Genomic DNA, 144,179 nt, shown 5'->3' with positions numbered 1-144,179 from the left:
GATGGCTGTCCTACTCAAATGTGCACTGCTCGCCCAGGGTGGTCCAATGTCAGCTTCCGCAGGGGGCTGTATAAAAAGCGTCTACGTAATATTGACGTCAACCTTATTGATATTCTGAGTGTGGACACAGAACGTCAGGTGGTTTATGTGGAACCCATGGTCACCATGGGCCAAGTGACGGCCTGTCTGATCCCCCTGGGGTGGACTTTGCCAGTGTTGCCAGAACTAGATGACCTTACAGTGGGTGAGTACTCAATTGTTTTTCTCTCCCGTAAATTAGTAAATAATTATTAAGGTGCAAGATCATAATGTAGCACTTGTTGACCAATTTTAAAAATTTCATTATTTGCAGTAAGTCTACCCCCCAAAAATAAAGGATGAGATTGGATGTTTTATGCATAGAAAATATTCAGGTAAAATAGAAAATGCGTGATGGAGCTTATAGTAAAGGTGTTTCAAGTGTAATAATTTGAAGCTAGACTGCATTTTATGGGATACATTATAGCATAATATTAATGCAGTGTACCATTGCATGTATAATCTATTGTCATTGTATTGAGACTTATAGGTTGTCATCATAATTGGCATGGTATCTATGTTGAGTGATTAATCATAAAGGAAGGAATTAATAACATTACTATAAAGTATTTTATATCATGTTGATTCTCTCTCACAAAGGGTGGCCTGGTGGCACATTTAATCCCTGTCACCAATACAGGGAAGGTTGGCTGTCCCGGGCTCAGCTCTTGTCTCGGGCATGCTGTGCTTTCTCTGTATGTGGCATCTGTTTATAGGGCTGGCTGCCTTGCTGTGATATAGCCTTAGTTGCTGGCTCTGGTGTATAACACCAATTCCCCTCCTCTCTCTCACACGCAGCTTAAATTTTTATTTTCTGCATATATTTCATGTTTCTTTTCACATTCATGGGTGCATGTACCTAGGCATTGGTGCGTACTTGCCTGCATGTGTGTTAACACGCCCACATGCACATCGGAATCTACATTCATAGGTTATATAATTTATGCTGTCAGTTTTATGACATTCCTGCTTCATCAGTTCAGATTATATAATTATGTATGCATGTACCACAGCAATATATACATTTTTATATAATGTATAAATAATGATAGCCAGGCTACCCCAGGTTTACCTGGCTGCTTTATGCCATTAGCTTTTCCAGATGGGATTTATTGTCAGTTGTTGATTCCTGTTTTGAGCCATGCTTAATCATGCCAGCTGCAGTTAAAAAACTTCTACTCTTGATGTCCCCTGACATCAGAGGCTGATAGCTAATGGTAGGGGGAGATAAAAAAAATTGTTGCAAACATGGTCTTACTCCCTTATTTCCTAACCCTCTAACCTCCCTCCTGCCCCCTACCCTCCTTTTTTGCCCTTTGTTCTCATAGGAAGCATTCTCAAAATATCACTTTGCCATATCTGTTCATCCGAAATGATGTCTAGCACAGTTTCTTTTGGATAACAATGTTTCATCTGGAGCCAGAACATCTTAGAATGCAGACAATAAACATAAAAAATAAACATGATTCTGACCTGTGTACACCTACAAAACATTCATGTGGCATTTCCCATAATTGAAAAAAAAATATTGCTGCCAAATTTTGGGGATCAAATACACATGCACAGTTGGTTGTTTGGTTTACACACACACACATGATTGTCACTTGCCCATCACTTTTTTTTCTTTTCATTTGCGCATATTTTTCACTGTTGACATCCTTTAACGCTGCACCTTGCAGTGAACTTCTGTTTTTATTTCTTTTTCCTTTTGTGACTAGAGCACCTTTCATGTTCAAATTGCCCACTGTGACCAATAAAGTTGGTCATTGTCATCACACACACACATTAAGAAAAACATTATCACTCTCTGCATTATTTATTAAAAAAAATGGTTTTTTTTGTTTTGCCTTTTTTTCATTTTGTTCATTTTGTGCAGGTGGACTGATTATGGGAGTAGGTATAGAGACATCGTCCCACAAGTTTGGACTATTTCAACATTGTTGTGTGACATTTGAGGTTGTGCTGGCTGATGGCAGTGTGGTCAAATGCTCCAAGGTATATTGGTTCCTACAACACTTATAATGTATCATTCATAAAAGTCAAATGCTTCAAGGTACATTGGCATTTTCCTACAACACTTATTAAAGCTGTATCATTCCTAAAACATCCAGATAACTTGAGCACCTTTTAGCTGGCAAGCAGAAGATGCCTGCCAGGTATTTGTGGTCAGTCTGGATTGCGATCGGGTTACAAGAATCTAAGTATCTTGTAGTGCTGGAATAATATAAGGATATGAATGAAGACTGTAGGATCTCATTAAATAGAAGATTACAATTAATTTAGTCAGGTAGCCAAGTATTCTCACTTATGACTGGCAAACCAGAACAGACTTGTGTTTGCTACAACAAATGCAGATAGAAAGAGATTGAGTGATAACATCTTTCCATTGCTAGACTTTGCATATCTTGATAATATATGTTGACATGGTTACTTTGTGGTAATTTCTGCTGACTTTTCATTAGATGTTATATTTTGAAACATGCTGGCATTATATGTATCATTGTATTCATGCAGAATGACAATCCAGACCTGTTTTATTCAATTCCCTGGTCATATGGCACCCTAGGATTCCTGGTTGCCGCAGAGATTAAAATTGTGCCTGCTAAGAAGTTTGTGAAGATAGATTACATGCCTGTGCACACTCACCAAGACATTCTCAGCACCTTTAAGCGAGAAACAGAGAAATCCTCGGGTAATGAGTTTGTGGAGGGTTTGGTGTACTCCCTGGATGAAGCTGTCATAATGACTAGTAACATGACAGATGAGGCTGAGCCAGCTAAGGTGAGCTTAGTCCTTGGAATGTGGTTTTCACCTTGCATAAAGTTCTCATCATTATTTGTTCCGCCTGTTGGTTTGTTACACAGTAATGATACCAAAGAGAGAGAGCAAAGTACTCTCATCATTTATAAAGGACATGGATGCTAACAAAAATGTTTTTTCCCCTTTTTTTAATATATCACATTAAATGGATGATTTTATATCTTTATACTTGATGACTAACTCCAGAACATTGACCACACAGGTGTCTTGTCACATTTATACAGGTGAATTCCATTGGACATTTCTGGAAGCCATGGTTCTACAAGCATGTTCAGGGTTACTTGAAGGATGGACCAGGAACAGAATACATTCCACTCCGCCACTACTACCACCGGCACACTCGCAGCATCTTTTGGGAGTTAGAAGTTAGACATTAGAAACTTTCACTAAAAGCTAATGAATTATCTAAAAAAGTACCCTGTAAACTATCTAGAAATTTTTAACTGATAAAAGTGAATTTTTATTCAAATTTTAGCTTTTGAGAGAGTATCTGTAGATGAATGTGTACATATGAACGTGTTTTAGACGTTGCATTAGGGAGCATGTTTACGTAAGAAGGTGTAGTTTCTAAAAAAATTTAACTGTAAATGGATGCTTTACAAAACTTGCTTTCTTTATTGAAACAATAAAATGTAGATCTAGAATGTAACAGTGTGTGTTGCGATAGTGATATTGTTGTTCATATGGGACTATGATGGAAGATAAGTCACATTTGCAAAATTTTGTATTAGGGTAACATAACTGGGTACGAGCAAAGTAAACAGAGTGTTTCAGAAATAATTTAGCATATGCAGGCTTATAAAGTGTACTAAATATCAGGTGAGTAAGTGTGCTAATGGATACATAGGCAGAACCATCGCAGATATTCACGGAGTTTAGCTGTAGGAATTGTTTCACTTTTTAACTCTTTTTGAGGGTTTGTTTTTTTTGTATTTGTATTATTTAATATAAATCTGTTACTTTTTTTATAAGGCCATTTTTACAGAGAGCTTAATTTTTTTGTCAGCATTGCTTTAATTCAAGAGACAATTTTTTGCACCATTTGTTTGTTACAGGACATCATCCCATTTGGCAACCATCCAATTTTCCGTTACCTGTGTGGATGGATGGTCCCACCCAAAATATCTCTTCTCAAGCTGACCCAAGGGCAGACAATCAAGGAGCTCTATGAGCGTCACCAAGTTATTCAAGACATGCTTGTGCCGTTGAAAGATCTTGGCCAATCACTTGTTTGCTTTCATGAGGAACTTGGGGTAGGCATTACATATGAACTAGAGAACTGTCTGGTTATCGTCTAGCTACTTTTTTTAAAAAAGTTAAATGGCACCAGACATGAAAATGGAGAGATTTTTAATTCACACTCACCACATCCCATCCTTGCCAGCCAGTAAGCTCTCCTTATCCAGTTTTTTGCGTGGCTTCATGCAGTTAAGACTTGCAAGCTACCTAGTTTCTGCTGTCTCTTGGATAAGCTGTGTGCAGCCTGTGAAGTCTCCTGCTAACATGTTTACAGTACCAACTGCCTGTCCTGCTTTACATTGCCCAGACTATGCAGATTCATTTAGATAATTTGGGGGGCTGGGGTATGATCGTCCTCCCTACCCTTAAACTTTCTCCTTTTCCTTTTGCAACGTCTGCTCTTTTTTTGCCAAGCATAAACAGGACTCTTTACCATATATATATGTGCAGCTTTGATAAATATATGGCAGTGATAAAAATGTGGAAATGGAGAAAAAGACTACATGCAGTAACTTATTCATATCCTAGCACTTTATAAGTTTCACTTTCTGCTGGAGAAAGAATTTTGAGTACTTTTGTGACCCATTCCATTGCCACTGATAACAGTTTCATTCACTTACTGTTACTCACTAAGATTTACTACAAGTAATTATCCGGAATGAAATTACATATATATATATTTTAACAAGGGTAAATTGTGGCTACTTTTGTTGCAGGTTTGTATGGACTGTATTTGAATACAATGTCATTTGATATTAACAGAATGAATGAATGGGTTACATGTTGAACAGGCCAAAATGGCCAGCTCATGGAAAAATAGTACACAGATAGTAGATTCTTCAAAATTTTTTTCCAGTTGTACCCACTGTGGCTGTGCCCATTCACACTGTATGCCCAGCCTGGTATGGTGCATCCTGCTGGAGACAAAGATGAAGTGTATGTTGACATTGGTGCCTATGGCTCCCCCAAGCAGCCACACTTTTCCACTATACCCTCTACCAAGAAACTTGAAGCTTTCGTCATAGAGAAGAAAGGGTCAGTTTAGTTTTCTTTCATATATTTTTTTTTTTTTTGCAGTTTTTCAGGGTGTCAACTATAGTTATAAAAAGAAGTTGTATAGCCCATTATGGGCAGAGAACACAGTGCATCTGAACAAAAGAGCACGTGAGAAATATGGTAGCATAATTGCAGACTACAAAAACAGATGGGAGTTGGGGGAGAGAGAAAGGGAGAGCGGGTAAGTAGGAAACTACCCTAGTTTGATATCTAGTTATAATACTATCTTCAACCAGTCACCTGTGTTTTCATGGCAACTGAAGTGCAACTTTTGTATCCTCTAAACTCCTAAAATATGGTAATTTGTTCCATTTGTATTTTCAGTTTCCAAATGCTGTATGCAGACTCTTACTTGTCTCGGGAAGATTTCCGCAGGATGTTTGACCACTCTTTATATGATAGAATTCGTCAAAAGCTGGACTGTCAGAAGGCATTTCCAGAGGTTTATGATAAAGTAAACCGCAAAGTACGTGATTAGGGTTTTAGCGATTTGATTTCTAAGATCGATGATGCACACAAATGCTATTCCCTGTCAACATGTAATCATTGTGCAGCTGTTTGCTTCTAACATATGATTTGCAAGAAGAGAATGTGGTATTTTTCTGTAGTTTTGAAGCAAAATTTGGAATATTGCATTTAAATCAGCAGCTGTGCACCATTATTCTGTCATTTTCACGGGTGTCAATAGGGGAAAAATGTCCATCTTGACTTTTTTTTTCTCAGCATGGATCTCTATGCTTAGAGGTGAGGAACATATGTATGTGGTGCCTATTACCTTACCATCACTCCCTTCCTTGATTAGACCACTCATTTATGTGGACATCAGAAGTTTGGTGATAGTTCTCTCCACTAGACTCTGACAGGACTAATTTTGAAAAATTGTTTTCACCAAAAGCACAATGTCAGCACATTTTACACAAATAAGTATGTGTTGTCTTTTTTTCATATGGTTCTAATCAAAATTTGTAAAGGACAACACAAGCGCTCAGCAAAATTTGCAGGAAGTAAAGCACAAAGTATCACAAAAACAAATTTCGGTGCTATTTTATGACAAAGGGCACCAGAAACATTTGTTTGTCTTAATCACATCTGGATTTGTCAAGAAAACAAAGTGATAAAAGGAAAGTATTTCTAAAAATACCATCATCTGCATGAGCTAAATTCAAAGAGGAAAGATGTAATCCTCGGTAAAAGAAAACAGACCAGGACACGGTGTGCTGTTGCTGAAGTTCTCTTCAACATTTATAGTTTGTACTCGTTTGAGGAAATCCTGTCTATAAATGCCAATGGATAAACTTTGTTCAGAGATCTACTTTGTTCAAACATGCCGTGCATCCCCGCACTGTACTCAAGAATTTGCTCAAAATTGTTATCCAGCCACTTATACAGTCCAGGCAAATCTTGGATTTGAAAATTAAGCATAATTATGGACTTGTATTTTGGGAATTATTATTTTAAAAGGAACTTAACCTGATCATAAAGGAAAAAAATGTTGCACTCATGTTGTCTTTAAGGACCAATTTCTGAAAATGAGACTAGCAGTCTCAGCTGCCACATCTGCCATCTTGCCACTTTTGGAACTATGTCAGCGTCGATTTAATGCTGATGACTTGCAATTGCAAATTAATGAATTTTTATGTTGATTGATTCTTATGACCCTCATTGTAAGGGTTGGAATCAACGTTAGTGCGTAATTTGACAGCTCAATATTTTCTGCCAGGTTCTGTGTGCTACCCCTAATCAGAGATCTAAACAGATTCTACTCAAAATCGTCTTCCCGCTCGCGCCAAACCCTTCGCATGCTTCATGTGCGGAATTTTTCCCCCTTTTTTTTAGATGTTGCGTCTCTAGCTGGTTGCTTGCCGATATGTTTTGGTCTGTGTCAGTATGCATTATACACATTTTGTATGTTTGAATGTGCTCAAGTGTTTTGTATTACGAAAATGTTTGTAAAGTGCATAGAGTCCACTGAAATCCGCTATATAAATCTGTTGTTATTGAATAAGCATTTTTAAGGCCTTATTTTGTCCACCCCCAAATTTACAATTCTGTAAGGACCATACGAACCCTGGTTTAGTTTCTGTTAGCACCTTTAGAGATCTCAACTGAATTTTACGTATACAATGCCAGATCTTCAGCAAAAAACTGCTTGCTATGTACAAGAGCAGAAAACTGTCGCAGCCCTCTTGAATGTTTTGTTACATGGGTATTTTGCTGCTGTATTCTTTTATGCATGTGCTTCAAAAATTTTGCTGTCCTATGATGACCGACAATATTCTTGGTGTCAAGTTTGAAGCTCGTTGGGGTAGAGCAGCTTGTTGGGGTTGAGCATGCTATGAAGCTCCATTAAATGCGAGTACTTTGTGATACCAACACTGGATATCTAAAGCTTGCAGCAGCTTTGATACCCAGAATCCAGTTCTTGTCCATTCTGCTAGGCCCTCCGATCAAATGCATTACATGCATGGCTCCTTCTATTGATATTTGTCTTGTTTTCACATCGTCGTTTTTTTTTTTTTTTTAATTCAAACAGGTAAAATAATACTCTGCAATACTTTGCGCATTGGTCATAAGACAACTGCAGGTGATTTGTAATGAAGATTGTTACCTTTATATAACATGCTTAGAGTGATGCAATTATATCATTTTACTGCTGTATTTGTGGGTTTTTTTTTAAAGCATGTGTCTAAAGCAGCAATTGTTTTTCCATGCAAGATGGCCTTAGCCCACATTGTGTTTTTAGGCAAAAGGCTGACTTCTTTCAAATGCCAGAACTTTCAGAGATGGTCCCTTTCCATTTTCAATATTCTTTGTCCAAAATCCATAATTTACATGAAAACACAAGACTAAGAGAATGAATAAAAATGATGCCTTTTTGTGCTGATTGCTAATACATTTTACACTATCATGAAATGAGTGCTGCTATTTATGTGGTGAATGGGCTTTAAATTCTCACTGCAAGTTTTGGCACAGTTCTTTCACAGTCTTGGATCCCATTCTTGTATCTAAATTCCAGGCCATCGGTTTTTTCTGAGCACTCAGCATTATTAAAGTAGAACTTACTGCATTGTTTTAAAGCGATTGCATGCACTGCAACCAACGCATAAGATCTCAATCTGATGTTGTGCCAGAATCATGTGTAAAAATCTCTGCTTGGTTCAATGTCAGATGTGTATGATTTCATTTTTTAATGCCAGAGGGGATCATTTGTAATTATAGATGAAGGTCTGGCAACCTCTTGAAGAATATGACTTACAACAGTAGCTTCTAAATGCATTGGATATGGTGGCCAAAAAAACTAGAATTTGTATTAACAATTCAAAACAATAAAATGGACATATTGTACAGGTAGCTGCAAACATCTTCAACAAAAGGTTGTACTGAAAGGTAACCAAGACTACACAGTAGTTCAGTCAACAAAAGCAAGAAAAATATACTGGTCATCATTAACTGAAAATCACCTTTTTATGAATTCACTCTCCACATAGCACAGTTAGAATTCTTAGACTAAATTATGAACAGAATAAAGAACCTCTGAGCGCAACACAAACGTTGAAGCACCCTGGTAACTTATTCACTTGTACAGTATAAGCATTCTATTTATTATTTAAAAAAAAAGACTTAACATTTGTGTATGGGCTATGTAGGTGCACATGAATGCTGCTGCAAAGAAGTTAATTTTTCCATCAAGTACTAACACTCATAATCACAGCTGGGAAAATGAAAAGCAACAATTGTTTGATTTAAAATGTATTACTCAAAATTTATTCTTACAGAACAGACTGCAGGCAGCTACTGGTCACCACCAATTCTAGGAAAATATACAGCTTGTATGTGGCAAAGAGCTCTGCAAGGCAATGGTGAAAATGAGCAAACAAACTATGGATGTTCAAAACCTCAGAACAGGAGATATAAAGCCTTTCACACAAAACATGGGGAGCACACAACATGAAATGGCCAAGGATGAACAGTGTTCATCGCATTATGAAAGTAGGCTTCTTTCAGTAGTACTAGCAGTTCAGTAAATACTTTACACGCCTCATCCCTAATTTTCAAAGTGGAGGAAAACAAATTATGCCAAACAATTCCTCAGAGTTATTAACACATACACCTTACAAATACAATGGCATTCTGAAAGGACAATGAATGCATGTGCATATTTTCCTGCTTAATTAGAACTGTAAATCTTTGGATTTTGCCAAACTCGTGATAGATTTTAGTTAACAGCACTTATCATCCTATAGAAAGGATACTGGCCTAGGTTAGCACTGAATTAAAAAAGGGAAGGTTTAATTTATTAAAGTGGTGCATCAATTTTTTTTAACCACATATGAAAGTGTTCCTCGAACAAGTCTTCAAATATTTTTGAGTACTCTAAACACATCAAGTATTTTTACCTTTTGTATTAATTCCATGGGTCAAGTATATCAGTCTACAGTTAACAGCACCAGTATTTTCACTGTGTTTTACGACATTAAGTGCTAATTAATGGGATTTCATAAACCGATTCTGCCTGCAAGGCACTACTGGTATGTATTACCTTTTGAATCATAGGGCACCAACCAGTATGTTACCATTTGTCCAGTTCTTTCAATAGTTATGATACAATTTTGACCCATTCCTTCAAGAGTATAATGCAATCTGCAAACTAAAACTGTCATGGATTCAAGCAGATATATGTAAAAGAAAAAAAAAAAAAAACCCAGAAGAACGGCAAGTGCAATAATCTGTAATTCCCTACCCCCTCCCCTCAAAATAAAACTTCCTGTCCAAAAGCGAATTTCAAGGCCACACCATTACAAACAAAACTTCTGTTCTTCTTTAGGTTTCACAGTGAATAGAATCCATGAAACATTCCTGAAATACTTTTACATCTTTTCTGGCTGTGCCCATGCAAGTTGTACAACGTAAAACGTATCTGGCATCATTCTTTGCTGGCTGAAGGTAACAGCTTCCAAGTTTTGATCCTAAATTCCTAATGCTACCTAATTACGAGGTGGGAGCTGATAATGATTCTTCAGGGCACTGCACACGCCACAGCAACTTGTTCTCAACCTGCATGCTGGCTATAGGCAAAAAAAAAAAAGAAAAAAAAAAATGCACCTAGGCAGTTAAAATGTAGGTGCTAGACATGATGCTGGGAACAGCTACTGCTGCCATTCGGTCAATGTTAAGTTTCATTAAAAACATGCGCTTGAAGAATGCCATGAACAATGAAGTGGACATTAAGATGAGATATGAAATATAGCATAAGGAGATACAATTAACATGGGGACATGAATTTTGGGAGCATTATGATGGTACAAATCTGTAAGACAAGCAAAAATTAACCTCAAGGTAAATTTTCGGCCACATAACCATGACAGCCTAAACAATTTTTTTTCCTTTTGATATCTTCTGAAGCCACAATGGCTGATTCTTCTAAGTATCTGATGATTTCTCAGCATGGGAAGTTGATAAGATGCTCTCCCCCATCTAAAATCATGTTTGCTCTCCTGGTATTTTCTGGTCATCAAGGTTATATCAATATTTTGTCACACTGTGGAAGGTACGAGGGCATGCCCCCAATTTCATCTGATTTCCTCAACATTATTTTTAATATTGGTGTCCAAAACAGTTATCATTTCACTGACAGAATATCATGACAGGCTAAAGGTTTTCACTGCATAAGACATTTTGCAGAATCCTCATACATATACAATTAAAAAAAAATTCTAGGCATAGTGGGAGATATCTTTAACTTTGAGGCAAGCTACTGCAAGAGAACTGTGGTTGTAACAAAAGTGATGATAAATACCGCCATGGAAGCCGACTTATTTCATAGATTACAAAATATTCTATTATTTAGCAGTGATGACGTGGTCAAGATACACAAAGATAGGATAAATAATACAATGTAAAAATGTACACCCAATGCGTACAATGCTATGCTAGTCAAAGCAAGACAATTACACTGAAGTGCAAGTTGTAAAAGCTTTCATTAATCAATCAGTTCATACAGATAAAAGTTAAAAACAAAAACTATTGCAGGTTCATATTCATTTAAAAAAGTTTCATCCATCAATAGTTCAAACTTATGAACACTGCACTCTTGCACTGACACAGTGGAGATTGATCGTGGTACACAAGCTGTCTGCTGATGGAAAGAAGTCAAGCAAGCGAGTCAACTACAAGCCTTGGGCACAGGAGAGACAATGTTATGAAAGACCAAAGGGAAAAGAAATGCAAATGAAGAAAGCCGAAAAATGTATGAATGTTGGCATGATACACCATTCTCCCCACCCCACCCACTAGCAAAACCACCACTAAACCTGAACACAACCTGCTTTAATAAGTTGAATGCAGAATTTTTTGGGAAAAATTGCATCCTTGGGTCTGTGTGATGGTGTTGTAACCTGGTGTCATGGGTTAATTTGTATACAGCTACCATCATCTCTTTGCTCTCAGCAATAATAAGCTTTGCTGAATTCTTGGGATTTTACCCCACAAAATAACTGCTGGTCTGAAGATGGGAACCTTATCTGGAAGAAAAATGACAATACACTCACATCAGCATGCATGCACACAGACACACATGCATACAAGTGCAAATATGGAGTCATGCAACTTTATTCCATACTGAGATCTAAGAGCAACATTTAAAACCCCCACAGTTGCTAATGTTTATTTCAATAACACATTAAAAGTATTTGTTTGTAACAGTTTTGTCTGGAAAGTCCAATTCTTCTGAAAGTGTATAGATTAAAGGCCTTGTCACTTTCCAATTCACAAAAAAGCTCATGTCTTCCTACATGTTATATTTGATGAACCCCCTGTAAAAAGTTTATATTCTAATCACACACTTCCCATGTAGATAAATTCATAAGCAGGTTTGTTATTACAGAACAACATGATTTCTCAAAGTAAAAATATTACAAAATTGGTTGATGAATTACTGTTTAGAAAAGGGAGAAGACATTGAATACAAAAGGTTCAAGTCATAAAGCCCTCATAACAATCTTGATTTAACAGTTGCCAATCAAATGGTCCCAATACAAATCTCTCCTGGAAATGTCACAAGGGCACAGAATGCCATGGCAGTCAAGCGGAACAGGTGTATGTACATGTAGGACTCCAATACCTACTGCTGAAAAGGACAATAAAAGCGCTCTCTCGGAACACAGACTCTTGAATGATCCAGTCTCCATGATGTGCTTGTGAATGAATCCAGTCTAATCTCAGCTCTCTTGAAATGGACACTTTTTTTTTACTATTTCACTCCTACAGATGTTTACCACTGTTGCAGTACATGTCAATATCTGCCATAAACTGGTTTACCAGAGAGGGAAAACATGTCACGATCTGCCATAAACTGGTTTACCAGAGGGAAAACAGAATAGTGGCACCACTGCTGCACTTGCTGCCCAAATACAACAGTTATGGACAACATCAGTCAACTGTAAACAACAAAACAACCTCTCATCTACATACACAAAATTTTTCTTTAAAAAAATGAAACAAACTATGCAACACTGCAGCTGATGATAAGTGAAATAAAAAAAAAAACAAAACATGATGTGCAGATGAATTGGAAGGATGATGGTATAAAACCATGTTATTAAAAACACCTTTCATTCTGGGGAGGCTCACGAGTGCAAAGCCTGAAAAAAAAACACAACAAAAAACAAATGTCAAGGTAGGGTTCATTTCTAAAACTTCTGGCAGAGAAATTATTTAAAGCTTTTTCTTTCTATTCTATTCACAGCTGCATAATATCACCATAACTGCAAACTGTGCATCACATACTATCTTGAATTCATAATATTCTCCTTCCTGACAACAGACACCACTACAAAATAGTTTGAGGTATGGGATTGGGAACTTTGATGGAGTTATTGAGACTGTTAAATCTGATGGATACACATTTGTCATGGTGAAAATATTAAATAATTTATAATTGTCTCTCATTTCCGGTGCCTTTTTTCCCTATAAAATGATGTTTTTTAAAACCTAATTAGCATTTTAGCTTAGAAAATTTATAAACTAGCTTCCACATCAAATCAGAAATGGAGTTATTTTAGTCTCACCAAGACTGAAACACCATAAGAGAACTGTGACTTGCCTGCCTTAAAATTTCCCTCTGACCTCCTCAATCTGTTGCACACACTCAATTCGTTCAACTGACATGTCAGGGTTGAACTCTGTCACAGATCGGATGGCATCAACCAAAGCCTGCAACATCAGACAAACAACTTTGCACTGTACTCTGCTTACGATGCTTCTACCACAAAAAATAATCCTATCTGACCTTTAACCCCATTAGCTTCTGGATGGAAAGAAAGGGAACAACCAATCTACTACCCAAGGGCAAGTCTTTTCATCATACTTACAGCATCATAGTCAAAGTCATCATCAGCTGATGACAGAACAACTCTGTGCTCAACTCGTGTCTCCTGAATGCCATCCCTGTCCATCTTGTACTGTAAACACACACAGGTATCTCACATCAATATTTTAAAGGAAGACATATTAACAGCACCCATCTTTGGAAAGCTTATATTGTATCCATGCTCTAAAAAGTGCCAAAAGCATTCACCAAAAATGAAAAAGATAAGGGAAAAAAAAGGTATACTACTTTAATGCAGTGAACAGGTTTTTGTTTCTTTTTTAATCTTCCTTAACTTAAATGTGCATTCTTAATGGCTAGCTTAAACTTTTATTGTGTAGACGAAAACTAAAACAACCAATGACTGATGATGGAGGAGGGGAGAAATGCAGCACAAAACCTGGCTTTCTCTACAGAACACTCATTCTGTGTGTTCCTTATAAACTTAGATGCACATACATAACCCTTCACACCATTCTGGTGATCAATTTTCTTCCTTCCCATATAAGCTACAGATGCCAATTCCAGCAGTCTGTTATGCACAGAGTTGCTGATTACAAAAAAAAAAAAAAAGGCCTTCTATTTCAGTAAGCTTGGTCTGTTCATACATTTAAAGCTTTGCTGATCACTAAGGGCCTGTGATAAGGTAGCCAGTTCTTACTGCCGCTGTTGTTGCATGCAGCCAATGCGTGCATAGTTGTCCAGGCCAGCAGCACATGCAAGTCCACAAAGATGGGGTTCAAGCAAGAGTCTTGCAACATTCAACAAAGTCTACTGGCTCTAAAAGACTTGTGCGGTCTCAACCAAGTGTAAAATAACTGTCAGATTGCTCTACAAGACTGTTGCAGCTCTAGCAGTATGTAGTTAAGCCACTTGACTGCTCTAAAAAGGTGTGAGAGATATGTCTCTAACAATGCATGTAATCTTTCACAGGTTCTGGAGCCTTTCTGTGTGAATGTTTTTTAAATTAAAACAAACCTTTCCCCTCCAACTATTACTTTTCAAAACATATTTATAACTGGAACAAACCTTTCCTTGCACTGTTACCTTTACACAATAAAACTCATACCAACAAGGCTTGTGAAAAATATGCTTATAGCATGCTGACAGAAGTGTAGGGGACAGTAACGTGGAGAATGAATCATCTGTGTAAGCAATAGGTACTTCATTCTGTATAATGAAACCCATTTGCATAAGCAATAGATACTGCATTCTGTATAATGGAACCTAACTTTTGCAGTCTTAAATGCCAAACTTTACAACTAATCTTTTTGTTATACACACAATTAAAAAACAAACTAACCCTTTTTGCATAAATGACCTGAATGCTGTGGCTGCATCTCAGACAAGTAACAGACACGCACACTGTAATTTTCGGTCTACTAAGTGCACCTGTATATAAGCTGCACCCACTAAATTGTTTTAAAATCTCTACTTTATTCACAAGAAAGCCACACTGGTTTATAAGCCACAAATATATGGAACTTTTTCAATGGTCTGGTCGATTGCCTCCAATTTGAAAGCTGCATTGTAAGCATTTCATCTTATTTTTGGCATGATGAGGGTGTGTACTTGAGCAACTGATCTGAATGCTTCAAATGTATGCGCTTTGATTTTAAAAATGTGAACAGCTACCACTGTAGCTTTTGTAATGTGAGCAGTTAACATTTTCACATGGAGCTCATCGAAAAATTAATCAGAATCCAGAAAAATCCACAAACAAGCCTCATCGCTGTTTAAGCCGCAGGGTTAAAGACTGGGGGAAAAAATCTCAGCTTAAAGTCCAAAATTTACAGTATATACTACTATAATACTTTTTTGCACAAACATTATATACGTGAAACCTGGAAATGAAATTCAAACAAAAACATCTCCATCCGACCATTAAGAAAAGGACTTTGACGGGAAGTTCTGAACTTTCCCATCACAACCCAACTTTCTGCCTAAAAATGATCAGCACTTTAAAGATAAGGTGCCAAACTGCAGAGACTGATATCTCTTAAATGCAATATGTTTTTTTATATATATACAGACTACAATAATTTATTTCTTCTTGATGTGTGCCTATTACAAGTCTGTAATTACTGCTTGAATAGACTATGAGAGGGTGACAGCCTGCATAACCTGTTTCAGGCATTCCGGGTAACTAGCTCTACATCATCCTTGCATTGCCATGCTTTTGATGGTTTCAGCCAGAAACTGGAATGCAGACATGTACTAATATTAGCTAGCAAATTGTCAACCCCACACTATCATCTTGGTGAAGAACTGTATGGAGCAATACTGGCAGTTTACGTGAACACAAAGAGGACATGTGCAATACTTGACCATCTGTACCCTGACGTGAGGCTGGACTTCATGTGACATCACTGGCAAAGGTAAGAGATGTTGTAGGTGCTGGGAAATAGGGCAGGGAAGTGGTCACAACACAGCAGGCAGGTGTCCAACTTACTGTGGTGGTCTCAATGGTTTGCATCTTGGTGCTGTGTGAACGAGAGCTAACTAGGACCCCATCCTCGCTGTCCAGCAGGGGGAAGCCCTCCCGTTCATATGTTACAGTGCGTGTCTCCGTTTTGACTATGGGGACATTCCTAGTAGGGACAGGCACTTCCTCAAGGTCCGGGTTGTATTGCACGCTTTCAGTGGCAACTGTGGGTGGCTAGAAATAGCAAGCATACAGGACCCAGAGTCAGTGGAGGGAGAGGCACAGAGGGAACGAGACCTTTCTCTCTAGAAACAGCAAGCACGCATGACCCACATTGAGGTAAAGAGTTGAGACTTTTCTCTAGGCACAGCAAGGTGCAGACATTGGGACACGAACAAGCAGCTAAAGTTTAGGAAGCAGATAAGAAACCAAGCACCACAGGAGGAAACAAAACATCTGAAGTTAAAGGTATACAGAATATACATCGCAGTACAAAGGCACATACACCGTGATGCTAACTTTCTGCTGTCACAGGGGAGATAAATTAGTGAGTGTTCACTACAGGTCTGTTGATCTTCATACAATTTCAATCAGTTTATACTCAAACAATTATAAAAATGGCATCACACCATCACAAAAAAGGGGGGATAAACGGCAGGGTTAACAAAGAAGTAGGGAGAAAATGCTAGGAAAAAAGGCATGGGAATCAAGAAATTATGTGTTTTAATTTTGTTTAAAATGCATGCATATTTGAATTTGACTAACTCCAATACACAGCAAACACATGCAACAAGAAGCAGGTTTCATGCTCTAAAAAATGTTAGTGACCAAACCATAAAATAAACTGTACTATTAAAGTAAGCAAATGCCTGCAAAATATACTCTGATAACACAGAACCACCCTCCCAAAGTTACAGTGGCAGCCAAAGTTACAGTGACAATCAGTCTGGGCTTTTGGTTATCCTATTTCTTAAAGTTAGAATGCTTTGTGTACAGCATTTACTTGTTAGCCAGGTGATACCAGACTCCTTATGGAGTAAGACTATGCAAGTCAAGTATCCTTCCTCCTAAACTTTTATTTCAGCAAGGAACTGTGGAAGCAAAAGACAAGGAGGCTCTCATCTCTTAAATCCATTGATTAACACCAGAAACAATTCCAAAACACCAAGTGTTCTTTAAAAAGTTACATCATTTGAGCATAGGCACCTAATGTTTTCCACCCCTTTCCAAGAGCATACAGTCTCTAGACTTCAAGACCATTCTTGGACTTGAGGCAGTTACACAAGACCATAAGCGAGACAAAGAATTTTTGAAAATGAATTGCAGGATGTTATCCTAATTATGAATTATGTTTCATTCAGCAATTAACTGTAAAAAAAAACACAAACAATTATTTCTTCAAAAATTTTACACTTGGAGATTCTATTGTGATAAGAGATGTATGAGAAAAGATTTAACATTACTAACAAACATTATTCTGTGGAAATATTTATATGAAGCCATAATATTTAAAGAAGCAGTCATACACACAACTGAGATTGCAAAACTTTTTAAAAGTTTACCATCACCCAAAACAGAGGTTAAGCTCACATATATTCAGGGATTGGATACACAACTATATATACAAATAGGTACAGAAAGGGCAGATCCTAGCCACCGACAGTGCTATCTCTATTGGGCTTAAATGCTAGGTTAAAATGCTGAGTCTGTTGTATGGTACTATGAAAGATTCCTGATACTATTGTGGCCATATAGCACCACTACCCTAAGCAAATGATTAGCTAAAAGGTACAATGTTGCTAATACAAACAGCACCAGAAGGTCAGCTGGACATGCAGAAAAGAACGCTCTCTTATCACAAGTACAATCAGCAATTAAAATACACCAAGCCATATAACACTAACTTTGTTCAGTAGTTTTATCTTTCAAACTCCCATACTGAGAAGTCAGTTAAATAAACAGATAAAAATTAACATCAAGTCGTCACAGAAATTGTAGAAAATGACGTCTACATTAATTCCAGAATTCGCTCACTTCCTGCTCAGAAAAAGAAGGTTGCACACATCCAAAAATCTCAAACCCAATTTCAAGTTGCAAACAAAAGCAGCCTTGTGAAAAAACAGATTATTTAGATATGTTCAAAGTGCACCCTTTCTTAAATCTCCTCCAGTCTGATGCAAAGAATGATTTCTGAACACCTGCTAAACTAACGCTGGCTCAAAATAAGCTGAATATTACTTAACTTACGCCAGAATTCAAGCTAAAACTATCAGCAAGTACAGTTCCCAATGTTTTGTTTTATGCCGAGGGTTAAAGCTCTGGCATGACTTTAAGGCCAATGAACACGAAATGTATGTCACAAAAACAGTTTTTCAACATTTACTTTTTTGATAAGGCTTGTACTTTAAAATTCTTAATAATAAATTACTGTTAGTGCATTTTCTGATCCTGCACTTTGTTTCTCTTAAATGTTCACCATGAAAGTAGCACTTGAGAGTATACAGCGCATCACATGAAGCTGTCACTGAGCAGGTGCAACAACAAACAGGTTAACAGTTCTCCATAAAAAGCTGAGTTAGCCACTTATCCTGCACTTGAATTTAATTATTGAATTATTATTTTTACTGAATGAAACACAAGAGCAGAATTACTCAACCCTTCTTATTTGAAAACTAATCCTCATGTCAGGCAAACATGGATGTTTGCAGGCAAAACACGAGAAGAGGAAAAGTGAATCCCACTCACCATATCTGTCTTGCTGAGGCTGTCATCCCCACCGAAAGAGGTATTGGACTTGCGAGGTACAGGTGGTGGCACCTTTGTTGGACGACCCACTGTGCTGGTGGCAGCGGGAGAGAAGAAAGGCATGGTGCGGTCCACGTCCACCCCTGTCTTTAACTTGTCTTTGCTTGCCTAAAGAACAGCCACCTGGTTAGTAGCACTAACAAAAAGCACCTTCAAGGCTCTGAGTTTGCACAAAACATCTAATAATATTTAAGATGGCTATCTGAGGAACAGAATGCACCACAAACAGCCAGAAACTTGGATCCAAAACAGAAAATCTTGCTCCCATCAATGTTGATGGAACATTGGTGATCCTCATTTCTGTATGATGAAAATATCTACTTTAATTTGAGCAGTGTAACCTAGGAGTGTAAGCATTGTCCACTTGTCCATCTTGAGGAACTAATGTCACAAAAATAATTTTAAATGCGGTTGTCTGATAATATTGCAGTTCAAACTTTAAAAAAACTTTACATCAGAAAGTAAAAAAAGAAGGAGAAATTAAATACTGGCAGATTTAAAATATTCAACACTCACAGGGCAATGGAAGAGAACTTGATTATTACCTTCACAGGGTCAGGGACTGGCAAGAATCTCTGCTTGTTTTCAATCCAAGACTCCTTTCCAACCACACCCGACAAATCACCTGCACCAATGCCCATGCCTGGTACAAAATAGCCTGGACCATATCCAGCTCCCTGCAACAGGACATTTGGTTTCTGTTGTTATGTGCAATAGAGAAAAGTAAGATTAAATGCATGGATGTAACTAAATTTAAAGTTGCTGCTACATAAAAGAGAACAGGTATGAATTATGGTCTTAAAACTAGTGTGCTACCCTTGTAAAAATTCTCCATTACTGTTTTATATGTGGACTTAAAGCCAATGAAAAATCAAACATTAAAAGAAATAGAAATGATCCTATTTATTTAAAACATTAAAAGTGTACTTTGGCTGAGAAAAGAAAGATATGGTTAGATCATTAGATCCAGCAGTCTTACTAGCCTGCAAAAACCAAACAGAAAAAGTAAACACAACATAAACAAAAGAACAGATAAGGCTGTAAAAATATTATTCACGAGAGAGACAAAGAAATCAATTGACTCCCCACTCCGCCAGGCAAAGCAAACAGGACATCAATGATCTTCCAGAAAATGCACAGACTTTGAGAGAACAGTGGGGAAAAAAAAAAAAACTGTCTGAGTGAGGTTTTTACAATCTAAAACTACAAGCCAACTAAAGTTTAAAAATATGCCAACACAAAAATGCACAATTAAATATTATCCTAGCAGAGTGATTAACTGTCTTTTTATAAAGTGTACATTGTTTTTTTTTCACCCCCATTAAAATTGTTAATGGCATCAGATGTGAACTGATCCACAACATTGTATATGCCACATGTAATCGCACCTAACCATTAATAGTTTTGTATGTTTTTAAAGGTAAAACAGCTATATATTACATTAATATATACTTCCTCATACATATTCACACAATGGCATAATAAATTAATCATATGACCTTCATATCAATGTTATGTTTATAGAGAATAAGAAACATCTGTACCAGGAAAAAAGCATACATACATTTAAGGACACTACTAATGACTTAACATGCAGATATAGATGACACTGTTCAAATTACAGTGTTCCGTCGCTACTTCATCTATCGCGGATTCACTACTTTGCGGTTTTTTTGAGTGAAGTATCGATCAATACTTCCGCTCTAGGAATTATCGTTCTACAAAATACCATAGATATTTCAACAGGAAAAAAACAAAAAATTTAGCTATACTGGTATTTCTATTAAAATATGGTAATTTTGTGAAAAATTTGCGGAAATTCGCTTATCGCGGCTGGTCTTGGAACCTACCCCCGCGATAAACGAGGGAACACTGTACAGGTAACCAAAATAAATAGGAGACTGTGCAACTGATTTCACTATCCACTATCTAGCTGTGAAGCTGACAAAGAAGACAGGTGGAAAGTTGATCATTGTAATTCTGATAACAAGAGAAAATGATGCATTCTGTAATACTGATAACAGAAGAGAAAATTATGAAAACTAAGTATTATCCCTGATATTGTCTGTCATGTGCACCATTCTGTAACAAATCCATCTCTGCTCTGTTTACAGGCCCTATATTCTTTGCATTAAGTTGTACTCTTGTATATGCTTATCCTGTTCAGTGCCTATGTGTATCTCACCTTCCGCTGTCTGTTAGCTTGTTCAAATGCTCCTATTTATCATTACTGTTCAGCACAAGTGTGATCTATCAGTCATGATGATGCGCGATACAAGTACATATTATAACAGAAGAGAAAATGATGAATCTGTGAAATACTATGGACCTTTAATGAATCCACCCCCTCGTCCCCAACAAAAAAGTATGATCATAAAAATGTAGATGCAGCTCTAAAACAGTGCAAAATAATTCCAGAACATTTGGAAAGCTTCAGACAACAATGAACTGTGACAGGAACATAGCCATTAAAACATAATTTGCAAATGTCTGGGAGCAAGCCATGTCCAGATTCCAGATCTACTATTGTTTGAAATAAACACTCTAGGTGATTCAAGGACACCATCTCGATCATGTGGAAATGTTGCACTTTCAGTATACAGTTCACTGACTGATTATCAGTCACACATGACATTACACTGGTTGTGTTGACAGAAAGCCCATGCTTTCATCAATATCACACTCAACCTCAGCGACACCCTGTTGCTGGATAAGTGAAAGGAAACTGTAAGTGGCAGCATGCAAATTTCACATGGCGATGCCTTTGGTGAGAGTTTGAGATTTATGACAAGACCACAACATCATCATGCCAAAATATGTTCAACCTGCATACCACTGTGGTGATATTCTGCTCAGATGCTTTTGCTGTTTGGACATTTGCTGCTTCATCTGAGGAAGAGGAGGATCTGCGACCTGCCTGGTGGCATAAGACAATGGCATCAGCAAGGGTAAAACTAAGAAAAATATACACTTAGACTGGAACTGAATTCTCAATGAGTCACCGTTAATGCATCTGGACTCTTGCTTCTCACAAACACATTTAGGGAACAGATTCCAGGTGATAAAACACTTCAATTATTCAACTCCAAACCTTCAACAACAACAACACCATGAACAGAAGGCAGGCATTATTATACACTGTGGAATCAACACTGCTGTACCGTGTTAGACTGCTAAAAGCAACAATGAGGGTAAGGTTGGTAGGGGTGTAGCTATCTGCACCCATGCAGAAAGACACAACCAAGGCTGCCAAAACACCACATTGATGAGATTTCCATTTGCAGACTTGAATTAACAATTTCAGGACCATCTAAAAACCACACTTATGCCAACACCAACAATCCCCACCACAGTCTACTGTCTAAATACTGCTTCACCGATGATGTTGATACAAAGATAGCTATTTTTCAAAGGGTATGGGTGCAAGGATTACCTGGTGGAGACACATGCAGCATAGTATGCTGAACAGTTGGTTGGGGGGGGGAGGGAGGTAGGGGTGGAAAGAAAACAAACCCTGATCTATGCTGTGGAACAGAAATTATTTTCTCTGCCACAACATGAAATGCATATGTAAAAACAGGCAACACGGATGTGTAGAACTCAGAATAAAGAAATCCCATTTCACTCCCTATGGAAGCTGGGGCATAGCAATAAAAAAAAAAATCCTGATGATGTGCCAGTCCAAGACAAAACAAACATTGATTACTGCATGGTGGATCTACTATGCATGCTACAGTCCATCTGCCACACCACAGGGAGCATAAATAGACAGCCACTATGTTGGCAAGACCAGGAAGAGAAGCGCAAGCCAGGAATCCAGACCTTGCCTGGGGACTGTCCGGGGCATAAACTGGCAATGAGGGAAGCACGCTTGCTCCTGTCTTTCTCGCCCTTTGATTTCTTTGGCTGCAACAACAGCATGCACACCATGCTCAGACCTGTGCACTTGTTTACCAGCAGTACCTTCAATGATATGCACACCATGTTCAGATCTGAACTAGCAGTAATTCTGACGATACCCACACCTCAGATACACATCTCCTCTTGCCTTAAAACAGGACAGCTCTTGACACTTAAATATATTTGCAATATCCTTTGTGACAAACAAAAAAAGAGCTAATAACTGCTCCTGACCAACTTGTAAGACCACCCTTCATACTAATTCAAGTTATGCCCAAAATAAAAAAAATAAAATTATGTAACCACTCAATAAAAGGCGGTGGTGAGAGGGTTGTGGTAAATACTCCAGATGTGTGGAATCAGTCATATCAATACATGCACAAGAACGAAATATGTGGAGAAAATTTCCATGAATTCATGAAGTGAAATGAAAGAGGAACCAAAGCTGCTAAGCAAAGCAATCCGAGGGTAAGCACTGAAAATATCTAAACTCTGAACAGAGGGATTCCAGCCATGCCACACTGGAAAGCATATTCACTTCTAAACAAATAAGTGAACGGCATAAGTGTCTGGCAACAGTAACTGACGCAGTGCTTGGAAGCCACACTTGTAGATGGGTCTGCTTTTAAAAAGAATAATAATAATAAACACACTTTTCCAAATCTGGCTGAATCAGTAGCATCTGGGTAGTTCCTACCCTCTTGACCCAGTCGACCCTGATAAAGTCACAAATAAACACGCATCAAGAACATTTTTCTTTAGGAACCTTGAGAATGTCACCAAGCCCCATTTTAACGAGAATAGATGATCACAAATTTTGGCACTTGGAATGATTGCAAATGTTTGATAATGTATGATTTGTTTGTAAGAAAACGTTCATGTTTTCTTCTTCCTTAGATCTGCAAGTGATCTTCCTAAGAAAGTAAAGCAAATGAAAATTAGCAACAAAACTGAACAAAAACAAAAAGTACTGTACAAACATTTAACCTACTTTAAGAGCATAACAAAAACATGGAGGACACCAAAACAATGCCATAAAATATTGGAGACACAAAATGATCTGCTGATGATAAAGACACACGAAAGAACAGTATCCAAACCATCTACTCCGGCTTAATGTATCTGTTCAACAGCCACAAAAAAAAAGTGAAGATAAAAATTGCTTTTAAAAAACCCCAAAAATATTTTTTTCTTAAACTGATGCTTTGATAACAGCTTTAGTGCCCTATAAATACTTGTAATTGTAACCTTTTTAGTCAAAAAAGCTTAAAACTCACTTAAAAGAAAATGATTACAACGAAAGACATTTACACACTTCTGTCAAAAACCTGTAACAAGACTCTATAGTTTCCATCAAAGATTGTAAACAAGAAGCTCAAGAGTAATGAATGATCAACATTACAGCCATCGAAGAAGTCGAAGCACAGCAAACATAAAAGAGCAGCATATCTGAATTCTATTTCTTGTAGCTATGAAACAATCTGAGAGAACAAAATCACCGTAAGAAAGACTGATAGTAAGCATTCCCTTCGTTTTCAGATTAGGTCTATGCTCATGTTGTCTACAAAAAATGGACAGCTAGGATAATTAACATTTTGATTATAAAATTACTTTAGCTAAAAAAAAAAAATTAAAAAAAAAAGGAACAAAGTAATACTAAATATGCCATTTATCAAGAACAGCTTCTGTCTATTTAGTCTACATATAGTGAATTTAAGACAGAAACAGGCAAATAGAAAGTGCAGATTATGTCAACACACCACTGCCCATAAGTATGTGCTACAGGGAAAAAGCATATGTGCATTCCTACAAATATATGCAAATGTGTATAAAATCATTGCAAGACTCATGAGCTTTGCTAATTTGCTGAACCCTTAAACGTGTCATGTACTTATGCAGCTACACTGCTCAGGCGAAAAGAGTAGGTCACGCCACTCTAGGCGACAGATACAGAGGATGGTTCTTTGCTTGAGGTATACAACATATGCATCACAAGTGTTCAATTCTACACACACCAGATCTACTACCTGGATACAAAGCACGCACAAAAAAGTGTCAGTTCTGACAAGCAAAAGATAAAGCAATATTCTTAAGCCCAATGTCTTGTATACAGTAGTTTACAATCAGATTATCTAATACATAATAATTATTAGAAGGTAATCTTGATCAGGTGAGATAAGCAAGCTCTTCTGTCCAAAAAAGCAGCTGGATTCAGCAAGAAGTCAACTGTGCTTTTGAACTTGTCTAGAGCATCACCAGAGAGGTAAAAGAATGTCAATGAGCAGAAGTATACCATGAAGGTAGCAGGCAAGTAGGGCAACCCCATTAAACCATTGGTCACATAAAGCTGTCTACACTACATCAGCCAAGAGTGCTGGTGATGCACAAGCAAGATAGGAAAGAAGTATCAGGAAAGACAACCTGGGTTGTAGGTCCCTGTCCTCTGTGACCAGGTCCATAGGCATCCTCACTGGACTTGGCATCTTTTGGCTTCTTCAACAAGCCAGAGAAGACACCTGGCTTTTTGTCTTTGCCATCATGATCTTTATCTTTGCCATCTTTATCTTTTCCATCCTTGCCTTTGCCATCTTTGCCTTTTCCATCCTTATCCCCATCTTTTCCATCCCTATTGCCATCTCTGCCATACATGCCACCATCTTTGCCATACTTGTCATCATCTTTGCCATACTTGTCGCCATCTTTGCCATACTTGTCTTTTCCATCTTTGTCACCATCTTTGCCATACTTGTCTTTTCCATCTTTGTCACCATCTTTGCCATACTTGTCTTTTCCATCTTTATCACCAAATTGGTCTTTATCCCAGTTCCCACGACCTTTTCTTAGATCTTTATCTCCATATTCATCCTTGTCCTGATCAGAATCAAAACCAGCCAGGGCTGGTCCCCAGCGATTCCCTCTTTCCACCTATGCCATCATCATCACCCCAAGGTCGTCTATCTTTACCATCTTGGTCACCCTACAATGCAAAGCATGGTGCACTGATAGGATAATCAAACCAATCAATGCATTACAGCCATATCTAACACTCGCAAAATGTTTCACGGCAAGGACTTCCTTTGGGTACAAATTATTCAAATATAAAGACTTGAATTAAGTAGATAGGTTTATGCCTAGAAATATGCACAAGTCAATGTATAGTACCTTTTTTATGATGAACTAGAAGATAAGAATTTTTATATAAGGTAGCATCATGAGTAACAGAAACTCTGAAATGTAGCAAATGGGAAAAACTGATACTAAAAAAGGAATAAAGTGATGAGTCCAAGAAATTTTTTTTAAATCTAAAAACACCACCCCAACTTTCATACATGCATGCACATTTTCCTTTTCTTCTACATGACTACAGCACTAGACAGAAAGCATGAATTCAAACTTGACAAAGCACCAGAGAAAAATTCCACATTTACCATAGCATTACCCCTTATTTTGTACATTAAAAGGTTACGGATGTCAGCAGAAACCCTACAAAGGTTACATCATGAGTACTGAAACAAGGCACAAATTACAATTGCAATAAATAATTATGTTCTCCTCAGAGGACTGTATAAAGACACAGTAAAGCAATAACTGGTAGCATATTTCAATGTCCAAATCAAAGGACTTAGTAGTACCACAAATGGCCAGCTGAAAATGGTTCTTTCACTTTCTAGTAATTTTTTATAAGAAAGAAAATTTTCAAATAAATTCATATCATTCTCTAATTAAACTAGCAAAAACCCAAGCAGTACAAGAATCCCAGTTTCTCTACAAGCACTAGAAAACCACAGAAAAATGTGTCATGAAAAGTGAGTAGACCTTGCTGCCATCTGCTGCTGATCCCAGTGGAGCTGCTTTTTCTGCATAGCGCAGGTTGTCCTGTGATCAAGAAAATGAAATCAGACAAAAGAAGCAATGTTTACAACAGCTTCTGTCTGTCCAATGAAGCACCAATTTCTATGATATTTACAGTGTGATGTTTTAATGGGAATGCACCAGTCCAGCACATTGTCTAATTCAGCTCCTTGAGATAATATTAGAGTGTTCTGGAAAAAAAACTAACCCCACCCCCTGCCAAAGAAAAACATGCATGTAGCTACATAGCCACTAACCCCTTCTTGATCTGCATAGCTCCCTGGGGTCCGACCAGCCAATGTTTCTGTGGGCTCACCAGAACCCTGGTAAAATAAGGGAAAACAAAAAAAAAAATTAAGCCTCAGTATTCAAGCCAGGTTTTGTGAGTTAAAAGAATGCATCAAATCTCAATCCAAATATGGTTTATCATGCAGCACTACTAACAGCACAAAGAGAATTGATTTATATTTTATCATGCTTATCAAAACTTCTTGCTGAGCTCCTTTTCAATTCATTCCATGGTTGGCATTAATTAGAACATAAAAGTGGAATACAGCTTTGGTTCATGCAAATTCCCTTTCTACAAATGACCCTTTTCTTCTATCATCATCATCCTGCAAAGAAAATTCCCTTTCATATGTGAAGAATCAGTCCTCCCCCACCCCCAAAAAAAAAAAAAACCCAAATCAAATCAAATAGTCAACAAATCTGCTGCACAAAGCAGTAAAGTCACTGCCAGGTTGCAATCATCTGAACTGGGCATGTCACTGACCTTGAGATCCCGACGGTCCTCCTCAGCCTTCTTGCCCTTGTTCTTCTTGTCAGCTTTCTTCTTCTCATCCTCTTCTTTCTTTCGTCTCTTTTCCTCCTCCTTCTCACGCCTCTTGCGTTCTTTTTCATCCTCCTTGGCCTTCTTCAAAGCCTCAGCTTCTGACAGTCCCATTGCATCCTGACCCTGCTTACCCTTTTCCTGCAGGAGATTAAAAAAAAAAATAATAAAAAAAAAACTGGCTTTGACAGTCGCTTGCTGTGATAGTGAAGTCTGTGATCAAGCTTTCAATTTACAGCCTTTATTACACACATATATACATCTGAATATTTTGTGTTAGTTTGAAAAAAAAAAAAAACTGTACATGCAGCCAGTAATGATGGGGCAAGCTAAAGATAAAGTTATCACTTCAGAGATTGATCTGCTTAGTGGAACGGCAGAAAAACAGATGTTTCCAGGATGGTTGTGAATAATCACGACAGATTTCCTGCCTGAAAGTACCAATGCAAAATCTGGAGTCTGACCTGGAATCTTATAATGTTCTAAATCAGCATGTGTGAAGTCACAGGCCTGAAGGACTGTCAATGATTCCTGCTGAAAACAGTCTTTTGACCATACCAGTTCTAAGCACTGTGTATTCTACTGACCTATAGTAAAAGGGTATCTCTTTACTAATCGTACAAAGAAGCAATGAAAGTAAAAATGCTTCTATTTAGACCTATTTAACTTCTTACTGCAAATTGTAGCGAGATGCCAAAAAGCCCAAGGATTAACATATCACAAAGAATCTATTGTGACACCATGAAAAGAACATATCTTCAGAATCATTACACATTTCCAAGCAAGTGCATGTGATCAATTCTAAGCGCCATCACCAGAGCTGGTGGCTTTAGCATGTTGCTAAAGTGAACCAGTAGTGGCTCATGACCTGTGTGTGCTACCTGTCAATATGAATGCCACAGAACTCTCACCCACTGGTACAGAAATGGCTATGCTATGATGAATCACTCCTTATCTTCCAGTACACAGGCCATGTGCAAACAACTTGTCAACAAGTGAATGAGCATCTACGCACACACACAGACTGCATATAAAATACTCAGGCATTACAGTTATGTCTCCACCAGGAATTTGATCCCTGCGATCAAAAGTATCATTGGACTTGTCAGCACCCTTCTTCAATGCCTTCTCTTCATCATTCTCATAAGGTTTCATCCCTGGAGGAAGGCCCACCTGTTCATTATATAAGATAACATTCGAACATGCACATAAATATATAATTTCCAACCAATATTGCCAGCTTCAGAATGTCAAACACAAGATTAGCATTTTAGTCCAAACAACAGGGGACACACTCCTAGACCTAGGGAAAAAATACTCCTGTAACAAATGTCCCTGAGTGCTATATACAGTCTGACAAAATACACAGACCATCCACTTAAAACAAATTTGATTTATTTACAGAGATCAATGTACAATATTTACAGACATCTGCTGTGTGAAAGAAACTGAGTATTAAAATGAAGGCTTTTTGATGTTCACAACTCGATTTTCTGCTCACTATTCTGTCTTCTGTTTGCATAGATACCATTATGATGCATCTTAGTGCAAGGTGATGCTTCAGAAATACACGTCTACAGACAGAAAGCAGGCTGTCATCTAATGACACATAATGTTTGAGCAAGGTTAAAAATATGAATATAGTGTACCTGAGCAAGAGGGGTGGGTTGTCCTATGTCCCGCTTGTCCCGAGCATCCCGTCCATCTTGTCCTTCTGAAGGCCGTCTCTTTGTACCATAGTCATCATCACGCCACTGGTCTGGTCGATTATTGACTGCAACAAGCAGGACATCCTGGTTCCAGATGTGGGATATCTTATTTACTGACTTACCATATTGCAAAATTACTATAAAACAAACTGTACAGCCACGTGAAGTTACAGTTTGTGAAAAATATATTTGTCTTATGCATACACATATAAATATCACTAATATGACTTTGACACCTATTTAACCTTCTGTTACATTTATTTGGAAGCGGGACATATCTTTGTTCTCTTCCTAACTTAGTGACAATTTCATGTCATTTTCATGTTTGCATGCAACATAGGCAGGCAAGATAAGAAAATATTTGTCAACAATTTTAAAAGTGATGACTGGTAAGGGTAAGCTAAAGATCCTTTAACAAAGTATTAAGGTAAGTGAAAAGTTTGAAACCCACTTTCATCCACACTACGAGAGCGGTTGCTTTGTATTGGCATGGTTCTGCTGGCTGTCTGATTGCGTTCAAAGTAAGGATCAGGCCTGTCCAGAATCTGTGAATTGTGTCGAGCCTGGTACAAAGTGCGGCCAGAATAACGAAACTTAGAAGCCTAATCTTGGGAACATGGCACTGTTTTGTGGCTGTTCAGTTTCTCTCAGTCTGAAATAGAAGTGACACATATATATTATAAAACACAATGCTTTGACCTTGGGTAAATGCTCCCATGTGCATGCTTGCCACTAATGAATCATAAGCAACATTGTGCAGTACCATAATTCCAGATCTTCCAGACAGATTAACTCAAATGAGACAGGTCACCATTTTGAAGATGACCATCAACAACAATGGGACACAGCCTAACATTCCAAATGCGTTAAACAGCATCCACCTGAAAAAGGCATGATGCTCCACACAAATTTTCCATAATCTCTTTGCCAGTCGATGTGAAGCAAGCTTGAAACACACTGTGTTTTCCAGCTGGGAATTCTGCAAATCGATAAAATACATTGCATGTATAACGGTCAATAATGAGAAAAAAAGAGTAAGAAAATCAACAAATGACATGCAAGTTTTTCTCCCTCACACACAAAATTATGCACACAAAAAAAAGTAAAATGCATTTTCACATTTTTCAACACCAAGAAAAAAGCAATATATTCTACCAATGTTTACACTTTTCTGTACAAATTTTAAAATACTACCTAATATCTGCAGGCTTTTTTCAAAATATGCTGTGTAATAGAAGAGTTTTTTGATTTACCTCTGAAGGACGAATCTTTATGTAGAAATGCTTTCTTTTGTATGAGATCTTGAGAATTTTTGGCCAGACAAAGCGGCTTATTCGCAGCTTTTCTCTGTAAACCTGAAGTCCGCTGGCACACACTCCCAGCATGATGTCAACATCATTTACATCCTGTAAGAAACAAGTTAGTGTTTGGATGATAATAAAATCAGCACTATGGGAACAAATTGCTCAATTCCTTTACTGCCACTATCACTCATAAATTAAAAAATGTCAAATAACAGTACACCTATCCTGTCACTCTTAGGAGGAGAAGACAAGTTTGTGCAAACAATGCCCACAAGAAAAGACACAGAAGGTGAAATGATCGAACTTTAAGATCATATTCCGATATAAGAACCTGATTTATTTTATCTTGTAATCTCAAATGCTTCAATTTACCAAATGGTGAAGAAAACGCTAGTGTAATTAGCTATCTGTGATTTAAAACCACATCTGACCACCGTGAACATATCAATGAAACTTCTGGTTTCTAAAGATAATTTTTTATCCACTTATATCTACTTCTAAGCTGACTAAATTGTGTCAGATACCTACCACACAATGTCAATGAGCTTAAAAACATGCTAAAAAAACTTTATACCTTTATGTAGTACCAAAATCTATAAAAACAATGCTACGGAGCTGCTTATGCCAGCAAAATAAACCAGAAAGTTTTGACTGTGAATGCATATGTGCATGCATATAAGTAGCTCACATATGAGTTTACTATTGGAGTTCTGGTTCTTCTTTTATGCCACCCTATCATTGCAATAATTGTATACCCTCCACACACACACACAAAAAAAATTACAATCATATTGCAAAGTTAACTGCTTTTGTCACAAAAATGTTTCTTGAGACCTACCATGCATAACTAAAATAACATTCAGCAACAAGCAAATCAGTCATGCACATAAGGTCATGGTGGTCTGTCAATATTTCAACAAAAGAAGAACATAAGAAAGCCACAAAGGGTGATCATTAATTCCACAGATGTTAGTAACCACAACATATCTACCATGCAAACATGTTTGCTTTGCCCCACTGCTTTGCTTTTCAACTATGCATTTTAATAGTTTGCTGATGAAGATGATACCTTTGCAGCATGGAGATCAACACCGTACATAGACAACTTCTTTGCATTCTCCAAAAAATGGATTTCTGCTTCATCTGGGGTCTGACCTCTGTAATGCACAACATTACAAAGCACACTAAAATGATGCATCAGACAATGATGTGACATGATCAACCCACAAAATATTCCCTTTTGCTAACAATAATGGCCCTATCTGTCATGTAGGATAACATTTGATTAGATGGGCTAAACATGACATGCACACATGCAGTCATGCAGAGAGCTGGAGGGGAGCAGATGGTAAGTGAGCAAGCGAGTGGTGAACAGGTGATTGTGTGCAGACTTTCTTTCATTGCACATATTTGTTATTTTGTTGCAAATTTAGGCACCACGACAATACAGAATGGCAGATTGTTATGAACTCTGCTATAGGTATTCACTAAAGTTTACCCCACACACACACACACAAAAGCACAATGTTAAACAATGCCATGGATGGAAAAGGTTGACAATGCTGAGTGTAAATCTCTTTTTTTTCCCCTTGCACATCGAAAGATTATCCAGGCAGGAAAGCCATTTCTATACATGTGTATCTCACACTTAAACTCACCCCAAGATCGGTTAAGAAGGCCAAGCAAAAGCCATTCTGTATTTATGATTTTCATCCTATAAATCAGATGAGTTTGCAAACCCACCAATTACAGAAAAACATTTTGATTTGATTTCAATAAACTTAAAAAGCTGGCCTTTCTTTTGACTGTACAGTGCATCAAGAAAACAAAAAAGAAATGGAAGCGTTTCCTGTTTATAACAAAACAAACAAAAAAAAGTTTCGAATTATATCAAACATGATTCTGACAAAGGAGTTTGTTTTACTCCGGTCATGAATTTTTGCACAGTAGCAATGTGTAGAAACACATTATTTTAATTATCTTCATGCATGCTTGTGGAAAATATCCAGTTCACATAAGTTGTTTGTGGACAATGGCCAATGCATGTGTTGAGTAGGGCAAGGGCAAGGGCAAGTTCTGTTTCAAGGCATTTCATTCATGCACTCTTGAACAATGCTTCCTGGCATTTAAAGTTTTTCTGTTTACCATGGTCAGCAAGCACTTTAGAGTCAGGAAAATAAACACTGACCACATGAAGCATCATTACAAAATCACTTACTTGTGCTGTCTGTGGAGTTCCACAATTTTCTCCAGGAGTTCTGGAGTCTGGTTTGGAGAAAAGGGGATATCTTTGACATAGTCAATGCCATGGTGTTCATTTGGATCGTAATCTCCAAGATCAGCTTGCACACAGTAAGACCCCAGCATTGCTTGTGTGATAAATGTGGCTGGTAACCTGCATACATCTTAATAACATTAGTTTCCAAAAAAATATATATATATAAACCTCGATTCACATATGTGAATTTTAATTATATATAAATAATGGATTCTGCCCTGTATAATGCTAGTTTTGACCTGTACAAAAGTCAAGTGCAAAAACAAAGCAGAACTCACTTTCCACTCAAGATGTCACGCCTCACTTGCAAAGTGACCAGCCAGCTGCAAAACAAATAGGAGATATAAGAACAGGAAACTCAAATAGAATAAAGGTCAACAAAGTTTGGTGCTATGTGACAGGCTGGAAAGTATTATTTCTTTAACACCAAAAAACTACAGAAGCTAGCACAATGAATAATGGCAGGGACTGTGAATTGGTATCTGCTGGCACAAAGCAGACTTATCAGTTTAGCAAAAAAAGAAAAAAAAGAAAGAAAACCACTGAGATCTTCTTAACATTTTCCATTTTAAATTAGGATTACAACTTACATGTTAGCTACACTTGTTTAAGAACAAAAGATTATACTAAAATCTTACCGTGTTAAGCTCTCTCGTAACTGTGTTGGATCTGGTGGGTAAAATTTTAATGCAAGGTCGAAAACCCATGGTCCCCCTAAAAAATAAAATGAAAAAGTTGCAAACGACAAATCAGTTCAACTATAGTCAGTTTTCTTGAGCAAAGATGGAGTTAACAAAGGCTACCACTACTATTGCTTGTAACAGATAAAACACACAATGTACCAAAAAATATTTAAATACAATAATTTATAGCAATGACAATAGGCCTGTTCCAGTGTGCCACTGCCTGGTCATTAAATGGCTTACTGTAACAATAAGCTGCCAGCTTAGCTCCATATTTTAATAAGCATTTTAACTGCATCACACTGGCCACCTTTAAGCCTAGCTGCTTAAAAAAAAATACAAACAAACAAAAGCAAAAAATACTCACTCTTTTTCTGTTTGGAAATCTTTTTATCTGGACTCAGCCAGCACTGGAAAGCAACCACAATAATAAAAAACCATCATTAAATTACTATTAAAACTATTAAATTACCAAACTATAATCTCCAAATTTCATCCAAGTCACTGAATTATTGATTAGTATAATGGTACATGTGCACATGGTAAACTCAATGGCTCAGTGACTATACGAATAGCAAAATATCCCAGTAACTGAAAGGAATTGCAGCATTAAACTTGATAAAAGTACATACCATAATATAATACAACAGAACCTCCTGAGATCATCACTTTGTAATTTCCTCTCAGATGAGAGCAAAACACTTTGATAGACATATTTTGCTGTATAAATGTCATTACTATTACAGCTATCTCACCAACATGACTTTCAACCAACTGTTTGGATCTATTACCACTTTCTTTTTTAAAAGGCTGCTTATCTTTTTGTCTTTAACCCTATTACCACAATGGGCCATGATCGTGGCTTTGCCGCGAAGCATGGAGAAGGTGATTTTCATTACTTTTACTGCAAAGTTTTCCAATACTGCATAGGTTTCTTGGTCTAATGTTTACCTCAGAGCACCAATAATAAAAAACAAACTTCACCCACTGTCGTCTTCACAGTAATAAGCCAGTCATTGTAATGTTGTATTTTTATGTGATGCTATGAGGGTTAAGTGTACATCCATTAATGCCTTTCTTAAAGACTTAGCTCCTCTGCATATCTTCTATTTAAAACAAAGTTCAAGAAAACAGCAGAGCTCATAAGTCAAAGCCAAAACTTGCAAGAAAAACAAAGAAAGCATTAAAAGAACCATGTAAGGTCACTCTACCATCCTAACTGAAGTCTTTAAAAGAAATAAATTCTGTCAAAAGATGGAAAAATACTGAGATTTATGTAGTTTTTTTTTTTTAAAAAAATTTGACAGTTACTACTTGATTTAACTGCTTACCTTTAAATGGTGCGGTAATCTTTCATCAACATACTGTAGACCAAAGTAATCTTTCTCCACAAGGTCAAGGTGCTGGCAGACCTTTTCGAAAAGCTCTTTTCCTTCAGCATTTTTCTGAATAAGAGAAGAAAATATGTATAACCACAATAGGTCTACACGTTTTTGCTACTGATAAATATATTATTTCTAAAACAGTACACTTGTTGTCACATCATTTTAAAACATTCTTCTTTCTTAAAAAGCACAATAAAAGAAGGAAACTATCCTTTTCCAGTTTTTAAGCGGGACATGTACAACAAGGTTTCTAGAGATGCAACAATAAAGAGCTTGCCATTGAAAGGGTAAGACACATTTAGACCTTGTCTCTATAGAATGTATAATGCACCAGTTTATGATTAATTTGTCATGATAATGCTATATACCTTTAAATACCCACTGTTGCTACCGATCTAATGATCAGTGAAAATGAATGGGATATAAAAATAAGAATTAAAAAAAGTATTTGCAACAATCTACAGAAAGCAAATTGTACTTTACCACGAAGACAAATAATAGTACCAGAAACCATTAGTCTTAAAAGTGAATGGCAAGGATCCATTTAGCTCCTCCTAGTTGAACAGACCTTCAACTATCGCATTCTGATAGGAAAAAATTGACAGCACCAGTGGGATCTCTGACACTCGACAGACATTTAAAAGAGTATGGGCTAAGGGGTTGTAGAATGTGAAAACTCAACATAAAAGAGCTTATCGTTAAAGTCATCAAAGCACTGTATAAGGGCATAATGAGAGCGACAGCAGTAGAGAACATCATGCGAGAAACCCTTTGGTGCAACTTTTTGCGGACAACGTCAGCCTGATGGCAGGCACCAACACCCAACTGACAGACAGTTCAAATCATATGGAATGGAGGCCATTACTGACAAGAGCAACTTATGGTCAACAGTAATGGCAAAGCAGAACTCTACATTAATGGAGTAAGCTTGAGGAGATGAACAGTTTTAAGTACTATCAAATATGTGGCAACCACCCTTTCCAAAGATGGCAGCTCCACAGCAGACGTCAGCATCAGGATCTCAACAGTGACAACTATATAAACACCATCTCTACTACAACTACCACTCCAACATGACTTACGACTAACAGTTTATGTTTTATTACAACTTTTTTTGAAAAAGAGGAGTGTTGAAAAAAACTGCCTTTTAAAATAGATTGCTTCGTGCCAGCCACCTACCCTGTATTACAATTTAAAATTAAAAATAAAAAAAGTACATTTTGAAAGAGACTGTTCTATGGGTTACTATCGTTTTGACCCAGACCCCATCATTGCAGTCATAGCTACCACCTGCCTGAGTTAAATTGATCTTGTAATGCCCATATCATCCGAGCACCAAATATTCTTTAGTCTGGAGGTTTCTATGAAATGTACCTGTAGACATTTAGCTAATATGAAACAGGTGCACTCCTTTTTACTTTAACCTGGGCCTGGTCGATTTGACTTACAGTTTGGGGCAATGTTGTCTTAAGAGGTATGGTCATGGTGGGGTCAATTTGACTCAGGTGGGAGGTCAATATAGCTGAGGCAATATGGTTTTTGGTCGAAATGACCAGTTATTGTTCACTGTAGTCTCTTTAATGGTGTACAGTCGATTGTGCTTCATTAACAATCTTTTGCAGAAGTCATGTTCATAAAAATAAAACTTTGTGCTTTATTATGACTTTTTGCAGAAGTCATGTTCAAAATATAAATAGCTTAATTTAAAAGAAAGTCTTTGTCTAGCACAGTATACATCAATTGCTCTTACCTGTAGAATTAGTTCCCCTATAAATCTTCAGTCAAGCCTAACAATAGCAGAATAAGCATGAACTAGTGAACACACGAATGACCCCCCCCAACCAAAAATAAAAAAGGCATTATATCAACATTTAAATAAATGAAATTAAATTTATAGGTGTCTAAAGCCATGGTTCACAGAATGAAAGCAGACTGGTTATCTCCCTACTATGACTCCTCTCAGTTATGATCTGATTTTAGTGAGTCTTAGTGGAAAGATTTTTTGTACTGATGCTATGCAGATATGAAATGTGTATTCTGCTTGCAGATAAAAGAAAAATCCAGGCATTCATTAACAAGTGCCTGAGAAGGCTGCTCCAAATCTTGTACAGGCAACATAAAACCAATGATTTTGTACAAAGCACGGTTGCAATCTTTATAGAACAGCAGGAACCTCTTTTCCATAGTCAAGCAACACTAGCTGGTCTGGTTCAACCATGTGATCCAGCACAACACTCTGCCTAAAACCATCCTTCAGGGTACTTTGGAGAGGGAAGTTTATGCAATGGTGGACAAAGAAAGAACTGGTTTGGAAATGTCAAAGAATGGACTGTTTGTTCCATGCGAGACCAGCTTGCTACTGACCAAGACAGGTCTAACTGGAATCTATTGTCAACTGCTACACTTATCTAGTCGTTTCGTCTGAAAACAAGTACCAGTGGACAACATAGCCATTTGTCAACTGGGACTGGTCAAGAGATGAACAAATTTCACTAATGGTATTACATCATCAAAAACTATTATGAACAATTAAATTTTCTTAACAGTTATTTTAAAAAACATAAATAATTAGAGCACCATTTATAATAGTTAGTTCACATCAGGGGTGATTGGTGATTTGTGGGGGGGAATTGGTGTTTTACACTGAGCCAGCAACTAAGGCTATATCACTGCAAGGCAACCACCCCTGTAAACATAGTTCACATTAGAATGTAATTTAACATTCATGATGTACTTACATCCAGTTCAAAGGTTGCATGTTCCCCATCAAGAAGCACAACTTCATATGCTAATCCTTTGGCAGACCGCTGTCGCTGTGGTTGCGGTTTTTGTGGGGATTTATCACTCATCTTGTTTGGACTCTTTTCCGAGTTCTGAAACAAAAATGTTGCTAAGATTTAACCCAGTGATTTCACAAATTTAAAAAAAAAGCATTCACTCTTCTTAAAAATGAATTTGAAGAAATGCAATAAAGTTGGCATTTAATAGCATAAAACTGTTTGACTATAACACCACCCATATTTATGATGACAAAGAACATGCAAGAAACTGGATTTTGTATTTTCAAAATGTTTACAGCTCAATTTACAACAAATATTTTAACCAAATACTTATTTTTAGACTTTCCATATAAAAAAAATCTGTCTTCATTTAACAAGCATTTATACTGCAATCAAGTATAATTCATGTCTGAACAAATGTGATATCTTCAGTAAACTTTTAACAGCTAAGCTGACCACTTTAAGACTAACCATAAACATCATCCAACACAAAAATAACACTTTATTCTGCTTAGTTGAGTTCTCTCCTGTTAACTTCTAACCTTACACCTCTGTTCAACAAATGTACCATCTTACATTTTAAAATGCCATGTGTAAACAATATTTATTCTGTATTATAAAAGTGTGTAGAGAGACATCTAACTTAAATTTAATGGTACAACCACTTTGCTGTCTGCTTTCTTAAAAGCTCTCAAAATTGCAGTTGCATGAGCCAAACTCTTTACGAAACTCAATCTGATATATATATATATTCTGTTTTTGAAAGCTGGGGAACTGATGAACGTTGTCTAGCGCCATCACTTCTATACCACAAAATATGTAAATCGTGTCTATTCCTCGTGCAGCACTTCCTGTTTTTTGTTTTTTTTCCTTCCTTTTTCTCCTCCCCTCCCAACATTCAGATCATACATCTCACGCCGCTGAGCTATCGACATTAGAATTCCTAGCAGACCGGCTAGTCTTGATAATATCTGACTCACTGGTCCATCACGATTATTTTTTTCATAATCACACAAAAAAAAATTGTCCGGGAGGAGGGGGAGTAGAGTAAATGAAGGGGAGAGGCAAGAAAGAGCGCGCGTCCTGAAGCGAACGAAGGCGACTGCACAGGTAAAATGTTCGATGGGAGAACTGCTTAGGATCAGCAAGGGAAGCGATAGAACATAATCGGTAGCACTAGCATCTTTATTCAGCATAAGAGTTTAAACTCAATCTTCGTACAAAGTCTTATGACTTCAAAGAACAAGGAATCATCTGGTATTGCATTCTTGATCAAAACTAGATAAAACAACTCGCAAATAGGTGTAAACCTAGTTCTTGGACTACCACCACACTTTGGCGATCGACTTCAAAGCGACACGATCGACTAAGAAAGGGCTCGTACATGGTTTTTTTGGTGTCTGAAATTATTAACAAATTTAACTCAAATGATAAAGATGATCTATTCATCGTAAGCACCGTTTACAAACAAGCAGTACAGGTTTGCGAAGATGGCTGCCGCGCAATCGACATTCAAACTAGGGGTAGCGTAGCGAGCTATTTTTAGTCAAACTCTACTGAAGCGCTCTTTGCCGGAGAGCTTACTTTAAGACCAGAAGAAAAAAAACAAAACCGTACCTTCACTGTCTGGAGTTAATCCTTCATGGAAACTACACTAGAGAAATAAAAATGACGAAGCCGAGTCGTGACAATCCGAAACACTCCAGCTCATGACATCACCGTTAGCCTACCCATGCGTTCCCGGCATTCCGCTAGAGGTCACTAGCGTACTCAAGGTATGTTTGCGAGCAGACGACGTATTTCGAAAGTACTCAAAACCATAAAGAAAATGGAATAATCTAATCAAACATACACTTAAATGAATAAAAAAAATACAACTAAAAAAAGATGATAGCACGAACAATATTGAAAAGGGAAAATTTCGTTAATTTACTGGGCGCCTCCTACGTAGGCGTGCGGTTTGAGTTTGGGCAACCCGAGAGCGACTGGGTCATGGCGGCGACTGCTGATTGGCTGTGCTGATAATGTCGCTGGCAGGATGGAATATCAATAAGCAGCAGGCGTGTCGCTAGTATTACACCTGTTGTAAAACGACTATGTTCCTTTTCAGTTTCAGGAATGCGTGATCTCAATAGACGCTGTTACCAGAAGTTGCTAATGCGGTAAAAAAAAAAAAACCTGTATATTATTTTTCATGTTTGCGAGAGTGTGTAAGAGTCCCGTATATCACCATGTAATCTGGATCTGATCGACATACTAAAGATAACACATTAGCTTGATTGATGTAATAAGTAATATTGCATCACCAGTACGAGATTGAGTCCACTGACAGTACAAGTACAAATACAGGAGGAGGGCTAAATATTACTTATTAAGTAAAAGAGAGTGTGTGTAATAATTCTCTTTTCGGCTGTTGGCTGTCCTGGGGTCTGAACCCATCGGCTCAAGTTCGATACCCATGAGGCACACCGAACTTCCACCAGTCGACCCAGCTGTCGGGAATGGGTACCTGACTCCACAGAGGGTTTGGGGAAGGTAAGGCAGCGAGAGAGAGAAGATAGGCACCGCTGTCCTCGAGAAAATTGTTTTTTTTTTTAACCAAGCGATCCTAAGAGGGAAAGCAAATTAAGGAACGACCTTCGCATTTTACTATTTTGTTCTGTGTAGGTGCATACATACATTTGCACACAATAAAACAAACGTATCATTTTTCAACCTACTAGTATTTTTTTTTTTTTTTTTTTTACGGAGCGATCTTTTCCAGCGGATTAAACAATCGACATACCACTTTATTTAGATAAGAAGCGAAACGAAGACATTTTGCGCGATCGATCATGTGATCAAATTTATTGGCTGTGCGTCGTGTATAGGAACGGATGAGGGTTCAACAGTTCCTGATGGCACTCGAGATTAGGACACCTGTCCATTCATTGCCGGAGTGCAATGATCAACTAGGAGGAAGAAACTTTTTTTTTAAACTCCGCTGATTTATGTATCTGGTTATGGAATGGTTTCATGAGTAAATCTCAAGGAAAAATTCGTAGTCGAAGCCCCTAAGGCAGTTCGTCGTTACCTGACATGTTTAGTCTGCTCAGACAACGCAGGTTACGAAGGATTATGTCCACCGCATGGTCAAAGACATTCTCTGGAATTTTGGAGGAGAACCCCTGGTCACCCTAAACTGCGACATGACACTCGACTGACAGCGAGAACTGGGACAGTCTTGCAGCTGATCACATGGCGTGTTTTACTCTAGGGCAACACCTTAAGTCAGGGTAAGTTAAGAACAGTTATTTCGCGCTAACAAATAGCAAAAATGATCGCAAGAATTCCACTGTTTCCAAAGTAAATTGACAATAAACAGATGTATTCGCAGTAAGAGACTATAATCATATTGATCTTTTACTCCACAGGCGCAGTTAACCAGGAGTGCTATGATGCCCCATCCATGGTCAACTTTGACCGAAGGAGGCCATCAATGTGAAATCCTTATTGTTTCGTTATTGTTCCCCACACGGTCACTCAAAGCAGTACTATAAGAATCACAGCAAGATGGTTGATGATCACGTTGGTTGGTTTATTTAGCAGAAAAGTGGTTCCTTTGCGGCGATTTCGCACTATGGGGGAGGAAACCGGAGTATCCGGAGAAAACCCCCGACTCCAAGCCCTTCGAACAGGTGTCACATACAGGTGTCCCGAGACGAGATCTGAACCCTGAGCCATTTATTACAGTGGTGACAAGCGAGTGTTTTAACCACTACACAAAAGGGCGCCCCTGAGATGATGACCTGTTACCACCAACTTGTATTACTGGACTGCTAGAAGCGATTTGTTTCCAGTTAAATACTAAAACGAGGCAGTTGTGTACAAAGCTTCCGGTTTAGTCACATTGTTTAGGATCCGAGATACTAACAGCGGAGAACTTCGCAAGAGGCTCAGAGTTGGTCCTGCAGACAGGCAGCAATCTACCTACACACATCCATGCTGTTACTGAGCGGCCATTTATTCGGAGAGCAGAAGAAAGGAAACAACTCTTGAGACAACTAACACAACGTAACATTTATGTGCACTTTCTTTTTTAATTAAACTGTCCCAAACATGCCACTATTCACATCACACATATGGTCAGCGATTTTTTTTGCGTGGGTGCGGGTTAATGTGGGTGGAAGGGCGGGTATGCGTGTTTGAGAGAGAGAGACTATATTGTTATGCTGATAAGAACACGTTAATCTCGGCCCAAAGTCCGAGAAGCGATGAGCGAGAGAGAGAGAGACAAATGCGGGTCAGAGTTGACAAGAGAATGCGCCACAAACGAAAACCATGGAGTGTTTCCTTATCCGTATTTTAGTAATTTGTCCTTTGTGCACAAAATTCTTCATACCGTCACAGAGTACTATTGTTGAATTTTCTAGGAGGCTGAGGTGGGGGCAGTGACCACCTTGTCGCCATAATTTGAGGTTCCGTAATGCTCATTAGAACCATTGCTGCCACCAGACAAAATCCTCCCAGACCTCACTGCACTCCTCGCAAATCCCACTCAGTGTTTCATGAGGACTGGCGCATGGCTGTCCGTAATTCATCTTAATCATGAGTTTAGGGTTATAATTAGTACTTGTGAGCAGGTGTAAATTTAGGCCCAATTATTCTGACATTTATTACTACTCTGCCCTGCCCACACAGATGAACAGATTAATTGATATTCAGTGTCGCTGTCACGTGACATTTGGCGACAATTAGCGCGCGGTGATTGAAAGTTCAGTCATAAGAGACTACCACCTGTCCATCAGAATGAGAGGTCACTGCGAAAAGCTAGGACCAAACATAAAAAAAGACGAGTTGGGGTGGGTGTCTAAAAGATAATTACTGTATTTCTTCCTCTAGTTTCAGACAATCTCTTCACCGGAAATTTCTTACAAGTGTATATATATTTATTAGCATCACCTGATTTGTTGCGAAATGCTTCAAATTTATTTCAAAAGAATTCTGCAGGCGAAATAAAATTGGAACTGGTCTACTGAGTATTTAAGTACAGTTTAATCTGTCTGTCTTTCAAAAATACAACCTCTGTTTTTACTTTTATTATCGCAGCTTATTTTTGTAAGGTCGGTGTAACCCAAGGAGAAAGGAATGAAATACCTCGAGATGTAAATTAGGTTAAGTAAATACATTCCCGGTTGCGACTAGGTGCATAGACTCTTTTCTGCTCGCTAAATTTCGAGCTTTCTTGTCGTTCCGGCAGTTAGGAATGTGGATGGTGAGAAGGAATGTCGCTGCTCACAAAAGCGTTCTGTATGGGACGGATGGGAGATGATGCATCGACGCAATATTTCCGACTGGTCTCAGGGCGGGGATCCTGTGTCTGCTTCAGAGAGCCAGGAACAGGCCTGCTTTTGGATAATTTTCACTGGTCTGGACAATTGCTCCTCCTTCTTTACTAGCTCCACACTCTCTCCCTCCCTCATCCTCTCTCCCTCCCTCGTCCACCCCCTACACTGCCAAGTCCTCTGTAAATGTCAGGCGTGCAAACGTGGGATGTGTTCACACCTGTTCACTAGCGATTCGATGTGTTCTGATGCTTTTGTTAAGAGGGTGAGTGAACGAACACACAAGCGACTCGATGTGTGCTCATCTCATGTTCATGTTCAGGAGGCAAGTGCCTCATCACGTGACTAGAAGTGTTTTGAGGTCTGTCTGCTCACGAGAGCATGTAAGGGGCTCGGATGTGTTGTGATATCTGTTGTGCATCCGAGATGTGGAGCAGCATGTCGATGTGTCAGACGATTTCCTTCCTCCCGCCTCTTCATGTCGACCGTTACAGATTCTGTCTCTGTCTCTCTATTGATTTGCTTCCGGTAGACGGCATGCCATAAATCGCGCTGTTAACTCCCTTGACTAGGGTATCGTTTGCAGGGTGGATCACAGACTAGTGCAAGTTTTCCCATTTTTCAGCCTCAGCAGTATTTTGGCTTTGCTCAACAGAAGTGAACACAAACACCCACGCAAACACCTACACAGAGAGATAGAGAGAAAAGGAAGTTCGAGCTGAACGGGGACAGAGAGACTGTTACTGATAAGCGGTCACCCAGTAAGTCTGTAAGCAGAACCACACTCTATATATGTCCTTTAGTCGAATCGACTAAGAATGTAAACCAATTTATCTGACCAAAGTGAATTTTACGGTTCGATTGGTTTAGTATATCGAGATTTGACAGTAGAGGTAGGAGGAGGTTGGGAAGTGGAAAATGAAGAGAGAGAGACATTGTAGACAAATGCTGACCACAAAATCGTCAATCATTATAAACCGAGAATGCCATCCTGACAAATCAGACATGGAGTGGGAAATACATTACGCCAGATATATATTTATGATGAAGTTTCCAGTTCTCAATCTTGAAACTACCGCGTATAAACCCAACCTACACAGTCACTCAAGCAACACGGATGCATCTTACTTCAAACCTTATTGCCAGACTCGGAATTTAAAAACACAATTGTTTCCGTTTTGCTTCTCAGACAAAGCACATCCGGCAACGATAGAACAATGTAGCGGATGCAACAGGCCGGAATTCTTCGATTTAGGACGAGTGTTAAAAAAAAAATCCCTACTTTTGTAGGACACAAGTGATTGTCCACGTACATTCAACATTAAGGAATTGTTTCTCTTGAAGCTAGTCGTTCGTTGGTTCAATAAACCGTTTCACAAACTGCCTAATTATATTCAAGCACGACTAGCGATAAGAAATGTTAGGTAGTGTGGCACTGCGGTGGAGGTTGGGGTGACCTGCATGGGAGACTCTCGAGGCTGTGCAGTCTTGTGCAAACAACCGCCAAACATAGTGTATGCACAGTTCATATCACACACGCTGATGCCTCCAGTACTAAGCAAACATCTGATAAGAACATGAAAGAGCTCTTGCATGGGTCTGTCAAGATTTTTATCGTCCAGATGAGAGTAGGTTACTTAGGGATTATTCATGTATTCGTCAGTTCCCATGGATGAATAATAACCACGCGTACCGTACACAACATATTCCTACTCAAGGATAGCCTTATCTTTCATCTACCGAACAGTTTTGTAGTTTTCAGAAAAAATACCAGACATGTCCGATAAAGAGAAGACTGTCAGCGAAACAGATTCTATATTAGAGGCATTTCAGTTGACTAGATTAGCAGATCCAGGAATAACGGTGGACTCCCCCACAGTGGTCATCTGAAACGAGAGTAAGTCGTTGCCCCTGGCAACGCGAGGAAATTAAGGACAAGCGTCTTATTTCCGTAGTTATAAAGCAGCGTCTAGACCCTGCGGATATTGGCTTATTCTGCTTTACCCCGGGGGTATTCTTGTCACGACAGCAGTAAACCAAGGTTCTTGGAGTGTGGACGGCGCTGTATAACTACTGAGACAAGACACGTGCTCGAGATTTCCACATGATACCCGGGGAAACGACATTTCATAACCGATAGAGACCGTATTCATGAAGCGAAGGTAAGTCGTTGCTTTACCCGACATGGTAATTATAAAGCCGCGGCGAAGATGCCCTGGGGATAAAGTTCCAAAAATCAGTATCGCGAGGTTTGCACAGTGCATCATAAAGACAAGGTTTATCTGGATTTTCCACATTTTGCCTACTGGCAGCGACTTACCCTCGCTTCATGAATACGACCCCAAAAAGTCCCTGCTGGCAGCGATCAATGCCCAGCATGCCTAGCGCGCAACACCAGTCACCTGCACAAATGAATGCGCTGGTGCCGGGAACCCCGATGGTGGGTGGACTATAAACTCTCCGCTATCCAATAAACGCTGAGTAGACGACGAGAAAAATCCACGATATCCTACGATTAAAATCGCGGTGTATAATAGTCCAGGGAGGGCCAGGAGGCTGCGACTGGGGTGGGTGGGAGGAAACGCCTTAGTCTCAGTTGTTGAGATTTATGTGTCTTGAGATACTGCTTTTGATAAAAAAGTCTCCTCCGCATTTGCTGTGCGTTGGTTGGTGTTCTACATTGGAGTTCCAGGTGGGCAAATGTTTGCAGCGAAGATCAAAGAAGCCGCTCGGATGATGGTCTTCAGACGAGTCCACCCTTGTGGAGACCTCGTCATCAGTCGATTGCTCCCTTCTCTCGTCATCATGAAAAAGACAAAGTGCCGAAATGTGACATCTACCAAGTACCCTTAAGTCTCATTTTATAAGTCTCCCCACGACTGTCCACCAGCAGCACCGCTATACCTGAAGCGACACCAAGTGCGAAGCTGCGGTCAATCCCTTGTGACTTACTAACATGGTATCAACCTAAGTACATAAAATGTCATTGTTTACTATGTAAATACTTTCGACATTAATCATTCTCCGGATATTACTATACTCCAGATAAAAGCGCAGTGCGTGGGAAGAGTGACTCGACTCTAAGGGTTAGCCTGAGCAAGCCGGGTACCTGACCGGCGGCACGGATGATGTGATAAAAGTCTGCTACTGCTGCTACATGTATTGTGACGACGACGACGATGGTGATGACAAGTATTATGAAAGTGATATGACAAAAATATGCTGGAAGTATGAAACGTGATCTATGCTATGGACTTTACAAACCATCTGCATTATTTACTCCGCATAATGATTCGGCAAAATAATATGTAATATCTTTCCATGTCATGTGACCTGTAAGAGCGGTTGTTAGTGTTTCTAAGCCTGGTATCGGCCTTGAACTGGTTTTGACTTTATTTTTCGTTGGTCGAGGCATAAACCTGACCGAAGGCATAACGAATGCAGCTTGCAGTTCCGTGTGCATGATAAGATCATGACAAGATAGCCGACTTTTTGTTTGTCTCGTCAACTGGTTCACGACGAGGGCCATGACTAGACCACCTGCCGCAACGCCACGTCATTGGACGCGAGGCTGGGAAGATCGTTTCCCTCGTGTCCACACCCACACCAGCAGGTGTGTCATCAAGATATGAGTGTCCAAAAATAATAAAGCGAGATTTTCCCGATTTCCAGAAAGATTTCATTGGATTTTCAAAGTCCAAGTACGGTAGTACGATGTGGGATGGCCGTTAGTGTGTACATCCGCCTTGTCCTCGTCTCGTTCTCCTTCATTAGTCACAGGCTGAAAATGTACGTGAGTCGATCTGCGTATGGAGATAATGAAAATTATGCGCATGAAATGTCTGCCTGCTTCGCTTAAATGTGAGAAGATGATACTACCACCACACTCAAACAATAGTTAAACCGGGGATTGCGATGTGACGAATATGTCGGCTGCTGTTTGTGCGTCGATGAAACAACTGACGACACGGTCGTTGGAACGGAAACTACGATCTCCTTTATGTCAGCGCGACGAAAAATAATTACATTACGTGTTCGAAGACACACCTGACTGTGGGACTTGAGTAAAATACACAAATCACAAGAAACACAATAATAGTAACAATCTGTTTTTGATGCTTTTAAAAAAGCTTTGTGCTTGTCGTACATCAGAAACTCGATGGGGATGTACAAGATTTCTAAAAGAAAATGTCTTCTGATGTCAAGTCCCCTGTGGGCAATCCAGCGGTTTTTCACCTGCTTAAAAGTCTATTTTAAGATTGACGGCAGACATAACGCAGCCTTAGATGAAAGTTTCCGTTGTAATGTCGCCAGTAGATGAGCCTCGTCGTAAATGATATGACGTCATTGACTAAGCTGCCTGGAGGACAGGTACGTTTGTGACAGTTGAGGACAGGTGAAAACGAAGTTGCGAGCGAAAATAGTAACATCAAGGACATTTTTGTCACATCAGAAGTGTCTGACATGACATGGCAGAGGCTCCTGGGGTCGGTCAGCATGGTGACCAGACTGAACGAATTCGTTAGACTTCTGGCCGTTGTTAAAAACATGGACTAGTCTCTGAGACACTTCATCTCGAGAACAACAGACCATCCTTCTCTGCATCTCTAGGCAGCAGTTGCAGGGTCCTCTACGACATAAGACCCTGTACCTCTTCACGAACTTAAACTTGGCTCAAAGTACTTCCAGTGCAAACAGTATTGCAAATATTCACAAGCCACCGTCCTCAGCTCATGTTGACGAGGTTCGCGGGGAATTATGTCTGTTGTACAATAGCGCAGTTGACATTCCTCTGGAACATACTGTTTGTCTACCCTGTCACACTCTAAAACCATATTGCTGTTGTCCGGACTCCATCCTCCACCACCCTTCTTCATCCCCCAACTCCGAAACTGGTTTGAAACATGACCTAGCGCACGATGGCACATTGTTATACCCCTCCCCCTCGACCCCTTGACTCTCCCATCCACATCTACCCTGATTGTTAACATCATGCAACAAGTGATGCTGTCAAGCTCAACTGTTTAAATGATTGTCATGTGACCTGCAGACAGCGCGAGCTCAGGGCTTGCACCGAACATAAGGAAATGGCGCGCTACAGTGTGACCTTTGAACCCACACACCTGCTGACACGTAGTATGTGGCATGGTACACCAGTCAAATAAACCGCTTGGGTTGTAAGTAAAGGCGTTATCTTCCTTCCAAGAAATGTTTCTCGTTTCAGAAAAAAAAATAAACCAACATTGCGAAGAGCCGTCTAAGACATCAACAGTCCTCCCTTCTCCCTCCCTACTGCTCGTCTTTGTTACTTTAGTTTACTCGGCGGATAACCATATCGTATTGTCTTCTTTTAAATGTATGTACTCTTATATAATATATATGTGTGTATGTGTGCACTAGGGAAACAGATTTCCAAATGTGTATAAATACTGTATACCTGTAATTACATTACCTGTGAAAAACGAAACTTATCCGTAGATTTACAGATTCAATCAAACAAATTGTAATTTTTTTAAAAAATAAAGTAACCTTTGTCGCGTAAAGACTTTTGCTATGCTAAATACGAATGTTTCTTTGTCAACCAAATTAGGAAACATTTCAGGCAATGGCTCATGAATGTGGAAGGCACATTTGTAGAATTAGAGAAAGAAACACTTGCAAATGAGCAACCAATATGGTCCCAGCTGAATGCACAGCAGCAAAAACTGGTTTTCAGGAATTCTGAGGATCCCCCGCCAGCTGAAAACAACACAGAATGTCTGTCCCTGCACGGAAACGCATCCGTGTTTACAAAAATATATTTGAATGCAAGAATGGAAGAGGCGGTCACGGATCCTTCCTGCGCCTGGCTGGACAAAATGGCAACAAATCGAATTGGACTCATTAATCACGAGCTGCACATCACGAGGACCTGGCTCCATGCAATTAGGAAATTAAACACTCGACTGTTCAAATGTGGATGTAAAAGTTGAAAAAAAAAATTGCCATAGCCTGGCAGCTGTAAGGGCAATGAACTGAAAGAGATTCATCATGTACAGAGCACGGCTCATGGAAAGAGAAGTCAACCCCAGTGTTTTCCGCCGATCTCCACTTTCCCTAATAAATCGAGTACCTAATGATTTTAAATAATCTGGAACATGTAAATGAAAGTACCCGGAAAATAAAATAATTTTAGAAAAGTTTTGGTCGAAGAGAACCTTACAACACCTTATACCCGACATCCAGCTCAGACCGTGAGAGTCTTTTAAACCATTCCGGCATAAACCACAGGAATATATTATGTAGGTTTGACAGTTAATGATGTACACACACACGAACAAACACACTGGTTAGATGTCGGGTAGAGTTCTACATCTCCGTTACAACCACCACAACGTACCTGCATGTGGATGCCTTCATGGAGGTCCCGACTCATGCCGCCTCCATTAAAATTTATTCGTGCAGTGCAAATGTCTGAACACGTGCGTAACATTTATTTTATGCATGTTCTCGTAAACTATGTCATTTTTTACTTCCACGCTGAACTTCGCGATCAACAATATGCACTTCACTTTTAAAGACTTTTAAGTCCGTGATTACAAGCCACAAAATGTGGACACGAATGATTCATACCGAGCATGCAGACATAAAACTTACAGAACCATAGTATGTGGGATCATTAACCTCCTCCTCCCATCTTCTCACCTTTCTTCGTACTTCTCTCGTCTGCCCCTCGCTCTCAATTCTCTGTACTTCTCTCGTCTGCTCCTCGCTTTCATATTCTCTGTACCTCCTCCTTCTCTGATTGGGTTCTGAGTTTCGTTCACACCACTTTGCTCTTTACTCCACACAAACCACGGATTCTTTTCCATTCTTTTATCTTCAAGAATTATATTACTGCTCATCCGTCAATCATTTAAAACAAGTGTTTACTTTCGCTACTGTTTCCTATATAGACTACCCACTTTTTCGAGAAAAAAAAAGTATATTCAGCTTTGTCAATGAAAGAAGTCCTATATTTAGTCGTACTTACATACTTCAGATGTACTGAGTTATTTGGATTACAATCGCTTCACCATGCAGGGCACACTTCAGTCAAGACCACACCTTGGTTTTAGGAGCATTCCTATTTATTTTTGCTATTCATTTACCCGATGAGTGTATAAAACACCGGTTCTACCTCCGTCACCTGACTTTCTTTATAAAACACCGGCTCCATCTCTGTCACTGGTTTACAATCATATCTCTTGAAACAAGGAACAAAATCAACAAAAAACAGTCACAATACACTCGCCCCTAAATTTATTATCAATTACATGTCGACGACCCAGCAGAATAGTTGGTTCCCTCTGTACCACCGCAGACATGTTGTGAGAGATGACTGAGGAGGAACAGCCTGCTCCCCACCCGCCCATCTGTCACTCCTGTCAGCGGGGTCTGGCTGTGGAGTTCGGGTAAAGTCTACCGGTTCACCCGTATTGTCGCGGAGTCCTTTTCGGTAATGTCTGTCATTTCCTCCGGTTTATACACGCAATCCGCTTGCAATCTGAGCTGCAGACCTCAGTACACAAGCTGACAAGAGGCCGGAGGTACCAGGACCTTATTTACAACCCTCCCTTGCCGCCATTTTGCCCTCAACCTACGCCCTGCGCCTGATGGATTACCCCCGTCTCTTGAAAAGAAAAAAAAAAAGCATACAAGTGGGTGTTGAACTACAGAGATTCGTGGGAGATTTTTTTATTTATGAGGGTATTAAGAATTATTTAAGAAAATGTTCTTACATAAAACCGAGTGAAATGTGGATGGGGAACTGAACTTGACCAAACGGAACCAAGACTTGCATGCATCCTTCTTGTCCATTATCTGTGCACATAATACTACAGACAGCCAACCTTCGGTGAAGTCCTGCAGCAGGAGGAGAAGCCCCCCTTAACACTGTCCATGACCTCTGTGGGTAACTAGTCTCGTGTCCTGTATCCCCGTGGCTCGTCTATACAGAGGTTAGAGGTTACCTCTTCGACCGGCCTGCTGCAGATGTACAGCAGGTGGTGTGATGGAGGTGGCAGAAAAAACCGACCAGACAGGGCAAAATGATGAAATACGGCAACGAGGGTGCAGCTAGGTCAAGCTTACTGATGGTCAAATTAACAATGAAAAGATTCTGATGTATCATGTCCTAAAGAAAACGCTCCTCCGAGAAAAAGAAATATATTACAGTGCACTTCCATGGACTTTGCCATGTGTTGATCAGTGTCCCCATGTAAGGGGGAAAATATTGTTTATGCGACTCGGGTAATGCCAGTGACACACACAGTTGACACAGACCTCTGTGGCAAGCTTTGTCAAGTGTTTTATCCCTCCAATCCCTTTGATGGTTAGTGCAGACTGACCAGTGTAAGTCACACAACCAATCGGTTCAAGACTTCAGAAGTAAATTATATAGATATGATGAGATTGATTATTTCTATTATAGATCATGTATAAATGAGATGTAAAAACACCTTGAAAATCGGATATGTTTTAAAAAGTGTAAACTTAAAAACGGCGGCAGTCGGAACATTGCATAATATTTTTAATGAAGTAGGTAAGTACAGAAAGGGTGGCCAGCGAGGCAGGGAGGACACAGGGAGGGCTCCACGTCTGACCTGTCTTCTAGTTTTCTCGCTGGCTGATCACGAATTGGCTGACAACTGTGACCTATTTGCACCAGATATAAATAGCATCTGTGACCTGTTTTCAGTTGTTCAGCTGCACATTGGGGTCTGAAAACTTTCCGAGAGAATAAGAGGTCTCGACACATGACAAGAGACTGAGAAAGAGTCAGAATCAGAGATACACCTCGATGTATCGAGATTGAAGAGTGCAAGGAAGGACAGAAAAATAATGAGGTTGTACCAATTTTAGGACCGCGGTCACTTCATTAAAGTCGGAGGGCACGAACTCTTTGTTTAATTGAGTAAAATTCAATGCAAGATTTTTGTTTCCCCAAATCTTAGTGAATATCCCCCTTCCCATTCTAAACACACGCCTGCAAACATTATTATGCACAGAAAAAGGTCAACAAGGCAGATGTCAGGATGATGCAGGGTATGTCTACGGTCTCAAGGCCTCAGCCAATGAGCGAGCTGGAAATAGATGTTGTAGATGTTAATCAGGCGTGACCTCCTAACCTTTCTATCTCTCTCTGTGCATGCTGAAGGCGTGCATCGCGAGAAAAAAAAAAATAGAGGGATATTCATCCAGATTTCAGGAAATAGTATCCTGCACTAAGCTATATTCAATCATCTGGGAAAGTGCACCCCAGCAGTCCTTTACTGTTGTCCTCGCTCAACCATATTATTATTTTTTTATTTTTTATTTTTTTTACAGCTTGACCATCTATCCATCTAGGACCTAATTGAATGCAGTCTGTGGAATGGAAATGAAATTCATCAACAGGCTGATGTTCGATTAGCTAATGGCAACGATGAAAGAGAATTTAATTTTTATTTTTAATCAACTTAGGGAGTTCAAAGAAAGGGTGGTGAGCCTCCCACTGGGTGGTGTCACTGGCCCCAATTTTGCAGAGCAGCTATAAGTATGACGAGGAGACTGACTGACACACTCCCTGACACGCCTGATCGATGACCTTTGGAGGTTGTGACACGTGCACTGATCTACAGGTTCGATATTCTCTCTCTCTCATGTATGCACGCAGACACACGGCATGCAGACGATCATCATTCCCGTTTGTGGGGACGCAGTCAAGCTGGGTTACCCCGCACCCGCACCCACTAACCTGCCTTTCTCCTATGTACATATGCCGCGCTAATATATTTATATATATCTGAAAGAATATTACACAAACACTACTATGCATATACAAATATATACATACATACAAACACACAATATGCACAAACAGAAGAGACAGCCTGTTCCAGACACGGTCTGAAATAATGACAATTCCGTGTGTGTGAAAAATAAGTAAATTTATACGTAGTCTTTGCCTGAAAGACAGGAAAATGCATAAAAGGCGATTATGAATTCAGAGAAATATAATGAAACTGAAAGGTGACGAAATGTTCAAAGGTGGCAACCATTGCAGTTTGCTTGCCAGACAGGTGAGTGGTGAGTACACGTGGCTAGTTCAGGTTACTGGCCTTTACTCATATTGTGAGTTCCCTACCGGCCACTGAGCTAGGTCTGCCACTGGGGATAGGTGAATAGATGAATAGGTGGAAGGGTGGGAGAGAGAAATGGAAATAGCAGGAGAAGAGGGGAGGAGTATAGTCACTGTAGTACAGTACAGTCCCCCACAGTGCAGCCCTCGTACATTCCAAACGCACACCGAGGTGCACCTGGTACACCCCACACAGGTTCAGCCAGTGCGAGCACAAATAGATTTACCCGTTTATCTCGATGTACTTGGATTTTAGGAAAGGAAGGTGGGATGCTGGGGGTGGTAAAGGGGAGGGGTTGGCTTCTGGTCTCGGGATGCAGAGTGGAGGGACGGGGGGACTATATCTCCGAGTGTTCTCGTGTGCAGTGGGACACAGTTGACATTTACAACGGTCTCAGCCACCACCCTTCACCCTCCCCAGTAATGATGCTCAGGCTATTAATTCTGGAGTCCACGACCCAGCCCGCAGATTCCTGGCAATACCTCCCACTGCCTGTCACATCAGCCCAAGACATGTTGGGGAATGATATCTCACTACCCAAACTTCAAACTAATCTCGCTTGAATGTGTGAAAAATATAACTGCACATCAATCTGCAATAAATATTTCGGGAGAGAGGCTTCTCTACGCGAACGGACGTGAACCAAGAACCTACTTTTACCCCGAGTTTTCGCGAGAGCAAAGCAAAGAAAGAGCAGCTTGTGTGTAGAAGACAGAGGTGGGGTAGCCTCTCCGGAAATAAAATAACAACCCATGGGCGTAGTCTGGGTGCAGAAAAATGAAACCGCCGACAGACTTTGTTTTCTTGATTGCAGCTATACCCCCCATCGTCTTCCTCGACCAGTAATTCGTCGTCTGACTTTAATGTTTTATTATTAACATGATTAGGGTCATAACATAAGGTGCACGTGACTCAAACCACCGGGGCCACCCCTCCTGTCTGCGTCGCTGCGGAAGACTTGTTCCGCTAGTATTCAAAATGCAGCAACAATGTTATAAATAGCTGTGCTGCTGACACCCACTCACTCAGCCACCCACCTGTTGAAAATGGCGGTGCACACCCGGGGCTCACCGGGTGTTGGGGTTGGGCGCTGTCGCTCCCTTTTAAGGCGAGGTGACTTGAGAGAGTTTGGCTGGGCCCTTGTCGTGTGGGAAGTTTCGCAGGCGTGGTACCCTTGTCTCCTCCCTCACAGGGTATTAGAATAAATACAGAATTCCTGTTGTTGTTTTTTTTGTAATTATTTTTCTTTCCTCCTCTTTGCCTATCTACATTTCTGTCCTTGCTATATGATTGAGAAAGAGAGAACGTGTGAGGGGGGTATGGTAGTGAATGCATGTGAAAGACGGACAGGAGAGGAAAAAAATATTTCCTGTTTTTTTTTTTAATTACACGCAATGCCTGTGATAAACAGGAGACAAACACTACAAATTAACACACTATTACTACACTACTCTACGCCGTCAGGAAGAATAAAACGACATGAGTAATGTCAATTTTACTTCCGGTCAAAACTCGATGGCGCACAAACATTTGTTGTTCTCAAATTTGCTCAGTCGTATAGAAAACATTGTACTTTTATTGTCATTCTTTCAAGCCTTTAATTACCTTTCCCCCTCTCCAGCTTATTACGACTTTGTAATTAGCATCAGGTTACCTGTTGTGTAGCACGGAAACCTGCAGTCGCACCTGTTTGCCGGTTGCAGCGGTGGTGGTGGTTGTGGTGTGTGTGTCTCGACTAAGGCAACACATAGCAAAGCACGGCCCCAACCTCCGTGCTTCACAATGGAGGTCCTTCATTCCCCCTACCTGACCCCACGGCGAAAACATTAAACACTGCTTGTTTACTAGTCGCTTTGCCAGGAATGGTCTGAGGTGATCCGTGCAGCTATGCTCGCAACAACCCACTTTCAACTATTCTCAACTGTTACAATCAACTTCTTTTCGTGATTAAGCATATCCGGACTTGCAAAACTCTCATACACTCGAGCAGGTAACACATGCACGAACAAACTCTCTCACACACTCACTCATAGAAACAGAAAAAGCTCACAGCTTTCTAAATGTCATTCACAAGACCAGTGCAGCCAGCTGTGAAATAGCTTCAATTGTTAATTCAGAGCATAAACAGCAACCAACCAACACACACAGTGGAGAAAGAGAGATGGAGGAAGAGAAACACGAACACACACACATACACACCAGTGTCACCATCTAAGCATCACCCACCTCTCACAGGACAGAAACAACGGCGACAGGAAGACTCGGGGCTCGAACACGCGACTAGTTCCAGGAAACCCTCCAGCAAACACAAACTTTCACCGGATGACTGTCGAGCACAACTGCGATTCCACCCCCAACACACGACAGGAAATTCGACTAGCGAGCGGATGTTCGTAGGACCGTTGGTTGCGAGTGTCCAGGTCGAGTTAGCAGGACTACGAATTCATTGTGGTCACGTGACGTTGCAGACAAGCAGAAGACCGATGTAAGGTCCCTTCAGCCAAACATTCTTTCCCCCACAGACTATGAAAACACTGTGTGTTGCTCGAGAATCGTGCTCAATAATGTCTTTTCTCGCCACAAGGAGACAAAATTATTATTGTCTGATTAATACAGCAACAACAACTCTCGAGTGATGTCAGGGCCTTAAATTTCCATGTTTTGAGGAAGCATTTTAAGAACAAGTAAAGTTTCACACTTTTTGGCAGTAGGAAGTTACACTGGCTAACATAGCTTGCTTACAATCGAGGCAGGACCAGAATTTCTGGCAACAACACTCGATATGTGTTGCCGCACAATGCCGGGGATTGTTTCGGAATAATAATACAGGAGTTGTTCAACTTTCAACTGAGTCGTCATAGGAACTATTTACTGGCAGCATGGTGCATGCCTGGCAATATACCTCATACAGTAGTCTATGGGTTATGGTCTGACAGTGGTGAGCCCTCAAGAGGCAGCATCTGTTTCCGGTAGATTGGAATACACCTCGAAGAATAGTTCATTGTTTTGGTCCAGTCCAGAAGAATTCAGCCATCATTTCTTAACGCGGCTTGTTCCTGTTTCTGAGTATGACACATGCAACTATCGGTGGATAGTCGGTTGTTATTTACTACTGACACAAACGCAGTTTGTTATTCACCACTCAGCTACTGACACAAAATGTAGGTCGGTATTCGACACTCAGATGACAACACAACAAACATGACAGAAACTGGGGGTTGGTCGAGGTCATCGAAGAAACGGATCTCGGATGGAGAAAACAGTTCATATCCAAAATGGGCGAGAGTCTACTCACCAATAAAATATTCCCGGAAGTTGTGTTTTTGTTTTTTTTTTATTTAATCACAAACTATCCCAACCAAGCAGATGCGACAATCATCACACCTGAATCAAGACACCTGGTGAACCATCGCCGGCCTGCACGCGCCAACTGGTGCCAGACTCCGAGCGTCAATACAGTGTCGAGGACACAGGTGTAGGGAAGGGAGGGGGAGCAGGTCAACACAGGTGACCTCACGTGCGACTGGCACTGCAGCAGGAGGACACAGATTAGAAGGGAGGGGGAGCAAGACAACACAGGTGACCTCACGTGCGACTGGCACTGCAGCAGGAGGTCACAGGTGGGCAAGCAAAGGCGGCCAAGCGTGAAGCGTTTGTTCGTCGCGCTACAAAGCCGTACGTACCCAGCGAGGTCACGCCGCCTGTTGCCGCAGGGAACTCTGGGAAAAATATTTAATCGAAGCGTGAACAGACCACCTCCTCCCACACGTGTAGTTTCTCCAGTTTGCGCCCAAGCAGGTAACAGACCTCCGACCTTCCTATACTCCATAACTGCCTAATTGCATGTTTACTGAAAGCTGAACAAACAATTCACTTTCATCGATTTTTTCTTTGAAGTTTCAATTTACAAAATGTCGTTTCCCTCCTGTGTATGATTTTCGAAAACACATTAATCAAAAATATAGATTTTTTTTTTTTTTTTTTTTTTTAGTCTGGGTCATTTCTTCATTCGTATTATTAACTATTGTTCCTGCTTCTATTCGCCCCAGTGTATACTGACTGGATTATTACCAACATTATTATCATCACTGACAGTTATTTCATTATGTAGCTCCTAGCTACGGGTCAGTATTAAGCCAGTGTCCAAACATGTTTCTAGAATGTGTAAAATAAGTATAAGGTCAGTATTAAGCCAGTGTCGAGCAACTTTTAGGCAGGTATAACACAAATATTGGGGCAGTATTTCGCCAGTATCAGGTCACACAGTCAGTTTCTGATTCGGTCCTTGTGGGGACACACACTGGATTGTTGTCACCACAAGAGAATTCATTCAGTAAGAACATCTCGCTGTAACCTGATGAAAGTTTCGCTTTCGGGAAATTAAAATGAAGAACAGCACTCACCAGTCCTCATAAAGACACAAAGAACCGGACAAAATAGAATGAGAAATTTTATGTTAAGTTTCAGGTTCCTCAAAGAGGTCGACATGCTTGACTCCAGGTGTCGCACCAAGGGGCACGTGACAGGGATGCCACTTGTCAAACTCGAGAGAAAGAAAATGCGATTGTTTATTACTGGCAGCACAATACACGTTCACCACATGAAACACGTGTTGTGACAGCTATAAACACACCAGCATGTCACCTGCTGTCGGCACATCAAAGAGAGACATAACTGTTTAAAACCTGTCCTTCCCCCAAACTTCTGCGACTGCTAACGACGATGAGCTGCAAAGAGGAGGAAAGGATTGTATTTTTTTATAAGCTGAAGAGAAGGAAAATGAAAAAAGAGGGACAAAGAAATGAACAATACAAAGAGATGATCCTGCAGGGTGGACCCGGATGTAAAGTGGCTCGTGGCGGGCGGGTGACAATGCAGATTCAAGTCTGCAGAAATGCGGCGCAGAATCACTCAGGTGTGAAAACTAACCTCAGAAACTCAGGTGACAAAAATATATAATGCCTTACAGTCAGCGCTGAAGCACATCAGACGTTCCTTGTGTTTTCCTCACTAGCGGTTACCTTTTTTTTTTAAATATGCTGAACAGATGACAGGATAATATATATGATTAATGTATGATTGTAATGCATGTATACCACGTATATCTCTAAATGTCACGACATTGCGGGGTCTCCTCATCACCACCACTACCATGCACCTCCTTAGGGCGGGTTATTTTTTTTTCAGATAATAAATTTTCTGAGTGCTCTAGTTGCTAAGGTTTCTCTTTTTCTTTTGCCCAATGTGACAAACTGCCCAGCTCCAAATAAATGTAATAATAAAGTCTATTTTGGGGGTTGTCTTTTCTCTCTTCAACCGGTAGGCGCCATCTCTGAACTTCAGACGCAAATAAACGCACTAATAGCTATAGGACTAATGTCATTAAAAAAATGCACACGCACATACACGTCACACACGCACATACACGTCACACACACGCACATACACCGCTACACACACATACACGGCCACACACGCACATATACGGCCAAACACACGCACATACACGGTTACACACACATATACGCCGCCACACACACACATACACGTCACACACACATACATACACGGCCACACACACACATACACGTCACACACACACACATACACGGCCACACACACACATACATCGCCACACACACACATACACGTCACACACACATACATACACGCCACACACACACATACACGTCACACACACACATACACGGCCACACACACACATACACGTCACACACACACACATACACGGCCACACACACACATACATCGCCACACACACATTCTAATCGCCTTCTGCGTATCGACTACAACTAGCGACGTAGAAGTAGTCGGATTACTACGTCCTACGGGATTACGACGTAGACACACCATCGCCGTCTCACTCACGCTACACGCGTGACGTTCGTTCGTGGCTGGACAGACAAACCCCAAAACATTTTTATCGAGACTTTTTCAACGACAGTAATCAGATAATACTGAAGTAGTGCGTGGAGATTGCTCATGCTGCACAAGTACTGATGTTCCTCACGTTTCACTCCACGAAGGCAATCGTCCCGTCCATCCTCATCAGTGAATGACATCAGATGCGACACGAAAGCGGATTAGAAGGGACTTTAACTGTGGCAGCAACCCACGAACCGCTCGGTGAGCCTGCTTCCCGCGGACGATAACAGGGACAATGGGTTGACATGAGAAACCTACATTTTGTGCCGAGTCTTCACCCTCTGCAGGCACGTGCGAGGGCTAGACGTCTATTCCGGCCACCGGAAACGAACACAACCATCAACGGTTCTTCCCTGGGTGGAGACAGTGTCAGCTAACGGGTTAACCCCACCAGCCAAAAACCAGCTTTTAAACTTCCAACGTCCTTTTTTTTTTTTTTTGAGAACCTCCATACTGCTTCCCTGTCCAGTCGATGTCAAATCTTCGAAAAAGAAGAAGAAAAAAAAAAACCACCACATTCCCTCCCATTAAACGGGCTTTTAGCCCTTCCATTCAAATGTTAAGCTGTGTAAACAAATGTGAATTTTTCTTTTCTTTCTTTTTTTGAGGCTAATCTCCCGTCAGCCAACAGAGCCCAGCCCCTGCTGACAAAGGTGAGAAAATACTGCCAACAAAACTCGCATATACGTCTCTAGATAATAACGGCTGTGTGTTGGTCTGCTGGTGTGATTCACGAGGCTGCTTACTCCAGGCAAACATGGAGCCTTTTCAAATTGAAAACGGACTGCGGCAGTGCGCATGCGTAACCTTGAACCGGAAGGCTGTTACGAGTGTGGTTGGTGTGTCTGCGGCGTGCTGCAGGTCGCTGTACTCTCATTACAATATATCAACGATGGCTGTCGCACTCACGGACGATTTTGTCAGTAGTTCAAGAGGGGGCGAGCTGGTAGTGTCTCCAGTTTATCTGCACTTGGACAACGTGGCGATAAGGTGAGGGCGCCACACTCAACTCCTGCGTGAGTTCACGAGAGCAGCGAGGGCGATCTCACCATGGACGTGTGTAGGTGGACTGCTGTCTGTCTGCCGAGACCAACGCTTAGCCTCTTGCGAAGTTCTCCGCGGTTAGTCTCGGCGAGCCTTAACAATGAATGTGACTAAACCGGAAGCTTTGTAGTCTCATGCCTCGTTTGAGTAGTTAACTGGAAAAAAAATCGTCTGCCAGCAGTCCAGTAATACAAGTTCGCGATGTCAGTGGACGCCAATATTCCGTGAGAACAAGGAAAAAAGCGAACGAAAAATAAGGAAATGGTGAAAAAGAAATGGTGAACACACACAAACACTTGACACGCCTGGAGACGATCAAAAAGGAGAAGCCCTTGAAAAGGACTCCACCTTAGAATGAGAATCCACAAATGATAGGCCGTGACAATTGCTGAAAAATTCAATAAACAAGTGTTTTCTACCTTTACTATATACTTTGTGGAATTAAAAAAAAATCATAGCTACATTTAGGAAAACTAACCAGCAAATCTCATCTACTCAATTGTTTCTAGACTACTTATTTGTTGTATACCTAAGGACCGGTCAGTTACTCCTTGCAAAAGATAGTTTCTCTCAAACGTGTTTCAGAAGTTACGGTAAAAACTTCTTTTTGGGGGAGAGAGGGATACGGAAGTGTACCTCCACAAGTTCGTGATTCCACGCGATGTGGGTCAGTAACAGCATTTCCCACAACGAGGCTTACTTCACAGAAACAAAAACACTGTTCAGCACTGGCTGCCGTTGCTACACTGACTTACTTTGTTACCTGTCAGTGATTACGTCTCAGGTGAACATCTAAGAGAAAGGCGCATCCAGTAATTGAAAACGAAAAGTAAAGCAGCGCGAGCTGTCGTGACGTCAGCAAGGTGGTGGAAACTGAGATGTGGAATGTTTTTACAACCCCAGACAAGCTCTTCTGTGTCTGCAGGTGTATGATCGGGGTATCGGATCAGCAGGGAGTAGACATCTTGCACAGGTTTGTCACCTAACCTCTTGGAAAACCCCAGCTGCCACTCCTGCGCGCGTTTCTCACGTGAACAAGTGCGAAAGTAATAATAATAAAAACAAACAAACAAACTGCGGGTCCACGCAGACCTTTCAGAAAAAAGCAAAACAAAAATACATTTTCTCATCTGCGAAACTTAAGCACTGGAAATCTCCTGCATATGGACTGATGTCCCTCCTCTTTATCCCCTCTCCCCCCGGCTTGCTTTGTCTGTTCTTCCCATTTCGTTTATCTGCTCCTGTCTTACATGTCTTGTTCACTCTACTTTTGTACTGTTCTCTGAGCTGAACTGTAAGCAACAAACGTGTCAATAAATTATTATAACTGAATTAAGATCGTTAAATAGCCCCAGTCATCTATTAATTAGTTTAGATGATTGGATTGGACACTCATTTAAAGCGACAGCTTCTGAGACTGTTGAGGTCAGCGGTCAAAGCGTTCAGGTCAGCGGTCAAAGGGTTAGCACAGGTCGAGAAGTGCAGCAGAGGATGCAAGTGGAGCAACAGGTAGGCTGGGATTCACGGAACAGTCCCAGGGTTTAGCGCCGAGCCTCCTCTCTCCCTAACGAGTGTCCTCAAACCACGCGTCACGTGACCCAGCGACCTACTTGCGCGACGCTGGCTAAAGTCGTCACAGCCTCGACGACTCACACGCAGTCAAACATCAGCAACCACTACTACAACAACAACGACCAAAGCACCTACTTCCACAACTTCAACACATCCATTTCGTCTCCTTGTCATCATTATCACTCCTCAAAAAATCATAAAAAATCATTTGTGATCCATACACACATATACAGGTCTCTGAGTAAACAAACCTCACCCACCCACCCTCACACCTCATTTTTGTTTACGTTTTCAACGATTCACGACTACAGGTGTAAAATTTCAAATTTAGTCCAACAAACGGGATTATTTCCGCAACAAAACTCACTCACCTCTTTCCCCATGGTTGTTAATAGTTTGTGAGAGGCTGTCCGGCGCTACCTGTCCTCCACACACTGTAAAATCCTGTTTGGCACACCTGAGTGAGTCAAGCCCTGCACAGAGCTGTCGGCGCTGTTGCGCATCTACCTGTCGCCGGCGCTGAGAGTGGGTAATAAAGAGCGCGCGACGGAAGGCAGAAAAGGATGTGTTGTCGTGGAGGGGGCAGGGCTGTCAACAACACGCGCAGGTGAAGGTCGCTGTCGAGCCCGCGAGATGTGTACGGCGACACGTCACAGCCTCGATCGCTGTCGCGGTTGAGAGGTCGCTGCTGTGGTAGTGTTGGCGTGGTTGTGGTGTTGAGCTTGTTCGGCGTGAGACACGACTATGGCGGCTGCTACAGTAATACAGAGGTGTGGGTGGTGCTCCGGTTCGCTTCTCATCCTGTCCCCGAATTTTAGACATGATTTGGTTCGTTAATAATGATAATAATAAAAAAAAGGGACGCGTATATCCATTCTTTAGGAGGGTTATTTGTTTGTTTATTTGTTTTATTTACTGTTCATAACTTTGTTTGTGAGTTTGTGCACTCTCGAAGCCTCCTTAATTGTAATAGAATTGTAATGACCCCCGCAATCTGTCTTATGCCATTCACAGGTAGGCTGTGTCCATTTATATGCGTAGTATGAAGGTTTAATCTCTTCCTCCATGCTGATCTCAACCATACACAGGAGGATATATTATACATTTCAACAGCGGATTGTCTCTTTAAATGAGGCTCTGTACTGCACACCGGAGGTAAAACTCTCCCCTCTCTCATACACACACAGGATAACAAGCATAAGATAATCATCGCTATAGCATATACAGGATAAGCAGAATATTCAAGCGTCCCTGAGGGCTGTACAGGGTTAGCAACCATGAAGACTACATTCAAACGATCCCTGAAAACATATCTATTGACTATAAGTACTATCCCTGAATTACCATCCTTAACTCCTTTGCAATATTGTCTGTCATGTAACTGCTCCATCTTACATTGTTTATACTGCCTATATCCCTTTATCCTTTGCATTATGTTTTACTCTTGTAATTCATCTTTATGTTGGTCAGTGTGTCTACACTATCTCACTGTTGCCTAATGTTCGTTTATCATTACTGGTCTATCTTGGTCGTGATGCTGTGTGATCCAAGTAACATATTTCTTATTAGAAAGTTCAGTCTTCACCAAGACTATATCCAAATCGTTTAAATTTAAAAAAAATCAGTATAAGTTTTCTATAGGACCCTATTTACAGTTTGTTTTGCAGTATTATAAACATCACAAGAAAGTACCACACTCCGTAGGGCTGTGTTTACGTACCCTTCCCCCCAACCCCCCAACACCCACCCCCCAACTTTTTTCGAAGAAAACAAAACAAAATTCTTCACATTTCTCGAAAAAAAATTAATTCCTCTTTGTAATTATCAAAAGTTCTCTGTTTCAGCAGTTTGCAATCGAGAGTCCGGGTGTCTCGTGCAATATATTAAATAGCCAGACAGCATCCCCCATTTCACTTTTCTTCTCCTGTCACATTTACAGCACGGTACACCTTGGACAATCTTTGGTTTTCATGAAACGAATGTGAAGACGGGAAGAAATTTATGATAAGCCGACGAAATCATAAACATGTGTTTGAAAGATTTAAAAGACAAGAAAGTTTAAGTAAAACGAACATGGCATTGTGACCAGTCACAATTAAACCAGTTTACAGGCGAAGTGGCAGGCATCAGATGGGTGTAGAGTATTATTTGTGGAGGACTCGGAGGCAACTGCTCCCTGGGCGTTGCTTGAAATCAATATCCCCAACCCTGAAAAAAACCTCCTCGTCGGGGTCACTTCGTTCTTGAGTCACTCCTACCGTAAATCTGCCGGCGGCGCCTCGGCGGTCCCTGGTAAATATTTGTGCTGGTGTCCGCCATTCAGGCGCTGTCCAGACTCGGTCTGACAGAATTTGTGGGGAGGAGAGAAATCCAGTGTTTTACACACGCGCGTGCGAGCACACACACACACCCACACGTGTGCCCACAACATACATACAAACATACACGCGCATAGATATGTGTATAACAGTTTGTGTACGATGATGATGTTATATCTCCTGGGGCTGTAGTTATGAACCAGAGGTATATCCCTAACCCCGGGTTTGCTTTACCCTCTGTTGGAGTAACTGTGTCCCATACGCAAGGCAGATAACTCTACATCATCAGCCCATCACCAATGGCTGGACGCAGCAACACTTTTGGTCCATTCAACTGACATAGAAATATCTACACACCAACCACGCCTGGGCAGATAAAACAAAAATGACTGGCAGACAGTTCAAATGGAAAAAAAATGTAAGTAGCGCACGGAACCGGCAGAAAACACGGAGCATGTGTAGTGCTCATGAACTTTCAGTGTCCTTCCAGCAAGGGAGACAACTTCAGTCGCAGACATACAAGCCGACGAGCGCAAGACTTGGGGATTCCCCAGGACAAGTGCCAGACAGAAAGTGGTGAGGTCAGGAGGGCAGACAATCTTACATCATAGTAAAGACACCTGGTGGAGGTGAAGACGCACCACGCATTCTAACCAAGACCAGCTGTGGATGCTGGGAATGTGCATTATGAATGAACTTACTTTTGCCTCTCTTAATACCTCTGAGAGGGGGAAAGAATAAAGTATCTTGTATTTTATAATCGTAGGAGGGTTTGGGAGAAGGAAACTTAAAAACTTATCAGTCACCTTTATGGTAAAAACTGATTCTTATAAAAGAAACATTAGGGGTGTCCCGGTAGCGCAGTGGTAACATCACTGAGTGATGAATTTCCCTCTTAGGCTAATCCCTTCCCACTCATATTGTATGCACTAATACCAGTTAAACCAGCCAGCCAATGAAACCCGAGGGAAAAAAAGTGTTCTTCTAGTCTTCTCGCTTTCAAATCCATTACAATAATGGCGCAGTTTTTTCCAGTGTAGACTATGCAATTTCCACAAACCTGTCTCAGGTTCTGCGTGGTTTGAACGTGAAACTTAATTAACTGCATACAGAACGTGCCGCATCGTCCACAACCCCTCCTCCCAATAATAATAAATAAAAATGCATGTGCGCAGCCACAAGATTGTCGACGAAGACCCGACGCCAACGTCTGCGACCACCACCACCACCACGACCACCCTAACGTCCCCTAATGTGGCCGCGCTGCTAGTTGCCAGAAGTGACGGACCTCGACAGTCGCCGCAGGCAGCTCGTTAGCCGGTCTGAGGACATTCGCCGCCACTGATATGAAAACAATGGAGAGACTCCTGCTGGAGCAGACGTCGCCATATTGATACTCATAATGAGATACCATGTCAGTATTTCGGATGCTCAGCTACTGTATTTTCGGAGATTTTTTTTCTTCTAAAACTGTCAACGTCGTTATAGGTTTGGAAAAGTAGAAGCTCCAGCCATCAACATGAGTTTGTAGTCAGAACGTGCTGCACAGTGTTTTCATGATGTTATTTCCTCCACACACAGGCTGCACCGGCCACATCATCTCTCTACCTCCTCATCTGCAGGTTTTTTAAATTAGTTGTACAAATCGACCGACCTTTTCATTGTGTCGGAGGCAAGATGCCTCTTATTGCAACAACCATTAAAAGGTTACCGGAAGGAAAAAGAAAATGGAGTCAAGTGCAGGGTTAAATCATTGTCTAAATATGCGCAGATGAATTGAAAATGTGACAGTTTCTCTCCTCTTCTTTTGCTGACTGCTGCAAGGAAGAATCATTTGATAGAGGCAGCTATGACAAGTAGTCTTTTCTTGCTCTGTCAACCACTCTCTCCCCAAACACTTGTAATAATTCTAACACTGCAGTGGCCATGGTACTGTCAATGCCAACATAACAGACTTCACTTGCTATTCAGTGTAGTAGACTATGTGCTGTCAATAAAACAAACATGCTTTATATCTATATAGACTGGTTGGTGGCTTCAACAGTAGACCAGTCTGTAGTTGTTTGACACGAAAAGGTTAATGAAATTGCTTTATGCAAGCATTGTCCACACGTGTTGTCAACATCAAATATGTGTTGGCACCAGATAAATATACCACACAAAATAATGCTGAATATTACAAAACAAATAATAAATATACCTCACAAAATAACACTGAATACTACAAGACAAATAGGTGAGCAGCACAGCGGCGGTGCACCAACAGCGCTCTTTCATGTTTACCTGAGAGCGTACGGGAGGTGACAGCCTCATACCACAGGCAGTCCGTTGTCGCCAGGTGTAGCAGCTTGCAGCTGGCGATGTTTATATAGTCACACTAGCCTACACGCTGTTTTCTAGTGTAGGTCGATAACAAATGTTTGCAAACTTTCAACATGTTGTGGCTGATAGTAAAAACAGAAGGGACAACACACGAATACATATAAAAATTATATATATCTATATACCTATAGCAGATTTCCAGAATAAAAAAAAACAACTCGCGCACGTTTCGAACCTATTTATCTTTGAAAGAGTTGCCTGACAAGCTCTCAGAGTTGGTCAACATCGCTGGTGTCAAGTGTCCTACTCAGCAAGGCATGCGTGTCTAACTACGTGCGAAGTTTCGGAAGCCATTGATTAGCATGTACATCCGTGCTCACGCACGCACACACACACACAGACCCCCATATTATAAAACGCATGACAAGGGCTCTATTTTCGCTCACTCATTCTGTTCAAAATAAAAGCATACACCAAAACCTTACTCCTGTCCCAAACCCTAACCTTAAACCTAACCTATACTCAATAACTGTCACAATCGAGCTAACACGTTCAAACATGCAGGAGTCAATACCCACCCAACTCCTCAAAAAAAAAAAAAAAAAAAGAAAGTCGGGGACCGAACGCACACACGTCACACAGCGCTAGCTGGTTGGCCAACCGTTAGCACGCAGCTAGAATCAAACCAAATGTTCATTAGCCAAGCTGTGCCTCTAGCCCCAGTAAATAAGACAATAAATCTGGCTTCAGGCGCAAAGCTGCTCAGTTTCCGATCCAAGGATTTCACCCCAATATTGTCTGATGCAAACTTCCTGTTTTATTTTGTCTCAAACACAAGGCAGATAGCTAACATACTCCCAGTACAATGTTCACAGTGTCATGTGACTAACATGTGGCCAGTGCCCAGTTTTTTAACATTCGAACATTGGCAACACTTGACAGGCTTTGTGGCAGTGTTTCACCGCCGTCTGTGAAAACAGGAGACGAGTTCATCCAAGAAAGCCGAGGCTGACTAAGTCTGGTGCTAGATCCCTCGGTCACGTGTCTGGCTGCCTTGATTTGATTGGCTGCCTCGCGTTTGCACGGAGATAAGCCAAGCTTTGACTTTGAACCCTATACAAGCTCAGGCTAATCCACAGTACAGATAGAAAAAATCATCATTTAGAGTTTCCCGCTGATGAACACATACCGGCGGTCTGGTAAATGGAAGAAGAAAAATGTTGAAAATGTTAAAAATATTAAAATGCGATTTTTTTTCAATCAAGATCAGGTTTAGCCCCACGTGTCACTTTGTCAGCGATAACTTGTCGATGATAAGGTGTGAGGTCAGGGTATAATTGTGTGAGGTCATGTGGTTGTTTCACAGTCAAGAGGTCTTCATCCGAGGCGACTGACACCCCTCCACTACAATCTGTGTTGCTGCTCACATTCCAGCTCCTCAAAAATTTTTTACAAAATGTTATGGACTACTTCGTAGCAGGGAAAAGGCCATCTCGAGTATCATTTCCCTGTATTGGCCACCCATTCCCTCCTTTTAATTAATTGCAATTCATATGCCTACATAGCGTTCATGCTTTTTTTAAAGGTGCCCATCACTGTTCTAGAACAAGTTCATCCTTACAAACTTTGTGCTGACCCTAAACAGAAAACAATCGACGAACTGTATCGAAACTGTAAAGAATTCGGTTGAGGTCTCATCTTAATGGTCACTTAGGATGCCAAGAAAACAGAACTCTTCAGCAGCCTACTCACAGACTTGTATGATGTCTATATAATAATAATGTCTGTGAGCTTTCTTGTGACCAAAACATCGTTCTGAAGGAAGAGGAGCACTTGAATGAGTCACGAGTTACGTCTCCTTTGTCTTAGAGAAGACTGTGCGAAGGAAAAGAACCCAAAGATAATCACACTGGGGTGACAATGATAGATAACAGTGAATTCTTCCCCGGTTCGGTCTTCAAGTCCGCTCACCCACTCTCGCACTAGATAAACGGACAACCTCTGGCGACCGCCATTCACAGGACGACGAGGACAACATTCACAGTTTTCTTTTGCCTTTTTCTCTCCCCCTGGTGGCGGTTATCATGCGATTGTTCGATAAACCGAACGATGCCAGGTCATGAGCTTATCCAGCGCTTTTTTTTTTAAAATATGTGATTTTGGTGCGCATGCGCAGTCAGTTGGAATGGTGCAGATGTACCAGCGAGTGCGAAAATGCAACGAGGGTACCTGTGACACCATTGTTTCATTTTTTCTTCACTATACACACCCTTCCGTCCTTCCTCTCCAACATTTCCCCTTCACACACGCACACACAGTACAGCGAGAACCCACATCATATTCAACCCCTTCCGGCCAAAAGTCGGTACACAGGACGTGATTGAAGGCAATGGAAGGATGGGTCAGGTGACAGGGTGGGGGGCAACAGTCAACTGGTCGGAGCAGACAAATCTCGCTGTATTTGAATAATGAGCCACTACCCCATTCCCTCTCTTACACTCCCACCACTTCCTCTTACACACCGAGACCCTCCACACTTCCTCCGATGTGTTACAATGTCATGCCGGGGGCCTCGGCGGTTTGGGTGCTCCCCCACCACCCCTGTCACTAGCTGTGCACGCCTGCACGTTCGAACACCAAAGTAAACAACTCTTGTTTGTCTTGGCTGAAGGGTGACTTCAGGCGCCCGGCGAGCTTTCACTTTTGTTCAAATCTTGGAGTGAACCTGAGTCTGTTGTTTGTTTTTGGTATTTTTTCCCGCGCGGCAAACTGTCAATGGTGCTCCAGACTTGCGGGACGTGTCCGGCAGTGAGAGACAACTGCCGTGAATAAAGTGTGTTGGTGTGCATGCGTGCGGCAGTGAGTCTGTGAAAGGAGTGAGGGAGAGAAAGAACGATTCAGAGTACAATCCACTTAACCCCTTGTCAACAACAGAAAAAATGTTGTCGATTCTTCCCCCTCCAAAGTGGGTCACAAGCCGAGTCTTCGCGAACAGCAGGGTCCGCCGGCGAGAGGAACACCTGAAGATACTTTACATGTGTGAAGAACACGCACGCACGCACGCAGAGAATATTTTTTTGTCATTTGAAAAACTTTGGGTTGACAAAACTGGTTTGACTGGACTGGTTGGTGTCAGTGGCTTTGTGTTGAAGTACCCAGGACTGAGTGCACGGGGTTGCTGGTACATATCTGCATCCATTTGACAAGGTTTCATCGAGCCCCTAACGATAATTTGATTAGTATGACGATGATGGTGTGCGATGTTGTTTCCATGTGGAGACGACTGCGCACTACTCATCGCCGACTCTTTTAAACGGTGAGCGGTTGTTCCAGCAAGCGGTTATTGTTTTACTTATTATTGTTTTATTTGTTATTGTTTTGCTTGTTATTGTTTCACGAGGAACAAGGTTGAAGACTAGAGTGGGTCTGCCATAGAGCACGATTGCGAATAGGAACAGGAACACTCGCAACGATTTCACCATTTCCCGTTCGCCAGCTCCTGTCAGCAGTTCGCCATGAGCTTGTCATCGCTAGAAACATCTGTTATCGATACTGTCAGCTGAACTCACTTTCGACGAAACGGAATGACAGCTGTCACGCATCAGTACCCAGCACATCCTGCTGACTGAATGTATAGACAGGAGTGTATCGAGGCCTACAGTTTTGCTGTTCACCTCCAGCCTCCCATCCATCCCATCACGATAGGGGGCGTTATCGTCACGATCAAGTGACGTCACGTTTGTAGCCGATCAGACGTGACAAGGCGCGTGTGACTGATGTTCGATGTAAAGCGCGTGGTCCTCCATGATGTGAACAGAATTCCGTTCAGTAACCAACACATAATGTACTGTTTGAGTTTTGTGTTGTTTTTTAAGATAGGGAGTGAGACTGATTACAGTGTGTGTGTGTGCATGCACGCGCATGCTGTGTTGTGCGTGTGAGAGAGAAAAAGTGTGTGCGAGAGAGAGAGGGGAAAGAGGTTTTGAGGGATGGTAGTGGATGCGTGTAATGTTTTCTTGTTCTCCATCTTGAACTGATAATTTCCCCCTCCTTCTTTATCATCTCTTCCTTCTGTCCATTCGTATGCACACGCTTGTGCGACGTCCCCAAACACACAGACGCACACACACGCCTCTAATGTCAACAGACCAGTCAGTCCATTAGGAAAATGCCTCAACAGTTCTTTCTGGCACCATTCTGTTATCCAGCTTCAGACAGAAATATTTTTTCTTTACTTTAATTAATCACGATAACTTTTTTTGCGCAGCTATACAACGGCTTTCACCAAAATAACGGAAACTATGTCTTACTTCCTTCTTTTTCAAACCTTACCTCTATTTTGCCATTGCCCTTCTCCGCCGACGAGTCAAGATCAGAAGCGTTAACATCTACAGGGTCTTTGGAATGGTCATCCATGTTGGCAGCCAAACCTTCACCGATCCGAGAACAACTCTGTGCAGTGGGTAAATCCTCCCGAAGTTAAAGTCTCCACACGACAAACCACTGGAACTCACACTGCCGTATCCTCCCTGTCGTCCCAGTTCACCGAACACAGGGCTCAAGCGGTGATGCTGGTGATGAGAGAGAAAGCTGATTTGCCTACAGCGGGAAATTGCTAGGGTGCCCTCCCCAAAGCTGGGGATCAACCAATAGGATGTTCAGCTCGTGTCGACACCGGACGCTGCCCTTACATGGGGGGAAATGGGATGGGTCTGTGTTTTGTATTTCTTCTCCTCCGTCTGGAGCAAACTTTTTTTTTTATGCTATGTTTTTCCCTTTCATTCGATAAAACTAGGACGCACCACCAGAAAAGAACTCCCAGCCCCGGCAATTCCACGGTTGTATGAGTTCACGGGTGACGCTCCCGTGGTGCGTCGGTGACATGCCTGTGACGCACCGCCATCTCTTAAACCTTTATCTTTCCGGTTTCAAACTTGTAGGATATGCGTGGGTCGACCATGAACTACAGTTAATCTAGTCACAACTGTACACGAACTGTACATGAATTGAGGCTACAGTGTCAGAGGAGATCAGTCTCTTGCTTCCGGCTTTTTGCTGAAACCTGGCAACACGCGATTGATACTTTTGCTCAAGAAGGATGCAAACATTGGCGGGGGTAGATAAAACAATTCTGGGAAAAACCTTCTGTTTCAACGATTTGACTTAGTGATACTCTCTCTTTTTCTTACCTTTATTTTTTAAATTAATATTTTTCAGGTCAGGAAGGCGACGCTTACATCGTCAATAATTTTGTTGATTTGTTGTTCGACATGCATCATGATGATGAGGACACTGAAACTCGAATAAACTCAGGAGATCGGAAGTGAGAAAAGCAAAAACGCAATGTCAGTCAGTGGAAAAATTCGGTTCCTAAAATTTTCTTTCTGTAATAGTTTGAACCTCTGAAATACTAGAACAAGTTAAGAGAAATTACTTACGACATTCCCCAAATATTTAGGAGTACAAACAAATAAGTAAAAAAAAAAAGAATCACCTCAAAGTTTTGCAGCTTTTGGCCATGGAAACGAAAACAAGAGCTTCCAGCACAGTTCTCCTGTCGTCTGCTGACCACGTTGATAGTCTTCTACGACCGTACGTGCCGCTGCAAATCACGTGTCTGGTTGCTATAGTAACGAAGCTCGACAGACGCCGGCGTCACGTCCACACCCAGACTCGCCGGGGTCGTGACCTTACGGCCTCCTGACCTTTGCCAAAGTATTCTAGTGGCGTAACATCTGCGACGATGATCGCACTTTGTCGACGATAGAAACGATGTCTTCGGCTGAACTTGCGATTAGATGACCGGAGAGGGAGGCAAGAGAGACAACACGATGTCTGACCACATTCTGAGACTGAAGATGCGGATACACTAGACTACGCTAAAAAATAGAGTTCTCTCAGCCTCCTCTGGCTGCTTCCATGCTGGACTGTAGCCGCAGCCAGACATTTGCAAGTCCAGTGAAGGACGGGAGGCTGGGAATGGGAGGTGCGTGGCGTGAGCAGAAGTCACCCCACGCGCAGCATCACGCGCCAGAGATGCCACTGCGTAGCGTCTGCAGCTAATTCCTCACTGCGCATGCTCCATACGATTTCAGGATTTTTGCTCAGTTGCAGGCCGGACTGCAAGTATTCTGTGTGCAGAGTTCGTCTTTCTAACCTAGTTTTTTTTCCCAGTCTGATTAAGTCTTTTCTTTTTCTAATCACGCTAACTAGTTGAAAATTTTGCAACTCCAATATGGAGAACTGATGCTTTCTGATGTCATGTTTTCATCCCGTTACTGTCATTGTAATAAATTGTTTGTCTCGTCTCTCAGAACTGCCCGGCACCCGTCACCGACAATTCCATCCAGCAGACGATAGCAGCGACAGGGCCACCATCAGCTCGTTGCCCTTTGACCTCCCTCATCCAGACGACGCCAACAGATTTGCTACTGCATCGAACCTAACCTTAGCTCACATTACGATTCCCAAGCGTGGATTGTCCCTCCACCAGCCGCTACACCATCGCCCAGCCCTCCATTTGGCTTCTACAGTGTCCTTGAGTTATTAAGCTCGGAGCAGACGACCTCCTCCATCCTCTCCTCCCTCTTCCCCCAGCCCGACTCTTGCCCCATCTTTCTGAACTGGGCCGTCTGCGATGTGCCGGTTAGAGCCCAGGAATTTATTCGCTGTTAGAGGCAGAAGGAAATCGATATCGATCTCAGGAAGGGCAGATTGAATAAAAAAATAAAAAAATCCGGGAATTTCGAAGAAACGGACTAACACTGGGAGTGGACAAGTGTTCTGGATGTTTGGCGGAATGAGATAAGTCTGAGAGGGAAGAAGTTTTCTAACTGTGAGTTCGCTGAAATAGTTTAACACTGAGGTGAACAAGTGTGTTGCGTTAAGCTTGAGATTAAGATGGAAGTGTTCTTTACGATTAAAAAAAAAATACAACGATAATTAAAGTTTAGAAGGAAGAAGTGTCCTGAATATTATGTGGAGCGACAGGAAGTATGTCTGCTCGGTCGAGAGGGAAGAAGTGTTTCAATGTTTGGTGAGGAAACTGGAAAGCTAAGAAGGATTAAATATTTCGAGAGTTTCGAAGAAAGAGATAGGAATATTAAGTAAGAAGTGCTGCAGGTGTAAATCCTACTCACCTGCCCCTAGTTTGTTCAGTCGTTCGTTGTTTACGGCTCGCTACTTGCAGTTGCACTTGCTTGGCCATCGTCGCTACCATCATTGAATGTCAGTTACTATACTACAGCAGCTACATTCCAGACCAGCTGCTTCAAAGCTATTATGGTAATAGTGATGATGAAGGTGGTGATGTCGATGATGGTGGTAGACGTCGTCATAGATGAGATGGCTGTGGTTAACATAGTGATGTTGGTTTTGAGGAAATAATTTATGTAGTAGACGATAGTGATTAGTGCCTAGATGAAAGTATGATGATATATGTTTATGTATCCGTGGAAGTGGTGTAACAGTCTACAGCATTTTCAAGTTTCTTATTTCCTGTGTGAAGTGTTTGCGGTGAGCGGCCTTTTACACCGGATATCGCCACAACTACATTAGGATTGCTGCTGCTGCTGCTGCTGTGGTGTTGCTGCTTCAACAGTTTAACGTGAATCCAGAAGCATCCGTCACTCGTCAAACAATATTCTGCTTTTTCTCCTCCATCCACCAGCTTCAGACATCGTCCGGTTTCTTTCTTTCTCACGTGAATGTATGTGATGTGTGAATCTAACATCAGTGTTGTGTACTATCTTATATTTTATATTTTAGTTTACCAGATGCAGGAAAGAATACAGTTGCCTAAATAACATCACAGCTGTTTCCTAGCTCTCTAGTGTTTGCTGCAGATGTGGACATGGCGGTTAGGGGAGGGAAGAGGCTCTAGTTAAGGAGGGATTCATCTTGACTGAAGGAGGATTCATCAGCATCAGTTTAAAATCTCTCCCCTCCCCCGGCAGTTACACGAAATAAGCATGTTTGCAGTTCAACGAGTTCTCCTCTGTACTTACAACACTATCTACTCTCCTCACCCAGAAATTGAGAGATCAGCATCTTCGCCTGGATGGTCGTATTGATTTCCAGAGAGGACAGGAAGTTTTTAGCAGCCTTTACAAAAATGTGCAGAATTTGGGGACAAGAAATTAATGTAGTACAGCTGATAGACATAAAAAGTTGTTCTTATTATGCTTACCTTGAACAGTTAGCGTTTTGGGTTTTTTTTTTTGGTCATTAGAGGTCAGATTTACAAATAAGTATTCAATTACATATTATAAGATATCTGGACTAGTTGTAGGAAGATAGAATTAACGGGCGCCCTCTATAATTAGCTCGGATAGGAATTTGCATACATCTTCACTTTTACTGTTTATGTTAGTGATTTGTCTATGCTTTGTTATTTTTTTGTAATCAATAATTAACTTGTTTTACTAAACTTCATCGTGTTCGTCTGTTGGGGATGTGCGCTGGGGATCGAGTTGTGAAATATTAATTAATTAGCAGTTTAGTTGAAAGCGCATCTTGCACAGGATCATGTCGGCATGGATGGCGGGGAAGTCGAGCGTAGTTAACGCTTTAATTAAGATTCCCATCCATCACACGTACCTACTTCCCCGTAGGCTTGTAGACATGCTTCGATGACTTGGACGAGGCCTTCTTCGATGTTGAATTTTCACATCACATGCCATCACATCGTGCGAGACTGTCGAAAGCCTTCTTAAAGTCTATAAATTGTGAGGCAGATCCTGCTGATGCTGAAGATGTTTTTCATCAGGATGCGACAATTAAACATCTGCTCAACTGTGCTCCTACTTTGTCTGGCCAGCCTGTTCTTCCGTTCAGCAGTTCCTCCTCGCTGCTGGTTTGGTAATGTTTTGCTTCTCAACATGACTTTTCTTGGGTGGCTGATAAAGCGTATGATTCTGTAGTTCTGGGATTGCTTGTTGTTTTCTGTTTTGGGGAGGGGTATGACTAGTGACTGCATCCATGGTATGGGCCATTCATTTTTTCCAGACTGTTGGCACAGAGAAGCGAGGGTCTTTGTAGTTTCTTTCCCCCTGCTTGAGCAGCTCAGCCGGAACGATGTCAGCGCCTGGCGACTTTCTTCCATTCATTTTCGTTCAGTATGCGACTGCGCTGCGTGGCTATCCGACCTCCTCCAGTAGGACTTTGCTTACAAGGTCCATGGTTTCAGGTCTGTCAAGCTCGAAGTTGTATAGGTCGCTGCCAATATTCACAGCCCATCGGTTTAGTTCATCCTTCCACTCAGCCTCGCATGGTATGTTAGCTTCCATATCTTGGCGAAGGTCTTAAGTAGCTGGTAAACATTTTTAATGTCACCCCGAACCAATCCTTCGTTTATTTGTTTACGGCATTGCTCCTTGATGATATTTTTTTAAAAGCTTCATTCATTTTTCCTGATGTTTGCTGTTCACCTTTCTGTACATGGTGGCCAACAAGTACAGAAAGGTGAACATTGAAACCAGCCAGTCTCCGGACCCTCCTCTCTTTCTCTCCAAGTTCGAGCTAACGATGCCCAGAATACAAACATCCACGTCAGTTGTATATTCCTGAAAAATGTTACAAGAATCTTTCACAGTTTCGTTTATCCATTTTATTTGCCAGTAACTCAAAATTTTTCCAGAATGTTCTTTTTTTGTTGATAAAGTATTACAGGTTAGAGAGAGAGTTCATAATTTGCAAATGTTAATTTGTGCTTACTCTGCTGATAACAAACATTTACTTATCACTTTCTATACACGCTGAAATTTCAATTAAGGTGTGGTTGTATTTTGAATTCAATAATTGATCTCTCTCTCTCCCCAATATCGGTTATGGGCGATAGAGCCTTCCGTAATAAAGCAGTTGTCATTGTCGTTGCCGCACCACCCTACCTAACCCTCCCCCTACAATACTCGATAAACTCAGTCTGTTGCAGACCTAACCTTCCCCAAACGGTACATTATCTTATCAACAACCCTGAGAGTCCACACTGACAGTCGAGCGCAGTAGAACTATTTTAATTGTATTTATTGTTCACTCACTATCACCTGCCCTCCACTTGCGGTGTGCGACCCTCTCGTGCGCTGTGCCCATGGTAACCCTGGTCGTAGCCGGGCTTTTTATTCATGTTTAAATTTCAAAGCTCCTTCCCATACGCCGCTGTGATTATTTGTGCTTCAGTTTTTTGATGTCTCAGCAAGACTGGCTGCACATGAGTCACCGGTAAACTATGTCACAACCCTCGGCAGGCACGTCACAGGCGAACGACGGGGGTGGAGAGAGCGCCTGTGTGTGAGAGAGAAAACACCGAGAGGTTATTTCAGTTACCTGAAGTCTACGAGAGAGAGAGCGTCTGTGTGAGAGAGAGAGACACTGAGAGGTTACATGAGTTCTACGAAAAAGAGAGAGCGTAGGCGAGAGAGAAAGAGAGAAACACTGAGAGGTTACCTGAAGTCTAAGAGAGAGAGATGGATGGTGTAAGCCGCGATACGTCACAAACAAAACGGATACTCGGCACGACTCCTTGGATGCAAATACGAACAAAAATGTTTCAAATAACATATTCTATTTCAAGCCATACAATGTCTATCACAATCTCTCGGCACCGAGATGACAAAACTTTTTGTTGCGTTACTATTACAGGTTATACTATCACACTAATTGTAATACTATTACAGTAATTAGAATTCTAGGTTGTTAGTGCGTTGAAGTTATTATTATTTTCGAGTGGTGGTGTATTTCAGTCACAAATCTTTTACCGTAGCTTTCTCGTCTTCGTTATTTATTGCTTTCTAGATTCTAGATAAAATGCTTTGATGACGAAAGCAGAAGAAGCAAATTTCCAGCGGTCCCTCGACAGTCCCCCAGCTGTTACCTGCCGCAGTAAATTTGTGTTGGTCTTTGGTAGCTGGTTAGGCAAACAACTACGTTTGACCGCGGCGATCAAAAGGTTTCCTGAATTCTGATAGCTTTCCGCTGGTGTCATCGAACAGTGATTTCCCTTCTCTCACCTGTGTGACGTCACAGCCTCCGCACCTTTTGCGGTGACACAGGCCCATGCACGGGGGTGAATGGGTGTTGTTGGCGCGTATACTTTCTTATGTATGTGCATGCCTATGGTGTGTGTGTATTAAACACATTTCACATATATCCAGGACTTTGTACACATACATACAGCCCGTTAAAAGGTCCTCGATCTCTCTCCCCGCGGAAGAAAATGGTTTACAGTAGATCGAAATTTACAACACAAAAGTCTGAATGTCAAGCCCTTTACATCAAGACAAGAGGTGAATTGTTGTCGCGAAGCTGACTTGCACTTGTTCCGGACGAGTATATATGACTTATGTCGGGGTCGGGATGGGTGGGGAAGGTGGAAGAGCGAGGAGGAGAACCTCACCCCTCCGCAATGTTTGCACCGGTGTCCCGCTAATCAACACTGCTAGCTCCCCGCCCACACACACACTCCCCTCGCTCTTGCCCTGCAAACAAATGCGTTAGAGCATTTTTATATCGTATTAATATTAGTCTTTGCATGGGTTCCACAACATGGCGGAGAGGGCTAGCAGTTAGTCAACGTTGCCAAGGTTACCACGATTGTTCTCTTTTCGTGTGAGTGTTATAAAAAAGAGTAAATAAGATATTTAGAATGCACTGCGTGCTGATTCATTACATGGAAGCGAAGAATAATTCTCATTCCCTTGTTGGCTAGTTTGTTTATTTGCTTGGAAAGTGCTGCCCCCTAGTGAAAGGAAAGGATGATAAAGAAGGTAGGAAACAGAACCAAAAAAGAAAAGCCCTCGAGAGCAGGTGTCATAGGCAGATACACATGCGCGTGTCCCGCGATGAGATCTGAACCCAAGACCTTTTATGCCTCACTTTGTATGCAGCCCTGATTCATCAAATACGTCCTCTACACCCCACACCCCCGACTCGTACTCCGTGTAGTTGAATCATTTGAATGAGACGCGGGCTGCCATTCGTCTCATGTTTACTTCTGAACTGGCTGACAGACACAGAGCTGGGTAGTGTTAGTAGGTTACATCTCTCCAGCACCACCATCGGAGTATGGAAACAAAACACGATCATAAATGCAGATATAATAACAGTAAATTTATATAGCCTTATTTTTCTTCTCTGTTAACAAGACCCTATATGTTTTACAAAGAAAAAGGCGAAAAACTCATTTTCTTTATTTAATGTTTTTTCCCCGTTCTTTCTTTCTCCCAGACCAAAGCAGCTGCTTTGCCATGAGTTGTTGGCTCGGTATAAAACACAAGTGTTTAACCTCTTTCTCTCTCGCACACACACATAGAGGACAGCAAGCACAAGACAGGCATTAATGGGACGAGCAGGATATGATCCCGCCCTCGTGAGAAGGAAATAGTAGCTATAGCAAGTAGCAGTGTCTGTGTAGAGGTGACCAATCTTTGACAAACCAAGTGGACGCCAACCGCTGGACGATGTTGGTCTCTCATCTATCGAGTTCATCGGAGTTCATTTCCTCTGACGTGAGATCATTACTACTCTTGTAACGCCCTCGTGCTGACAAAGAATGCGCAAGAGTGATGTCGCCACACAGGATCGCCTGCCTGCTTTAGTGTTCTTTTAAACAAGATAACGGCTGTTGAGAACCTGCGTGGGAACAGATGGAAGGAGCAGATACGTGACCTTCGATAGAAATATAAAAAGCCCGTGTCACCTCTGTTCCTTACCTACGCCTAGGCATGTACCTGACAGTTTAACATGCCCTTGGCTCAAGCTTGAAATTTATACAAACAGTCAACAACACAAAACCCTGGGTATAAAGAGAAGGGGGTTTACAGCCCTCCCCCAGTAAGCAGTTAAAGCTCGATTTTTTTTAAAGTAATGGTTAAAACAGAGTGACTGCAGGTGCAGTGAGCTGAGAGTGGCTCACCGTTTCTATGTGGAGGGCGAACCTCTGCCCTTTCCGTCACCTTTATTTTCCCTGACAAATCAGGCAACAACAAACAACAACAACAACAACACATCCACAGCACTTTTCTAAATATTGCGGCGAGTTGAATGAAATTTAACGAGGTATGTTAATGTTATTGTAATAATTTCAAAAACACAATAATACAAGGAAGGGAAAAAGATAACACCACTGTCGGCTCTATTTCCGGAAAAGGACTAAATTGACGTTCTGAATCATTTCCGCTCACTTTGTTTAAGCATTTTTTTGTTTGTTTTGAAAGATTCTTTTCCTTATAGTCGCATATGAAACACAGCTACACATCGGCTCTCGTCGGACTTAATGGTTAAGTACTCTTTCGCGAAGGAAACAAGTTTAGGCTAATTCGTGATGGCTTCGGAACAACATTTCACAAGAAAGGCAGCTGTCCCCCTAGTTTTCTCCACCCCTGAGCCTCTACTCCAATTCCAAAGGGTATGGCACGACTTCCAGGTTCACGATGCCAGCGTTGTGACGATCGCACTTCGGAAACTGAAAGTGGAGGCTCGTGCCGTCATTCGGCAATAAAACATGGCGGCCTCTTTTACGACATCGCGAGAGATGGTGTTTCGGGTTACAAAGCGAACGACTGCAAACGGAAATGTTGAGAGGAACTGATTCAAAAACATCAGTATCTAGCACTGAAGCCCAAAGCCATTTCTCTTTTCCTTTTTAGGCCAGCCCTGAAAGATTCAAATGTGATCAGTGTTCGTAGTTAAGTGGACAAGAAATATTACTAAATATTACCAGAAGTCTATGTGAGCTTTGAACCCCTGACCACCTACTCCCAATTCAAGAGCATTAATATCCCAGTTACGGCGCCGGCCGAAGTCTCTTCCACCGCCTTTATCTCTTCTGATAAATCATATATCCATTTCTGCAGTGGTGAGGTCGGATGTTCTAGCAATAGGCACAGATAAGGTTCGAACCGGACGCCTTTTGCTTCCCAGTCAAAAGTTCATACCAGCGTGATATGGCCCTTCCCGCAGTTTGTCGTTTTTATTATAATAATTAGTATTATTATTTGGCCCATACTGGAAGATCAGAGACGACCTCAAAACAATCTTCGGGTCAAACTAAACACATGAAGAAAGCATAACCACGAACTTTCACATCTCCGTGGTATAACTCTTCCTTTACTGTTTCTGGACCGTGGGACTCCATCGTTAACTGTTCTCGTCTGCATGCGTGAGCGCTGCTCAAGCGGACACCTTGTCCTCGAGGGTCATCTGCAGATGTCTTTGCAGGGACAAGCAGGTTCGTAAAATTTAAAATAGTAGTTGATTGAACCCGGTCCCACATACCCATCAACAGCAACACGACACCGAGACGGCATACTGGTGTCGCTAGGAAACGTTGCCAAACCGGCTCAGCGTCTATGAAATGAAAAAGAGCATTTGCCAGAACTATAAATTTGAAATGGGGTTCAGGATGTCAGGGTGACATGCAGATAAGCTGACGTTGACGACCACTTTCTATAGATTGAGGGAGATAGGAAGAAAGTTCAGTTAGAAAGGAAGACGGAAAGTTTGAAGAAAGAAAAATATACAAAATTAATAATAACTAAAGAGAGAGAGAGAGGGTAAATAAGACATGAGGGTGGGGAAGAAACGCAAAGAAATAATTTGAGTAAGGGGTAAGGGGTAGCATGCTAGTCTTCTCTGTATTGTTCCAATTTTCGGATATGTACTGTGAACAGTACGGACGATAATGAACTCCGGGGACGTGCAGATGAACTGGATAAATGATTTAGTTCCATAACGGCGATGTTAAGTGTTAGCTGGCGTTTAAATTATCAAGACTACAGCCGACATTTTCAATACCGTTCACATCGCAGTCATAGAGGTTTCTAACGCTCAAGACCATCTTTTTTGTGATAATGATAATAACCGGGCCAGCCTCAAACTGATTTACCCCCTTATGTGTCGCTTTTGCATGGCCATGCTTCTCTGCTGGACGACCAATACTCCACAGGTGTGATCGTCGGTCGCCGTCATCCCAGCTAGGATTCGAACACAGCACCTTTAGACTAACACGGGGCAAAATAAAAGAAAAACGCGAATACTCGCTCTCAGACTGTAGGGTGCAGCTGACATTTTCAGGTAGCGCGCTGTCAACGGAAGCGAGGGTCAAAGGGAGTAAGATTATTCCCTATTGCGCGTGATTACTGACAGGATGCAATCGTCCAATTCCGCCACAGGCCGCGCGACAAGTCCTTTGAGAGCTACCTGCCCGAACCCAAATGAGAGACAATAGAGGGCGCCATCCAAGACCATATTTAGGGATTCTCACGACAGGCCGGGTCGTTGGCGTGTTGGCAGCTGTAAATGTCAACCCTCGACGACGACGCTTTGGAGAGGCAAGTGGAACAACCTTCCCCCACACCCTTTCCCCACTTAACTCTCCCTACCTGTCATTGGCGAGATATCAGCCGAACTTTGACTCTTTCCCCATTCAGCACTGCCACGAATAATGATTATATCTTCTGGTGCGCGAAAAGCGTGGTATCTTTATGTCATGTTTCATCTTCTGGTCTGCATAAGTCGAAAAAAAAAGAACAACTTATGGTCCCAGTGTAGACCAAAACACTGCACCAAAGAGCGTTTTTAAAGGATGTTCTTAACCGGACAATAAGGGACAAGCGTTTGACTAAATCTGACCAAATGTTTTTACAAAACAAAGTTGTCATTTCAAAACATGAGTGAATTTGGCAAAGAGTGCAAAAGACTATTCTCGGATAATTATCCCCCTATAAACATCACCCTATGCAGAATGAAGTCTACTACACAGACTCTATAGCACATGGTAGGGTTACAATATGAAAACCTCAGCCAATGGGAGCTAGAGCTGGTAATACACGTTAAAGTCATATCGTGATGATATCTCTTTCTGTGCGTGGTGATGTGTGTAAGGGTATATCTCAATGAGGAACAGATCCTTCCTTTGAACATGAGTATGCTAAAAAACGAAAAAAAAAATCAACAAAAAATGATGGACAGATATCCACAAAGAAAATAATATCTAGTGGTCATACTTTAAAAAAACATGTCAGAAGAGAAAACCAATTTGGTCATTTGTAAACGTGGTCACTGAGACAAAATAAAATCGGTTTTTCTCAACGTGCTCAGTCATACTTGAAACATAAATACCATTTCCATGAGTCTCAAAGAATTTTTGATAATCTGATTGTTTAATTCAAAACAATATTTGAAGGGAATATGACATGAACATGTATCACTCTTGCACTGTAATAAGCAGGAACAGCTGGGAGGCATTACTTCTAATGCTGAATACCGTAATGGAATGTTACCAAACCCCCCCACTAAAAACTACCAGTGTGCACATGTGTCTGTGTGTGTCTGTGTATGCATGCACCATGCATGCATGATTAAAATAGGTGACTATGTTTCTTCACTGTCATATACATGAGAACACAAATTTCTACTGTTACTAAATAAACTCACTCTTCAGCCTCTTCATCTGATTATTCTTACCCTCATCCTCATACAATTTCAAACCAAATTACTAACACTAAGCCTACAATGAATACTAAACTCTCACAGCTGTAGTAATCTTTTTATCAAGTTTGTGTGATCATCATTCACATGGGACTTGTCCTCATCAGAAATCAGTTATACAATTTTTCTTTGTCATGCGCACACATAAACATACACAGAGACAAACTAGGAGAGAAAGGAGCCCATGCAGAGTAAACTATCAATATTCAGCAAATGGCAAGAGACAAAGGGAGGAAGAGAGAATGCAGCACACACAAAAATCATAGGAAAACATCAACCCACTCCTTGGTCCTGATGAGAAAAAGATGAAAAACACATGAACCAGATTTTAAAATGCTGCAAAACAGACTTCTTAAGACTGGCGACCATCAATATTACAGGTGAACAACAGCACCATGACCATGCAAGAACAGCACAGTTTTAAGGTTGCCAGTAACAAGCACTTATTTTGGCAGAAACTGAATGCTTGCACAATGAAAGTTATCACTCCTTTCTCACCAAAATAATTTCTGATTGCCACAAAGACTAAAGGAGATCACCTAACACACTTCTTTCACCAAAAATGCTCACCAACAAGTTCGTTCATCATACAAAAATTTCGTCAAGCACTTCAGAAGGCTCAGGACAGCTAGGATAAACACCCAAAAGGAAACTGTAGCTGTCTGCATCGTACATGGTTTGTAGCAGGCATCCCAAAATTGACAGTTGATGGAGGTGAAGGAAATATAACGTTCAGAAAAAAAATTTGCAACAGAAACTTTGAAATGAGACCAAGTCCTTGGCTATATGGGGTTATGTAATTGAACCTCTCTACTGCCCTATATCAGAACACACATTTAAACAGCATTTATACTCCTGTAGCCTGGCACATATCCTTGAACAAATGTATATAGTATAGTTCTTGTATACAAGTGAAAGAGCACATTTTCACAGTACATGCATGCAATAGTATAGCATTAACTCCTTGTATACACGTATAATAGCATGAAATCTTTGTAAACAGCATCTAACACACAAAAATATGCTCCTTTCACTCAAACTTGAATTCAAGGTGTTAAGGCAGGTGTTATCCCTGCTAATGGCATTTTCTCGTTATCTGTAATGTGGACACACACGTAACATTTGCAAATAACAGTCTCTTGACAACAACATTAGATGGCAAAAGTATTTTTGCTCCGAAATTAAAAAATTAAATTCTCTTATTGTATTTGCACAGCTGGAGTCAATCTTCCAAACCATATTTTTCGGGGACATAACCAAATACAGGCCCAACCGTTATCTCTCAGGAAAAAAAATGTGTCAACAGTAGTTAAAAATGTATCATTCTGTTAACATTCAATCAAAAAATATAGCTGTGCTCATGGGAATGCTATCAAAGCATTTCTCCCTCTCTGGAGTGTCAACACATTAGAAACGTGATCAGCCACAGGTCCGTACCTTGTTCAGTAGCCAAAGTTGCCAGATGTTTCTCTGACAATATCAGTTATGCTGTTTACTAACCAACAGTGAGCCATAAACAGACATCTGCAGTTCACTCCCTTTGTGCTTATCTCAATCTGTGCCCAGAAATTTAAATTTGCTTTAAGCTTAGGTGCTTCTCCTAAAATATCACTAAAACTAATGCTGTCAGTCGCAATGAACATAGACAAATGAACCAACATAGCCAAACTGTGATTAAGATTGTCTGAAAACATAATGTTATACAAATCTGATGAACTCTTTACAGTTTACTCAAACTTATTTAGTTTCAAAAACTGCACCCATCTGATAGCTGAGCAAGAAACTCCAAAGTGTAAAGAGTCAAATGATACATGATCAGTTACAAGACATATATCACAATTTTGTGTCAGCTGATTCACCTCCAATGAGTGTTACCAGTTACACCTCACAAAGTTGCTGACAAAGTGACGAGACTTAAACTAGGGCCAACAACCTCAAAACCTTCTATGCTGCCTTGATTAAGACCTAAAATCAGACACACCAAAATTTATTTTTAATTAGAAATAACACTATAAAAAATTTTCTGAGCAAATGCAACCAACTTATACCTCAAGCTTTTATTGACATCTAACAAACTGCTTAGGAAGGGGTGAAATGTTTTTCTGAAGGAAGATTGTGGAAGGCCATTCCAGAATTTTGCAGGTTACAAAGCAAATGTCCTCTTAGATGCACTCACAGGTTTCGTTAAAAACAACCCATTTTGCCTTAAGAAAAACCACCAAATATCAGCAAAGCAACATTATCTTGTAATTTGGAAGACAAAACAGCATGTATTATTTAAGTGACCTACACGCCTATTAAATCAATGTTAAACCTAATGAGCAACAGATACAGGGCCACAAAACAGCTCTAAGAACATGATCTAACATTCTCTTCAGAACTCAAGAATGTGGCAATAAAAGAAAACATTTTCAGGCCACGATAAATGTTGCTGTAACGGCAAGCAGTGAATTGATGCGCTGGAAAAAAATTTAACCACTTCCCATTCTATATCACTAAACACAAAAACATGTGGCCACCTGCCAAAAGTACTGTGAAATTATGAGAGACATTCATTAAGTGTGGGGAAAAATAAGAATCAGCTATTTATCCATCAAAAAACATCATGCCGAAAATTCCCCCTCTCCCTCTCAAAAAACAGTGAAAGCTTAAAAAAGAGACAAGTATTTTACTTCCCTAATCACTGATCTTGAAAGTTTTGTATGAAAAATAGTTTCCTGGCCATGTTTGTGAATACATAGCTACAGGCACTTTCAAAATTTGGCAACAATAGAAAGCACCATGACATAAACAATATACTTCCAAAACAATTAAAAAAAAAAATGGTTCAGTTGTCTAGTGAAAGGGTCTAGATATTTTCCAGAATGTTTTCCATAAATCTTGGTGGTTTGAAGCTGAAAAAAAATCTAGCACTTTGCAAACATTTTCCCTTTTTTTGTGCATCTCACAAGAGGAAAAACATTATTTGAAAATATGCAGCTCTGTGTTAAAAATTGTATGTCCCATATCTTACAATAACTTATCTGTCCTCACATTTGACACTCAAAATGGTTTTGTGACAGCAAACTGCACAGCAAAATACAATGCAAACCTCAAATACTAAGAAGTCAGGCTCCAGGCATCAAAGGAAACAGGGTCTGCCAGTCATGCAAAATGTCAACAGATGAATGCTCACCAGGGCGTGCACATGGAGAGGGAAAATGGTATGCGCAGCAGTATGCAAGCAAATCATTTGTTTACACATGGAAAAATGGCAGTGTTGGAAACTGTGGGGTTTTTAATGTGCAGATGGTATGGCTAGTGAAGTTTTTTAATTCACCAGCGAAGTGTGTACTAAGAATGGGAGATCCAGTTCTATTATCATTAAGCATACAACACTTACAGCACAACAAGCCTTTATAAGCACCACCACCTGTAATGAGTTTTTAGCCTGCATTTTACACTCTCACAATATGTTTGCTGTTTGAAATAGTGTTTCCTTCACAGGTTCTTCTCTTATGGAAAAGTTTAGGTGACCTTTGTGGTTAAACTAATATTTTTTAAATGGAAAAAAATAGATTGAAAATGTTAGATAATAATAAAACAAACAAAAGATTTTCTTATTTGAATTATTTTTACAGGCCTGCACCTAAATTGTTAAGATCAGAGATCTTAGTGATTTCTTGATAGTTTTAAATTTAATAAACTTTGACCTCTGATCCCTTGTTTGTAGAAATTTGTGAACTTAAAGACATAGGTGCTACACGGACTGATGCAAACCTATAAATTTCGTGATGTATAGACTTTAAACTATTTACCCTCATGGCATATACACATCCCCATCCCTTAAAAAAAACAACAACCAATGGTTAAACATAGTTCAAGCATATATAATTTATTTCTGCAGTAAGGGAGATAATACTGTTGTCAATACGAGATCCAAAAGCCAAGAAATAAAAATCGAAGGTGTTACATTTTCATTGGAATTAATTCCTTTGCTTGCTGATGGTGGTTGCTTTTAAAATACACTTCATTGTTAACTAAAATTGTACACCTCTCTCCTCCCCCCACTCCCGCAAAAAAAAAAAAAAAAAAAATCAGTGAGCCGTCACAAAAAGAGCTACCTTTTCAGTATTTTCCAAGAGACAACTTAAAACTCTGCAGATGATTCATGATACTAATGATGCTTATGTATAAAAACTGAAAAATGTGAAGTATTAAAAAATTAACTGTTATGTAATCTTCACAGAGATAAAAAGAACAATGTCAAGCCTAACATGCTGAGCACACAGGTATGAAAACAAATTCAAGCGCAGCATTATATAAGCATTAAAAAAACTAGGCCAACCATGAAAATACCCGGAAAAATAACAGCTAAGAAACAAAAAGTGTGAAACATTTTAGGCATTTGAAGAAAGGTTTGTTTGCAGGTGTCCTATGCCAAGTCTGCAAGTAAAGCTGCACAATGGCAAGCTACTGCAGCCCTGCCACAGTTGTGCCACATTCACAGAAAAAAATTATGTGTGTAACAGGCAAACTACAAACCCACAACCCCTATTCTTAGTTAGAGGAATTCAGAGACTTACGCTAGCTTCCCCTCCTAATTTTTTTTTTTTTTTTTAGCAATTTCTTCTCTTTTTTTCTCTGTCACTATAAACATGCATGCACTTATACTGACTAGACACAATGTCTGTTCAGCCAAGTTCCTGACAGCTGCTAATGGGCAAAAAGTCATCTCTCAAAACATGGACAGCAACCCAAGCAAGTTTTAGTACAGAGATAGTTTAGGACAGTAGCAAAGTGCATAATTTCATTCTGCACCAAACATGCACAACAAACACGCATAACATATAATTCATACATTTACCACCAATTTATAACATACTGCATCACAAGGTATACCTGACAAGTTCTGATGCAAAACAGGCTGCAGAGATCCAGTCAGTTGCTGACCAAAACTGACACAAACAATAAATAGCTAGCCTTTTGTCCTCTCCAATTGAAAAAAAAAAAAAGGAAAAAAATCTACATATAGGGAAAATACTCATCCAAACCTTTTTTTTTTTTTTGTATCACATTTAGCCCTTACATCCAGTCAGAATACAGAAAATAATAATTATTTCAAATTTTCCAACACAGTCTCTTATGATGATAAAGATGGCAACAATGACAATGATCAGGATAAAGTGATTGGCAGGAAGTCAATCCAAAATTAACATTGCCATTGCTACAGGCTGATGCAAGAAAAAGTAGCAGCACAATAGCATTCCTTCAAACCAACGGCAAACAATAAGAGCATGGAGCCATTCCCATCATTTACTCTCTGCTGGATGAGGAATTTTGTGTGTGCCTTTTATCAGCATTCTCCAAAAACATTAACTTGCAGACCACCTGGCATTTGTTGCCGCCATAAGTCTTTAACTTTCTGATACTATGTTACCTTTTTCTCAACAAAGTTTTTTAAAAATAAGGCTTCCTTTGTCCTTCCCGTCCATTCACGCCATGACATGACTTCCTGGCAAGGAAAGAGTTGGGGTTGAAATAATCAATCCAGGATTTTTGTTTGGTGACATTTACAACAATAGAATTAAGAGGTAGGCCAGAGAATGTGGTACAACATCAAATCTGAGTGTTTCAAATTCAGATCTCACCATGAAAACCTCTACATAAATACTGAAGCTTGTTATGATTCACATGGCCCCTGAAGGCCATGTAAATTACTACAGTACACTGACAGCTCTACAGTATATGGGAAGGGGTGATGAAAGGAAACTTAACATCGTTGATTGGCTATAACTGGATATCCACATCTGACATGAGTGGCTGCACTTCATGCTTCTTGGACCCTGCAATGATACCAATCTGATTATTGTCCCACATTCTGCAGCAATAATAAATGGTTCTAAATTAAAAAGCTGTTCACAGAAACCAACAAGAAGCTCTATTCCATTAAATCAAGTTTTGTAGTGGCACTGACTTGTTCCAAGTAAAACAGGCTGCACTGAGAACTTATTTCCTTTACTCAGCTTTTTTAGCCTTTAAACAAAGGTTAAAGCAATAAAAAAAAAATCTCATTTTTAAATGACATAGTCTTGACAAAGCCTTTACAGTGCAACAGTTCCAGAAACTCAAATGTTAAGATTACAGATTAAATAACATAGTAATCATTCGATTCCTGTTATTTCCTATGTTGTTCCTCTTTGAACTTCCTTTTTCAAATAGCAGGCAAAAAGCAATGGAGTGGACCCCCCCCCCCCGAAAAAAAAAGACACTTGCCAAAAATGACAAGCAGACTAGCAGGTATAATTCAGTGGTGCAGCAATCACCAGAAGATGGTATAATGCTGTGGAGAAACCCTTACCAGCTATGTGCATTCTTTACCACTGCTAACTGCTTACACAAAATGAGGAAAGGTCCTTAACTAATAAGTTATTAAGGATGTGAAAATGTGAATACTTCTGAAGAGTAATGTCTTTCTGATTCATCTAATCTTATTTTAACCAATGGCTTACAATGGTCACTTAATCTTCACTTGTTTCCTACCCATCAACAAGACTTTCATTCTGTGAGATATTAATATAATGCTTGTATAAATGAATATGCACCTGCATTATATAAACACACCCACACATTTAGAACTGACATATCTTCTCCTAAGCAGATCCTTAGTCACTAATGCTGGTGAATGGAATGACTCCAGAAGAATCCCGAAATTGTTCCTAAAATGGCAAACTTTCATGCCATTTATTTTTGTAGTATGACAACGTTCAAGAAAGCATATTTTTTTCAATAGGTTGCCTCAAGGATCAACACCGATTATTTTGTTAGTTTTATAGTATCCAATGTTGACATCTGAATGGGCAGGAGAAATGTGCAATAAATTCTGCTTTTATTTTTATTCTGCTGTGTACTGACCCCCTCTCCCCCACAAAACATAGGGAGGGTCAGCAGGTCTAAGAGGTGAGGGGGGAGGGGAAAGTTGAAAAATGTAAACAAGCAAAAACAGTTACCTGCTATCAAGTCAAGTCACAGCCTTCAAAACAACGAAAAATACAAAGGGAGAAGAAAAGTTTTCTAGCTGTGCTGAAAACCTAATCATTTGCTGTAACCATAACGGTTTTTGGCAAATTTTCACACCAAAAGCTGCGTCTTCTAAGTTCAGGTTCAACTATTTTACAGCATTCTTTAAACTACTTTCCCTGGGGTCTTTTTTTACTGCATAATGCAAAAATGAAAATGTCCTTGTACAATTTCTTTCAATACCAGAATACCCAGCTATAGGGATCTTGCAGACTACAACTGTTTTTTTTTTTAAAAACAAATTACTGCCAGGGATTCCACTGTGCCCAGGTGCAATCCCATCAACTGCTATATAAGACTTTGCTCAGCAATCTTTTCCCAGTAGATACAAGGAAGGCTGGGTAAGCATCAAAGAGAGAATTTACAAGGAACATTTCATTTGTTTATTGTGAAGGGAACCAGATGCTTCGTGCGGATAGGCCAAAGGAGGAAGTCAGCAATGGGAAAGAAGTGACATCTTCCAACGAGAGACACTGCTGCATGCCAGGAATGTGGACGACCAAGATGCAAACCCTGTGACCTGAACTCCTTGGCCTTGTAGAGAGGAAGTACTCCCTAAAGATTTTCATCTCCAAGATGTTACGGGTGGAGGCACTAGGGGTACAGTGGAATCTCTATTGAGTGGCCACTAACCAGGATAATAACTAGTTTTGTTCCAGAGCATTTGTAGCCTGTAAGCTCCAAACAGTTGGGTCATCTAGTAAAGTTAAAGCACACACACAAAACATGGACTGTGAATGCAGAAAATGAAAATGGGAAAAAAAATTAAGTGAAAGAATAAATTTTGCTATTCACCCGTAAAGCTCCACCACACAGCCATTCTCCAATGGTAAATAGTAAAGTGCAACTAATACCACAGGAGCCAGCTAGTGACCAATTTCAGTTTGGGAGTAATGGGGTCTTCCTTATTAAAGTGCACTGGTGCTTGTGGTAAACATGCAAGGTAAATCAGAAACTGATTGCCAAAAGAAACTTCATTCCCTTCAAATACATTTCCCCACTTGTAATTACCATCTGTAAAGGCCATCTCCACTTCTGAAAAGTGTCAATAACTTATATTTCAAACAACTGCTGCTTATTTTGTAACATCAGTGAGGTCACATTTAAAATATATCATAAAAACTTTCTTAAAATTATGACTGACTTCAGGAGGGCAATGGCAGCACTAGGTAACATTTTGGTACAGTGCTTGTTGACTGTTCTAATGTGTGCATATTGATGGGGAATGTTAGGAATTGTAAAATAAAATAGTTTTGTATGAATATAATCATTGGTTACCAAGGAAATGATCCAACATGGCCACCAAACAGTAAATTTCACAATTTAATGGCATCATAAACATGCCATAGAGTACTGAACTGTTTGCTGCTATTTGTTATTTAATGCAACGACTATAAAGTCACACTGTGGCATGAAATATTTCTTATAACTTATTTTTCACAAATTTTTCCAGCTTTTTACCTAACAAAATTACAACTAAAATATCATAACTTGGTGCCTTATTATCACATATATAAATAACAAAATCTTGAACAAAAGCATTCAGATCTGGTCCTTAGCAACTGATTTTCATCAAATCATTTTGAAGTACTGTGTATAGAAAAGCAGCCTGCAAGTTAGCTCTATCTTTACTGGTTAGAGTTGGAATGTGACTAAAAGTGGAAACTGAGAAAATTGTGAATGAAGTAAGCGTAGTCTTTCTTTGTAGAAAAAAATGGGTAGTGTTAGAAAAATCAGGACAACTAAAAATGTGACTGCACATTATAGTAAAGTTTGAGTTTTTTAGATTGATAAAATTGAGCATTTTCTAATGGTGGCACCAATGGTTAAGTCCCTTCATCACCAAAGGAGAAGAAAAGTGAAATTGCTAACTTGTTACAATTCCAGATATACCCATGTTCCTAAAATAACAAATAATATAATAAAAGCAAGGAGAAAGAACTAATTATAAAATCTACAAAAAACAACAAATAAAGAGAAACTGATCACATCTATAAATCACAAAATCTTGAACAAAAAGCATTCAGATTTGGTCCTTAGCACTGGTGCAACACTAAATGTGAAAATTACACACCTGGATCTTTTTTCATTTCTATGGATGCTGAGGAGTTGAGTTTTCTGAATGAAGAATGAGGACTTTCAGGAATAAAGGCAGCAACCATCAGAGCCATGATGACTAGAATAGCACCAAATGCAAAGGGTGGACCAGGAATCAGGTTCTGGCAAAGACAGAAAGTAATAATTGTTAACAGCCAATGAAACAGACCAAGTCAAACAACTTTTAAGAAAGAAACTGACAATGGCCTCCAAATCTAGAATACAATTATATTCATTCAGTAGAGTGGAAAGGTTAAAATAAATCAAATGCCTTTTGAACCATCATTTATTTCCATCCATTTTTATCTTCTCCATTACTGTATGCCCAAATATGCACATGAATATGAAACACATATGCACATATATAATCTATTGTATCACACTGTCAAATCTATATAAAAGTTTTAAAATATAATTCTTTATTTAGTGACCAGAAACTTGTTAAATTAGAGATCTACAAATCTCCACGAAGAAACTGTAAGAAGAATACAGTTTAAAGCCATTATTGATGGTTAAAATAGACATTCTGATGCATTAATATAAAATGAAAACCATGCCAATGTTAGTCACAGTCATATTTTTAAACAATCTATTTTTCATATTCATAATATGTACAGGTATTCCAGCAACATACCCTCAGGGACCCCTGAAAAAATGGCATGGATGCATTGTCCTTTTTCAAGACTTCAATATTATGGTCACTCCCCTCATTAAGGTTGACATGGAACAGGTAGAAGACGAAGCCAAACAGTGCTGGTCCCAGACCATTACAGAGGCCTCGAATACCAGTGATGATACCTTGGGCTACACCTGTAACAGATTTTTATTCATTTACTGTAAGCAAGGTGTTTACACAAAGACTATGAAATGTCCCTGAATGAGCAAAAATATTCTGTACAACAACATGACTATTTTCATGACTTTGATGATTAAAATTTAATATTTAGAATACTAAAACATTATGACATTACACACAACTTAGACATTTTTGACAGGTTATGTCTTTCCTTTCCTCATGAATTTTATTTTTTTAATTCTTTAGTAAATCTTCTCAGTTTCTCCACATTCAACTTTTGGGATAAATAGATATATAACAAAAATAATCCCTCGCAACAGATGAATGTTACTTTTAAAGTAAGTTTTAAAAAATAGCAAGTGACAGAAACACACCAATACAAGCAGATACAAATAAAACCTCTTACCCTGCTGGTCAGCACTAGCATGTGAAGAAGCAAAAGCACTAATTGCTGGATATGTTATGCTTGACACAGCTGCCATGCATCCAGCAGTCCATATAATCCTGCAACATTAAACCTACATGATGATATTTCTGCTGGGATCAAACAGTTTAACTCTGTCCTCTCGTCTTCCCCTTTTTTTAAAAACTTGTATTAATGGATTTTTGTAAATTCATGCATGCAGGTAATGAATGCATACCATGTATACTTGCACATAAGCAGGAGATTCTAGAAAAGTAACTAGGTAAGTACACTTATACATGAATAACCTATGCTTTTGTTGCCATAGAAGCACTGCCATTTTGTAACAGGACTTTTGTGGCCATAGAAACACTAAAAGATTGCTTATCTTATTCTTAAATGTCTGAGCTTTCAATTTAAGACCAAAAAAAAAAAAAAAGAAGAGGGGTTGGGGGATCAACACAGACCTTTTCTGTACAGTGCTCATTAAATGAACTATTTTCTGTCTGCTACAACAATGGTGTGTAAAACCAAAAAGTTTTACACAACACATGGCACTGTATAAACTCACCAGTTCTGTGTAGCAAAGCCAAAACAGGCCAGCTGTATGATCTCAAACAGAAGACCAATCATGATGGTGTGTTTGTGTCCCAAGTATTTCATCAAAAGTGACAGGATCAAAGTCTGTTTAAAAATATATATATATTCACTATAAAAAATATTCCTATAGTTCTCTCTTACACTTAATATCTAATGATCATGGAAGAAAAACTTCAACTACAGTACAAAAAGACTGAGACTGGAGACTGAGAAAATCAGCCTTTCACTGCAGAAAGAAAATAATACTTACTTGTGCTAGTACAGACAAGACACCAACCATTGCTATGTATGAAGCTACATTTTCTTTGGTAAATTCCATAACCTGCATCAAAGCATTGACAAGACATGCATAAATGTTAAGATAAAATGCACTACATTCATGTAATACCCCCAGAAATAAATTTGTCAACAAAATAAGTACTTTCCTCAACCATTTCACTGTCTTTCCCTTATTTATTAACTGCTCTCTTAGTCTACTAACACAAATATATTTTAATCTCCTGGCGTTAACCTCAAGCATTTCAAAGGCCTGGAATTTTACAAAAAAAGGTTAATCCTGGGGATCTCTTTAAAGAGTAACCTATGACCACTGATAAAATGTTAAGCCATTGTACTTCTTGGGTTCACTATTTCTATTTCTGATTCTAAGAGCATCTCAGGATTAATGCATAAGGAATCAAACATGATGACATTTATTAGTGAAAACACAAAGGTCATGGCAATATGGTGGGGCTCAGGGCTCTCATAATCTCTCTTCACCACTCTTTTCCCAAGGTAAGATACACTTTTTCTAACAGCTTGAATGCACATTAATTTCTGGTCAACAGTGTCTTCACATTCATTTTCAGTACGAAATATGCAACAGAAGTATGCCACTTGCAACTACCATAACCTTTGCAAAATCTGCTTCTGGCTTGACATTTGATATTAAGACCTTTCATTCATTTCTACTTGGAGGGTATGAGAAACTGACATTTTTCACAAATAGTTTAACTATACAATTTTATCATATAAAGCTTCAATAAATGTACACAGAGACTGAATAAATATAAGACTTATATATTAAAAATGAAACATTATAATGATAGGATGGCAATGATGTTAATGATATTTGTACAACATTAACATGACTGAAACAAGTGACATTACTTATCAATACTATCACATATAATTTTTATAAACTGGATAAGTCTTCTCAATTTGTTTTTTTGTGACTGCATTAGGATGTTTAAAATAAAATTAATGAATTACATTTTTTCTGTGACTCTTGAAGTAATCGAAGACTAAAATATAGTGGAATTTGTCTCCAATATCGCAAGATTTATCTTTAGCACAGTGTCATAATCTTTGTATATTGCAAAACCACTCAGCCTATTTAAGGTACAAAACTTAAAATATGTAACACATATTTCACAAGAGAAAAAGGCTTTATACATTCTATAATTCCAATATATATCCTTCTCATACAATACAGAGAACCCAGTCAAAAAAAAAAAAAATCTTCAAACCTTATATTTAAATCAGCTGAGGGAGATTTTCAAATTCTTCTGTTGGCCCCAAACCCAAGACAGCCTAAACTATTCAACTGTAATTATTAACCAATTCAAACCACAAACATAGAACCATAAGTTTTGCAAAACATCTAGTGGAGATCTACCTAACTGATCAAATACCATACAGCGGGGTGTATTTTTTCCTAGTCTAAAAATGTACTTATAATAACTCTTCAAATGAAATGTTTAAATGCACACTAAAATTGTTCTGGAGGATTTTCTTGGAAGGAAAATTGTCTTACAAAGCTTTTCCCTCGTATTAATTTTTAAGAACTCTCCCAAACCCACCATCTCTCATAAAGCACATTCAACAGGGCTCTTTTCTGATTTCAAAACAAAATCTTTCTGGTGCTAAATTTACTCCAAAAATTTATATATGAACCTATAAAACCCATTTCTGATGCTGACATGGCTAATACTAGCACGTGACACTAGATTAGACATTAGACTTACCAGACGCAAGTAGACAAATATAGATGAATACTCTCCTGCTTCAGGCAGATAACTCAAAAAGACTGTGGTGCACAGCAACAGGATGAGCTGATCCTGACTCACCTTTCGCAAAGCCTGCAACATTATTATTAGATTCCAGTTCCTTGCATCACTCATCACACATAGACACCAAAACACCACACTTAGAGACAGTGGAAAAAATTACTCCACACAGACACAAAGGCACTGCAAGGACTGGTAGGCCAAATTAGTGTTTAAAACATCTCCTACACATTCAAAAATCAATGACAATGGCAACACTTTATTGATACCTGTGGAAATTGCACCTTATCTAAACACGCCAATAATAAAATCATGTAAATATCCCAATTACTCATCCACTGAAAACAAATGAAAAAAAAATCCACTCATTAAGTTGAAGCATGCATGGCTGTGTTTTACTTCATTTTTAAAATATAAGCCACCATACTCTTATAAACTCATTATTGATCATCTTTCGGTCAGACTCACTCCAAATGGATCGGCTTTCTCCCATGAGACAGCTGATCCCCAGCTGGCTGGTCGCAGCTTCTCTGGAAGGGATTCAGGCACTGCCACCATAATAAAGAACACATCCAAAAGGGCAACAGCTGTTGCTATCCATATCACCACTGTCTCACTGTACAGGTCCTGCAGGTAGGCACCCAGGGCAGGACTGGTCACCAAGCTGGCCGCAAATGTGGCCGACACCTGTGAGCAAAAATTCAAATTGTTGGTATTGGACAACTGTAGTTTTCCACCACCTTCACTCTTGCACTTCCAATGCTCAGAGATACTGCAAGGTCTCTTTTAAGCAGGGCTCACAGTACTCGTTCAAAATTCAAGACAGATCTTGTACAGCTGCTGAAGTTTTGATCTTAGAAAATATGTCCTGTTTGATTTTTTTTTATTGATTTTTTTTTTTTAGTTTGCTGCTACTTATTACAGTTCACCTGAGTCATAAGAACAGCACCTGTAAGCCTAAGGTCTTGATACAAAATCTGAGTCCAATCTTCTCCAAAATATTAAAACCCCAATTTTTAAAAAATACATTTAATGTTTTTTTGAAATCTTGGAACATGTAAAGTGATTACACCCTCACTATGAAACTTCCATTTCATAAGGCCATACACATTCTGCATATCATACAGCTTTGTTCCAACTCACCAGGCCATAGGCAGCACTGCGGTCTTCATCAGTGGTAACATCCGCCACAAATGCAAACACAACGCTGAAAGTTACAGAGAAGATCCCTGATATGGACAGCATGGCAAAGTACCACCTGATGACAAAGATTGCATTTCATTTGAACAAAACTACAAACTGATCAACATGTCGCTGTAAACATTTGACTCTCCCAACCCCCCATCCCGAGTCCCTACTATCAGTTTCATTTCTTCAAATATTTGTTTAATTTTGAAAAAAAATGGGCATCTGTTAAAGCTGTCAGCTAGTGTATATTTTTGCAGCTGATCACTCATCCCATCACTGCCTTACACCCTAAGTCCTCCTTTCATCAAGGAAAAACTCTGCGTAACCACCTGCCCCTCTGTTCTCCTACCCCTACCAAAGTGTGATGACCTTCAGATTAAAGTTGAGACCAAGAAAGTAAGGTGACCAGACGTCCCGCAGCAAGTCCATCAAATGTTCCAGTTGAGACGGTGACGACACCATCAGTCCCCCTTTCGCAAGAAAGGGCAGTCCTGGCTAAGAGTGAAAGCAGACAAGAGGATTATGTATATCTGGCAATATGAAGTGGACTAACCATATGCTGAGCCGCATGAGAGGAATAGGAGCACAGGTGAAGGTCACCGTAAGCAGCAGAAATGGCTTGCGGCCCCATACATCAGACAGTGCTCCTATGAGTGGCGCACTAAGGAAACTTAGCATGCCCTGAAAAATTAAAAAAAAACACCTTTCACAGCTTGCAAATGGTTGAAAAAAAAACATAAACAGGATCTTGAACTAGGAAGCAGCTGTCATGGGGCCTGTTAAACTGTTTGCCCTCAGCAAGTAGAACACATCCTGTTCAGTATGTGGAGGTTGGCATCCAATCTTGAATCCCTTTCCCTGGTTTTAATTTATGACTGATCAGCAATACAGGTTTCTTTATAGTACACGCAAATTAAAACTGTCTTCCCCACTGTTTCTAATGACTTAAACAAGAAAGAATCTTAAATCTTCAAGAATATTACTCTAACCCATTGATGATGGTTCACTTTATTTCTAACATACAAAGTTCTTTACAGGAATGACTCGTGGTTTATAAAATAAAAATTTCTACCATTTTATGAAGCAGCCATTTGGACAGAAAACATATTCCACTCTTAATTAAGTTTGTTTTGTCTGACAATTTAAGTAATGACAGGTACTAAGAAAGAGAAGAATCAGTCGGGAGAATGCAAATGACTCACTGACCTTGACTCCCTGGATTAAGCCATTCATCAAGAATGTGTGCCTTGGGAAAGCTTCATTCAGAACCTGTAAAATGGTACAGGATGTTCATGGAGTCGTGAAGTTGCATTATTAACAACTTATCAAGTTCACGGCATTTATTCTTTTTGAAAGTTTAATGTAGGTTCTTGTGCATGGTTTGCCAATGGCAGATATAAGAGGAGTGGAGAAAGAGGTTGACAGAGGAAGATATGGCAGATTAAAAAAGAAGTATGCAGAAAAATAAGTTCTTTTCAACAAGAAATCTTACACAACAATCCAAATTGGCATCAAACATTCGATTGAGTCTTTACAGTTCTGGTGAACATGTATAGTCTGAAAACCACATTTATTTGGTGGATAAGAAAGAAAACAAGACTATAAAGATTTAAGGAAAAAAAAAAAACAAATGATATTTCTGTCTTTCTGATATGACAAGGGAGTAGACAATGCACAAAATTATGACAAGAAAGTTTATAATAACACTTATCGTATTTTACAACTTATTTATGTCACACTTACACTGATGATAGGGCTGGTCAAGAGACCCCAGGCAAAAAACTCCAAAAATATAACCACCAGCGCATGGTAAATGCTAGCTTGGCCCAGACCTGAAGTCTGTGTAAACAAAAAAGAAAAAAATACAATATAAATACCAGAGTAATCACAATCCCCAGAAGAAAAGATGAAAGAAGTCTGTCTTTCATTTACTAAAGACAAGTACAAGTAAAAGAAATCAATCTCAGTGGTAACATTTTCCCCAATGAATGTTAGGACCCTATTTGCTTTGGTGTTAACACTGCTGGCAAGACAGCCTAAGAACAGTTTATTTTTTCTTAAAAAACAATGGCAAAAGGCAGCTAGTGAGCTAGACGCAGAATTTAATCACAGTTGAGCATGGTGACAATGTCTTTCTTCAAAAATTTCTTTGAACAGAAGCCAAAAGAAAAAAAAACCTGGTTATTTTCAGATAAATTTTAGTGCAGATTTATTAGTGTAACAGGTGGTATTAATCTCGTATATGGTTGACATGCCACATTGAAAACTACATACTTGTAAAGATGTGTAATTGTTTCTACACTTGCCACTCATTTTTTTTTTATTTACAGACAAGATTATTAAAAGATTAATCATTACTGGTTCACCTTCCATCATAAAATTCCCAGAAAGAATGCATCTAAAGAATATCCTCTAAAACATTAGTAACGGTGATGGTGCAATTCTAAAAATCAAGAGATCGTGGATTTAGTAGGTGCCACATAGATTTTCACCTGTGATGTGAAACCTCTTTCTTAAGTGGCTGCATTTTCTGCTAGAAAAACATGCCCAAACATCTAGCTTCAATACGTTTCCAAGCCAATTTTGAAATGTACTGCAGTGTAGACAATTAAATCAAGATGTCCACCACTAATGAGCACTTAACATTAACGATAACAATTTTTGCATGACACGGCCTTCAACAAATGGCAGAACTCTCTCTCCCACCTTTCCACACAGACAATTAGTGTACACACAAAACAGTCAAATCTCCCTACTATGCCACCTACCGGGACCGAGCAAAAGTGGCATAGTAGCGAGAGTGGCATAGTAGAGAGGGTTCGTAAAAACGGCTTTTTTGTTCATTCATGAGAAATTGGATGGTTTTAGAGGGCCTACCTGAGCGGCCGGTCAGAGACAGTCCTTTGCCCAGGTCTGGTCCAAAGCTCTCAAGAACTATCCAACCACATCCGCCACCTGCTGTCGCTAGTCGACCCCCTCACACCTTCCCTCTGTCACGTGGCTGTCACCACCCCATATTGCCAGCCTCCACCTGTGTGCGTGCTATGAACTGCGATGTTACCGTACAGTATAATAATCGAGCACTGCGCGGAATTTCACAACTTGTGTCTTTTAACAGTCACAAAAAAAATAGTAGCGAGAGTCTGGGGTGGCATAGTAAATTTTTTTTTACATTGAATTTATAGTCGGGACCGAGCAAAAGTGGCATAATACCGAGAGTGGCATAGTAGAGGGGTGGCATAGTAGGGAGATTTAACTGTACATATATTTAAAAAGATTTTTTAAAAACTTATCATTGAAGCAGTGGTGTAATGTCAAGACGCATGATTGCATTTAAGCAAGTATATGCTTTACAATGCTCATGTTATACTAACTTTTTTCAATTTCAAAAAGCATAAAAAGCAAAATGAGAAAAGCAAAACACAAATCAACATGCATACATGTTCACATTCCACCCAGCACCATCACCTGTTACCTTCTCATGAACACACAACCCAAGTTTCCTATTTAACCGAGCCCTGTCATAAAAAAAAAATCCACTGACTGCTAGTGAAACAGGTGACAAAACAGCACAGCTCTTATTAATAACTTAAACAATGCACAGTTATAACGCTACCTGGTAAAACTAATATTGAGCATTTAACAATGTGTTGTAGTAACTGTTTATGGGGAAAAAAATATGATTTGTAGAAATGAAAAAAGAACTAAGTACACATGCAAAGAAATCTGTTGTATATCCCTGAACTGATTGCTGAAAAAAAAGTTGACAGATTTCAGCCAATAACATGCCACCTAAAAATGTTCTCTTTGTTCGTGTTTGTTCTTCCTGTACACAGATTTGCTCTAACTCAGAAGTTAAACAAAAGAGCAAGTTACAGTGAGGTCATTGAAAAGGTAACTACCAGGCAAGATCTCTGTAAAAATCAATAACAAAGATCAGTCCCCTGACTTACAACACCAGTGTGTAAACAACTTGCACAAATGACTAAAGAACCTGACTGGGTCTCCAGAAAATAATGACCTGGATTATTCATCAAAATCCTTCACCATTACACTTTCACAACTAAATCATGGTAACACCTGGCCACCAGTCACAATGACAATACACCCTGGATCCCCATGCTGAACTGTACTTTGCTAGCATTACTAGTAAAAGCATCACTTTCCCTCACAAACAAAAAGTGATGCACAATGTTGCTAGTTCCTCCTTCTGTCTAAAAAAAAATCTACTCTATTGAACCTGCAGCATCAACATGCTGCAATAAAAGAATAAAATTAAAAGACCAGGCACACTACCCTGTACAAAGTGCATTTTTCACACATCTTCAACACCTTGAAAACATTTACAGTACAAGAAATTTAATTACAATAAAATGGAAGAACTGTGCATGTTTGGAGCTCATAAAAATACAGCATCACAGTTAAAACCTACTGGTCAACTGGTGAGATATATTAAGTGCTGAACTGAACTGGTAACTACATGCACATGCCTGAATGCAGTCTATGTATGAATGCAAGCATCCATGTGCATGCATGCGCACTGTGATAGCCTGCTAATAAAATATGATGCAAAATCTCAAGTTCAAAAACAAGTCAAACTTTTATGAATGGTGTGAGAACAAAATGCAGCATGTAGATTAAAGCACCAAGTGTTTCTAGTATAAGGCAGTGAAGCAGCTAGCATTAAAAGAAGAGTCAAGTGAAATGAAAAGTTGGGCTTCAATTAGAGATACTGACACCAAGTTGTTTCCAATAAAAATTTCTGGTTCAAATGATTTGTAGAAATGAAAAAAGAACTAAGTACACATGCAAAGAAATCTGTTCTTGGAAGCCACCATGTTTCATACTCTTTCATAAAGAAAAACAAATTGACCCTAATTCATGAGGTAGGAGACAATATTGACAAGAAAAGCATCTTCTGTAGAACCAATTCTCTACACTTCGCTCAGCTATTCTTGGGTTTGAAACTGTATGGTAGCATTTACAGATCCACAATGCTTGTGTTTCAATGACCACACTTTAAAAGACAGAAAGTCTTGTTATGATGATGTTATTTGACAACAAAATATTGTGGCCTTCTTGTACCACCTGAGAACTGTATTTTAGATACCACTGTTATGCAACCAAAAATTCTGAGTGGAAATGATTTAGTACATCTGTATCTATAATTTAGGCCCAACTTGACGATTCACTTTTATATTAGCAGCAACATCTATCTGGAAGGATGTTAAGTAATTCTGCGATTATGGAAATAAAGGGATATTATACTACTTTTAAGAATTACTCAAAAACTAATTACACATACTGATTTCTAAGTTCCCTGCTTCCTCCTGTCACTTAGTCTGTATATGTACAGAAATTGAGTTCTGTGATCACTATTTCCATTTTCTGTTTTTTTTTAATCAGTCAACATACACTCATTCAAACTTTAAAAATGCTGTCGAAGAAAACAGATCTCCACATACACCTACTCAAAGTCTAACAATCACAGTTGTAATAGTCCATAAACACAACTCTGGTGCAACTGTGCTAATAAAAATTACTTGAATTGAAAAAATCCTATCTATATATATAATCATGAATTTGGACACAAAACAACTTCCTGAAAAAGGAAAGTATGCCTGTTTCTTTAATATCCAAAGCAAAGTACCCCCCCACACACATAATATAAACAAATTAAAGAAAAACAAAGATTCCCTCAAGTTTTCAAATCAAGCAGGGGTTTCTCCTCACTGAAAACTAATCTTAAATAACCACCAGTAAAAAATAAAACTACAAAGTAACCAAACAGCCTGAGGATTGCTTCTGTCTTACATAGCAAACTGAAAGCAACATAGGTATGATCATACCACAATCATATTTCCTTAAAATAGGTTCCAAATCCTCAGCATCAAGAGCAGTTAGAATGACTAGGGATAAGCAGTTTGCAAGTTCCCACTGATTGTTACCGTCAGCTGCTTCAACTTTCCAACAAGCAACAAACTGAACTTTCCTAAACAGACAAAGCAAAAGCACGGAACTCATGAAATGCAAACAAATGACAAAAAGGGTTCTTTTTATTTTGATATTAGATGTATAAGTTATAATGATTTGTCCTTGCTGGATTCACATGAATCTGCCTCATGTTGGTTTCTGATGTGCACGGGAATGCAGTGACTTAAACTGGTCGAAAAAAAAAAACTCTCTAAAAACTTTTTTTAAAAACCGCTGAGGATTTTCTGCACTGGGAAAAATATATTACACTGTATTTTCATAAATGATCTTATCATGGGAAGAGGGTGCATGGCAGGAGAAACAGTACTAATCAGAGAAATCTGAGCCAGAGATAAAAGTGGCTGTCAGATAAAATTATGAAGCAAAGGTGAGGTCTATAAACAAGCTGGCCTAAAAATAACATTTTGATAATGGGGTAACATTAAGGATCCCAGAAATGACTGCACGCTTAAGTCATTTTAGTTATATAAGTTTTTAACAACACTTTCAACATGTTTGGATTACTGCCTTGACCGCAGTCAGAAGCTTGTCAGAACCATTCTCAAAAACAACCTAAATAAAAAAAAAAAACCAAAACAACCCCAATACACAGAAAACAGATTTCTAAAGCAAGACAATACTTCAAGCAAAGAAATAGGAAAGCTGGTTTCCTGCATGTGGCTTGACATCTAGTAGGTTTAGCTGGTTAACATGATCACAAAGAATGTAAAGTTTTAGTGTATTTTTATATTTGTGCTCTGACCACCAACATGGATGTTCCTTGTTTTGTCAATAACCTAAGCAAAATTTCACTGAATAACTAAGTCGAAGATGAACAAGACAAATGAGGCTCATAAGGGTTGCTGTTATGAGTGATCTGCCCCTACCCAAGATAAATGAATTCTATCAGCTCATTGCTGTCAGACAGACAGACCACATCCTGAAAGTTTCAATCACAAATTGGTTGTCTCAGGTAGCAGCATTTACTACTTACACAAGATTCTTTGTACCAACACCCATTAAAAATAGACTGATTAAAGATGCACAAAAATATTTGTTATTGCAGTTACTAATTTTATTTTCAAGATTAGCATTGTCTTCAGTCAGCGATCACACCTCATAATATCACAAGTGGCTTCAAGCTTTTAAAACCTTCCCAATAAATTTTCTTTTGTCATGAAAAAGGTGGACATGTGTACCCCAACTAAAGAAAGTCAGTCACTTGATTCCAACCACTCTAGCCTCATAACAACCACCACCACTTGATAAATGAAGAATTCTTTTAAAACATTATTACCAACAAACAAACAAAAAAATATAATAAGACCCAACCACAACAATCCACACTGAAACAAAAAGTTATTAAAAATTCCACTTCTGCATTAAACAGTTAATTCTTGAGGCAGTGCTAACACAAAGACATTCAATTCAGAAATTTGCAGTGTCATGCAAATGAAACATAGTCTAAAATTTCTGTTGGAAAGAAGTGGCAGCAATCAAATATCAGTACATGAAAGATGTTATAACGTCTAGCTTCCCATTAACTAAAGTGCAGACTGATAAAACTATTCTACTCTACCAGCAAAGTACAGGAAGGAACACAAAGACAGATCTTTAGATGATTTATAAAAACATATAGTCTAGTGTCTGTTATGCTGGTGAATGTGTGAGTGGGAGGTAGGTGGGAACTGATAGGAAGGACAGTAATATACAAATTCTGTTATTATCTTCTTTAAAAGTTGGCTAACAGACTATAAACAATGAACAAAACTGAAGAACTAGTTGTTGAACTATGGATGGCGAAATAAACTTAAAAATAAAACAAATATTTTTCTTGCCAATAAATGTCTCTCAGACCTAAATTTAATACTGATCAACTATACAACAGTGCTTTCCTCGATCATTTTTCCTATCTTTATACTATTGTATACACATATCTCAGCATTTCTACCTCTGATGTTAAAGTAAAATCACTGAGTAGAAGTTTTAGAACTAGCACTATTGTGTTCATGAGTTCTACTAGCAATCTGTCATATTTGTTTAAGAGTGTTAAGGAGCTAAGAGTTTAATACTTTATTTCTTTGTAAAAATCCTTTAAAATTGCGAAATTTGTGATGTAAAATGTAATTATGAATGTCCATTAACAAAAGCTAAAATAAGCGTAGCATTAGCTTTTAATAGATGTAACAACATCTGCTGTTTGCTGCATGGGGCAGTTATTCTTTAAATATAAATTTCTTTTGCTCATTATAAAGATTCATAAAATGTTTTTACTGCGTAAACCCATTTAGGAAAGTGATTTAAGTAGGTATGTGCCATCTGTTAGTGTTACTATTCAAAAACACGGCCCACAACTGCTTATTCAACGAACACCTTATCACTTGAAAACACTTTTTAAAGCGCGTATTAAAGATTGGTATAATTAAGCTTTAATTTAATATATATGAAGATGCCGATACCAATTCAAAAATAAATCGAACAGTTTGAAAACAGGTGTCACTAAAAATAAAGTACATCATCATGTGCATTGTATAATAGACACATTAAAGAATTACAATGAAAAAAAGTGTTCATCTTACACTGGTTCCCTCCTTGTGATTCTTTTTTGACCACAGAATATTCCCAATAACCCTCTTTCTTTTCTTTCCGATCATAATCAACGGTTTACTTGAGACCCGTCATTTCTACGAGACTGATCGTGAAATTCCCCTCCCTTACGCTCGCACGACACGATGTCCTTCACCTTCATTAACAAAAGTGAATCCGCAGTAACTGACCGGTCGATTATACTTTTCTCTGTGTCTTTATTCTCAATATAAATTAATTTCCGATAATTTTTTGCTGATTGTGATATTTTATTTCATGTTAGTTTAATTTTCAATGTTTCATGAACCATCCACCTTTGCGCAGATGTGGGGGTGTGTCCACGTCAAGATGGTTGTTGATTCTTGATGGATTGATTCCACCTCGCGGTTATTTCACACATGTGCGTAAATATGGTACTTCGTCCTAGTCCACGCAAACTTTATGTGCGCATATGTAATTTGTTACCTGGATTTTGATTTCCTCTTGACCAATTAATGTTACAAATAAAGAAAATACGAGTAAAGAACGCGTGCAAGAAACGTGACAAATAAAGAATTACTTACCATACGAGGCAATCTTTGGTGTAGCTTGAGGTGGAACACTTTTGCTAACCGCATTTAAGCCAACGGAATGGTTTCCAGTGTCAGTACAGATGTGGAACAATAACAGCATACTAAACAGTGCAGTCTCCTTGATCAGTTTGAACCTATATATGTCTTTATTAAGTTCCGCAGCAGAGGTAACAAGGATATGATGTAGAGAAGTATAAGACGTGCGCTTAGCGTATTTGTTGAATATTTTTAGAAACTGATTGGAAGATTGCGACCGCACACAAATTTGCTTTAATGTCAACGGAAGACGTTCTACTGTTTTATTCCTATCTTTTTTTTTATTATTGTGTCTAATCATTTTTATCTCACTATATACGTTTCATTAACATGTGACATCTGGACTACAGCATTAACTGTCATCGATCATATTATAATATAATTAAAAACAGCTGCAGCCATGAAGTACGTTTTGCATGCCAGAAGTATCTATACTAGCTATAGTGTTCTTATCACAACTTTTTTTTGACAAAGTTACTTCAATTTTTGTGTTACCTATAAATTTAGTTTGAAGTGTAATTACAGACACCTTGGTCTCATCTGTATCAAGCTTAAAAAAAATGCAGCACATTTAAGCATATTGATTGAAAATGTCCATAGTATATATGAACTCATAATGAAAACTGACAATCTATATATACTAAGTATGGCAGACATTAAATTTGCGACAAGCAACAGTAAGATCAAACTCCAAATGCACAGTCCAACCTCAACTGTCTTTCCAACAAATTTGATGATTACACAGGGTGAAAGTTCAGAACATAAACTTTTGACTGAAGTTGTGATTGCCTTCTAACCTTTACAAAAGTCATATAGCAGTTATATCTTAGAAGAGTGATACATGTGATGCATTCATTTAGGACCCCAGAAATGGTTATGTATACTTATTATGAATAAACAGTGCTTTATGATGGATATTTTCCATAAATGTGGATGTAGTTGCATCCTGTCAGCAGTTTAAAGATTGCAAGTGAAAAGTTAATTTCAAATCAATGAGTTTATCAAAAGATACTGTTATCCATATCCGAGTGAAGAAACAGATCCTGCTTATATCATACAATAAGTCACATTGTATTCACCTCAGGGTGATCAAGACCTTATTTATCATACTGTTACAAATGTAAGCTTATTTATTCAGAAATGTTTTACCATGATACTCTTGAAGCTTTTCCACTGGCTGCAGCCTTTAATAAACTTGAATATATGTTAACTCAAGTACACCATTCATCTAAAAATCGTCACTTAAAAACTACACATTTGTGCTACAAACTAATGACAGAGGTATGTTCTGTTGTGTAGCCAGGGGAAGCAGATAGACTGGTCAGAGATTTGCGTGTGAACCTAGATGTGCACTGGTTCAGTGTTGTGCAGCAGACTACCCAAGTCGACCTACTAGCTGTCAGTAGTTGGTGCATGACCCCACAGAGGGATTGGGGAAACAGTATCAAGGGACAGGCATCACCCTCATAAAAAACTGGTCCTGAGAAAAGTGGAGTTTCTAATGCCTCACACCTTCAACCAAAAGGTTAAAGAATGACCAACCTTTACCTTTTAAGTTTGCCAAGAACTGAGCTTAATTTCAAGACTTGGATAAGTTTTCAAATGGCTTCAGATCTTCTTGTTAATGATGATAGAACATTACCATGAAATCAATAGTTGAAATGATTAAGTGGAAAGAGAGAGAAAAAAAAGAAAAAAACCTCCATGAGTGGATTAATTCAATTCTTGCACAATATTTTAACACATTCTTTAAAACAGTACAATGCACTACCTGTGCAACTTCAGTCACAAGCAGTATCACATGACTGGTATTGTGCAAGTAGTATTTGCAATGATTAATAAACAAATAGTGCACAGATGGCAAGCATCTCCATCTAGGTCATGACCCATGCATAAGCTGGCCTGGCAGTCACATGAATCATAGATGAAAAAGCTTCTATAAATGCATGTTGGCAGAGGACATAATGGTATTGATTTCTAGGCTTGGATAAATCTGTTTACTTAAATCTGACTGCTTTTTGATACCACAATGTGAACTTAAAAGTCCATCTTGCATTCTTTCGAAAATGGCGTCATTGTGCACTTGTCAGGCTAAATAAATGCTGTTAAGAAAAAGCTTAGCAAATAAGGTGAAAAGAAAAGCCCAAGAAATGTCTCTTGTTAAATCTTAAAAGGGCATGGTTTCTCATTAAACTTTGTAATACCACGCAATAAAAAAATTCAGTTTACAGCGCAAGCTCCTTATATATTTATGAATTTATTGTAATAACTTTCACTTTTGTTTATCATCAACAACAAAATAGTATTATGTTAACATGCATACTACATTCAGGGCTTCTGCTTACGCCAAAAATTGCGTACAGTACGCATTAAAAGTTCGGAGGACCCCTTCAATTTTCGTCAATGGGGTCCCATTCAAATTTGGGCGAAGAACCCCTTAAAAATCTGAAGACCCCAAAGAATTTAGCCTTAGCAGAAGCCCTGCTACATATATTTTAAGGTCCGTAAAATATGGTGACACACTAATACAAGTGCTTAAAGACATATCCAGCACAATACAGGTTTATCCAAAAGCATATTAGATATAAAACTGAAGCCCTTTGATTTTGTTTACAATGGCATATACTGAATAACAATTATTGTTAAGTATATCAAATACCTTTTAATTAACCTACATGCCTCAGTCCCAACCACCAGCTAACTAAACAAACAGAAAATAAACAGAAGTATTTCCTTTTGTGCTTTCACAAGAAAAGACTAAACTAAGGGAGTGTTACTATTATTTTCGAAGAAACATGGATTATTATCTTGTATTACCTCCGCAAGACTGGCAGAGTGAGAAGATATATTACTTTGACTTTCACATGGGTACATTAGTAACACCTCACTTTAAACAATTGAAATGAAGTATTCAAATTCAAAGAAATGTGTAACACTGGAAAAATCCACAAATATCTTGAAAATCTTGAAACTTCTTGTAAAGAATGAAATATGAAAAGCAGAATTCAGAACACAAAACTATTTCTAAAATTTAGTAATATGAAACTATTCAAATATTTAGGCACACATTTTATAGAATGAAATGGTTCAACAATACTAAATGCTGGTTATTAATGTTTCTGTGAACAGCCAAGGTTAGATATCACTTTCATAAAGATATCTTCACAATATCATTAATACCTCTATCACATTCATATTTCTGTCATGCTGTAACGACTGTATATATACACATACAGTCAGAGCTGTAAACAGTCCCTTCTTTACATTAGTAAATAGCTGTCCAGAATAAAAGGATGTATCAACTGTTAAAAATTGTATTCCATTTGCTTGTAAGCAGAGTACAAGAAACAATTTCAGCATCCTGTAAGCACAACTGCCTCTTGTGTCCTTTGTCAGCAAACTCAAGTGAATAAAAACCTTCCTTTACGTACTTTCTCAGAGTGAGAATATAATATTACAATGACTGGCTAGTAACTAAAGACTGTGAAGACAACAGTGGGTGAAGTTTGTTTTTTATTATTGCTGCTCTGAGGTAAACATTATACCAAGAAGCCTATACATTTTTGGAAAGGAAAAAACGTTAACTTTGTGATAAAATCATCTTCCCCATGCTTCCCGGCAAAGCCACGATTGTGGCCCATCATGCTAAGAGAGTTAAGCCATTGCACAGTTATAAGCCAGTCATCGTAATATCATATTTTTATGTGGTGTTAAGAGGGCTAATCAACAAGATGATCCTCTGCCTATACTTGCGTAGTGTACAGAGTATGTAAAGCAATTAACCCCGTTGACATTCCATAAAAATAACAACTGTTAGACTAAGTATTTCTTAAGTATTTATATGCATACATATACATAACTAGGCCCAGTTCTAAACAAGGCCTAGGGTGCAATCAGAATAGGGGAGCATAGAGATGGTCTGCATTTTTTTCTAAAGCAGTAAATGATGTTGCTATACAGTTCCTCATAATTCATGTAAATTATAGCAACATAAAGTCTGATGTTGATGCTTAGCACATTTGATCATGTAGACAGCCTTGAAAGAATTTAGCAGATGAAGTATAAACTTTGAAAATCAAGATATAGGCCTGGTTCTACCATAAGACAAACTAGGTCAAACATTGAGGGTACCACAGAGATGGTCTGGTTTAAAAAAAAAAAAAAAGCAATAATGTTTGGGAAAAATGTCATTCTGGTCAATCATATCTGGTACCTATTTACCTGTAAAAATTTAAATAACAGGCTTATCCTTAGCTATCTGCTCTGATGATAATTTAAATGTGTGTAGGCTTACACAACACCAGTGAGGTAATTAGTCCTTGTTCGATTCACAGCCACGCATACCATTTTGGAAGGTTTCTCATGGATTCCACAGAAGTTCTCATCTTCACTGTCCAATATAAATTATTGCTGCAGGAAGGAAATAGTGTATCCACTGAGCATGACTTTGTAGCTCCACCAGATGAAAAATAAAAACTCTTTTTACACAGCAAAAGAAAAGACAGATTTGTGATTTTCAGCCTCATTATGATGCTCAGAACATATAAATTGTTGAATATGTTATAATTGCTTGACTTTTTGGTGGGGTGGGGGTAAAAAGGAGGGTAGGGAGGATGCAGCACTTATCTTTCACCTAGACTGCAACAAAGCACCAGCCCTCTCTGTGATTGTTAATACAGTGAAAATAGTTGTAAGATACTGTAAGTGTAATACATACACGACTATTTTCAGCTGTTTATTTGCAGCTCGATATTCCAGAATTAAGGCTGTTAGCCTATATTCTCTCCCCGATTTAAAGGAAGTACAAAGTTCTGCAGGAAATTTTCTACATCATCTTTCTGCAGGTCAAGATTGAGGAACCTTTCAACAATCTTCATGCACCTGCAGGAAAAATAATGATTGACAAGATGTAATTAGCAATGCAGTTTAAGTTTCCAGTCTTCATTTATTTTATCTGATGCTGCAGCAGTAAGACAACATCATGGCAACAAAGTTAAGCAAAATAATGCTTTGCACATAGGCATGGCTATGCAGTAATAAGATTTAAAGAAGGTACAGCTACACTACAACTCACCTCTCCAAATAAACCCTTGAACTCTTGTCATCTACTGGGTGGACAGGTTTGTACTGACACAAAAGTTTAGACACCTGAACACACATAATAAATATATGCACATTTAAATGGTTCTCCATGTCTGGGCATGGAAAGTAGAAATCTGGTAGTCCTGATGAAATGAAACATTTTTTCAAACAATATTTTCCAAACTAAATACTTTTAGTTTTCTAAGTTATGACAAAATCAAAGCAAAATGCTTGTGTTTAGAAGAGTCATCCTGCTAAATGCAAGATGTACTTGGAAAAACAAAGCTGAAATATGGTCACTACAGCTTTAAATAAGTCTGAAAAAGGTTTAGAGTGTGCTGTATAAACTAAGACTAGAGGTTCTAAATTGTCATATCTACACACCTCTTGCCCACGTTTTATAATTTCTGGTGGAAGGCCTGCCTGTAGAGCAGTGTGAGCAGCATAGCTTGAGCTTGTATGTCCTTGGGTCAGTTGAAACAGGAAAACAAGTTCTCCACTTTCCTGTAAAGTCTCCATCGTCTGTTAAAAAAAAAAGAAAGAAAGAAAAAGAAGACAGCCTGTTCCAAATGTAACAAATTCTTTTACTTAAATCTCTTTTTTCTTGTTGAATAGAAATTAGGAGAAATGCTGGATAAATCTTCCATATGCTCAAGCACAAAACTGAAAAACATTTTTGCATAAAGAAGGAAATACTCTGCACTTATCGCTTGATCCAAATTTGACACATTGAACATAAAATACAGCAAAAGAAAAAAGCTGACAAAAAAGTTTGACATGATCAGGCGTACCAGAAACTCCAGCTCTGGTGAAAGTGGCAGAAATGGCTGCTGAGCCATAATATGAAAGTGTGTCGAAACAAATGTGTGAGGACATTTGTCTCCCTTTTTCAGCCAGTGGCGTAGTGAAGCACATAACAGGGAAAGTCCATCAATCTGCAAGGAACATTTACTGAAAATATTTTATGGAGGCCCATAAAAAATATCTTTTAAATTAAAACTAGTAAAGTAATAAAAGTAAAGAGCACCAAAGCCTAGTGCTCATAGAGGCAGCAAATATGAGTGGTCCACTAGCTGTTTCTAGGGGAGAATGGACAAACCTCTCCTGCTTTTAAATTTTACTTTTTTACAGTACCTAGTGAATGTCAGTAAAAAAAAAAACAAACCCAAATAAAACAAAGAAAAACATAGGTGTATGTAGTTTGATGGTGAGAAAAGTAAAGTAGTAAAGGGATTTGTGATGCATCTTAATTAATAAAAGCAGAAATTAAAAGTATTCAATAACTGAAAGAAAGCATTGTACCATTATCATACAATCATTGTTTATAGTGAATTTCTTTGTTCCTTTTTATGTTTAGCATAATAAACTTAATTATGGATAAACTTTTTTTAAGAAAGAACATTTTGGGTCATCCTTAAAACTCACAGTTTCAGTTCCCTTTCCAAATTCATCAATGACAACAAGTGACCACTTTGTAGCATTGTTGAGAGCATCTGACATCTGAAAAAAAGGATGCTTTATAAATCTTGCTCCAGCACATGTTCAGTCTTCGCAAACATCTCAAATACATTTTACAATTTGCTAAAATGGGCAAAGCTCCTATAGTCCCTAACCTTAGTGGCCATAAAAGCAGTGAACTGGTGTTGATTGTTGCTTGTTTTACACTGAGGCTATCACATGAGACAACCAGCCCTATAAACAGGTACAGTGAACTGTGAGTGGTTTGTTATGTCTAGGACGGAATGTTTTCATCCACTTTTATCTTTCTTGATAAATTAGCTACCTATCACTCCCGGGTGAGATTTAATGACGTGTTTTCCAGTCTGAGTTAGCCTAGAACCAACAGCCAAGCAAAAAAGTGCCTTATCTCAATTCATACTTATAATACAGCATGTCAAGTTTTAGAGTATGGCAGTGCAGCTGAGTGGTGAAGGTCAGCTTATTAAAGAATAAGGGTAAAATTAAGGATGGTTTAGGGGAAAAAACCTTTGGTTTTACATAAAAGACAAATTTTTTCTTTTAATCTCTTAGATGATGGAAATAGCTATTTAGTCTGGTGGTTAGTGTGTTTAAATGCTCCTGGAAACAGGAGGTAAATGGTTTTATGGCCTGCTTGGAACTGGTGGCTGGAGAACATCCTTTGCCAACCCAGCAATTGCATATAAGATGTGTGATTTATTAGGGAAGGTTATGACAATGGAAAAAGAGTTCTGAGCTTTGTCTTCTGCATTCCATACCCTAGATACAGTGAACCATTCACATTCACTGCCCCTTTGGCCATAGGTAATGATACTTTTTTTAATGTTTTACACTTGAAATGTTTCTGCTGGCTTGCAATGGTCACCGATCATTTCATCCCACAGCCTAAGTCAAATCATCTCAACTATATTCATTTCGTTCCAAGTAAGACCATTTCATCCAACACCATAAAGTCAAATCGTCCCAGGCCCATAGGACACACATAACAGTGATAGGCAAAGAAGTCAAAATGCAGGTTAACAATAAAATGATGACACAATCTTTAATTTAAAAGATTATATTTAAAGAGAAAAAATCTTTTGGATCTGGGACGATTTGACTTTGTGGTGCTGGGATGAAATGGTCTTATCTGAGACAAAATGGACAGACCTGGGACAATTTGACTCTGGCTGTGAGGCGATATGACTAGGGCAAAAGTGGTTTTGCTGCAAAATGACCGGTCCCCCTTTGAAATCATGAATTTCAAAAATATCTTTTAATTACAAAAAAGATATGCAAAATGATTTAAATATGTTTTGTTATACTTCAGGAGAAAATCTAATTTAAAATATCACAACAATAAAGCAATACGTAGAAGGAAAAAAAAAACAAAAGTTCAAACTGCACATTTTCTCGTAAGTTTAGAGATTTTGCGTTTTCAATATTTCATCAGTGTATGCTGCATTAGCAGATTGCAAACATCACAGCATCTGCTTCAGTTGTCTAAAATGAGCTTAAAGCATGAATAGAAGCTATAAATACATGAGTCTGATCTTCACCTGGTTGAGGTCAAGCATGAATGTTGATAGGCCAACAGAGACACTTTCAAGGGATTTGATTCGAGAAAAAATTCTGTCTACCTCACCAATAACTGCACTCTCTGCTGGCACAAAACTCCCAATGTGAGCCATGTAAACTATAAGCGCCACCTGGAAAACCAACCATTTTGGGGGGGTTATTTCAATAAGCTTTTGCAAAAAAATGCCACCTAATATTGACTCCTCAGATGTCCTTTTCAAAGTCAGGTTTATTGTATAGCATTCTCTTGTTCATGCCCTTTAACTGTCAGGCATATTATGCTATATGTGGCAAGACAAACATACTTCAAGAGAGGAATTGTTTGTGGCATTACATTTCTGAAAGTAGTATGATTAGACTTTGTGAAGAATGCACCATGTGTTGACATATTTTTGGTAAATGTTTCATTGAATACCTGCTTCAGGTAGACACTCTTTCCACAAGCATTTGGTCCTGTCAAGATCTTGACCTTTGCATGGCCACCTCCAGACTGCACATTGTTTGGTACATATGGACTGCAACAAAGCTCTTGCAATGGATGCCTGCAAAAGTATTAGTTCCCAAAACATTGTGAGCATTATATTCTTTGAAAATATAGTATCAAAACATTGTTACCTCCCTTTTCTCAGTTAATCTGCCTGCCAGGACTACAGCAAAGGTGAAGCCAGTTGTATGAAATCAACCCTTAAAGTGTATGAATCTGCAAAAGAATCATGCAATGCAGACAAATTCTAACAAGTATCACTTCTAAAACTGCATTGTTTGAACAGCTGGATTAAATATGGCATTGAAGTTAAACAGCCAAGTCCTCCCCGTCACCAATATAAAGTTATCATTATTTTTTCCTGGTTCAATGGTGTTATATGTTTAGTTTTCAGCTGTATCCACTCAGCAGCTGTACATGAGTACCTGATTTATCTGAGAAGGTAAAGATGGCAGACAGAAAAGGTTGTGCTTTATTTTCTTTATGCCAAGAAGCACTTATGTTCACCATCCCTCTGCCACTAGACTCAGGAACTTAATACCTTTTTTAATCTCTGGAGATACCTGTGAAGTAACTTGAAAATAACACTAAATTAGCCAGTGAGCCACTCACCGTCCCTTCTTGACATCAATAATGCATTCTTCAGTTAGTTCTGGACACACATACCCAAATTCCTGAGCACAGGCTGCAAGGGCCAGTAGGCTGAAAGGTAAAAATCCACAGGCAATTGTTTTTTTTTAAGTACTGCTGCTCTAAGTTCTGAGCAAGTACGTCTGAATCAAGACAACTCTAATCTTTTCCAAAACTCCATTCCATGACAACAAACTATCAATACAAAAGATTTATGTTTGCAGAAAATGTGGGCAAATTAATTTCATATGTAGTTACCATAGTAACACAATACCCTGAACACATAATTAAAAAAACGTATTGAGAGATATCAGACCAACCAGTCCAGTTCTGCTGCATACTCCATTACATCCAGCAGGACTTGAGAAGAATCTACAATAGCGTTCTGAAGTCTGTGCATGATACTTGTCTCCATGTCTGTCACAAGCAAGCATCACATTTGATCCCATCACAATTACACTAAGATTTGTCAGTGACATGCTATGATGTACTGCATATACAGCCACACCCTATGCATCAAAACACAGTATTCTTAAATATTTAAATGCTTAATGTACCAAATTAGTTCATCTGCAAGTAGAAGCATCACATACTTATAAATGCTAATAACTTAAGTCCATAAAAGTCACAATACCCCTTACTTTCTAATTACCATACAATTATTTTGTTGCAGAAACAAAAATGGAACTTAATAGGTAGTAATCTGGATTTCAAGATTTTTTTTTGTTTAAGCAGCATCATCAGATAAAACAAATGAACTGAATGCAAACAGGGTATCAGAGTCCAGACTAAATTTTCTTTTCCAAACATAAACAACAAGCACAAAAGCAAAAACAAGAACTACATGCTGTCATTTGTTGTAAATAATAAACCTAAAACATTGTTTACCTTTGATTTCACACAGAGTATCACCGAGCATGGCATCCAGTTCTGCAAAAGTGAGGAGCTTCAGATAATCATGTATGCATAAAAGCCCCAACTTCTACCTTAGGACAAGAAATGGTTTGACCTGGAGGAGACAGGAGAGGATCATGTGGCACCAGCTATGCGTGATCATGCTTTACTTCCATCTGGATCAATAAGCACCTTTTCCCTCCCCTCATGTCAAACCATTCTCACCTGCCAGAAGGTAGAAGTTTGATCTTTAAAATCTATTTTATATTTAATTATATATTTTATGTTTATCAGCAAATTTAATTATTAACAAAGGATAGTCCGAAAAAGCCAACAAACTTGGTGAAAATGTCTCACCTTAAACCATCAGACAGTGAGTATCTTCAATACAGTGATTAAGCTATTAAGCTGTGTGAGAATTTACTTGAATGTTTATGACTGGGTAAGGAAGCATGAGTGATGTGCTCCGAAGTATATACACTTGTATGTAAGCATTAAAGTGTTTTACTTGAACAGATTTTATCAGAAAATATCTTATTCATATTAATTTTCAAAGAAATTAATTTCAGTTAATTCTTCTAAATATTCTCCGACTCCATCCATCCAAGTCTGAAAACATTTTGCTAAAATAAGCTAATTACATGTTAATTATTTTTTCTCAATTTAAAGGAAATGTAGAATATAAGCACAACATATACAAAGATACTAATTAACCAAAGATAAGTTTAATGTTAAATTAAGTGTCTATATACACTATCCCAAGAGAGTCTATGTCACACTTCTGGAACAAAAACTTAAAGTTATCCAACACAGAGACTCCATAGTCTTGGTCTTGCATTTCACTTTGGCTTTCAGTAAAACAACAACCAAAAAAAAAAAAACAATAAATAAAGGCACCAAAATATGTGTGGAATCTGCTTTCTGCAGATCATCCCCTAGAATGAATCATATGCAGTTTTCTGCACCTACAGCTGAAAGAATGTGAGATCTTTAGCTTTACTTCTCTGAACTTATTAACCTTCAATCATTAAAGTCTTAAATGTCAAACTAAAGTTTAAGGGCACATGTAATACAGTCAAGAATTAGTTTGAGCTTTTAAATGATTCATCTCAATCTCTGTATAACAGGTAAATAACAAAGACTGAGAACATCTTAATTATAAATACTTTTACAATAAAATGAACAGAAGAATGTTGCTTTACAATGGGACAAGATAAAACCTTTAAGGTGAAATATATTAAGAAAAACACAAAAATAACACAAAAATAAAGAGAATCTGTTCATAAAGCAAAAGTTTTACAAAAGCACTACTTTATTTTGAATAATTAACTTGTGTAATCATAACTCAATGCTGATTTTCAAGGCTCTCAACAAAAAGTAAAGTTTTCAAAACATATTAATAAAGTCAAACCTTTTGTCCTTGCAGATTTGTAGTGCAAAACACCATTTGATTCAAACTGTCATGTTTGGGAAGAAATAAACAGATATAACAAAACTGCTGTTCTGATATCTGAAATACTTTCTTTACAACAATAAACTTAACTGATAAATAAGCAAATTTCTTATCCTATTCATTCAAACATCAAAAGAGTGCACCTACATAATCAAGCTCAATTAATTCTGTTCTGTTTTAAAATGTATACTGACCATAAACTGCAAACCAGGCATTGTAAAATCTTCTTCATTGATCAGTCCTTCAGCTTTGGGAATGGCAAGCAGGTAGCAAATCTGGGGAATGAGGAAAAGTTAATATATATGGATTGATTTTCTTGCATTGCACATATTGTTAGAATTCCATTTCACATGGCTTGAACCTCCTATCACTACTCAACAAGGTAAAGGTTGTCCCATGACCTTTTTCAGGTCATTAGGAAGTGAGGTCAAAGAGGATCAATCTTTGGTGAGGTGTTCGAGACCTCTTTTTCATTTTTCTCCTCTCCTCAACTGTCTCTTTGGAGAAGTACCAATTCCTGGGTTGACTAGGGAAAGTGAGGTGTACTACACAGGTAGACCTCTCAGTTTGTATACTAGTGCTCTAGGCTATTCGCTCCCTCACAAGGAATCAAGCATAAATCATTGTCTTAAAGACACAAGCTTAGGACCACAAGATCATGAGGAAGACAGTAACAAAGCTCCACTGAAATGCTAGAAAGCAAACAGCCTAGTTTACATGGTGCAAGAGAGTTTTTACATTATGTACATTATGTCAGTTAAACACTACAGAATGTGTTACATGTCACAGCTAGTATTCTTTCATTCACCAAGAATCTCAGTTACTGTTTAAAAGAAGAAAGTGCTTAGTGCCTGTGGCATATAGATGACATTGCAGGCAGTGACATTTTCACCAAGTCCGTGACAGTTCCTCACGTGCTACTTTGGTCATCAGATCAGGTAATCCATGGTACAGTCGCTTTTCTGCCATCACCAACAATAGAAAGTTCAAAATCAATTCTTCACTCAGGTTAGTACAATATCATGATATTCTCAATAAAGGACAATGGTCTCTTTGGGGACTATTCTCATGTTGCAACAAACCACACTTTAAGGGGTTTGCAAGCCTTGTTCAAGGTCTTGTGAGCTTTGCGCATGGCTTGCAAGTGGTCTTTAAACAAGGAATAAGCTGATGAAGACATTTTTCAACAAGCTTGTAAAAAGAGTCTCTTATCTGGTGTACTGACTTTCATCCAGGACACGATCAAGCCCAGGTCTGACCACAAACCGATTCTGAGTGACTGAAGCATCAAAATCCACCTTAGAGAAAAACAATAGAAATACTTGCACACTAAGATTTTTAATCATCAAACTTTTCTACTCTAGGCGCAAGGGTAGACTACTTTTATCAAGCAGACAAAATGTAGTCAAACTGGTCTCTCAAATATGCTTTCAAATACTCATGGTTTTGTGACTCAACCTATTGAATTTCTGCAGTCAAAGGACTTAATGCACTGGAATTTATCAGCATCTTCCACAAAGTTTGTAAATAAGTCTTACTCTTTTATTGTTTACTTTTTTCTTGCTTAAACTAATTCATAAATGTTCTTACTGTTTTGCTGAGAAGATTAGCCACTTTATGAAGGTCATCTGTGAATTTTTTCCCAATCTGTAGATTAAAAAGTTTGCCCATTGCTTACCTTTCACAAGGGTAAACCCCCAAACTTCAACAATATTTCATTGTGGAATAGTTAGTGTTAAAAAGCTTAAGTTAAAGCCCTGTATTTCAGCTTTAATATGTTTCTGATGTTTATACATCTAACTGGTGATACACATATTAATCATATTTAGTCAAGCATGTGATGCGCCCTCACATAAAACATACAACAAAACTCTCTACTCAGAAAATATTTGGGGCAACAAATTTTATATAATTTGCTTCAATTTCTTCAGATGCAATCAATAATAAAATCTGCAATTTTAATTCATTTTCTTCAAGAACTGAATGAGATGTTTAAAGTATCCTTAGTGACAATGCGACAGCAAAATATATGTGATACCTTTCTGAAAATGTCCACCTGCTGAACCTGTGCTCGGCAAATATCTCTGATGTAGACAGCATGGTAAACAGTCTAATGATGTAAAACAAAACAATAAAAATCATTGTTCTCTGATTCCTCTTTGTGTCCTCTATGTTTGTCTTTTATTACTTGTCTGCATAGTTGTTTCTCCTTCTGTCTTTCATATTCTGTCTCCTACTTGTCTTGAACATGAGAGTATGCTCTTTTGTGAGCGTGTGATTATGTGCAATACAAATAACACATTTATTATTCCTATTAAATAAAACACACACACAAACCTTGTAGCTTCATAGAAACATATGGAAATCTAAGTTTTGAAAGGTATTAATATTAATCTTTTGTAATGAACATATTCAAAATCAACTCTATGTGAAGAAGACTATATAGTGTAAGTCTAAATCAATATTTAATTGGAATTAATTTGCAAAGGAAATTACAACACGTTAAGAGTGCATATATGAATGCTCTGCCCATGTTATGTGCTGTCCTGCAGGTAGCAGTATTCTGTAGCCTGCACAACAGAATTACAGTTACATGGTTCTAATATTGAGCAATAGGTTAACTGGATTTACACTCTAGGGACTGAATTATAAAATTTTTTAAAAATTAGAAATCAGAAATTCAACAACTGTACCTTGTACAGTGCCATCCAATCTACAGGCATCACTTGTGCCTGGATCATTCTAGCCAAGATCCTCTGAAAATAAAGCACACAAAACTTTGACCATATTAAGGTAAAATCAAATACTTGATATCAATTTTGAAACCAAAGCTACATCTATAGGACTTTGCGTTCGCATGGTAAACATTTTTAAAAAGATTATTTGCGTTTAAATAGCACCAGGAATGCAAACCAATGAAGCGATTCATAAATTATACTTTAATGCAATTTTAATAATAAGAAGAAAGGGAAACATCTTTTACTCAAAGAGAAAACAAAATAACAATACTATTAGACAGACAAATAAATTCATATTTACAGGAACATTTTTTATCTCTTTCAGACAAGCCTGTAGTGAATTCACAGCTTCCATGTTGCACAACTGGGTAAAAAATGAAATAGCATCCAGTCGATGTCGTATGGTGGTAAGATTTTTAAGGGGTCGAAAAAACCACTGCCTGCATGAGAACACGAAAGATCCTTTGAAAGAGGAAAGTCCAAATCAAGTGACAGAATCTGTCGTTTTCAAGTCATGAGTTGGCTGATTCTTTTTTATCATCCATTATTTAGGTGGGCAGAGGACTGGGGGCATTTTGGAAAGTAACATGCTGGGGGCTTTCAGATACTAGATACTGCCCTTTGAACAAGATGACTAAAGTAAAACTGTGAAAACATAAACAGAAAGTATTTGTTTTTAATCTAAAAATGTCATTTAGTTTAAAATGTGTATAGTCAAGAAATGGATTTCTTTCTGGTGACTATTTTCAATTTTTTTCCACAGTACTCTAAGTCTTTACACATGCAAAAAATTACTCTACTTATGAAAATCCTTTACCACCTCAGTTTCTTGCTTCCAATTTGAGATCTGCATCTATTCAGAATTCCTGCACATGCATTTAAAAAAATTGCTACAAGGATTTTAAAGAATTTTTTAAAGACTGTTTTTTTCATATTTTAATTTGTATGAAATCTTGACTAACAGAAACCTTGCTGTCTTTAGAATGACCAATTTATCTCCCTTACTACTCCTTTCATCTATACAAGACTAACCTATCAAATAAATAGCACAAATATAGGTATGCATGAATAATAAGAAGTAAGAAAGTATACCAAATAGGCTGAGTCCTTCTTTGCAGCTGTTGGTGGTACCAACTTTGTACACTGATGGGTGTGCTTCTTTATGAAATATCTGCAAAGCACTGGCAAGAAAAAAATAAGCAGAAAGTATTTTAATGTAATTATATTCTTGCAACAATTCTATGTAACAAAAGAATATAACAGTTGTTTCTTTTTTAACCACAAGAACAAATAATTTTTTGAAGGGTCACCATAGGCATTATTCTTCTTCAATCTTGCAAATGAGATGCCAAAAATTATTTCCTGACCAAATCTTTCTCTTTCTCCCCCCTTCCCCCATCACTTTACCAGTCCTCACTCCTCAGTGGTTGTGTATAGATCTCAAATACTACCTACCATAAAAAAATTATTTAAGTAAAACATATATTCCACATATATAAAAGTAAATAAAATGCAACTATATAATAAAACTATGTGCCACACTGTTTGTGATGCCCCAGCATTCGTTTTATGAATGAAAGATGAAACTTTATTCATTTTATTTTTGCAAACTTTTACCAACCTATATGTAATATTATCCATGATTATTTGATCCTCCCTGAAAAAGCGAAAAAATAAAATTTATTTAACAAACAACAAAAGTATGGAATTTGTTAATGAGTGGTCATACTAAAAAAAAAAATCCTACTTATAGACAGTCTAGTAGACCATGTAATCAGATATTAAAGGCTATTGTAACAAGCTAAAGACACTAAGTATTGCAGTCTAATTGACTTGATGAACTGTTATAGCTTAAAACAACCTGTAACTCTACTCACACAGTGAACATGCAAAAACCAAGGATGGGAACTCGAACATTGGTATCTTCAAGCTCTACTCCTACTCTGGCCTGATTCAGGTACTTCAGCAGTCCTCCAATGGCCCTGACCTGAACATGCTTTACAGTTATCAACCAACACAACTCTGATTCATATTATACTCTAAATCTGCAAGCATTCATATGTAATGTACAACATAATTTCTGTGTAAAGATAAAGGTCACTGGGGAGTGAGGTGTTAAAGACTTCCCTTTTCTCGGGGTCAGCTTTATGTGAGGGCGGTGGCCATTTCTTATCCCTTGCTGCCTTACCTTCCCCAACCCTCTATGCAGTCAGGTACCCATTCCTAGCAGCTGGGTTGATTGGAAATTTGTCACGCTACTCAGGTACGTATTGAACTAGCCTGCCTCAGTTCGGGTACCAGTGCTCTAACCCCTCGGCTATCGACCTCCCCAATTTCTGTGACCTACTTATTGCATGATGCATTAGGAATACATGACTAAACAGTAAACTGTGCGATGAAGAATAAACTTCTTCATAATAATGTGTGATTCATAAGGTACTTTTGTGTTCTGCTTGTAAATAACTCCAAGGAGCACCAAACTCTGGCTCAAGGATGTCCGGTGTGTACTAAGAAAACAATGAGTTTGCTTTGTAAAACAAAATGACTCCTGATTAATTTTCATACCATAATACTATCACTTAATGGGCAATCAAAAATAAAATAATCCTGCTATGTTCTTTAAAGAACAATTATTTTAGAGCTTGACAAATTCAAATTGTTATCATCTTATTATAGCAGTTGAAACATATGGAAAGGATTTTTAATAAATGCCAGTTTAGGCCTGTGAGCATAGGTCTATACTCACCACACAAACATTGTCTGCAGGCATGATGGAAGAAAAATATAGGGCCCGCTCCGTCTCTGTGCTGTGACTATGCAAGCCAGGGAGAGTAAGGGATAGAATTCTTCGCTTGCTTACCTCAAGCCCTGAGCAAACATGCATATCAAATGGGAGTAGTCATTGTTGTATAATTTTCAACATGCTTATTTCCTGCTTGGAAAGTTTTAGGATAATATCCTCTATTGTTACAGAAACAAACAATCTTGGTTCATTGTGCTTAAAATCATTTCTTTCTCTAACCTCAAAATTTCACCACAAAACATGTCTGCGTGTACTCAATGTGGGCTTTGATTTAATGTTCATATCTTCCTTCAGTCTTATAAAAGACTTATTGTAGAGACATCATTTAAAAAAATGTTTGTGCTTTAAGGCAAGATAAGGTGAGATAAGGCATGATAATTTCAACTGCAAAAATAATCTAGAAAATTACATAGAAGTCATGCCAACTTACCAAAATCTCCATTAGGTAAAAAATGAAGAATATTCTCTGCATCATCATCCAAATCTCCACCTTCAGACACTAAGGACACAAAATCACAAATTTCCTGAACTGCTACTTTCTTACTGCTATGTCAGAATAAAAGTTTCAATTTAAAACAATTAATCTAATGAGACATGATAACAAAAATGAGAAAATTATAAAACAAGTAACAAATTTTTGTGCCTTTCTTTGTCAATTATAACTGTCATTACCTGTTTTCTTGAGAACTTTCAGAAGACGCTCATCTTGTTTTGAGCTGAGAATGACACAGGATGGCTGAACCTGCTTTAGAACTGCAAAGTAAAAGACAAAAGAAAAGATCTGGAATACTAATGTTTTAAGTACAAATGACAGTTCTAAATATAGTTTCGCACTGATTTGACATGACCATACTGAAATGGAAAATGAAAATGGAAAATGACTCCTAAGTAAAACGCTGTAACAGTGAGTCAAACATTCTACAACAAACAATTCTACAGAATAAATTACTGCCTATAAACAGCTTTCATTTCCAGGAAATGCACTGAGTAGTTATAAGACATTACTCTTTAAAAATAAAAGCACTGGCATGTCACTCATGATCACTTTCTATATTTGTTTTAAAAAGTAATTCATTGGTTTATAACTTTCCCCTTCCCCCAATCTTCCTCAATGATGATCAACCTTGCTGCAGTAACTCAAGATCTTCCTTTTCTGGGCAGTCAGGCATGAAGTTGACCTTTGGGCAGTCCACCTCATAGTAGGCCACACCTAGTTTGTAGCCATGCCATACCAGGCTCAGGAACACCTGTCAACAAATATTGCGACACATCAACAGGCTCCGTACACTGCATCTTCATGTCTTCATAATGACAACAGAGGGGATGGAGGAAGAGAAAGAAGAAAACCCATCCTCAGAATATCCTTCATATTTACCATGCAGTTTTGAAGAATAATTTAAGGACGAAGTATTTTATTTTAAAGAACACAACATGTTGAAAAAAAGACATAAGATAAACACATTTGTGTTAACTCTTTCCTGCCTTGGACTGAGAAGGGAGGACAGAATGATGACTCACTAGAGGATGTAATCTACACATAAATATTTTTGAAATGTTGCTTTATACATCATTCTTAACAGACACTTCATTCTCCATATTTTCATTAATATTTGCATTTATTAATCTTTTTTCTTTACAATATAGATATCTTTTACAGATTTTTGTTACTCCCCAAACTCCACCCAAACCCATATATTACCTAGATGATTATGAAGGATACTGGATGTGTAACTAAATCTTATCTAAGAGTGTCATTTAATATAGCAACATCCAAATTATAAATTATGATAGTTGTTCACTACTTTGCACACATTTTTACAGTGAAACTGTTAACATTCTCAGCAAAAAGAAGAATGCTGCTTGCAAGTGACTAGAAGGGTGTTAAGGTCATTAAGTTTTCCTGAGCTAGGATCAACCATTCAGGGCATTAGTAAGCAGTTCTTCACTTCCTGTGTCTCATCCACAGGATGTAGGCCCTCTCCTGTCAAGTGTCCCCTATTCAAAGACTACCTTGAGCTTTGTAACACTGACAACACATTCTGTCTCTTGCAATCCTATAATTCAGTTGCCCACAAAAGTGCTCATACACTTTACTCTCCTATGTACCATGCTCAGACTGTGCTAGTGATAGCTGTGTGAGCTACACAAAGCAACAGTCATGAAAACTGTTGTCAGTTCAGAGGTCTCCTACTTTAAAATGATCATTTCGACACACATTTGCACTCTTAAATTGTGGATTAGCTTTTGCTAATATTGTCAGTGTCAAGAATACTGTGACAGAATGTGTCTCTGTGTGTGGACATACACATACAAATCCATATGTAAATGGTACAAAAGTTGTTTTTTTTAAATGTATGTGACACCAAATAAGGCAGGTCCCTTTTCTAGTCTTATCTCAGATCTTAATCAGTCATGACAGTCGGTCACAAGGCATGTCTCACTCATTTATACTTCACAAACACTTGATATAGGCTGATAACAGTTTAAGGCAAATTTACAAATTTTCTTCTGCCTTTCATGGTTTGTGTACAAATAATGTATAAGCTGAGCAAAAGTGTCTTTGTCTACATGAGTGTTACATATGTTTTTAATCCCCTTGTTGCATGAGTTATATTAAAAGACTTTCTTAAATAAGAGAAGCAGATAGCTGAGTGATCAGTCCAAGGCTAAAGATATGCACACTAACCACTTTAATTGTTGCCTATATCTTTCCCTAGCTGACCCTTATATGCTGACCCCCTAAAAAATGGACTGGGGAAGAAAAGTCAGCAAAATACGGGAAACGGCACCACCTTCACAAAAATGTTAACCCTCAAAATAAGTGTGGTCTCTAACCCCTCATTCACTAATGAAGATTGAAATGCATTTACATTTTTCTTAAATTTTTAGAATTTCTAATAAAAATAGATTTTCCTTACAGGAGGTAAATGGATGTTAGGGAAGGTTGTTGTTCATTTTAAATATAACTCTGATAATATCAAAAGAATAATAAAACAAAATACTAACACCAAATTCAAAGTTCACCTTTTAATGAATGCTGGTTTCTTCTTATCCAGTAAGAGGTGAACAACTGTCACTAAAAGCATCTATACATTTAACATTTTAAATATGGCATTAAATAATGTTCTCTTTGGTCAAAGTTCATATGAATGATTACCCAAGTATGGCATTATTTGAGCTTGCTTGCTATTTTTAGTTTACCTCGGGCTGGCCTGATGACCCATCTGTCTGACTTTGGGGAAAACTTATGCATCTTTGCTGGTCATCGGCACTAATGCTTTCATCATTCTCCTTGTTACATTTGAAACCTGTCCCTTGGTCTGCCCCTTCAATGACAGACATTACTGACGAGGTCTTCCAGGTACTGTGACTCTAAGTTGAAAACCTGTCTGAAAAGGTTGACCACTATAAAAAAAAATGTTTAGAATATTTGAGAAACAATAAAGTGAATGTTTTGAGATAGCTGAAAGTACGTTGTACTTGCATGTTTAGACGTGTGTGTTTGAAGATATGAACTTGTATGAATTAGTTCACATTTATATGTGTCATGTCTGTATATCGCTTATAATTTACAGAAAGAGCGGTTAGTATCAGGCCTCTACATCAAAATTACTTGTAACAAGTCACTTGTGGAAATCCCAAATTGCTAACCACAGCACCTAAATTAATCACTATCTGTATACGTGTGCACATTTGGATGTATGCAAATATGTAAGTGTTTATACCCCTTAGTATGAGTATATTTTGACAGATCTGTATTTACATTGTTAATCAAATACCTGAATTTTGAAGAAATTTTTAATGTTACTTTCTAATGCTTTATAATTATATCACTGACCGGTATCTTATAGGACACATTTCTATGTTTAAAGTCATAGTTATATTTATAATTTAGGTATGTTTGTTTACAATAAATGTCTTTACGTTGTACACACACACCACGACTGACAGACGTTCTATACCCTGGCTGATTATCGTCTGCTTGCGAACACGCAGCGCGTTCGTGTTATCTCCCTTCAGATGTCCAGCAAACTTTTTTTTTCAGCGACGGACACGTCAATTGGTCCCCGCAATGTCTGACTAGTTTCAAACTGATATTGAATTTGTTTTATGCATTCAGTGAGTACACAACAAGCTAAACTGATCCGTTTAAGAGCGATTTCTCAATAGTGTCAGGTGACCCATGCAAGTAGCCGTGGTCATGAATCATTTTGATAAAAATAGTTCTCTCACCCAAAAGTTTTTTTTCCTGTTTCCCTTTTGACAACCTCGTCATATGTACGTTTTGACTTACTCTATATATATATGCGGCCCTATGATTTTCGGGGAGTAGCAAGGAATAAACTAAAACTATATTCTAGATCGAGAAAAATTTCCATTTTTTTAAATTTTTCAACAAACAGAATTTTGAAGCAACACAAGCACCACATTAAATTATATGAATTGCTTTGATTTATAAATATATTTTGATTTGTTTGTTGGTTGGTATAAAACGCTATGCTTACTGCTATCTGGTTTGTAGGTTTTACTGTGATTCAAATAGGCGGGTGTTAGGTTTGTGACTATAGTGGAATCCCCTTCCAAGTATGGAATTATGTGCACATGATCTGTGACGTAGAGCACAACATGCAGTATTCTATCCCATACTGCCTTTAATTTTTAACGTCATGATATCGACCAATCGGGGTTCCCAGAGTTGAGAAGATCACGTGACTATGATATCATTTCTAGCCAATGAACGCTCGTAAAGATGATGTCATTCTAAATTAAGCACCATGAGTCATCTGTTAAATAGGCGGTAGAAAGGATTGGTGTCATTGCATGCTAGTGTCCTATGTGAGTTGTCCACCAACACTTAACTGGAATACGCGGACGGGAACTCCGTATTCGACTTGTGACTCATCTTAGAGACAACACCTGCCACAGAAGTTGAACACAGATTTCTAATTCAAACTGGATCTTCGTGTTCCCTCCGTTAGAATGGAAGCAACGATGTATCCATCGGACGGTAGCGGCCCCGAGTCTGCTGTAAAGAGACTGAAAAGAACAATGACTCTTGACTTCAATGGCTCCAGCAACAAGGCAAGAAAACTGACAACTATATTACAGTCGCCAGACTTGAACATGCTTAAGTTGGCGTCTCCTGAATTGGAGAAGATGATCATTCAAGCGAATGGTTTGGTGACAACAACGCCGACACCCACGCAGTTCCTGTTTCCAAAGTTCGTGACGGAGGAACAAGAGGCTTACGCACGAGGGTTCGTCGATGCGCTTGCTCAGCTTCACCAGCCAGGCGTGACAGGACTGTCGTCGAAGGACGACGACCAACCCCATCCTGTTCCACAGGCCAAAGTTGTGGTCACTTCCAGCAACTCCGTTGGGCAGACTTTCCCATCCAACACAGTCGCATACTCTCTTCCCGTGACAAGTCTCCACCAGCTATCCGCCACCACCACGCTTCCGAATGGTGTCGTCCTGTCGTCTGCTGGTGCCCTTCCCGTGTCGTCTGCTACCGGAACGGGACTGATTTCGCACCTCGCCAAATCTTCCTCAGTGCCATCTCATGTACAACAACCCTCCTCAGTCGTGGACATTCGGGTACCAAAACTTGAGGAGGAGCCACAGACTGTGCCGTGTCTGAGTTCCTCCCCGCCCCTCTCCCCCATCAACATGGAATCGCAGGAGCGTATCAAGCTCGAGAGGAAGCGCGCACGGAATCGGGTGGCAGCTCGCAAGTGTCGCACGCGAAAGTTGGAGCGCATTGCCCGGTTAGAGGAACGGGTAAAAGAACTGAAAGGTCAGAACAGTGACCTGGTAACCACTGCCTCCAGTCTTCGCGAGCAAGTGGTCAAACTGAAGCAGCAGATCATCGAGCATGTCAACAGCGGGTGCCAGATCATGGTGACGCAAAACCTGGCGTTGTAGCATTGACCTGCCAGAGACACTGTGCGGGTGTGTTCTCTTGTTCACAGCCAGATTTTGCGAACAGTTCATGTGACTGCATAGTAAGTTGCTTTAATGCTTGTTCACACGCGTTTTATCTGTTATACTTTGGTGACTGTACATGGTCTTTTATGCAGCCTCTGGTCTTTCCATTGAACGGTTGTCCTGTCCGGAGCAGATTCAGAAGGATTATGGTACAGAACATTCAGAAAGAGAGAAATCTGTGATGTCTTTGACGTGTTTCAACCAGGATTGAAAGCCTGATGGAGAACTATTCCGACAGCCTGCCAATTGACTCAGTCATCTGTGCTGAACAGTGATATAAAATGGAGAGAAATATATGAATTATGATATTGTTTTATTTTTACATTTTTGCATAATGCAGAATAAGGTATTGTTCTGTTCCAGTTAATTTCATGTGTAAATAATCTGTTTGTGATCATATGGCATTCATTCATTGAATTGGTTCAGCATGCAGAAAATGAATACAATACCTGTTTGAATTTTAAAGTTGCCACTCTGTTCTGTTTTCCATGTGTAGAACCAGCTGCTGCTAGAGAATAAAAGATGAATGAATGCAGCGAAAGAGAAAGAACTTATCTAGCCTTGATTGATTAGTCTTATGTCACAAACATTGCATTTGAAATTACATAGAAGTCTCTTTCTCTTATGTGTGCACACACACACATATGAAAATAACTGTAAACAAAAGTTTTTATTCATAGCTCAGACCTGCCTGACTTGCAGATAGACAAAACATCTTTGCCATATTTAGAAGGTAGCTCTCACAACTGGTTATTATTTACAAATAAACAGTTTTTACTAGCTCTCACTGTAGTGGTTCAGTAGATAAATGTCATTAAAATACAGTTTGGAATTGGCCAAGAAGTAAGAAAGAACATCAGTAGACACTTTATTGACATCATAGACTGCACATATGTTTGTTCATTTTATTTAGCCTATGGGTAACTATAAATAAAAATAAGTGTTGATAATATACTTTTTTCCCAGGTCTACATAAACTTACTAAATAATAACAGATATGTAATAAAGTAAACTTACAAACCATTGTTAATGTACCATACATTTATGTGAGCAATGCAAACTATATTGTACTTCTTTCTAAACAGAAAGCTTTTTATGAGTTCTGCAGAATTATTTTACAAAATCTACTGACCCTCAGGATTTAACTAAATAACATTGAAGAAATTGTGAGACAAAATAGTTTTTTTTATCTTAGTGAGGTGAAAGAAACTTTTAATAGTGGGTCAGATAAAGAGAAAATTTTGATTCGTGCTAAGCTTATGCCAAGTATCACCTAGCTAAATTTAAGTTTGACAGTATATGTGGTTATATTTCACAGTTTTGGAGACTTAAAAATGATAAAGTAGTTTGTATACACTGGTCTTCGTGGACAGTACTTGTGGGACAAACTATATGCTGTTAACACTTAAAAGTTTAATAATCTTGGTTGAAACAATGTGTGCTACTTTGGTTATAACATGGTACATAAATAATAAAAGGCAGAAACTAACTGTAAGCCTACATAGAGGCATGTACCTCTGAAGATGACCAAACAGTAATGGACTATATACACTTGGAGTATGAGAGTAGGACTACATCTTCTATACTTGCCATGTGCAAATTTCCTGGCTTGAAAACAATGGAAACGTTCTTTAATGGTCTAAGATAGTTAAAAAAAAACCCAAGCATTATCGTCTGATCTCTGCTGGGTGTGTTAGATCAAACACTCTGTTGTAACCAACAATGTTTAACTACTGCAAGCTCTGGCTTAATTGTGCAACTTATCAGTGATTGACTTCCCAGTAGTTTATCAGAGAATACAACTGAGTTTCAGCCAACACACAATACACAAATGTATTTGTATCCATCACGTCATAAGAAATTGTTCTTTTTTTTTTCCTTTTGAGTCAGTATGAAACCAAACCTGCATGATTACAGATCTTTGAAACTGAAACAATATGATAATCCCATGCCCAGTAAACAACAGTTTTCCTCAAAGCACATGTTTGCTTCTCATTAAACCGTCCCTAGACTGAGTGCGTTTTTCCCCACCCCCACCCAAAAAAACAAAACAAACCCAAACCCTGTGATTTTGGTCATGCCTCAGAATATGCCACTTAATTTCAGAGATCATATGATACGCGAAAATGCTTTCTGATTAATAACGCTGCTGTGTATATGTCGAGTCCTTATAATTCCTAACACTGAAAAAAAAAGTTCACCTGACCGACATAATTGTTTTCTGCCGATCCTCACTATTTTTTCTTAGTGTATAACCTTCTTTGATATAAAAAAAAAAGGGTTCAATGTTGGTATGATGCGGCCTCAAACAGGTGTGTATTTACTCAAGGCAAAAGTACGTAAACAGTAACGATTTTTAAATAGCCAATCTTTTGTTTGTAGGACAATGCAGGTGAGCCCTTTTCTCTCTCTATCCTTTGTAGCGTCAGGGTTGGTCAGTTCACCAAATTTAATCTTAAATGCGCCTTAACATTACAGACTACACGATAGGTAAAATGAGCTGATATACCAAAGATCTGGGACAGGTGGTCTCTAGTAGATATATCCAGTCCGGCCACGAAGTCGGCACGTCTAAAGAAAAATAAAACTCTTTTCCATAGCTGTCGCTGACAATCTGAGTTAAATATATTTACGCATCTGCATTAATCGAGTGTACTTAATTTAATCTCTGGCTGCCAAATTTGTCTAGATAAGACCAGGAGTGACACTACGGTAAACCCCCAACTTATAAAGCGCCACCTGAAGATGGCGAGGAAGAGCATATAATAATATTAATTCATGTCAAGGCAGAAAAAAAATTGTTTTAACTTGTAAGGCGTGCTAGCACCTCCCAAACGTGCAACAACCTTCGGCCAACTCAATATACATTCGTTTCAAATAATGTCAGCGCAGTAGACGTTTCACAAAAGCTATCAATCAGATATTTTCCATCTTTCTCGCGCACATACACTGTTCATAAGCCTACACACACCGATGCACGCACTGCCGTTCATGATGTATCTAGTTCACCGATAGTGGATGGGTAGAACAGAGCGTTTTCTTCTCTTCTTCTTCTTTTTTTTTTTTAGGGGCTGGCGAGGGTGCAAAATCATGCAATTTAACTTGCTGTCCAGCTACAGGCGAGAGTTGAAAACGTTTTGAATGAAGTCGATGGAGAAGTCGACAAGAGATACTGCAGCTGATGTGTAACGAGCGTGAATACCTGAACATGCCTTACTTACCGACTGGATATAGCAGTCTGTCGCTTGGAAAAGTGTTAGTATAGTATTCTGTGTGGATTAGCAGACGCATTCATGGTAAAATAACCCAACAATACGTGTCAAATAATATTTTTGTTTTTTCATATTTTATTTTTTGCTTCCGTATGTACTGGCGCCTATTCTCTTTTGCTAAACTTTCGAAGGAAGATTTACACTGCTTGTACCTTCGAGGTGATCGAATTTTTCTGCTACACCCGCTCAGCCACCCATTCAAACTGTATCTTCGAAGGAAGATTCAAACATCATTTACCCTAAGAGCGACTCACACGTAAGTGCAGGCTACATACCCAGTAGGTCTAGTCCGGCAGGGATGAAGGGGATGATACGGGCATTAATTAGGTGCGCGAAAGATATGCGTGGAAAGTTATCGTGTAAAGACACTTCCGGTTCGTGTCGCCAGAACTGCTGAAGCAAAGACAGCGCACACATCTTCTGCTGATTGATTAAGTATGCACTATGTCTTAAAAATTTCGTTCAAAGACAAGGAGTCATATATTTTCAAAATGGGCCCAAGACTGAGGTAAGCACGACAGTGAGCCCAGGTACTATTTAATAATCAAAGTACATGTATATAAAATTGTCATAAGTTTGACAGCGCCACACCCACACGAGAAAGTGGCCCACGTAAGCACAGTTACAGTAAATCCATAAAGGCATGAGAATGAAGAGCACTTGATAGGTTTCAAGATTGCAGTAAAATAAACATCAAACAAGACAAGCGCATTCCTCCCCCCCCCTCTCACAAAAAAACAAAACAAAACAAACAAACTAACGAGATAATATGTGTCGTATATGCTAGCGTTCACTTCCTGATATTTTAGCAATTTTACATATGATACTTTATTCTTTTAAGTTGTAGCATGTTAATTGTTTTTGGAGTAAATCTGCAATTAAAGTTTGTGATCATGTATATTCACGTTAACATTTTAAAGAACAAAGACGTACATCATCAAGTATGAAAGTCAAAGACAATGTTGATGCCGACGAAGTATATCACGCTTCGCTGAAACTAGAGTCGCCCATCAACTACTGCGAATATTCTTGCCTACATTAGCCACATTATTTTTGTTTGCTCTGATTAGAAAGTTCACGAGAATGAAGACTGAGCATTTGAGGTTGAGGTTGAATTTAGTTTGCTAACAATGTTTCGACAAGAAATTATTTTGTAGTTAAAAGTGCAGACGTTCAGATATTGCACACGTAGCGATAAACTGATAGATAAACAAACAAAACAGAGGTCAAATCCATAGTTAGGGTGAAGGCTATATCATGCATCCATAATGCTCGGCTAAGGTCCATACCCAGACATCTGCGCTCGTTAGCACAATGAGCGTGTGTTGCTAAAACTTCACAAAGCCCGCGGACAGGATCTTTCTCACAGACTGCCTGTGTGTGTGAGCTGAGGGACAAGGAAGGAAGGAGCTGGCGAGTATCGCTAAGCAGGGCACAGATAGGGCGCATGCGAACTACCAACATCCGGCCATACTTTTACCAGGCGTGCCTTCTGTGGCTTGCATCCTTTTAGCATCGTTTCGGATGGTTTATCAGTTTGATAATTCTTTCTCCTTGATCCAGACTTCCTTCAGTATTATTCCGTGACAGTGTCATTTGTTGTTTAGAAAGTTCCTCTTCCATCACAAATGTTTATAAATGACTACTGTTGCTTTTGCTAGAGGTTAATGCTATCAATCCCATCGACAGTAAAAGCCCATGAAGATTGGTTTGCTAACCGTTCATTGCTTCAGATTGACATCAATACTGGGGAATATCTGAAACAAGCACTCGATCATTAGTTTGATTTGACAGGTTTTACAACCAATTTTTTTTTATTGTAAAAGTTTTCTTCTGGACGGAAATATCTTTCTATGCTACTAGTGCACGCAATCTGTGTGTGTGCGCGCACGAGAGAACATGTAACCGCATGCCTTGTCTACAGATAATCAGTTTATTTCAACAGTCAGAAGCTAGTTTGTCAGTTGAAGAGCGCTCTGTTGGAGTTGGTCGCATGCGTGCAATCTCCTGTAAGCTGGATATAAAGTTGCCATCACACCCTTGAAGGGACACCCCTGAGTAGCAAGACGCCATTGGCGTAACCAAGGACCCTGGGATTTACTAGTGCTCGCTTAAGCGCTAAAACTTTCACATAAAAAGAAAATCTTCGCGGATTTCCTAACAACTGCTGATTATGGACCGAGATGTAACTTTTAGCCCCCTTCAGACTTGTTTATCGTAAGTGAAACAGCCGGTCGATTACTCCCAACACAATTGTCTGCCCAGGGCACCATAGATGTAAATGTTTCTGGTCATTTGTTATTGAAACGCTACCGTCCGCCCCAGGCCTGCGAATCAATTGTCATAGCAACAGGAATGAATTAGTTTTACGTGCTGCAGTTAAAACTAGGCTCAAGTCTTTCTTGTTAGCTTATAGTAGCTATGATTTGAAACTATACGTTGACCACAATTTATTTTATTCTCCAACAAACATTTCTTACCCAAGACGCAAATGTCTCCAAAGGAGATTTTGCCGCAAACATTTTTCTATGCTGCTGGGATAGGAACTACGATAGAGAACTATACCCAGTCCTTGCAACAGTTTCGCATCAGGAGGTGAATTAAATAGGGTCAGATCAGGGATACTGCGCTGTAAATGACCACCTTCTTCAGTGGCAAACGTCGTCGCCTCTGTTGGGGGTCTTTCAACATCGAAACAATTATTCCTTCCCGCAGAGGTTTTGTTTCTAGATCTTTAACTTGAAATAATGACAAACATGTAGACACGTAGTCAGATGGTGGTGAAGACTTCATGCCGAGACGTAGCATGTCGACTGCAGTCTATTTGGTCCTCGATCTTTGCTTTATGACAATGTTGTGGACCGTGATTAACTTTCATGATTTTAACCAAAACGGTGTCGAAATTGCAAAGAGGAGATTCCATAGTGACAGAGAAGATAGCTAAGCTTTGGATTCCACTGGGTTTGCAGTTTGCACAGAACCTAGATGTGAATACTTCTTGTAATATTACGAATCTTGAACATGGTTAGGACACAGAGTTGCAGTAGAACAGCTGGTGGAAGGTCATACAATGCACTTACGGTGGTACCCTCCATGAGGAAGATTAGGTAGGCAGTGGATTTCGGTAACACTAACCCAGGGAAACGCACAAAACTCTATCAACAGGACAGAAAATACTTTGGTTTAAAAAAAAAGATTGTGGATACACCTTCTAAAAATCTTTATCTGATAAACAAAATGTGGGGATATATTTGTGTTTGTTTGACCACGGATAGAATCCACACGTTTTAACTGTCCTCACCAAATTTGGCTGGAAATTCATAGGTCATAGGTCAAAGTGGTGTTTGGTAGGTGTATGTTGCTCGGGAGCATGCTTTTTCGCTACCTTATAAGATGTTACTGCTGGCTCTAGACGAAACACCGCTACGCAAAAGAAATTATATACATGTATAACGGATGAGTGCGCTTGGCCACTTAAGGCGGATCCTCGATCTCTTTACTACAGGACCAATAAGGCTCTGCTTGGCCTGATCGGTCAGTGGAAGGTAATTTTGCCTATAATGCGTGGAAATAAAGCACATCCGTGATGTATATACATCGCTTGCGTAGACGATATTGTAATGAGTATTCTCTGTGAGAGTGAGAGAGTGTGTGAAAGCGTCGCTGGCAACACAATATTTGTCTCCTTCCATTTCTCTCGAAACATTGTACGTGTCGAGCATGAACTGTACTAGGCCCATCGCTTAATTTAGAGAACATCAACAGCACACGGTTTCAGTATATCGTAAATAGATCGCTACTCAAACGAAGTGATATCTCGAAAGCTGACAATAAAAGCTAGACAGGTCAGCAGCAGAAAGCAGTCCGGCTGCTCTGGCTGGGAGATACAGGTAGCCATAAATTAGGATATTATAGTTCGTGCATTAGGTGCATATAAACTGTGAATAAGGTATACGTGTTACTGACTGAGAATATATATAAGGCAAACGCTACAGATATACTTGTCTAATTATAGCTACGTGACCGGATTCACGCACACTGCTTGCGGACCTCGCTTAAGAAAAACATATGTCTTATCCTTGTACCCTCGATCGTTTTCGTCTACAAAAATGTATATTAATTCATATTCCTGAATGTAGAAGATATAACGGTCTCGCATTAATTAGCACTCCCCCCCCCCTCCCATGACTAACCTTTGTCTTTGAATGTCTGCACCTTTTGATCAATGAAGGAGAGGGAAACTATCATTTTGAATATTTATGTTATTCGTGAATGATTATCGCTGTTTTTACTACCCCGTTATCTTTGATGCGATTATTTGCATTATTCTTTGCAGTTTGCATGCAGTTGACTCTCTCTCTCTGTGAGATATGTAACTTTCCCGATTTACTGGGAGATATTAAAGCACTTAGCAAACATAATGTGGGTTTTAGCCTGACGTAGTGGTACGCCAGTGGTGTACTTGTTTATTATTGAACACGTGCTGCCTGCACGCCGGCTGCTCGCACACTCCCTCACGCGGAAAGTTCCACGCGTTGACCGACAACCGGTCACATTCCTTTCGCATGAAGTCAGTGGCTATATTTGGCTTCGGGGATATACCCAGAGATTGATGATGTCATCAACAGGAGTGGGTGATTGTTGGCTATTGGCCCGCGGGGAATCACGTTGTTTTATCGCATGTCTCAGAGATCTGTTAGCACCTGATATACTAAAATGTTAACTTAATATCTTACCTGTTAGCACCTTAATAACAAGAGACCGCCCTTCAGATAGAAGGCGTGGTGGATAAATGTGGTTTTTTTTTTCTATTGCAGTGTAGAGAGTTATATAGAGTTAGCAGATTACTATAAACGTTTGTAGGTACACTTTCCCCGCCCCTTCACGCACAGTACACTTCTTTTTGAACCACTTTCCTCTAGCCGGCAGACAAATTTCTTTCTGAGACATCGCAGCATCTGGAAGTCTTTAGCCACTTCCACCGCCTTCTGGTACACATGTCGCTTCCGTCCACTTAAAGAAAGGTTTGTGAAGAATTATCGTGGAAAGGAAAGACTTTTTTTTTTTACCCTTAAAGATAACGACTTGAAAGTCAAGTTTGTAAAGACCATGAATAAATCGAGTATCTCAAAGATATATTTTTACAAATTAATTTCTTTCTTTCGTTTAATGTATAGGTTCTGCTGTGAGGCTGACATGCAGGTAATTAACCTCGCCCTACAGTTCTGTTTATGTTACTTGAATTGCAGCTCTGACTAAAAGGCATTTCGTACAACTAGCATGGTAAGGTTAAGGTTCACTTTCCACCGCAATCGCACGCGCATGCGCGTGACTGCTGATGATGTGGTTTTTCCATTCCTTTTGGAGTGTGCGTGGTTTGTGGTGTGTTGGTACGTCACAAGGAAACAAAAGTCTGACGAAGTTTCTAATGGGATGTCGGGGGAGCTGCATGGGTCGAGAGAGAACTGGCCGAAATGTTCTAATTTTGATTAAATTTGGCAAAAGTTTCCGCATGAAGGTCACAAAATGGTTTGGGGGGACAAATTCTGAACATTGGAACTTGGGTCAACTTGCTGAGCGAATCCACATTTATTTGACAATACATGGCATATGCATTGACAGTACAATGAGGCAGTGGGGGACTTCAGAGGTTTGACGCTTTGACACTTTGCTGTGTTAAGAACGGTCTTAAAAAGACCCTTAACCGGAAAAATGTGGAGGAATGCTTAACTAAGTTTGGAGAAGCTTTACATGACGATTATATAACAAACATGGTCCAACCTTCGTCGATAAATCCTTAAGGGTATTACGGCCTATCGAAGTCTATTTCTTTCCCTTCCAATCCCTCTCTTTAAACCTCTCAAGAGTGGTCACGAAGGTAGGTACTACACCTAGAAATTAACAGTAAAAAGCTATATTTACTTCAGCAAATTTCATTCACAGACAAGGTTTTTCCAGTTGTGCTGTTTTATGTAGGATTGAGTGTAAAGAACATAGTGTGAACATCTACCAAACGTCACTGCTCGTTCCCTCTTCCCTCTCTGTGAGGGACTATCAAAGTATTTTTCAGATCATCTTCCGTGCCGTGCCCTCGAGCAATGAATTCCTCATCCATAAAAGACCCGAAACCTCCTCCTGGACAGACCACAGTGTGTCTTGACTTTCGCTCTCCCATGGTGAGGAGGGAGTTGGTCCCATACAGAGTCTACAAATGCCTCGAGTAAAGGCGGCAATTCAGATAATTATTTTCAGTATTAAAAACTTCGTGTAAGTGGTTCGTGTTGGTGACCGTCTTTAGATCGGCAAACAGGAGAAACTTGAGAGAAGAAAATGACCGCCTTACAGTTACGTGTGTGTGGGAGGGTGTAAGGATAGGGTGGGGAGAGGGATGGTGTGTGTTGCCCTTGCGATAAGTGGACACTTGTTTAAGCGTGTCAGAATTAGAAATATTATAATATTATTATGTCATGCTAGAGCACAACAAAAGGTAATGTTTATGACAAAATGTTAAGGCCGACGGTTGTTAACTATAAAGACTGTGTAGGGAATAAGAAACACGGGCAGACAAGGATAAATAATGAAACATTAAAAGCCGTAAACGAGAGAGAGAAAATTTTTTTATATTTTATTTATATACATATAAAGAAAGAACTGTTGCGTTAAAAAATAAAAGCACATCCGACATGGGAGTTGCCTTGGAGATTGTGTTCCACAAAGAAGACGCTACATACAATACAGCCCGGGGTGTTGGTGCTTGAGGACATTTGACCCCGTCAGAGGTCATCCCGGCGCGTCATCAGTAGCAAAAACACGCGCCTAAGGCCATCAAGAAGGTCAGGCATCAGTTTCCGACATTGCCCAACAGTACTGTCAACTATTTATAGTTGCCAAGTACCTTTGAAAGAGGAAAAAAAAAAAAAAGACACTGGGAACAACCTCCGAAGGCAAAGTTAGACCATCATAGCAGTTATATGAAGACGAAGACGTCATTAGTTGCACCCGTTCGAACCCGTCTCTTCTTGTCTTTTCAAAAATCAGTTCCACTATCAATGTCTGCATGTGTTTATGCATTTATGTACTGATGTGTAACACTATAAATTGCAAGACAAACAGTAAACGATTGTTCGTGGATTACCACGGACTGCCCCAGACGTCTGCACTGGGCTTCTGCCTCTCGAAGAAGGCGTGAAGAAAGAAGTGTGAGGGTGCATGGGTGCGTTGTTTCAATGTTTGATCGCTGCTTCGTTGGGTCTGAAGCTCAGCAGGCGCTCGAGACTTCACCTGTCAACCCTGAGGCTCACACGGCCCTACAATCTGTAACGACGATCTAAATGGCTCTCTGCTGAGCTCGACAGAAGGGGTCCTGTTACAGAAAGACCGAAGACTGTGTGATCGATTCACACCGAACTATTTTCCTTCCCTCATTCCCGCGAGAAACAAAATGGGGAAATAACTTCGGCTGCTGATTTCACCTTCGTTGCTTGGAGTGTCTTCAAAGTATCAGTTTATATGATTATTTTCCCCCATCTACGCTTAAAAAAAAGGGGGGAAAAAAACTCCCGTACATTTCTAGCACATTATGAGCTTCCCAGTGCAACTATTGCCAGCAAAAATGGGAATAACCAAAGAGCCTTTATTTAATTAGGAAAGTCGATCAAGAAATATAAGCCCATTTGGAAGAGATGTAGTCAGCTTTTAACTATTTTGGCAATACATGACTTTGTTAGGAAATGTAGTGGTCTCTGATTTGCTTTTATTTTCTCCTTCTTATTTTTCCTCAGTCTCCGGTTTGAATAGATGGGAAAAACCGTTAGCACAGAATTTTCCAGCGCTTTCTAATCAATTCATTTTATTTCCGGATGTTAAACAAAAAGAAACACGCATGCCAAGTAAGACCGCACGGTATAAGAGGTTTGACATATGAGGGCCATGGGCACGAATTTCAGTAATAATGTAAAGGTGCGAAACAAATCATCCAGCTCTGCATATAAAACGATCTTGTTACCTGATAGCGTTTGTCTGCATCGATAAGCGAAGATAATTGCATCAGGTCGAGCATGCAAATATAACTGATGTAATCACTCACTGCGTTTGCCAAACCAAGCCTCGACGCACACAGCTACAAAAAAGTTCTCCAGCAGCATTATCTCCGCGTCAGGTGTATATTTATTCAGCCGCAAGATTTGTTTATACTTAATTTTAGGCAACATTTAAGGCAAATTACTGAATACCAAATAGAAACATAATCCTCTTCAAGGCCCTCTCACACAGAATTCTCACAGCGACGTGTGTGTATGCCTGCGCCATCGAGGCGTCGTAATGCACGTGCCAACAGGATGGACACGTTGACATGCAGAATGTTGTTTAGGTATAAAATAATAGTAAAACAACTATTCCTGATAACATTTAATCGCTTGTCTTCATGTCGCAGCTATTCTTTTAATTCCAAAATATCGCACAAAGCAAACAAAAGAGAAAAAAGTAGGAAAGAAAAATGTTAATAAAAATACAAAGTGCAGTGAATAGTACAGATCGAGTCAAAAGGTCAACTTTAATGGAACGTATGTGTTAAAGAAGTAGTCCAGTCTATTAAATCAGGATGTCCTATAACAGGTTTTCCACTACTGCTGTGAAGTTGCGAGAGAAGTGGAGTCGCAGGATGAATTAAGTTGTGTGTAAGAGTGTTGGGTGAGGGAAATATCTCGGTACTAAAAATTGTTTGGGAAATCTCTTTTTGAAGTGGTGACGGAAAGCTCTTGACGAGGTAATGCTGAAGAAAATATCTCGGTGAAGTTGTGTGTGTGTATGGGGGGGGGGGAACCTTTCCAGAAAAATTAAATACACAATCTGTTTTGCAGACTTGCTCGCACCATGCACTCATTCGACCTAGTCGATGAATGTGTCCGAGACCGTTAGCTGGGACATAGTTTGCGGTCTGTGTGTCTGTAAGCGCGTTTTTTTTTTTTTTTTGTTTTTTATCGACATGAATTCCTACACTGGTCTCCCCATCCTCCTTCCCCGCTGTACGCACGCACGCTCTTCTGATGACAGGATGCTCGATGTGTTTAGAGTACTCAGTAATTCCTGTTCAGCATCCTCATCAGTACAGGCCTCAGTAATTCCTGTTCAGCATCCTCATCAGTACAGGCTCCAGCGATCGTAGCAAGGCACAAGAATTAAACTACGGCTGACGCCAGCTTCCGGAGAACACGTGCGAGCGTGAGGCGCCCAGACCCTGGTGATGATGGCAACAGACAAGCACGTGAGACAGGCGGTGTGCCAGCCCAGGTCAGTCATTTCCCTCACCTATGACTCGACACTTTCATTCTCTCTCATCACCCCCTTCTGCACAGCCACATCCTGAACTCGTGAGCTGCCACCCCACCCAACGTCGACATGTTCACCAGCATCTCCGTCTGCCTTGTTCCCTTGGCTGACGTCACAGCTGAGGATATTTGCGACTTAATTTTTCGTGTTCGATAAACGTGTATGAAGATGAAAGATTATTAGTCTCTGGCCTCAGCTGTGAGCAAGAGGCACCGCGTAAAAATGTTTTTTAAAAACCATTTTCTCGTTAAAAAAAGTCTATAACCAGGCAAACGAGTTCTCTTCAAGGTGTTCGTTGCAAGACCCTGCGTTAGGGAGCCTGGCAAAAGACTGGGTTGCTTGATTCAGAATGCTATTTACCAAAATCTAGGTAAATATCTCCTTTTCTGTTCTGGAGATAGCACGCCTACCAACATTATCAAGTACAGAGAAAGATCAAACTCATGGCCCAGTTGTCATTGGCTGAAGCCCCCGTGCACAATCCTGACGTCATGGTTGCTGACCTCTTTCTGTGCATGGTAAAATTTTAATAGGCATTTATCTCGAGAAGTTATTTACTTAAATTTGGCAAAGTGGTATCTTACACTGACCTGTATTCAGTTCTTAGTAAAAATTCTTTTAAAAAAAATATCAAATTGCACCGCACCAGACCTTTAAAGTTCCACAGCTTGCAAGCGAACATTTAATGTTCGAATATTGATAACTATGAAACTTCGACAGTCTTAAAACTCATCACTACATTCTTTTAAAGTAGCGATGTAGGGGCGGAAAGATGGACAGGAAAAAAAGAGAAAAGAACTTTGGTGTGAGGAAAAGCACAGTCTAGGTTACTTCGCCCTCCCATTAATTTAAAACAAATGGCTCAGAGGGAGTGTTTAAGGAGGAACTGGGAAAGAGAACACGAATTCTTTCTTGGCAGGAGATAAGAACTTTGTCTTTAAAAAAAATCCAGCTGCATGTAAAAAGTGGAATACAAACCAGTAGTGCAAACGCATGGCATGCATCCAATTGTACTGACAAACTAGAACACCAAGTCCGTGAGAATAAAGACGAGCACAGACAGAAAACATTTTGTTGATTGTTGATTGGAGTATTACTTATATACTTTCACCAAATTTAAGCAAAGAGTTTAATATAGGCATCGATGTCAAGAGTACAGATCACTGTAATTTTAAATTTGCGAGAACAACGTGTAAGACAGGTTCATCCACAGACCTCTCCGCGAGCAAGTGCAATTCAAATTATGAAAAATATTCACTTTAAAATGTAAGTTTGTAAACAGAATGGTATAACCTTCATTCCAAGATGTTATTCTTGGCACCACATGACCTGTGCAAAAAATAAACTTTCGTCATGTTCTATAATCGGATGACAAAATGAATACACCCGACACCTGTACACATGTACTGACTGTAAAGAACAGCAAGCAGAAAAAGATGATTACAAGAAACATTAAGAAAGACCTATTAGACCCAAACAAAGGAAAGCAATGCTAGAATGGATAATAATAACCCGTTTCATGAAGATTTTACCATCGTACATAATCTTGTCTGAAACTTTATTTCAGTAGTAAAGCGATATGAGACCCATGTTAAAATGGCTCAAAAACCCCAACTTTCGAAATACAATTTCTGTCTTTAGAGTACAAGGGATTCTTTGATGGATTTTTTGTTTTTTTTTGTTTTTTTGAGCGTCTCGTGCTTTGGGGTTCCCAAACATTTTATTGTGGATGTAACTGGATTTAGTTTTGCCGATTCCTGAATGTGTTCTCACGGTTTTTAACTAACAGAACGCGATGGGCTTTCCCTCTAATTTTTTTATTTACTTCGCGGCTTCCATCTGTTTTAATTTTGTTGCATTCGTCCGTCTTAACTGACTTCTCTGTGATATTTTTCAGACCTTGCTGCGTGCGTTTTTTTTTACTGACTGCTGCTGTTTATTTATATATACATTTTTTTCGTGATTGTTAACGGGCTGTGCTGCACGTTGTGTCTACACTTTGAAAGCAGGTTGCTGGTGGAGAGAAAAAAAAAAAGGCCGATGTATGAGTGAGGGTATTTTCTTTTGTCATCTTTCTTTTGCGACTATACACAGACTTTGAAGACTGTTATTTTCTCCTGTTAACTAGTAAGAATGCGATGAGGATGGAAGAAGCACGAAGCCTACACCCACGTGAACTTCCTGCAACTAGCTATCTCACAAAACATTATATTTGGCACGTTTACAGTGTTCTTTTTATAGACAAGACGTAATGTGCGCCCCCTTTCCGCGCCCTCCACTAACCCACTCGCTGAAAAACTATAGGCATTGGAAGCATCTCGCGCCTAATTGTTAAAATGAGTTCGGGATGAATATATTTGCAACTCGTTCGAGTTTTCCACTTAGAAAAAGCAATACTGGCACCATGACTGCAATTTTCGTGGGGACGGGTACGAAGAAAGAATTAAAGTTTT

At 39.2% G+C, this 144,179-nt stretch overlaps 5 protein-coding genes across 9 annotated transcripts in view; 2 read left to right on the top strand and 3 right to left on the bottom strand.

Annotated features, from left to right (window-relative positions):
- The window catches only part of LOC112574560 (delta(24)-sterol reductase-like), a 10,063-nt gene extending 2,212 nt beyond the window's left edge, over positions 1 to 7,851 (top strand). The window contains exons 2-8 of the mRNA XM_025255717.1: positions 1 to 244; positions 1,955 to 2,073; positions 2,593 to 2,859; positions 3,123 to 3,263; positions 3,954 to 4,151; positions 4,994 to 5,172; positions 5,518 to 7,851. The exon at positions 1 to 244 is cut by the window's left edge and continues 18 nt beyond it. Of these exons, the coding sequence (XP_025111502.1) occupies positions 1 to 244; positions 1,955 to 2,073; positions 2,593 to 2,859; positions 3,123 to 3,263; positions 3,954 to 4,151; positions 4,994 to 5,172; positions 5,518 to 5,671 (1,302 nt within the window). The 3' untranslated portion in view covers positions 5,672 to 7,851. The remainder of the gene's footprint in view (positions 245 to 1,954; positions 2,074 to 2,592; positions 2,860 to 3,122; positions 3,264 to 3,953; positions 4,152 to 4,993; positions 5,173 to 5,517) is intronic.
- Positions 7,852 to 8,935: 1,084 nt separating this feature from the next.
- LOC112574564 (protein 4.1-like) lies at positions 8,936 to 70,892 on the bottom strand. The gene is given in 25 exon segments (XM_025255730.1): positions 8,936 to 12,833; positions 13,295 to 13,404; positions 13,563 to 13,652; positions 16,011 to 16,217; positions 18,729 to 18,896; positions 19,334 to 19,465; positions 25,110 to 25,573; positions 25,575 to 25,665; positions 26,505 to 26,564; positions 26,798 to 26,863; positions 27,313 to 27,510; positions 28,420 to 28,542; positions 29,019 to 29,143; positions 29,530 to 29,677; positions 29,679 to 29,730; positions 29,960 to 30,057; positions 30,332 to 30,484; positions 31,452 to 31,539; positions 32,601 to 32,777; positions 32,939 to 32,983; positions 33,299 to 33,374; positions 33,711 to 33,753; positions 34,675 to 34,788; positions 37,467 to 37,601; positions 70,509 to 70,892. Coding segments are annotated over 24 exon segments (3,042 nt in total). The 5' UTR covers positions 70,593 to 70,892; the 3' UTR covers positions 8,936 to 12,833; positions 13,295 to 13,299.
- Positions 70,893 to 82,312: 11,420 nt separating this feature from the next.
- On the bottom strand, positions 82,313 to 106,159 carry LOC112574617 (hippocampus abundant transcript 1 protein-like). Of its 5 annotated transcripts, XM_025255826.1 has the most exons (15): positions 105,405 to 105,539; positions 102,702 to 102,844; positions 98,596 to 98,691; positions 98,059 to 98,121; positions 97,406 to 97,533; positions 96,808 to 96,922; positions 96,133 to 96,351; positions 95,623 to 95,736; positions 93,867 to 93,938; positions 93,588 to 93,700; positions 93,020 to 93,117; positions 92,452 to 92,627; positions 91,795 to 91,939; positions 90,732 to 90,755; positions 82,313 to 88,486 (listed from the first exon to the last, which is right to left on the bottom strand). In XM_025255826.1, the coding sequence occupies exons 2-15, from the start codon at positions 102,708 to 102,710 to the stop codon at positions 88,431 to 88,433; spliced, it is 1,428 nt and encodes a 475-aa protein (XP_025111611.1). In that variant the 5' UTR covers positions 102,711 to 102,844; positions 105,405 to 105,539; the 3' UTR covers positions 82,313 to 88,430. The 5 variants fall into 5 exon arrangements, with proteins under 5 accessions (XP_025111611.1, XP_025111608.1, XP_025111607.1 ...); XM_025255823.1 differs by lacking the exons at positions 102,702 to 102,844; positions 105,405 to 105,539 and adding an exon at positions 105,975 to 106,159; XM_025255822.1 differs by lacking the exon at positions 102,702 to 102,844 and having other exon boundaries at positions 105,405 to 105,577.
- Positions 106,160 to 106,280: 121 nt separating this feature from the next.
- LOC112574616 (mutS protein homolog 5-like) lies at positions 106,281 to 127,360 on the bottom strand. The gene is given in 29 exon segments (XM_025255821.1): positions 106,281 to 110,900; positions 111,094 to 111,167; positions 111,486 to 111,623; positions 111,893 to 112,036; positions 112,527 to 112,601; positions 114,119 to 114,268; positions 114,553 to 114,679; positions 115,234 to 115,323; positions 115,572 to 115,668; positions 116,140 to 116,181; positions 117,557 to 117,602; positions 117,793 to 117,873; positions 118,450 to 118,494; positions 118,496 to 118,560; positions 118,824 to 118,896; positions 119,189 to 119,245; positions 119,637 to 119,708; positions 120,292 to 120,354; positions 120,638 to 120,776; positions 121,157 to 121,202; positions 121,429 to 121,517; positions 121,958 to 121,993; positions 122,214 to 122,323; positions 123,083 to 123,204; positions 123,570 to 123,638; positions 123,812 to 123,892; positions 124,263 to 124,386; positions 126,341 to 126,528; positions 127,049 to 127,360. Coding segments are annotated over 28 exon segments (2,508 nt in total). The 5' UTR covers positions 126,482 to 126,528; positions 127,049 to 127,360; the 3' UTR covers positions 106,281 to 110,788.
- A 564-nt stretch (positions 127,361 to 127,924) lies between these two features.
- Positions 127,925 to 129,595, top strand: LOC112574619 (transcription factor AP-1-like). Its single transcript, XM_025255827.1, has one exon. The coding sequence runs from the start codon at positions 128,120 to 128,122 to the stop codon at positions 129,062 to 129,064; it is 945 nt and encodes a 314-aa protein (XP_025111612.1). The 5' UTR covers positions 127,925 to 128,119; the 3' UTR covers positions 129,065 to 129,595.
- The last annotated feature ends 14,584 nt before the right edge of the window (positions 129,596 to 144,179 follow it).

This window comes from Pomacea canaliculata, linkage group LG10, assembly GCF_003073045.1.
Source record: "Pomacea canaliculata isolate SZHN2017 linkage group LG10, ASM307304v1, whole genome shotgun sequence".
In the NCBI taxonomy this organism is placed as follows: domain Eukaryota; kingdom Metazoa; phylum Mollusca; class Gastropoda; order Architaenioglossa; family Ampullariidae; genus Pomacea; species Pomacea canaliculata.
This window is presented reverse-complemented; position numbering and strand designations above follow the sequence as displayed.

Bases quoted from the DNA above. Each gene is read 5' to 3' on its own strand.
- LOC112574617 (XM_025255822.1), bottom strand. From the start codon at position 105,479: ATGATCGGAAAGAAAAGAAAGAGGGTTATTGGGAATATTCTGTGGTCA. The intron at 97,534-98,058 runs GTCAGTGAGTCA...TTAATTTTTCAG, and splicing joins GCTTAATCCAGGGAGTCAAG to GGCATGCTAAGTTTCCTTAG. The intron at 96,923-97,405 runs GTTAGTCCACTT...CTTTGTCATCAG, and splicing joins CTCATGCGGCTCAGCATATG to GTGGTACTTTGCCATGCTGT.
- LOC112574619 (XM_025255827.1), top strand. From the start codon at position 128,120: ATGGAAGCAACGATGTATCCATCGGACGGTAGCGGCCCCGAGTCTGCT.